This window comes from Puma concolor, unplaced genomic scaffold (assembly GCF_028749965.1).
Source record: "Puma concolor isolate L17-30 unplaced genomic scaffold, mPumCon1.1.hap2 unalloc_scaffold_8, whole genome shotgun sequence".
Classification (NCBI taxonomy): Eukaryota; Metazoa; Chordata; class Mammalia; order Carnivora; family Felidae; genus Puma; species Puma concolor.
The window spans coordinates 868,567-999,085 of NW_028240291.1; the positions used below are offsets into that span (position 1 = coordinate 868,567).

The 130,519-nt window shown below is 56.3% G+C and overlaps 6 protein-coding genes across 6 annotated transcripts; all 6 read left to right on the forward strand.

The window, feature by feature from the left end:
* The first annotated feature begins 13,613 nt into the window (after positions 1-13,613).
* On the forward strand, positions 13,614-16,993 carry LOC147570852 (testis-specific Y-encoded protein 3-like). Its single transcript, XM_086696733.1, has 7 exons — positions 13,614-13,689; positions 14,473-14,780; positions 15,474-15,551; positions 15,699-15,810; positions 15,903-16,048; positions 16,142-16,226; positions 16,772-16,993. The coding sequence occupies exons 1-7, from the start codon at positions 13,614-13,616 to the stop codon at positions 16,798-16,800; spliced, it is 834 nt and encodes a 277-aa protein (XP_086552859.1). The 3' UTR covers positions 16,801-16,993.
* Positions 16,994-23,166: 6,173 nt separating this feature from the next.
* LOC147570853 (uncharacterized) lies at positions 23,167-41,885 on the forward strand. Its single transcript, XM_086696734.1, has 8 exons — positions 23,167-23,850; positions 25,051-25,191; positions 39,290-39,658; positions 40,352-40,429; positions 40,577-40,688; positions 40,781-40,926; positions 41,020-41,104; positions 41,664-41,885. The coding sequence occupies exons 1-8, from the start codon at positions 23,167-23,169 to the stop codon at positions 41,690-41,692; spliced, it is 1,644 nt and encodes a 547-aa protein (XP_086552860.1). The 3' UTR covers positions 41,693-41,885.
* Positions 41,886-48,058: 6,173 nt separating this feature from the next.
* Positions 48,059-66,766, forward strand: LOC147570854 (uncharacterized). The gene is made up of 8 exons (XM_086696735.1): positions 48,059-48,742; positions 49,949-50,089; positions 64,189-64,557; positions 65,251-65,328; positions 65,476-65,587; positions 65,680-65,825; positions 65,919-66,003; positions 66,545-66,766. Exons 1-8 carry the CDS (start codon positions 48,059-48,061, stop codon positions 66,571-66,573), a joined length of 1,644 nt encoding a protein of 547 aa, XP_086552861.1. The 3' UTR covers positions 66,574-66,766.
* A 6,177-nt stretch (positions 66,767-72,943) lies between these two features.
* On the forward strand, positions 72,944-91,666 carry LOC147570855 (uncharacterized). Its single transcript, XM_086696736.1, has 8 exons — positions 72,944-73,627; positions 74,832-74,972; positions 89,079-89,447; positions 90,141-90,218; positions 90,366-90,477; positions 90,570-90,715; positions 90,809-90,893; positions 91,445-91,666. Exons 1-8 carry the CDS (start codon positions 72,944-72,946, stop codon positions 91,471-91,473), a joined length of 1,644 nt encoding a protein of 547 aa, XP_086552862.1. The 3' UTR covers positions 91,474-91,666.
* A 6,174-nt stretch (positions 91,667-97,840) lies between these two features.
* Positions 97,841-116,555, forward strand: LOC147570856 (uncharacterized). Its single transcript, XM_086696737.1, has 8 exons — positions 97,841-98,524; positions 99,733-99,873; positions 113,970-114,338; positions 115,032-115,109; positions 115,257-115,368; positions 115,461-115,606; positions 115,700-115,784; positions 116,334-116,555. The coding sequence occupies exons 1-8, from the start codon at positions 97,841-97,843 to the stop codon at positions 116,360-116,362; spliced, it is 1,644 nt and encodes a 547-aa protein (XP_086552863.1). The 3' UTR covers positions 116,363-116,555.
* A 6,174-nt stretch (positions 116,556-122,729) lies between these two features.
* On the forward strand, positions 122,730-124,762 carry LOC147570857 (testis-specific Y-encoded protein 2-like; the record flags this gene model as incomplete). Its single annotated transcript, XM_086696738.1, has 2 exons — positions 122,730-123,413; positions 124,622-124,762. Coding segments are annotated over exons 1-2 (825 nt in total), but the record flags the coding sequence as incomplete, so codon positions are not given.
* Between the last annotated feature and the right edge of the window lie 5,757 nt (positions 124,763-130,519).

Genomic DNA, 130,519 nt, shown 5'->3' on the forward strand with positions numbered 1-130,519 from the left:
ACAGGAAGCCAACGGACAGCCCAGTGTCGATGGTGTCTGATGCATTTGCAGAGGCTGAGGAGTGTGGGAGCTAGTGTTTCCTGGTCTTTCTGCACATGCCCTGATCTAGTCCCTTGCTCTTAGCCTGGGAGGGTTGGGGGGTGGGCTGTGTCTGTTTCCACAGCATCTGAAGGCACAGCTCCTTGACCCAGCACAGATTCTGAATCACCCCCAGTTGTCGGCCATGAGCGGTGCCCAGGACAAAGACGTGCTCAGCTACGTGGTCAACTTGGAGGTCAGACCGGGGAGGCTGTGGCTGGGGGCCGTCCCGTTGGGTGTGGGATTTGGGCAGGAGAGGGTGAGGCAAAGGTGCTCACCCTCACAGCCAGGCAAGGAGGTCAGGACCCCGAGGGAGGACACTTGCCCCTTCCTGTCCCATTGCTCACGGCAGGTGGAGGAAGTGGGCCATCCCAAGTACCGCTGCAGAGTGATGTTTTTCTTTGGGGACAACCCGTACTTCTGGAACCCAGTGATCATTAAGGAGTATCAGCTTAGCTTTGCTGGTAGGGTGTGGGTCCCATGATGGTGCGGGGCAGGGGGATGATGAGCATGAATCAGGGGCAGGAGGGAGGGGGAGGGGGAGTGGGGAGGAGGGCATCAGGTTGCTCCTCAAATCCTCTCTTCCTATAGGCTACAGGGCATCGCGTTCCACTCCAGTGCAGTGGTTCTGGGATTATGAACGTGGAGCTCCCAGTCGCAGGCATGACCCCACCAGGCTTAACTTGTTAAACTGGCTGTGTGAGCACAGCTGCCCAGGGACAAACAGGATTGCCGAGGTGGGGCCCCTGAGGCCTTCGTCAGCAGTGGGGATGTGGGTGGCCCCCGGCCAGAGAGGAGAGTGGGCTATGCCCAATGTGGCGCCGGCCTGTGTCCCCTACCAGATCATCATCGAGGACCTGTGGCCCAATCCCCTGCAGTACTACCTGAGGGAGGAAGGGACCAGAAGACAGTGACCTGACGTGCGCACGTGTCGGTGAGAACGCCAGTATGCGGTGTGTTGACACGTGTGTTGTATGGGCAAGGGAGCGTGGGCCAGACATTGGCTTGGAAGTGGAAGGTCCGCCGAGACTGGGACCCAGGTAGCATGGGGAGCGGGTGGGAGGATGACAAGGGACCTGCAGGGACTCAGCTGCAAACACACAGTGGGTCGATGCCTGCAAACCAAACGCAGTTGTGCTGTGGGCTGGGGCTTTGCAGAGCAACTCGGGAGGAGCAATGCTTCTCCACCACAAATGCTCCCCGTGGATGTCCGCCCTCTCCCGGGCTTCCCCCTGCTCCTTCAGTCTGGATTTGCCTGCCAGTCTTTGGGACCGGAGCTGCCGTGTCCCCAGGCGCCACTGGGGTGAGAATCTTGCACTTCCTTCCATGTGCCCCACCACGCCATGTCCTCCCGCAACCTGACAGCCATTCTTAGAACTAGTCCAAGGCCATTGGGGGCTGGAAATGAATCCCTGGGTGAGAAAGCAAGAGGGATCACAAAAGGGCGAGGCACAAGAGTGAAACCATCTGGGATGTATTTGCAAATATCCCGTATCACTCTTGGTGTCTGTTGCGTGGGGTGCGTGTGTGTGCGTGTACGCGAATGTGTCTGCGTGTGCCCATATGCGTCAGGGGCTCTGCATCTGTGTGGGCGTGAAAGGCACAGAACTTCTCTGTTTGCCCATGCAGAAACAATGGAGGACGCGACCAGCGCTGGAAGACATGGGTGGATGCGTCTCCTATCTTCTACGAGCCCCAGAGACAATTGGGGAAGTGATCACATGTGGCAGCCTTGAAGAGTTGCCACGATGTTTATGTGGACACATACAGGAAGCTAAAAACCCTTCTGTGTGTGTGTGTGTGTGTGTGTGTGTGTGTGTGTGTGTGTGTGTGTATGTGTGTGTGTGTTTATGGGGGACCCAAGGAGGGACGACGAGGACGGGACCTGAGTGTGACTGTCCTAGCTGCTGCCAGGGTGATTCTGTGTGTGCAGGAGAGGTGCAGTACTGGTGTGGGGCAGGTGTTGCCATGTGCACAGAGGCCTGCCTTCCTGGGCAGGCAGAGTCTGGAAGGAGGAGGAGGAAGAGACAGACCTGTTACGTGGAGACTTGTTGTATAGGCCAGAGCCGAAAGGCAGGGAAGGGGATTGCACAGCGGGACCAAATTGTTCCATTGGGTCCTGGCACAGTGTGGCCAGGACTTGGGGAGATTCAGCGAGGACCCTTGCTCCCAGAGGGGTGTCGTCTCCTTGGTGAGAGAGAATCCGGTGAGCAACGCCTCCAGTGAGGACAGAGTTAAGGCCCCGTGTCCCTGAGAACTCAGGAGTAGGCAGGCTTCTCAGAGTCGATGCCAGTATACCTTGCTGCTGCCTCCCACACCCGGGGTCCCTTTGACCCCGAGCCCTGTCCTGAGACAGTGGCTGAGGATGGGAGATGTGTGAGGGGAAGAGGCAGGTGTGGGTTGTGGGCAGCAGCGAGGCTTATGAGTGGGATTTCATGGAGAGAGTACGCGCAAGGGCGGAGATCCAGCGTGAGTTTCTGCGAGTGTGTGTGGGCGTCTGTGGCAAACTGGGCCTGAGATCCGTGGTGGTGCTGGCACTGTGTGTGTGCATATGTTCGTGCGATTGCGTAGCCGTGTGTCACTGTGTGTGCGGGAGTGGGTGTGTAGGCCGCTGGCGAGACAAGGAGAGACACAGGGGTCTCTGTGGCTGAGGTGCTTATGTGGGACGGTCAGGTGCCAGAATACAAGAGAGCAGTCCCTTCCCTCCTGAGTCCTGATGGTAATCGCTGGGATGGGTGCAACTGTTGCTCTTCCAGGGGGCTCAAGTCAGGATGCAAAAGGGAAATTGGTGCAAGGTCAAGACGGGGACCGAGGGGAGGAAAGCCTGTGCCCAGTGGCCAGTGGACCCCTTGTGAGTGAGTGTGCTGGTGTGTGTGTTAGTGTGTGTCTATGTGAGAGTGGTGAGTGAGTGAGTGAGTGAGTGTGTGTGTGTGTGTGTGTGTGTGTGTGTGTGTTGAGTTGCCCTGGTGGGCCTGCAGTAGCAAATACTGAGGGGCTACAAGGTTGTGCCCAGGCCTTGTGCACAGAGTGGCTAAGGAACCCAAGCTGTCAGGCTACGTTGTGTGCAGAGGGCGGAGGTAATGCGCTGGAGGGAGGCGTCCAGCAAGAATCTCTGCTCTAGGCAGACGTGCCATGTTTTGTCACCAGCAGCTCTTCCTCAGGGCTCCTCTCTCTGCTTCCTGTGCACCAGGCCCAGGGAAAGGGAGGAGCTTGGACCCTAGACCTCAGGTGACTTGCGTCGCCCTGGAGTGCCGCAGCAGTGTGGTGTGTGGGGATCCGTGTGTGAATGGGCAGGTGAGCAGCCTGCCAGCTGCTCTCTTAGGGGACAGTTCGTTGCCAGCAACACCTCTCCCCGCAGCACAAGATCACCCCTGCCGCTGCAGCTGGGCTCGGGACATTTCAAGGAGTGTCCCAGAACTCTGTTCCCCTTGCACGTGAGTGGTGCCAGCATGAGCCTCTCGGTCCCTGTGCGGGCGACCCTGATTAGCCTCAGGCTTTGTCGACTCCAGGCCTCATGTAACATGGGGAACTGGGTTTCTTTCTCAGTGTCTCAGCAGTTGCATGTCGACGGAGGATGCTGTGGACATGGGAGTCGGGAATCCCCACCGTGCTCCCCCGCCTCGCCCCAAACCGCAGCGGGCAGCACGTGGCCCACTGTGTGTGCGCTTTGGGGAGTCTAAAGCCTCACAGCCCACCCCCCGTATTCTTCTCAGGTGGTGGAGGGTCAAGGGGGCCTAGGGAGGAACACTGGTCCCAGTCTGCTGCCGGCTGTGCCCACAGGTGTGTGTGCCCAGCTCCTTGACGCTGAAGCTGCAAGGCGTCCGCACTGCCCCCAAAGCCCCATCCCTAGCATTTGCGTGTGGGCCACATGGAAGTGAAGTCCCAGTGACCCTGCGGGATCACAGCGGGTGGTCTCATCTGTGCCTGGCTACCCGCCTACCTGCCTTCCCCACAGCCCTTTGCCCCCATACAGGGCTTTCAGTAAAGACGGGGCCACCGTCCAGCATGAGAGGAAAGGCTGGACTGTGTCTCAGTACCGCTGGTCATGTGTTGGCTGCTGCCAGCTTGACAGCATGGAGACCCCATGGCCCAATGGAGGAAGTCCGACCTGTCCTACAAGGAATTGGGGACGACTGTAGGGATGCATCAGGTCCCATGGAGTAACCTAGCTCTGACCTTATCTGCCTAGGGGGTGATCGAAGCGCCTTGGGGTCCCAGGCATGGCATGTGTGTCGGTGAGCTTCCTCCTGGATGGCGCTGTCGACACAGGGCTGGCTGGTCAGGGGTCGCATGTGAGGCCCGTTGGGGCCTGACCTCTAGATCCGATACTGCTATAGGTGTTGTTGAAAAGACAGAGCACGATACGATCGTCCCTTGGGTGTCGCTGCACCGGGGTCCCTGTCGCTGCTCCCAGGTTCCCACTACCAGGTTTCCCCGGGGGGCCTGGGAGGTTGCCAGGCTCCTTTTGCAGGGACACGATGGCTTGTGAGGGCCCATGCCCCAGGGTCCGGTGCTCATTGCGGATGGCTTGGGGGCAGTGCGAGAGCTTTTGCTCCCATTCTTAGAGGAGATTGTGGTGGTCTTAAGGGACAAAGATGTGCCTGGGGAAGAGTAGGATGACCAGAGGCAGCATTGGAGGAGGAGGAGGAGGACGAGGAGGAGGAGGAGTTGGAGGAAGAGGATTGGGAGGCGTTAGAGTAAGAGGAGAGGAGTGAATGATTGGGTGCAGGAGAGGGAACAAGTGGAGGAGGAGGATGTCCAGGATGAGGAGGAGCACGAGCCAAAGGAGGAGGAGCAGCTGGGGGAGTAATTTGAGGAGGACGAGAGTAGAGGGACGAGGATGAGGAGCAAAGGTAGAGCCAGGGTTGGAACAGAGTGAGCAGAAATGTAGGAGCAGAAGGAGGAAGAGACCGAGGAGGAAGAGGAGGAGCGGGAGGAGCTGGAGGAAGAGGATTGGGAGGGGTTAGAAGAAGAAGTGGAGGAGGAGGAGGGGGAGTGAATGACTGGGTACAGGAGAAGGACAAATGGAAGAGGATGATGCCCAGCACGAGGAAGACGAGGATCAGGCGCCAAAGGAGCAGGGCCAGCTGGAGGAGGGAGTTGAGGAGGACGAGAGCAGAGGGAAGAAGAGGAGGTCAAAAGTCAGAGGTAGGGCAGGAAGGGCAGTAGCAGGAGAGGACCTGGAGACGGAGGAAGATGCCTAGGAGGAAGAGTTGGAGGTGGAGGATCATGGAGGAAGAGGATTGGGAGGAGTTACAGGAGGAGGAGGAGGAAGAGTGAATGTTCGGGTGCAGGCGAGGGAAGAAGTGGAGGAGGAGGAAGTCCAGGAGGAGCAAGAGGAGGAGCACGAGTCGAGGAGCAGGAGCAGCTGGGGGAGGAAATTGAGGAGGACGTGAGCAGAGGGAAGAAGGAGGAGACAAGGTAGAGCCAGGGCTGGAAGAGCAGTAGCTGAAGAGGGGGAGCAGAAGGATGAAGAGGCTGAGGCTAAGACTTCCAATACTATGTTGAATGACAGTGGAGAGGGTGGACATTCCTGTCTCGTTCGTGACTTGAGCTGAGAGCTTTTGCTCATTGAGATGATAGTAAGGTCGGGTCGTCCATAGGTGGCTTTATGATCTCGATGTGTGCTCCTTCTATCCCTACTTTCTTGCGGGTTTTTACGACGAAAGGATGCTGTATTTTGTCAAGCACTCTGTCTGCATCGATTGAGAGGATCCTGTGCTTCTCGTCCCTTCTTTTATTGATGTGATGAATCACGTGAATTGTTTGTGGATGTTGAACCAGCCCTGCCTCCCAGGTACAAATCCCACCGGGTCGTGGTGAATAGCATCTTAATGTATTGTTGGATCCGAGTGTCTAATATCTTGTTGAGGAGTTTGGCATCCATGTGCATCAGGGAAATTGGTCTATACTTCTCCTTTTTAGTGGGGTCTCTTTCTGGTTTTGGAATCAGGGTAACGCTGGCTTCATAGAAAGAGTTTGGAAGTTTTCCTTCCATTTCTATTTTGGGAACAGCTTCAAGAGAATAAGTGTTAACGCTTCCTGAAATGTTTGCTGGCACTCCCCTGGAAAGCCATCTGGCCCTGCAGTCTTCTTCCTTCGGCAGGTTTTTGATTAGTAATTTGATTTCTTTACTGGCTATGGGTCTGTTCCAATTTTCCTCTTCTTCCTCTTTCAGCTTTGGTAGTGTATATGTGTCTAGGAATTTGTCCATTTCTCCCAGATTGCCCATTTTATTGGCAAATAATTGCTCCTAATGTTCTCTTATTATTGTTTGCCTTTCTGCTGTGTTGCTTGTGATCTCTCCTCTTTCATTCTTCAGTTTATTTATTTGGGCCCTTTCCTTTTTCTTTTTCATCAGACTGATGACTGGCTTATCAATGTTGTTAATTCCTTCAAAGAAGCAGCTTCTGGGCTCATTGATCTGTTCTCCTATTTTGGTTTGTTTGTTTGTTTGTTTGTTTGTTTGAGGTTGTTTTTGTTTTTGTTTTGTTTGACTTTTGGTTTCCATAGCATTAATTTCCGCTCTTATCATTGTTACTTCCTGTCTTCTGAATGTTTTGCGTTTCATAGGGTGTTGTTTTCACAGCCTCTTAAGGCGTAAGGTGAGGTTGTGTCTCTGAGATCTTTCTTTCTCCTTTAGGAAGACCTGACTTGCTAGATAGGTCCTCTTATTACCGACTCTGGTGCGTCCCAGAGGTTTTGGGTTGTGGTGTTATCACTGACTTCCATATACGTTTTCATTGACTTGCATATACTTTTTATACCCTCTTTAAACCCTTGGTTAGCCCATTCATTCTTTAGTAGGATGTTCTTCAGTCTCCCAGTATTTGTTACCTTTCCAAGTTGTTTCTTGTAGTTGATTTTGAGTCTCGTAGTGTTGTTGTCTGAAAATTAGCACGGTGTGACCTCGATCTCTTTGAACTTCCTTAGGGTTGACTTTTTCCCCCAGGATATGATCTAGAGAGGAGAATATTCCATGAGCACTGGAGAAGAACGTATATTCTGCTGCTTTATGATGACATGTTCTGAAGATATCTGTGAAGCCCATCTTGTCCAGTGTGTCATTCCAAGCCCCCGTTTGCCTGTTGATTTTTTGTTTAGATGATCTGTCTATTGCAGCGAGTGGGGTGCTGAAGTCTCCCCCTATGATGGCATGACTAAGAATGAGGTTCCTTATGTTTGTGATTAATTGATTTGTGTATTTGGTTGCTCTCAAATACGCCACAGAAATGTTTTCAATTGCTAGGTCTTCTTGGTGGATAGACCCCTTGATTATGACATCATGCCCTTGTGCATCACTTGACACAGTCTTTACATTAAAGTCTAGAGTGTCTCATAGAAGTATGGCTGCTTTGGCTTTGTTTTGTTGACGGTTAGCATGACAGATGATTCTCCATCCTCTTATTTTCACTCTGAAGTTGTGTTTGCAACTAAAGTGGGTGTCTTGTAAACAGCATATCGATGGAGCTCGTTCTCTCATCCATTCAGTTCCCCTATGTCTTTTGATTGGAGCATTGAGGCACTGGCATTTACAGTGAGTACTGAAAGGTATGAATTTATGGCCATTATCTTCTTTGAAGAGTTGGAGAAAAAAAATCTATATATCTTTATATCTATATCTACATCTATATATCTCTATATATCTAATTATATATTTCTATCTATAAATATAAATAAATATAAATAAATAAAAATATAATTATAAGTATACATACACATATACATATACATAGAGAGATGATAGATGATGATAGGTAGATAGATAGATAGATAGATAGATAGATAGATAGATAGATAGATAGATAATCATTTCTCCCCTCTGAGTGTCCCCCCTTAAAATTGCATGCAGGTGTGATTCAGCGGTCACAAACTCCTTTAAATTTTGTTTGTCTGGGAACCTTTTTCTCTCTCCTTCTATTTCGAATGTACAGCCTTGCTGGATAAAGAATTCTTGGCTGCGTAAGTTTCTAATTCAGCACTTTGAACAAATCCTACCCCTCCCTTCAGGCCTGCCAAGTTTCTCTGGATAGGTCTGCGGCAAACCTGATCTATCTTCTCTTGTAGTTTAGGGACTCGTTTCCCCTTGCTGCCTTCATGATTCTCTTTGCCTGAGTACTTTGTGAGCTTGAATATGATATGCCTTGCTGCCTTGCTGAGGGTCAGTTTTTGTTGAATTTAATGGGGGTCCTCGGTGCTTCCTGGATTTTGATGGCTGTGTCTTTCCCCAGGTTAGCAAAATTTTCCACTCTGATTTGCTCACCTAACCCTGCTGCCCCTATTTCTCTCTCTCGCTCTTCGGGACCCCTATGATGCTGATGTTGTTCCTTCTGCATGAGTCACTGATTTCTCTAATTGCTCGACCGTGCTCTTTTCCTTAATCTCCCTCGATTTTCCTGCTTCCATATTCTCCATCAGTTTGTCCTCCGTATCGCTGATTCTCTGTTCTGTCTCATCCATCCTTCACACCACTGCATCCATCCGTCATTGCAGCTCAGTTATATCATTTTTAATTTCATTCTGGCCAGCCTTTACTTCATGTTTTCTCTGCACAAAGGGACTCTAATCTACATTGGACCGCAGCTAGTATTCTTATCATCGTGCTTCTAAATGCTGCTTCAGAGATCTCGCTTGTATCTGTGTTGGTTGAATCCCTGGCTCTCGTTGCTTCATGCTCTTTCTTTCTGGGTGAATTCCTTCCTTTCGTCATTTTGAAGGGAGAAAAGGAACTCATGAGGTAGAAAATTCAAATGAACTATTCAAATTATAAAATGTTAAAAGTAAAAAATTAAAAACACACACGTAAAAAAGGGAACGAATGATGCTAGATTCTAGGCATGTTTCATCTGGGTGTTGAAAGGGGTTTGACACGAGAGAAAAAAAAGTGGGAGTGGAGAAAAATTTAGAAAGTAAAAAATATTACAAAGGGAAATGTTGTGAGAATTTGAAAAATCAAAACACTGAAATAGACTAAAAGCAGAATATGGGAGTAAAACAGAATTTGTGAATATAGACACGAAAGGAAAGAATAATGTAGAAGCGTATTAAAGAAAATTAGTAAAATTTCCACCTGCGCAGTCTCCTTCGCCTCTGCGGGCACAGAAGCACCTCCCTTCCTGAGCCTCCTCGCTCTCCAAGTTCACTTCTCCATGCCACGTACCTGTTGAAGTCTGTGGTTCAGGATATGCAGATTGCTGTGCTATTCCTCCCGTCAGTTTCCTGGGTGGGTAGGATGGTTTAGTGTTGGTCTGGCTGTATTTCAGGCACACGAGACACTTAAGAAACTTCCATGCTGTCTGCCATCTTGGCTCCTCCCCAGGGAGGTGAGATCTGTAGCACCAGTTCTCCGATATGAGATATCCCACGGGACAGTTGTGGTCGATGACAAAGCGGAAAAGGACATGGACCAAACAGGGAGGCCACCCTGGAGGGGGAGGCAGAGAACTGCCTCCAGACCCGGGAAGGGGAGGGAGGGGCTCAAATGCTGGAGCCACGCCCACTTCCCTTCCTGCTGATCGTTCCTGAACAGCAGCCAACTGTCTGGGTCTGGTCTGGAGATCCTTCACCCCAAGGACCCACGGTCAAAAAGTTCACTGCCCTGCCTCTGCCCCACCTCCACCACAGCCACAGCCACAGCCACAGCCACAGCCACAGCCACTGCAGTGTCCGAAGGGCCACGGGGCCATGGGCGTGCTTCCCAAATGCTGGTGGGCTCCAGAAGGAGGCAGCAGGCATTTAAAAACCTTGGGCCTCGACGCTCCACCTGCTGGGCCAGACTATCTGGAGCCTCATGCCTCAAGTTCCCACTCCTTGCGCTCTATGCCCCTCCTAGCCTGAGGATGGGCTAGGGCCCCAAAGCAAATGAGTCATGTTCCGGAAAACACGGAGATTCCTGAGAATACCGGGCCTCCATTCTGCTGGAAGAGGGCGTTCGAAAGTCCAGGAATCGTGGCCACTCCCCTGTCTCAGTCCCAGACAATTTCACCCATTCATACACATGCACACGCACAGGCACCGGCACACACACACACACACACACACACGCACACACACACTCCCCTTCTGTGGCTATCTCTAGTTGTGACTTACTCTCCTTCCTCTGCCTCCTTCCATGTCCCTCTGGTCTCTGTCTGTCTCTGAGTCCCTGTGATCATTTTCTCTAGGGAACGCTTCCTCCCTCCCCCACCTCCGTCTCTCTTTCTCTGTCTCTGTCCTGTCCCTGGACAGTATCAGTGCATCTGGGTTTCCGTGTGCTGTGCATGCCCATATGGACATAGGAGGCTGCTGATGGCACAGGGCTGCAAGGGAACACACAAAGGGACGCGTAAGTAACAGGGGTCAGAGCACATCCAGACCTCCTAAGCCGTGACTGCCTCCAGGCAGCCCACACAAGCTGGGTATACATGTGAACTGTGAAAGGTCAGTCCCTTGGCCCTTGCCCTGTAGGTTGCAGCCAGCTGGGAGGTACTGAAACCCAAGGGACTCCCCAGTGTTTAGAGGGTGTGAAGAAAGGGCAGGGGCCGAGGAGGCTGGGAACCTAGTCGCGGCTGGTGTTTCTCCACATGCCATGTTCCAGTGCCATTGGTACTGGAAGGTTGGTATCAGTTGTGGCTCCCTTTCCTCGGCGTCTCAACGCAAGCTCCCGTGACCCAATGGAAGTCCTGAATCTGCCCTAGTTTTCAGCCAGGTTTGGGCCCCAGGACAAATGCGTGTGGGGTGTGAGGGGGGAAAGCAAGTGTGGGTCGTGGGGAGGAGCCAGCCTCGTGAGTGGGATGTGGCAGAGGGCATGCGTGAGTGCAGAGGTCCAGTAGAGTGTCCGTGAGTGTATTGTGGCTGGCGCCTGTGAGTACTTTTGCCTGAGACCTAGCGTTTGTGCTGGCAGCGCGTGCGTGTCTGTGTCCACGTGCCGCGTGGCCGTGCATCTTTGTGCCTGAGTGAGTGTGTGTAGGCCGTTGGCTAGTGAAGGAAAGAGACTGGGGGCTTTCCTGACTTGGTGGGTAAGGGGGAGGCTCAAGTGCCCAAGTCCAGCGAGTGCAATCCCTTCGCTCCTGGGATCGACACGGAGCTAGCCGATCACCTTTCATGACGGGAGGAAAGCCTGGACTTTGCCTGGGTCCGCTCGTCCTGTGTTGCCTTGGCCAGGGGCAAGTTGGGGTTGGGCCTTCCATGGCCCAGCGGAGGAGGACCAACGTTCCCTGCAAGGAAGCGGGGATTAGTGGAGGGAGGCAGCAGATAGCGTGAGTAAGTCTGGTCCTGCTCCTGGACCGGCCTAGGGGCATCATCGCAAGGCCTTGTGGTCCCAGCCAGGGTACGGGTCTCGGTGAACATCCTCCTGGATGACCCTGCAGAGACAGGCCTGGCTGGTCTAGGGCCCCTTGCGAAGTTGGGGCCCGGCCCCTGGGCCCCAATATTGTGGTAGGTGTTGTTCAAACTGAAGGGCATTGCCTGCTTGTCCCAGGCAGTCCCTGCACCTGGGACCCAGATTTGCTCCCACGTTCCTGCCACGGGGTCTCCCAGCGATGCATGGGAGTTTGACAGGCCCCATTTCTCTGGAGGGAGTGAGTTGCATAGGTCAGGTGCACCAGGCTCTGGGCCTGCTTTCCTGGCGTGCCCACCCCCTACATCCTCTGCTGAGGGCAGCTTGAGGGCTGACCACTGGACCTGGTCGTCTCCCTTTCTGGGTAAATGTTGGCCTCTCTGTCTGTCACAGTGGCCACCCCCTCTCAGCCCCCTACCACCTGTTCAGCCTCTCCCCATCCACCTGCGTTTCTATGCATTGCTGTCACCTGAAGCTGTGGTGTGCTGCCTCATATATCACAGCCACCCTGGAGCATTTCTGTACCCCGTACGTATCCTGACGTGGCCCAGCGAGTCTGGAGGAACCTCTTCTGTGTCACGGAAGCAACATGTTGGCCAGAGGGCCCGGCACACCAATTTGGCAATCCTGGAATCCCCCGCCTGCCTGGCAGCCTCCTGGTCCCATAAAGAGGGAGGGGAACAGTGCATTCCACCAAAGGGAAAAGGCAATGCACGAGTGTGGTGCCTGGCCAGGCAATGCATCTCGAGCCTCCAATCCTGCAGTGGCTCTGTGTGGTGTGTGTGTGTGTGTTGCTGTTGCTGCTGCTGTCTGAAGGAGACAGGCAGGGAGTCCACATCACCACTGCCCTGACAGGGAGGGAGACCACATCATTGCCCTCACTTCACACCTTCTGCAGCTTATTGGTTCCCCAAAGTGGTAACGTGGCTTCGTGGAGACCCTGGGGCGTGTCCCTCACTTGCGTCCCAAAGCTACATCCCCCAACCCCCTGATAACTGTCGGAGGCCCTTGAAATCATGCTGTCTGTGGCACAGGGGGACAGTGTTTTGAGTCAGCGCCCACGCTCATGGCAGCCTGCCACCTAAGTGAGTGGTAAAGGAAATGGGACCAGGATGAACAGACATACGGCCAACGAAGGCCTGGGGAGGGTCCCTGTGAGAAGACGGCCAGGCACTGTGGGAGGAAGGGGACCGCTGTCCGTGAGACAGACACAAGCTCCAGGAGTCCCAGGGCCCATGGCCACGGGTCTTTCCTGTGCACGGCCACACACGGGAGGAATGGGCAGCCGAGCATGAGGGGGGCGGTGTGTGCGTGCCAGCGTGTCACTTTCCAGGCAACGGGGACAAACGGCAAGAGCAGCGCGCATGCTACGCAGCCTCCCCTAGTGTGGCGTCCTCTCCACGTCACACACCTCCTGTCACCGACCTTCCCTAGCCGGGGCACTGCTAGACTGCTGTCATGGCATACATGTCTCCTTGGAGCAAGGATGGACGTAGAGAGTATGCAAAGGAGGCTGAGCAGATGGAAATCCAGGGGGCACAGACAGCAGGCGCACAGCTGAAATGCGTCTCCCGGACAGCCAAAGTGATCCGCTCCGTGGAGTTGTCGGACTAGGGGCACAGTGAACAAAGGTGGCGGTGTAAATGGGAAGAGCGTGGAGGTCCCCCTTTACCCGTGGGTGTAGATAGCCGCGTGCCCAGCGCACCGTGGAATGCAAAGGTCACTTTCGCATGGCCAGACGCCAAACAGGACACCCAGAGGGCACGGAGGGCCGGCTGCAAGCCCCCGGGACGAGTTGCACTGCATGGGGCCCAGAGCCTTCCTGCCTAGGCAACAGACGCGCCCCAGTTTCCGGGTGACCTAGGGGCGGGACCGCCATAGCCACGCACACCACCCTCCCTATGATTGGTCCTGAAGGCAGTGAAGCAGCCTGGGCGTGGCTTGGAGCTCCCTCAGCCTCAAAGCCGCAGGCGCACACCTCTCGCCACAAAGGCCCCCGAGGCAGCCGCAGCATAGCGCTAGCCACCGCGAGGCATCCTGGGTACAGCACCATGCGCATGCGCCCCCTCGACGTTTGGGCTCTGGGAGGAAGGGGGAGCGAGTTGCCAGCCATTGCCCTCAGGGCTCCAGTGACTGGGTCTGGGGAGGGGGGGCCGTGCTCTCACCTCCCGCTTCGTCTTCGGTAGGAGCCACAGTTCGTGTCTCGGGCCGGGGCCGCATGTTGCGCGACTCGTGTTTCCGAAACCCTGGGGCTGCCCGGAGGCCCCATGCCGCCTTCGACCGGGAAGGGGGCGGTCGAGAGACGAGGGCCCGTGGGGACAGTGGGTCTCCGGCAGGGCCGGAGGTGCCGCAGGCCGAAGGCTTGCAGGCCACCAGCGAACAGCCTGTGCAGGAAGGCCAGGCCCGACCCGAGGGGCAGGTGGGCGGCCCCAGCGAGCTATCAGTGCCGCCTGGGCATGGCGTAGTGGCGGTGGAGGCGCTGTGGGGCCTGGTGGAGGAGGAGGTTGAGGTGGCGGCCGCGGAAGAGGACGCGCCTGGGGAAGAGGGGCATGACCAGAGGAAGAAGGGGGAGGAGGACGAGGAGCAGGAGCCGGGGAAGGAGAAGGTCCAGCTTCGCGAGGAGGAGGACCTGAAGGACGAGGGGGAGCAGCAGGAACAGAAGAGCAGGAGGAGGAGGAGGAGGAAGAGGAGGAGGAAGAGGGGGAGAGGCAGCAGGAGTAAAAGATTAGAAGGAGGAGGAGAAGCAGAAGCCCAAGCAGAAGGAGGAAGAGCGGAAGGAGGAGGAGTTGGCGGAAATGGAAGGGGAGGAGCAGGAGCACCAGGGTATACAAGCGGCAGCGGCGGCGGCGGCAGGGGTGGCGATGGCAGGGGCGGCGGCGGCGGGGGCGGCGGCGGCGGCGGGGGCGGTGGCGGCGGGGGCGGCAGTGGCATGGGAAGAGGACCAGGAGGAGGAGCGGGAGGAGGAAGGGAAGGCGTGGGAGCCATTAAAGGGAGAGCCGAATTGCAAACCGAGGAGGAAGAGGAGCAGGAGAAGGGAGCGCTGGAGAAGCAGCAGCAGGGCCAGGAGGAGGTGGAAGGAAAGGAGGACGAGGAGGAGCGGGAGGAGGAGGAACAGAAGCCGAGTGAGCAGGAAGGCCGATGGGTGGAAGAAGCCCAGGAGCTGCACGTGAAGCAGGATAAGAAGGAGCAGTTCGAGACAGGCCTCCGTCCTTGCCCTTCCCCACTGGAGGCTCTGGAGGCCCTTCAGATAGAGCTACAGCCCGTGAATAAACAGGCCAGCCGGGAGCACGCTCGACTCAAACTCAGGATGTGGCAGAGGCGGCGGCATCATCTGGAACAGAGAAGTGCCCTTATCCAGGGCATCCGTGGTTTCTGGGCCAAGGCTGTATCCTTCCTGCTGCTGGTGGAGGGTCCAGAGGGGGCTGGGCTTGCACAAGAGGAAGGAAAGGGAGGCGACATTTAGAGGAACCCAGGACAGGGACTGGAGCTAAGCCACGCTCCAGTGGCCGGGAAGGTGCAAACATGATACCATCCCAGTGGTCCTGGCTCTGCAGTGAGTGTGGGAGGAGGGCAGTGCTGGGGTGGTGGAGGCACGTGTGCTTTACGTCGCACCTGGCACGGAAACAGCGCTGGGAGAGTGCGGAGTGGCGGTGGAGGTCCAGGCCAGGACGGGGAAATGACCGAGGGCTTCTTCCCACGCAAAGCCGCGCGGGGGCACGTTTCTGGGTCCCGCTAAGCATCTTGCTGCGGGGAAGGCGGTGCGAATGCCCACTGGTCGGCGCGAGACCGGATGTGTGCTGTGTGGCTGTGTGGAAGTAAGCGTCCTCAGTGTCCTCATGAGCACACAAGGCTAGGCGTGGATGCGGGCGTCTGGGCGTGCACAGCCTCCTGTGCGTGTCTAGCAGAGCCCTGCGGAATCCTGAGACCCCGTGGGCCTGGATGCAGCCTGTGGGGAGGGCGTGAGGCCCGGGGGGAGGACGCCAGTCCCTGGGGGAGGACGCCAGGATGCGGTCCACACCGGTTCTCTGGGTCCAGGTCTCTCATGCCCAGCACCTGAAGGCTCTTTGACCTGCAGCAGTTTGTGAACCACCCTCAGATGTCAGCCCTGATTAGTAAGCAGGATGAAAGCATGCTTCGCCACATGACCAATTTGAAGGTCGGCCTGGGAGTGCGAGGCGGTGTGGGTGGGTGGCTGTGTGGGCGGGGGAGGTGGTGGGGAGAAGTGGTGTGTTCCTTCCTCAGGGGAGGGCGGGTCTCCTGGAACAAGATTTCACATTTCTGCCCCACATTCCTACCACGGCAGGTGGAGGAACACAAGTTTCCCAGGGAATGCCGGAAGATCCTGCTGTTTTTTGGCAAGAACTCCTACTTCCAGAATGAAGTCGTTACGAAGGAGTATGTCCTTGGCCTTGCTGGTAAGTGTCCACTGAATGCATGGGCGGCAGTGGGTGGAGGGTTGACTGTGATCAGTTCTCTGGCGCCTTCTCACATACTCGTCTTCCTGCAGGGTATACGGCGTCTCATTCCAGTCCCATCCTGTGGTACCCAAGGTACAGACAGGAGGCCTACAGACGCAGGCATGACAACAGCAGCCTCAACTTCTTCAACTGGTTCTCTGACCACAGCTTTGCCGGCTCTAGCAGGATTGCTGAGGTGGGGCCCTGTAACAAGGAAGGGAGGTGATTTTCATGGGTTCCCCCACTGCGTGGGACAGCTACCTGAGGCCTGGCCTGTCTCCCCTACCAGATAATCATCGAGGATCTTTGGCGCAACCCCCTGCCGTATTTCAAGATGGAGGAGGCCCCAGGAGAGAGCACTGAGAGGGAAAGAGGTGAGCAGCCAAGGGTGTGGGCACTGAAATGTGTGCCGTGGGGCCCATGGCGCAATTCTCTTCTGCGTGGAGGCACCGAGACTCACAGTGGCACAGGAGGTGACACCAGGTCAAAAGGGCATCGGCCTGAGACAGGGAGTCTTAAGAAGTAACGTGTCAAAGAGGCTTTGCCCCTTTGGGGAGGCTGAAGGTGGGCAGTGGGCCAGACAACAAGAATGAGCAAAGCGGGACATCCAAAGCTGGCTCATCAGATAGCACGGTGACAACGGTCATTCCAGGACCATGAACCCCACCCCCAGGCCTCCTACCACCATCCCACATGTTGTCGGGCTTCTGGAGCCACTTGTCAGCTTTGGCACAGCTTATGACACCCTCCCATTCTACCTTCCGTTTGGAAACATTCAAGCAACCTTAAACAGGGCCAAGATAAGACTCTCACCTGTCCTGTGTGTGTGTGTGTGTGTGTGTGTGTGTGTGTGTGTGTGTATGGATGTGGGTGTGGTTGTGTCTGTGTGTCTCTGTCTGTGTGTACCCTTATATCCCAGATATATGCACGATCTTGAGAAGACTATGAAGGAGAATCGCACTTCATGGACCCCAGTGGAAACCCTTCCGACGCTCACCGATGGTCCACAAGATTCTCCTGCCCACGAAATAAGGACAAGGCTGGTGGTGACACGTGGCGCAGGGTTTTGAAGAAATACATTGGAAGAAATACATTTGAAGAATATACATCTGAAGAAATATAGAATGGGAGATAAACAGCATGAAGTGTTTGTGTGTGTTTTCTGCTCAGGTACGCTCTGGGGCGTGTCCATGTATACATGCGGCTGTCCAGAGGTGTAAGTGTTCTGTGCCTGCACATTGGAGTTCCAAGGAAGGGCGGGACGTAGGACATTGTCCGTAGGGATGGGTCACACATTGGGTTTGCATGTGAGGTCAGTAAGACTGAACCAATGGGGAGTTGAGTGAGGGAGGACAGGGCACAAACCTGAGAGAAAGGCCAGCGCCCAGGTTCATATCTTTCCTGTGAAAATGAGGAAATTCAAGGAAATGGAGAGGCCAGCACAGGCCAGGGATGTCCAATACTCAGGGTTTGGGGATGTCCGTGATGGTGCCCCCAGAATCCCGCATGGTGACATCCTCAGTCATGTTGACTGAACCGCCACACAGAGAGGAATTCCCAGGGTTGATTACCCTCTGGTTTTCAGATGTCTACGAATGCAGACTGTCTTGTGGACAAGGTCAGGATCTCAGGAGCAGCCACACATATTTGAGGGATTGTGAGCAGGCTGTAGGATTGGTGTCCAGGGGAGGGAACCGAGGGACCAGAGGGAGAGTGGGTGGGTAAGACCGACGAAGTTCTGCTTCAGGCAGAGTTGTCAGGGAGAACGTACACACTGCAGAGGAAACAGCCCACTACAGTCTCACGCAACTCCAAAATCACAGCCAACTTTTCTGGTTCCACTTCCTGAAGCTGAGCCTCCCACACACTGCTTCACTTACTCTCACATATTCACACACACACACACACACACACACACATACCCACAAGACTCCTGAAGGTGTCCTAGTACGGATGCCCTTGTGTGAACTTCGCTGTTTCTGAAATGACCTCAGGTTACAAATGGGTGGCCCAGATTGCAAGGCAACAGAGGGGAGGGTCGCGGGGAGGTGGGGCTCTTAAAGGCCACGGACACGCCATCCTCTCCCGTGTGCCCGCTGCCCTCTCATCATCAGCCGTGATGAGTCGGGTGCTCCTCTTCCTCTGGGTCCACAGGCTTATGCCGTGTGTCCGACACGCCATGTGAGACTTGTGAGAAGACTCCCAAGGGCAAACACCAGCAGGCCCTCAGGGAGGTCGCCTCGTCCCAGGCAGCCTGCGTTCCTTGGCCCGAGTGCCTGGACAAAGGCTGCCTCGGCCACATAGGGAACGATGGACTTGTGCAGCCTTAGCATGCTGTGCAGAGGTCCCGGGCAGGCCTGGAGCTTAGAAAGGACTGGGACGAGCCTCACCTGGGAAGAGGTGAGTGCTGGGGTACTCCTTCCACAGCAGATGGCTGCTTGCCAGAGATGTCTGTGCTAGGGATGGGGCAAAAGCTCCACCGTGCTAGCAGTGCAGTAGACAGAGTTCAGCCCTGTCCATCGCAGGCCCTCCTCTATCCCCAAGTTACACGGCCCCCAGCACAGCGTGCCTGAGACTGACATCCCCACACTAATCTTCCTGTCTCCCAAGCTGCCCAAGCCCCCCAGGATCCCCACGGCACAGCTCTGCAGTACAAGAGCCTTCTCTGCAGTGGCTCTATTCCAGAGAAGGCGTTGGCAGTCCCAATGCATGGAGGCTTCTTGCCCCTACCAGTATGCAGACAACATGGTCAGCGGGGTGTCAGCACGCTGTGGAGTTGGGGATCTGTACGCCCAAGCCTTACCTCTTCCAGGGCGGAGGCTGTCGCACTCTCTAGAAGGGAAGGCAGGTCTTTCTCTCGCTGCTGTCTGCACACTGGCTGGAGAAGCACGTCTTCTCAGCTGCTTGATGTGCAAACGTCGGGGTACCCTGGAAAAGCTCCCTGTGCTGGCCCGTGTCTTTGGGTGTGAACATCCAAAGAAAGTATGGCCCATGACTCTGCAGTGGGAATACGGCCTCAGTGGTCATGAGGCTGGGCCCTTTGGGGCATCTTTCTGCACAAGCAGGCCGTTACTTGACAGGTCTTGCCGAGCAGGAACACTTCACGGGACGGGGGAACACAGGGTCCCCCACATGTTCATATCTCCCGCCAATACCTGCTGAGGGGCCAGGCTGACTTTTCCGCCCGGCCTGTCCCAAAGAGAAGGTACGGACAAGGTGTGGGTGTGGAAAGCCCTCAGGGCCCCCAGAGCCAAACCCTCAAATGTGGACACTTGTGTCCAGGGACCGTGGTCAGAGGCCTGGGTGCTCTGTGTCCGAGGGATTACAGCCCTCAGGCTGCACACCCTGCAGCCCCGGGTGTCCTCCCGTAGCCGCAGCACTCCCTGGGGAGCCCCAGGGTCCAGGAGCTGCTAACCCCCCTGCACAACTGTATGTGCTGCCTAGCGGCCTCTTCCACCACAACACCAGCGTGCGTGGGCCCCAGAGTGCTGTCCCTCGACAGGGGACACCCTCGGCAATTCCGGAGCCTTCTGACTTCCATGTCTCTGAACCACACGTGTCTCTCATTGGCCTGTCGGGATCGTCCTGTTGTTCTCTGTGTACAGGAAATGTCTCGCATTGCCTGTACGCCTCTGTCCCCCCTGAGTGAGCCCTGGCGTGTCTGTGTCCTTTCCTGGCTTTGCCTGTGCCAACGCCTCTCTGGTGATGCCTCCTTGCCCGGCCCAAGTGGGCACAGCTGTACCCGTGTAACCGCCTTCGTCTCTGCGCACCTGCGTGTTGTGTCAGCTGCGGCTCTGCTGGCCTGTCTTGTCTTTGGTGTATGCTTCTGCGCTTGAGTGTGTTTCCCTCTGAATTCAACCCCTTTCTACCACTGACAGATCCAATTGCTGTCCTGCCATCAGGTGGAGGGGCTTCTGCGTGTTCTCTTACATGTTCCCGGAGCCAGAAATCCATCCCTGCCCGTAGGACCTTCGTCAGAGGATTGGCCATGCACTCACTGCCAGCCAGTTAATGTCCCCAAGTGCAGCTGCCTTGCTGTGAGCATTAAGTCGCACCTCTATTTTCCGTCCTTCTGTTTTCAAACCCTTTGGACCCTAGGGGCTCAAACGTCACTGGCTTGCACGTTGCAGATGCAGGCGTAAAGTGTGAAAAGCGGTCTAGCCACGTTTTCCCACTTACGCTTTTGCCATGTGGCATGTTCCTGGCCGGGAGAGACTTCCCCCTGCCAGCGTGTGTCTCGTTTCCGTGTGCCTCCCGTGTGTTCTGGTCCCTCATTTGTCCGTTACTTCCTACCTGGGAGTCTGATTCATGTTTGCGGGAACCATGCAGACACCTTTGACTGCAGGGGACTGAGCTCAGCTTAGTCCACCAGGACTAGTGCGTGACTGAGGTACACAGCGGGCAGTCACGGAGGTGCCCGTATCCTTCACGTGCGAGCGCTCCGTCCAGCCACCTTCACCGGGACATTTCTCAGCAAACCCTCTATGTTTGCGGTGAGAGCACTTAGCTCTGAGGAACCTGACGAGGCGGTGAAGCGTTGCTTACGGCTGCCCTGTGCAAGTTAGATCTCCAGAACTCATGCACATGGCATGACTGCCTCTTCACACCCTAGGCCCGACACCTCCTCATGGCACCCTCCCCTGCTTAACAGCACTCTACTCTCTGGTGGACTGCATGCCTTTAACTGCTTTTAATCTCCTCACGAGTCCATCAGGCAGGGGTCACCACCACTGTGTTTCTGTCAGGGGTTGGCCTCTTTCAGGGAGCCCAGTGCTTTCTGCACTGATGCTCAATGCACCCGCGGGAGGGAGAGCCACACTAGGCCCGACGGCGAACCCTTTGGCCCTACGTTTCCCACTTATGTGCCCGGTGGCAGAGGTGCACAAGGAGCCCGCCTGCATGCGTCTCCCAGGTCCTCCACAGGGTACAACGTACCGCCTCAGGAGGCTCATCCGCATCACATGGGCATAGCTCTGCTTGCACGGGTTAGCCTTTCATATCATACGGGCAGCCCAGACTTAGAAATCCAGCTCCCTGCTTACAACTCTCCAGCCCTCGTGCTTGTGCAGACGCTCTGTGTCTGTACAGACATTTGAGTCACGGTCTCGTGACCTGTCAATACAGCTCGACGGTCTGTCCTTACCTTACAGCCTGGGATGCGGTTCTCACTCGTTGTCCTCCCCTCGGGTGCGAGTTTCCTCCAGCACTGTGGTGGAATGTAACCTTTATCACCATACGTTGGCTTGAGATTACTGGGCGGATCACCTGTCTGCGTCCGGGGATGCGAAGGAGACCTTGGCTCTTTTGCTCACGGTGCACCCTTTCTCTGTGATGAGTCGCTTTGGATGAGAAGCTTGCGAGAGGCGAGGGGCCTCAGAGTGGAGCACATTTCCTGGGCATCTGTGAGAACCTCGTGGCTTCCACTCGGAAAGCATTGACTTCCATGGATGTGCATCCTCTGCTTTTGCTTGAATTTGCCGAGCTTGGGGACGTGATTCCTTCCCGCACGTGCTGTCCCTAGGTCGCTGCGGTCTCTTTCCGGCAGTCCCGTTTCCTGCCTGCTGCTGGTAAGTACAGGGCTTCCAGGATCCCTGTGGGGATCGGGTCCTTGCTTTCTTCCCTGCGGTGCCCTCTTCCTCACCCAGATTGACCTCACTGCAGCTTCCTTCTAGTTCAGGGATCGTTCCAGACTGCCCTTAAGGTCCAGGTGAGAACGGTGCCATTTGTGCTGAGGGCTGACCACTGTACAGCATTCGTCTCTGTGGAAATTGCACAGGTGAACTTCACCAGGTGAAACTGCACACTGCAGTTGCCCTGTCGTCAGAGTCAGCCCACCTGTCTCGGCCTCGGCTGCCCCTGCTCTCCTTCCTCCTTCCCTCCCCTTGCCTCCCCCTCCCTTGTCTTCTTCCTGTCCTTCCCTCCGACCTCCCTTCCAGCTCTCTTTGTTTTCGTCTCCCTCCTCTCCCTCACTAATGCCTCCCCCTGTCTCCGCCCGTCTTCCTTGTAATAGGTGCCCCTCTGCCTCTTCTTGTCTTGCTCCTCCTCCCTGTCTCTCCCGCCAATCTCCCTGTGACTCTCCCTCTCCAGGCCGGTCTTCCCCTCCACTCGTCCTTCCTCCCTCTGCTTGCATGTGTCTCTCTCTCTCTCCCTCTGTATCTCTGTCTCCCTGTGTGTCTCTTTCTCGCTGTCTCTCTCAGTGGACATTCTGTGTCTGGGTGCACGCTTCTTCAGAATTCTCGTTGGCGCCTGCCAAATGTGGAGGGAACTCGTCTGCTTTCGTGTGTACTAGTGACAGCAGGCACCGGGCTTTCTCAGAGACAGACACAGACAAGTTTGTAATTCTCGGTGAAGGGGGCCCCTAAGCGCCCTGCTTGGAGTCGTCCTCCTTTGAGTGGAAGGTTAGATTTCCGGACCGGAGGAAACTGCTAAATCCTACTACCCCATCTCCCTGGTGCTCTGTACGGAGATCAGTAGGGCACCAGTGGCAGATGGGGCTCTGGGGGTTGTTGTTGGCTCTGAATTGCAGTGCAGTGAGTTCTAGTGAGCTGCTTTCTTGCAAGGACACGGCGGTGGGGTGGGTCTAGGGTGGGTGTCACTGGTTCTGGGTGGGCACCCACCTTACCGCCGCCCTCAGCCTGATGGCCAAGGAGGAGAAACCGTGCGGACGGCCATGTGGCCCCGGTAGGCGCCACACCTAAGGACTTCTCCAGGCCTTGCCCCAGCTTCATGAAAAAGGGGCAAGGGGACGGAGCAGGCAGTGGCTCACGCTGTGGACGTTCCTGGGCTGAATGCTCTGCTGCCCGGAGTGGGGCCTCTGGGGAAGAGGTGTGCAAGGGAACACAGACACTGTGTGACACCGGGGACCTCGCGAGTCAGGCCTGGAAGGTGACAGCGCTGAAGAGAACATGCGGCAAAGCGGGGTCCACGCTGGCGGCTGGGCCCTTGCTCCAGAGCCCGGACCGGCCGCTGGCGCGCGCTAGCCGGCGGCCAACACCCCGTCTTGCTGTCTTGCAACCGATTGTTCCGCCAACCTGGCCAGCGGGCCTGCCCTGCCCTGGAACCACTTCGCCCCCAGGCCGCATGCGCACACTCTTCCCTGCCTCTGTCTCAGCCCCTCCTCCACAGCAGCCACAGCCAATGCGGAGTCGTCAAATCCCAGAGCCTGTGCGCCTGCGCCCCACTTGGGCGGGCTGCGGCGGGAGGCAGCAGGGAGCTGCAGGCCTTGCGGCCAAGGCTCCGTCCACCTGCTGCCATTTCCCTGTCCTTGTCCTGAGGCTGCCCTAGCTGCACTGGGGCCGGCCGGGGCCGAGCGTCATGGCCAGCGTGTCGCGGTCCGGAAAAAGCGGTGATTCCCGTCGACCCTGGGCCCTGATCGTCCTGGATGAGAAAGGTCGAGAGTCCCCGGCCCGCGGGAATGGAGGGGCGCTGGAGGGCGCGGGCTGGCCGCAGTCCCCAGGTTCAGGGGCGGCAAGCGCCCATCCTGTGCAGGAAGCCCAGGCCGGGTGTGAGATACAGGTGGCAAGCCCAGCGGAGGAATTGGTGGTGATACTGGATGACGGAATGGTGGCGGCTGAGGTGGTGATCGGGGTGGAGGAAGAGGACGGGGAGGCGACCGAGGAAGAGGTGGCTGGAGAGGAGAATTGTGAGGAAGCCAAGCCAGAAGCAGAGGACACGGCCGAGCAGGAGGAGGTGGAGGAGGAGAGACAGCAGCTGGAGGAGGTTCCGGAGCAAGAGGAGAAGCCCGAGGCAGATGCAGAGGCGGAGGAGGGGCCCCAGCTCTCACAGGAGCTGCAGCAGCAAGAGCCAGTGCTGCGTCCTGCCTCAGCCCAGGACCCGCTGGCAGCGCTGGAGCGTCTTCAGCTGGAGATCAGCGCTGGGAATGCCCAAGATTCCAGGGCCTTATGGCGGCTGAAGCGCAGGATTCTTCGGAGGCGCGTTTCTTACCTGGATCACAGAAGGGCCATCATCAAGCACATCCCTGGCTTCTGGGCCCAGGCGGTATCCTTCCTTGTGCTGGTGGGTGCTGGCGGGGGCTGTTGTGCAGGAGGGCTGGGCCCTGAGAGCAGGGTGCCTCAGGGCGATGGCCCCCAGGGAGGAGAGCTGGGCAGTGGTCCCTGGCCCTGGGTTGGTGTGGTCTGGGATCCAATGTAAGGCCTTGGACAGGGGCGGTTGTTGGGGATGGGGGGACTTGGGGACTTGGACCTGCTTCCTCTAGGTCTCCGCCAGCGTTGGCCTGCAGGCTGCTCTCAAACATGAAGGTAGCACAAAGCAGCCTTCACTCAGAGCAGATAGGGCACGGAAACGTTTCGCTGCCAAATGGGAGAGTTACACAGGCCGCACACCCACCTTCACATTCACACGTTTTCTAGCAGTTCCGTCAAAAGGCTGTGCACGTTTTCTAGCAGTTCCGTCAAAAGAGAGCATTTCAGACACACACTCATGGCCTTTAGTGGAACCCTGCCACCCCCCTGTTCCAGACAGTGGGACGACTCAGACCGACTCCGAGCGGGGTACAATGTGCCTCCACAGACCCTCTCATACACACACACACACACACACACACACACACACACACACAGGATTCTCTCCTGGTATCTCCACCCCTGCTTCCCTCTCTGTCCTCAGGCTCCGGCTGGGTCCCACCCATGTCTTTCTCTCCTGACTGGCTGTGTCACTGTGTCTACTTTCATTTCCCTCTTCTCCCCTCCTTGTCCGTGCTTCTCGATCTCTTTCTCCCTCCCACACCCTATGTTTGCATCGTAAGTGTGCAGTCGGTTTCTTGTAAGCCGTGTTATTCCTTCTGGACTCAGAAGGCCGGTGACAACATTGGTCTTCACAGGAATATGCCAAGACACCCAGCCGTGAGGAGGGGTCAGAGCACATGCCGACATCACAAGCTATGATGGGCTGCTGGCAACCCACACAGGTCAGGTATATGAAGGAACTGTGAGGAGTCCAGGCAGTGGAGTCTCTCCGTGCTGTGTGCAGACAGCGTGGGAGGTACGGGAAGCCAAGGGACAGCCCAGTGTCGAGGGTGTCTGATGCATTTGCAGAGGCTGAGGAGTGTGGGGGCTAGTGTTTCCTGGTCTTTCTGCACATGCCCTGATCTAGTCCCTTGCTCTTAGCCTGGGAGGGTTGGGGGGTGGGCTGTGTCTGTTTCCACAGCATCTGAAGGCACAGCTCCTTGACCCAGCACAGATTCTGAATCACCCCCAGTTGTCGGCCATGATCGGTGCCCAGGACAAAGACGTGCTCAGCTACCTGGTCGACTTGGAGGTCAGACCGGGGAGGCTGTGGCTGGGGGCCATCCCGTCGGGTGTGGGATTTGGGCAGGAGAGGGTGAGGCAAAGGTGCTCACCCTCACAGCCAGGCTAGGAGGTCAGGACCCCGAGGGAGGACACTTGCCCCCTCCTGTCCCATTGCTCACCGCAGGTGGAGGAAGTGGGCCATCCCAAGTACCGCTGCAGAGTGATGTTCTTCTTTGTGGAGAACCCGTACTTCCGGAACCCAGTGATCATTAAGGAGTATCAGCTTAGCTTTGCTGGTAGGGTGTGGGTCCCATGATGGTGCGGGGCAGGGGGCTGATGAGCATGCATCAGGGCCAGGAGGGAGGGGGAGGGGGAGGGGGAGGGGGAGGTGGGTGGGGAGGAGGCCATCAGGTTGTTCCTCAAAACCTCTCTTCCTGCAGGCTACAGGGCATCACGTGCCACTCCAGTCCAGTGGTTCTGCGATTATGAACATGGAGCTCCCAGTCGCAGGCATGACCCCACCAGCCTTCACTTGTTCAACTGGCTGTGTGAGCACAGCTGCCCAGGGACAAACAGGATTGCCGAGGTGGGGCCCCTGAGGCCTTCGTCAGCAGTGGGGATGTGGGTGGCCCCCGGCCAGAGAGGAGAGTGGGCTATGCCCAATGTGGCGCCGGCCTGTGTCCCCTACCAGATCATCATCGAGGACCTGTGGCCCAATCCCCTGCAGTACTACCTGAGGGAGGAAGGGACCAGAAGACAGTGACCTGACGTGCGCACGTGTCGGTGAGAACGCCAGTATGCGGTGTGTTGACACGTGTGTTGTATGGGCAAGGGAGCGTGGGCCAGACATTGGCTTGGAAGTGGAAGGTCCGCCGAGACTGGGACCCAGGTAGCATGGGGAGCGGGTGGGAGGATGACAAGGGACCTGCAGGGACTCAGCTGCAAACACACAGTGGGTCTATGCCTGCAAACCAAACGCAGTTGTGCTGTGGGCTGGGGCTTTGCAGAGCAACTCGGGAGGAGCAATGCTTCTCCACCACAAATGCTCCCCGTGGATGTCCGCCCTCTCCCGGGCTTCCCCCTGCTCCTTCAGTCTGGATTTGCCTGCCAGTCTTTGGGACCGGAGCTGCCGTGTCCCCAGGCGCCACTGGGGTGAGAATCTTGCACTTCCTTCCATGTGCCCCACCACGCCATGTCCTCCCGCAACCTGACAGCCATTCTTAGAACTAGTCCAAGGCCATTGGGGGCTGGAAATGAATCCCTGGGTGAGAAAGCAAGAGGGATCACAAAAGGGCGAGGCACAAGAGTGAAACCATCTGGGATGTATTTGCAAATATCCCGTATCACTCTTGGTGTCTGTTGCGTGGGGGTGCGTGTGTGTGCGTGTACGCGAATGTGTCTGCGTGTGCCCATATGCGTCAGGGGCTCTGCATCTGTGTGGGCGTGAAAGGCACAGCACTTCTATGTTTGCCCATGCAGAAACAATGGAGGACGCGACCAGCGCTGGAAGACATGGGTGGATGCGTCTCCTATCTTCTACGAGCCCCGGAGACAATTGGGGAAGTGATCACATGTGGCAGCCTTGAAGAGTTGCCACGATGTGTATGTGGACACATACAGGAAGCTAAAAACCCTTCTGTTTCTGTGTGTGTGTGTGTGTGTGTGTGTGTGTGTGTGTGTGTGTGTGTGTGTGTGTGTTTATGGGGGACCCGAGGAGGAACGATGAGGAAGGGACCTGAGTGTGACCGTCCTAGCCGCTGCCAGGGTGATTCTGTGTGTGCAGGAGAGGTGCAGTACTGGTGTGGGGCAGGTGTTGCCATGTGCACAGAGGCCTGCCTTCCTGGGCAGGCAGAGTCTGGAAGGAGGAGGAGGAAGAGACAGACCTGTTACGTGGAGACTTGTTGTATAGGCCAGAGCCGAAATGCAGGGAAGGGGATTGCAGAGCGGGACCAAATTGGTCCATTGGGTCCTGGCACAGTGTGGCCAGGACTTGGGGAGATTCAGCCAGGACCCTTGCTCCCAGAGGGGTGTCGTCTCCTTGGTGAGAGAGAATGCGGTGAGCAACGCCTCCAGTGAGGACAGAGTTAAGGCCCCGTGTCCCTGAGAACTCAGGAGTAGGCAGGCTTCTCAGAGTCGATGCCAGTATACCTTGCTGCTGCCTCCCACACCCGGGGTCCCTTTGACCCCGAGCCCTGTCCTGAGACAGTGGCTGAGGATGGGAGATGTGTGAGGGGAAGAGGCAGGTGTGGGTTGTGGGCAGCAGCGAGGCTTATGAGTGGGATTTCATGGAGAGAGTACGCGCAAGGGCGGAGATCCAGCGTGAGTTTCTGCGAGTGTGTGTGGGCGTCTGTGGCAAACTGGGCCTGAGATCCGTGGTGGTGCTGGCACTGTGTGCGTGCATATGTTCGTGCGATTGCGTAGCCGTGTGTCACTGTGTGTGCGGGAGTGGGTGTGTAGGCCGCTGGCGAGACAAGGAGAGACACAGGGGTCTCTGTGGCTGAGGTGCTTATGTGGGACGGTCAGGTGCCAGAATACAAGAGAGCAGTCCCTTCCCTCCTGAGTCCTGATGGTAATCGCTGGGATGGGTGCAACTGTTGCTCTTCCAGGGGGCTCAAGTCAGGATGCAAAAGGGAAATTGGTGCAAGGTCAAGACGGGGACCGAGGGGAGGAAAGCCTGTGCCCAGTGGCCAGTGGACCCCTTGTGAGTGAGTGTGCTGGTGTGTGTGTTAGTGTGTGTCTATGTGAGAGTGGTGAGTGAGTGAGTGAGTGAGTGTGTGTGTGTGTGTGTGTGTGTGTGTGTGTGTGTGTGTGTGTTGAGTTGCCCTGGTGGGCCTACAGTAGCAAATACTGAGGGGCTACAAGGTTGTGCCCAGGCCTTGTGCACAGAGTGGCTAAGGAACCCAAGCTGTCAGGCTACGTTGTGTGCAGAGGGCGGAGGTAATGCGCTGGAGGGAGGCGTCCAGCAAGAATCTCTGCTCTAGGCAGACGTGCCATGTTTTGTCACCAGCAGCTCTTCCTCAGGGCTCCTCTCTCTGCTTCCTGTGCACCAGGCCCAGGGAAAGGGAGGAGCTTGGACCCTAGACCTCAGGTGACTTGCGTCGCCCTGGAGTGCCGCAGCAGTGTGGTGTGTGGGGATCCGTGTGTGGATGGGCAGGTGAGCAGCCTGCCAGCTGCTCTCTTAGGGGACAGTTCGTTGCCAGCAACACCTCTCCCCGCAGCACAAGATCACCCCTGCCGCTGCAGCTGGGCTCGGGACATTTCAAGGAGTGTCCCAGAACTCTGTTCCCCTTGCACGTGAGTGGTGCCAGCATGAGCCTCTCGGTCCCTGTGCGGGCGACCCTGATTAGCCTCAGGCTTTGTCGACTCCAGGCCTCATGTAACATGGGGAACTGGGTTTCTTTCTCAGTGTCTCAGCAGTTGCATGTCGACGGAGGATGCTGTGGACATGGGAGTCGGGAATCCCCACCGTGCTCCCCCGCCTCGCCCCAAACCGCAGCGGGCAGCACGTGGCCCACTGTGTGTGCGCTTTGGGGAGTCTAAAGCCTCACAGCCCACCCCCCGTATTCTTCTCAGGTGGTGGAGGGTCAAGGGGGCCTAGGGAGGAACACTGGTCCCAGTCTGCTGCCGGCTGTGCCCACAGGTGTGTGTGCCCAGCTCCTTGACGCTGAAGCTGCAAGGCGTCCGCACTGCCCCCAAAGCCCCATCCCTAGCATTTGCGTGTGGGCCACATGGAAGTGAAGTCCCAGTGACCCTGCGGGATCACAGCGGGTGGTCTCATCTATGCCTGGCTACCCGCCTACCTGCCTTCCCCACAGCCCTTTGCCCCCATACAGGGCTTTCGGTAAAGACGGGGCCACCGTCCAGCATGAGAGGAAAGGCTGGACTGTGTCTCAGTACCGCTGGTCATGTGTTGGCTGCTGCCAGCTTGACAGCATGGAGACCCCATGGCCCAATGGAGGAAGTCCGACCTGTCCTACAAGGAATTGGGGACGACTGTAGGGATGCATCAGGTCCCATGGAGTAACCTAGCTCTGACCTTATCTGCCTAGGGGGTGATCGAAGCGCCTTGGGGTCCCAGGCATGGCATGTGTGTCGGTGAGCTTCCTCCTGGATGGCGCTGTCGACACAGGGCTGGCTGGTCAGGGGTCGCATGTGAGGCCCGTTGGGGCCTGACCTCTAGATCCGATACTGCTATAGGTGTTGTTGAAAAGACAGAGCACGATACGATCGTCCCTTGGGTGTCGCTGCACCGGGGTCCCTGTCGCTGCTCCCAGGTTCCCACTACCAGGTTTCCCCGGGGGGCCTGGGAGGTTGCCAGGCTCCTTTTGCAGGGACACGATGGCTTGTGAGGGCCCATGCCCCAGGGTCCGGTGCTCATTGCGGATGGCTTGGGGGCAGTGCGAGAGCTTTTGCTCCCATTCTTAGAGGAGATTGTGGTGGTCTTAAGGGACAAAGATGTGCCTGGGGAAGAGTAGGATGACCAGAGGCAGCATTGGAGGAGGAGGAGGAGGACGAGGAGGAGGAGGAGTTGGAGGAAGAGGATTGGGAGGCGTTAGAGTAAGAGGAGAGGAGTGAATGATTGGGTGCAGGAGAGGGAACAAGTGCAGGAGGAGGATGTCCAGGATGAGGAGGAGCACGAGCCAAAGGAGGAGGAGCAGCTGGGGGAGTAATTTGAGGAGGACGAGAGTAGATGGACGAGGATGAGGAGCAAAGGTAGAGCCAGGGTTGGAACAGAGTGAGCAGAAATGTAGGAGCAGAAGGAGGAAGAGACCGAGGAGGAAGAGGAGGAGCGGGAGGAGCTGGAGGAAGAGGATTGGGAGGGGTTAGAAGAAGAAGTGGAGGAGGAGGAGGGGGAGTGAATGACTGGGTACAGGAGAAGGACAAATGGAAGAGGATGATGCCCAGCACGAGGAAGACGAGGATCAGGCGCCAAAGGAGCAGGGCCAGCTGGAGGAGGGAGTTGAGGAGGACGAGAACAGAGGGAAGAAGAGGAGGTCAACAGTCAGAGGTAGGGCAGGAAGGGCAGTAGCAGGAGAGGACCTGGAGACGGAGGAAGATGCCTAGGAGGAAGAGTTGGAGGTGGAGGATCATGGAGGAAGAGGATTGGGAGGAGTTACAGGAGGAGGAGGAGGAAGAGTGAATGTTCGGGTGCAGGCGAGGGAAGAAGTGGAGGAGGAGGAAGTCCAGGAGGAGCAAGAGGAGGAGCACGAGTCGAGGAGCAGGAGCAGCTGGGGGAGGAAATTGAGGAGGACGTGAGCAGAGGGAAGAAGGAGGAGAAAAGGTAGAGCCAGGGCTGGAAGAGCAGTAGCTGAAGAGGGGGAGCAGAAGGATGAAGAGGCTGAGGCTAAGACTTCCAATACTATGTTGAATGACAGTGGAGAGGGTGGACATTCCTGTCTCGTTCGTGACTTGAGCTGAGAGCTTTTGCTCATTGAGATGATAGTAAGGTCGGGTCGTCCATAGGTGGCTTTATGATCTCGATGTGTGCTCCTTCTATCCCTACTTTCTTGCGGGTTTTTACGACGAAAGGATGCTGTATTTTGTCAAGCACTCTGTCTGCATCGATTGAGAGGATCCTGTGCTTCTCGTCCCTTCTTTTATTGATGTGATGAATCACGTGAATTGTTTTGTGGATGTTGAACCAGCCCTGCCTCCCAGGTACAAATCCCACCGGGTCGTGGTGAATAGCATCTTATGTATTGTTGGATCCGAGTGTCTAATATCTTGTTGAGGAGTTTGGCATCCATGTGCATCAGGGAAATTGGTCTATACTTCTCCTTTTTAGTGGGGTCTCTTTCTGGTTTTGGAATCAGGGTAACGCTGGCTTCATAGAAAGAGTTTGGAAGTTTTCCTTCCATTTCTATTTTGGGAACAGCTTCAAGAGAATAAGTGTTAACGCTTCCTGAAATGTTTGCTGGCACTCCCCTGGAAAGCCATCTGGCCCTGCAGTCTTCTTCCTTCGGCAGGTTTTTGATTAGTAATTTGATTTCTTTACTGGCTATGGGTCTGTTCCAATTTTCCTCTTCTTCCTCTTTCAGCTTTGGTAGTGTATATGTGTCTAGGAATTTGTCCATTTCTCCCAGATTGCCCATTTTATTGGCAAATAATTGCTCCTAATGTTCTCTTATTATTGTTTGCCTTTCTGCTGTGTTGCTTGTGATCTCTCCTCTTTCATTCTTCAGTTTATTTATTTGGGCCCTTTCCTTTTTCTTTTTCATCAGACTGATGACTGGCTTATCAATGTTGTTAATTCCTTCAAAGAAGCAGCTTCTGGGCTCATTGATCTGTTCTCCTATTTTGGTTTGTTTGTTTGTTTGTTCGTTTGAGGTTGTTTTTGTTTTTGTTTTGTTTGACTTTTGGTTTCCATAGCATTAATTTCCGCTCTTATCATTGTTACTTCCTGTCTTCTGAATGTTTTGCGTTTCATAGGGTGTTGTTTTCACAGCCTCTTAAGGCGTAAGGTGAGGTTGTGTCTCTGAGATCTTTCTTTCTCCTTTAGGAAGACCTGACTTGCTAGATAGGTCCTCTTATTACCGACTCTGGTGCGTCCCAGAGGTTTTGGGTTGTGGTGTTATCACTGACTTCCATATACGTTTTCATTGACTTGCATATACTTTTTATACCCTCTTTAAACCCTTGGTTAGCCCATTCATTCTTTAGTAGGATGTTCTTCAGTCTCCCAGTATTTGTTACCTTTCCAAGTTGTTTCTTGTAGTTGATTTCGAGTCTCGTAGTGTTGTGGTCTGAAAATTAGCACGGTGTGACCTCGATCTCTTTGAACTTCCTTAGGGTTGACTTTTTCCCCCAGGATATGATCTAGAGAGGAGAATATTCCATGAGCACTGGAGAAGAACGTATATTCTGCTGCTTTATGATGACATGTTCTGAAGATATCTGTGAAGCCCATCTTGTCCAGTGTGTCATTCCAAGCCCCCGTTTGCTTGTTGATTTTTTGTTTAGATGATCTGTCTCTTGCAGCGAGTGGGGTGCTGAAGTCTCCCCCTATGATGGCATGACTAAGAATGAGGTTCCTTATGTTTGTGATTAATTGATTTGTGTATTTGCTTGCTCTCAAATACGCCACAGAAATGTTTTCAATTGCTAGGTCTTCTTGGTGGATAGACCCCTTGATTATGACATCATGCCCTTGTGCATCACTTGACACAGTCTTTACATTAAAGTCTAGATTGTCTCATAGAAGTATGGCTGCTTTGGCTTTGTTTTGTTGACGGTTAGCATGACAGATGATTCTCCATCCTCTTATTTTCACTCTGAAGTTGTGTTTGCAACTAAAGTGGGTGTCTTGTAAACAGCATATCGATGGAGCTCGTTCTCTCATCCATTCAGTTCCCCTATGTCTTTTGATTGGAGCATTGAGTCCACTGGCATTTACAGTGAGTACTGAAAGGTATGAATTTATGGCCATTATCTTCTTTGAAGAGTTGGAGAAAAAAAATCTATATATCTTTATATCTATATCTACATCTATATATCTCTATATATCTAATTATATATTTCTATCTATAAATATAAATAAATATAAATAAATAAAAATATAATTATAAGTATACATACACATATACATATACATAGAGAGATGATAGATGATGATAGGTAGATAGATAGATAGATAGATAGATAGATAGATAGATAGATAGATAGATAATCATTTCTCCCCTCTGAGTGTCCCCCCTTAAAATTGCATGCAGGTGTGATTCAGCGGTCACAAACTCCTTTAAATTTTGTTTGTCTGGGAACCTTTTTCTCTCTCCTTCTATTTCGAATGTACAGCCTTGCTGGATAAAGAATTCTTGGCTGCGTAAGTTTCTAATTCAGCACTTTGAACAAATCCTACCCCTCCCTTCAGGCCTGCCAAGTTTCTCTGGATAGGTCTGCGGCAAACCTGATCTATCTTCTCTTGTAGTTTAGGGACTCGTTTCCCCTTGCTGCCTTCATGATTCTCTTTGCCTGAGTACTTTGTGAGCTTGAATATGATATGCCTTGCTGCCTTGCTGAGGGTCAGTTTTTGTTGAATTTAATGGGGGTCCTCGGTGCTTCCTGGATTTTGATGGCTGTGTCTTTCCCCAGGTTAGCAAAATTTTCCACTCTGATTTGCTCACCTAACCCTGCTGCCCCTATTTCTCTCTCTCGCTCTTCGGGACCCCTATGATGCTGATGTTGTTCCTTCTGCATGAGTCACTGATTTCTCTAATTGCTCAACCGTGCTCTTTTCCTTAATCTCCCTCGATTTTCCTGCGTCCATATTCTCCATCAGTTTGTCCTCCGTATCGCTGATTCTCTGTTCTGTCTCATCCATCCTTGACACCACTGCATCCATCCGTCATTGCAGCTCAGTTATATCATTTTTAATTTCATTCTGGCCAGCTTTTACTTCATGTTTTCTCTGCACAAAGGGACTCTAATCTACATTGGACCGCAGCTAGTATTCTTATCATCGTGCTTCTAAATGCTGCTTCAGAGATCTCGCTTGTATCTGTGTTGGTTGAATCCCTGGCTCTCGTTGCTTCATGCTCTTTCTTTCTGGGTGAATTCCTTCCTTTCGTCATTTTGAAGGGAGAAAAGGAACTCATGAGGTAGAAAATTCAAATGAACTATTCAAATTATAAAATGTTAAAAGTAAAAAATTAAAAACACACACGTAAAGAAGGGAATGAATGATGCTAGATTCTAGGCATGTTTCATCTGGGTGTTGAAAGGGGTTTGACACGAGAGAAAAAAAGTGGGAGTGGAGAAAAATTTAGAAAGTAAAAAATATTACAAAGGGAAATGTTGTGAGAATTTGAAAAATCAAAACACTGAAATAGACTAAAAGCAGAATATGGGAGTAAAACAGAATTTGTGAATATAGACACGAAAGGAAAGAATAATGTAGAAGCGTATTAAAGAAAATTAGTAAAATTTCCACCTGCGCAGTCTCGTTCGCCTCTGCGGGCACAGAAGCACCTCCCTTCCTGAGCCTCCTCGCTCTCCAAGTTCACTTCTCCATGCCACGTACCTGTTGAAGTCTGTGGTTCAGGATATGCAGATTGCTGCGCTATTCCTCCCGTCAGTTTCCTGGGTGGGTAGGATGGTTTAGTGTTGGTCGGCTGTATTTCAGGCACACGAGACTCTTAAGAAACTTCCATGCTGTCTGCCATCTTGGCTCGTCCCCAGGGAGGTGAGATCTGTAGCACCAGTTCTCCGATATGAGATATCCCACGGGACAGTTGTGGTCGATGACAAAGCGGAAAAGGACATGGACCAAACAGGGAGGCCACCCTGGAGGGGGAGGCAGAGAACTGCCTCCAGACCCGGGAAGGGGAGGGTGGGGCTCAAATGCTGGAGCCACGCCCACTTCCCTTCCTGCTGATCGTTCCTGAACAGCAGCCAACTGTCTGGGTCTGGTCTGGAGATCCTTCACCCCAAGGACCCACGGTCAAAAAGTTCACTGCCCTGCCTCTGCCCCACCTCCACCACAGCCACAGCCACAGCCACAGCCACTGCAGTGTCCGAAGGGCCACGGGGCCATGGGCGTGCTTCCCATATGCTGGTGGGCTCCAGAAGGAGGCAGCAGGCATTTAAAAACCTTGGGCCTCGACGCTCCACCTGCTGGGCCAGACTATCTGGAGCCTCATGCCTCAAGTTCCCACTCCTTGCGCTCTATGCCCCTCCTAGCCTGAGGATGGGCTAGGGCCCCAAAGCAAATGAGTCATGTTCCGGAAAACGCGGAGATTCCTGAGAATACCGGGCCTCCATTCTGCTGGAAGAGGGCGTTCGAAAGTCCAGGAATCGTGGCCACTCCCCTGTCTCAGTCCCAGACAATTTCACCCATTCATACACATGCACAGGCACCGGCACACACACACACACACACACACACACACACGCACACACACACTCCCCCTCTGTGGCTATCTCTAGTTGTGACTTACTCTCCTTCCTCTGCCTCCTTCCATGTCCCTCTGGTCTCTGTCTGTCTCTGAGTCCCTGTGATCATTTTCTCTAGGGAACGCTTCCTCCCTCCCCCACCTCCGTCTCTCTTTCTCTGTCTCTGTCCTGTCCCTGGACAGTATCAGTGCATCTGGGTTTCCGTGTGCTGTGCATGCCCATATGGACATAGGAGGCTGCTGATGGCACAGGGCTGCAAGGGAACACACAAAGGGACGCGTAAGTAACAGGGCTCAGAGCACATCCAGACCTCCTAAGCCGTGACTGCCTCCAGGCAGCCCACACAAGCTGGGTATACATGTGAACTGTGAAAGGTCAGTCCCTTGGCCCTTGCCCTGTAGGTTGCAGCCAGCTGGGAGGTACTGAAACCCAAGGGACTCCCCAGTGTTTAGAGGGTGTGAAGAAAGGGCAGGGGCCGAGGAGGCTGGGAACCTAGTCGCGGCTGGTGTTTCTCCACATGCCATGTTCCAGTGCCATTGGTACTGGAAGGTTGGTATCAGTTGTGGCTCCCTTTCCTCGGCGTCTCAACGCAAGCTCCCGTGACCCAATGGAAGTCCTGAATCTGCCCTAGTTTTCAGCCAGGTTTGGGCCCCAGGACAAATGCGTGTGGGGTGTGAGGGGGGAAAGCAAGTGTGGGTCGTGGGGAGGAGCCAGCCTCGTGAGTGGGATGTGGCAGAGGGCATGCGTGAGTGCAGAGGTCCAGTAGAGTGTCCGTGAGTGTATTGTGGCTGGCGCCTGTGAGTACTTTTGCCTGAGACCTAGCGTTTGTGCTGGCAGCGCGTGCGTGTCTGTGTCCACGTGCCGCGTGGCCGTGCATCTTTGTGCCTGAGTGAGTGTGTGTAGGCCGTTGGCTAGTGAAGGAAAGAGACTGGGGGCTTTCCTGACTTGGTGGGTAAGGGGGAGGCTCAAGTGCCCAAGTCCAGCGAGTGCAATCCCTTCGCTCCTGGGATCGACACGGAGCTAGCCGATCACCTTTCATGACGGGAGGAAAGCCTGGACTTTGCCTGGGTCCGCTCGTCCTGTGTTGCCTTGGCCAGGGGCAAGTTGGGGTTGGGCCTTCCATGGCCCAGCGGAGGAGGACCAACGTTCCCTGCAAGGAAGCGGGGATTAGTGGAGGGAGGCAGCAGATAGCGTGAGTAAGTCTGGTCCTGCTCCTGGACCGGCCTAGGGGCATCATCGCAAGGCCTTGTGGTCCCAGCCAGGGTACGGGTCTCGGTGAACATCCTCCTGGATGACCCTGCAGAGACAGGCCTGGCTGGTCTAGGGCCCCTTGCGAAGTTGGGGCCCGGCCCCTGGGCCCCAATATTGTGGTAGGTGTTGTTCAAACTGAAGGGCATTGCCTGCTTGTCCCAGGCAGTCCCTGCACCTGGGACCCAGATTTGCTCCCACGTTCCTGCCACGGGGTCTCCCAGCGATGCATGGGAGTTTGACAGGCCCCATTTCTCTGGAGGGAGTGAGTTGCATAGGTCAGGTGCACCAGGCTCTGGGCCTGCTTTCCTGGCGTGCCCACCCCCTACATCCTCTGCTGAGGGCAGCTTGAGGGCTGACCACTGGACCTGGTCGTCTCCCTTTCTGGGTAAATGTTGGCCTCTCTGTCTGTCACAGTGGCCACCCCCTCTCAGCCCCCTACCACCTGTTCAGCCTCTCCCCATCCACCTGCGTTTCTATGCATTGCTGTCACCTGAAGCTGTGGTGTGCTGCCTCATATATCACAGCCACCCTGGAGCATTTCTGTACCCCGTACGTATCCTGACGTGGCCCAGCGAGTCTGGAGGAACCTCTTCTGTGTCACGGAAGCAACATGTTGGCCAGAGGGCCCGGCACACCAATTTGGCAATCCTGGAATCCCCCGCCTGCCTGGCAGCCTCCTGGTCCCATAAAGAGGGAGGGGAACAGTGCATTCCACCAAAGGGAAAAGGCAATGCACGAGTGTGGTGCCTGGCCAGGCAATGCATCTCGAGCCTCCAATCCTGCAGTGGCTCTGTGTGGTGTGTGTGTGTGTTGCTGTTGCTGCTGCTGTCTGAAGGAGACAGGCAGGGAGTCCACATCACCACTGCCCTGACAGGGAGGGAGACCACATCATTGCCCTCACTTCACACCTTCTGCAGCTTATTGGTTCCCCAAAGTGGTAACGTGGCTTCGTGGAGACCCTGGGGCGTGTCCCTCACTTGCGTCCCAAAGCTACATCCCCCAACCCCCTGATAACTGTCGGAGGCCCTTGAAATCATGCTGTCTGTGGCACAGGGGGACAGTGTTTTGAGTCAGCGCCCACGCTCATGGCAGCCTGCCGCCTAAGTGAGTGGTAAAGGAAATGGGACCAGGATGAACAGACATACGGCCAACGAAGGCCTGGGGAGGGTCCCTGTGAGAAGACGGCCAGGCACTGTGGGAGGAAGGGGACCGCTGTCCGTGAGACAGACACAAGCTCCAGGAGTCCCAGGGCCCATGGCCACGGCTCTTTCCTGTGCACGGCCACACACGGGAGGAATGGGCAGCCGAGCATGAGGGGGGCGGTGTGTGCGTGCCAGCGTGTCACTTTCCAGGCAACGGGGACAAACGGCAAGAGCAGCGCGCATGCTATGCAGCCTCCCCTAGTGTGGCGTCCTCTCCACGTCACACACCTCCTGTCACCGACCTTCCCTAGCCGGGACACTGCTAGACTGCTGTCATGGCATACATGACTCCTTGGAGCAAGGATGGACGTAGAGAGTATGCAAAGGAGGCTGAGCAGATGGAAATCCAGGGGGCACAGACAGCAGGCGCACAGCTGAAATGCGTCTCCCGGACAGCCAAGGTGATCCGCTCCGTGGAGTTGTCGGACTAGGGGCACAGTGAACAAAGGTGGCGGTGTAAATGGGAAGAGCGTGGAGGTCCCCCTTTACCCGTGGGTGTAGATAGCCGCGTGCCCAGCGCACCGTGGAATGCAAAGGTCACTTTCGCATGGCCAGACGCCAAACAGGACACCCAGAGGGCACGGAGGGCCGGCTGCAAGCCCCCGGGACGAGTTGCACTGCATGGGGCCCAGAGCCTTCCTGCCTAGGCAACAGACGCGCCCCAGTTTCCGGGTGACCTAGGGGCGGGACCGCCATAGCCACGCACACCACCCTCCCTATGATTGGTCCTGAAGGCAGTGAAGCAGCCTGGGCGTGGCTTGGAGCTCCCTCAGCCTCAAAGCCGCAGGCGCACACCTCTCGCCACAAAGGCCCCCGAGGCAGCCGCAGCATAGCGCTAGCCACCGCGAGGCATCCTGGGTACAGCACCATGCGCATGCGCCCCCTCGACGTTTGGGCTCTGGGAGGAAGGGGGAGCGAGTTGCCAGCCATTGCCCTCAGGGCTCCAGTGACTGGGTCTGGGGAGGGGGGGCCGTGCTCTCACCTCCCGCTTCGTCTTCGGTAGGAGCCACAGTTCGTGTCTCGGGCCGGGGCCGCATGTTGCGCGACTCGTGTTTCCGAAACCCTGGGGCTGCCCGGAGGCCCCATGCCGCCTTCGACCGGGAAGGGGGCGGTCGAGAGACGAGGGCCCGTGGGGACAGTGGGTCTCCGGCAGGGCCGGAGGTGCCGCAGGCCGAAGGCTTGCAGGCCACCAGCGAACAGCCTGTGCAGGAAGGCCAGGCCCGACCCGAGGGGCAGGTGGGGGGCCCCAGCGAGCTATCAGTGCCGCCTGGGCATGGCGTAGTGGCGGTGGAGGCGCTGTGGGGCCTGGTGGAGGAGGAGGTTGAGGTGGCGGCCGCGGAAGAGGACGCGCCTGGGGAAGAGGGGCATGACCAGAGGAAGAAGGGGGAGGAGGACGAGGAGCAGGAGCCGGGGAAGGAGAAGGTCCAGCTTCGCGAGGAGGAGGACCTGAAGGACGAGGGGGAGCAGCAGGAACAGAAGAGCAGGAGGAGGAGGAGGAGGAAGAGGAGGAGGAAGAGGGGGAGAGGCAGCAGGAGTAAAAGATTAGAAGGAGGAGGAGAAGCAGAAGCCCAAGCAGAAGGAGGAAGAGCGGAAGGAGGAGGAGTTGGCGGAAATGGAAGGGGAGGAGCAGGAGCACCAGGGTATACAAGCGGCAGCGGCGGCGGCGGCAGGGGTGGCGATGGCAGGGGCGGCGGCGGCGGGGGCGGCGGCGGCGGGGGCGGCGGCGGCCGCGGGGGCGGTGGCGGCGGGGGCGGCAGTGGCATGGGAAGAGGACCAGGAGGAGGAGCGGGAGGAGGAAGGGAAGGCGTGGGAGCCATTAAAGGGAGAGCCGAATTGCAAACCGAGGAGGAAGAGGAGCAGGAGAAGGGAGCGCTGGAGGAGCAGCAGCAGGGCCAGGAGGAGGTGGAAGGAAAGGAGGACAAGGAGGAGCGGGAGGAGGAGGAACAGAAGCCGAGTGAGCAGGAAGGCCGATGGGTGGAAGAAGCCCAGGAGCTGCACGTGAAGCAGGATAAGAAGGAGCAGTTCGAGACAGGCCTCCGTCCTTGCCCTTCCCCACTGGAGGCTCTGGAGGCCCTTCAGATAGAGCTACAGCCCGTGAATAAACAGGCCAGCCGGGAGCACGCTCGACTCAAACTCAGGATGTGGCAGAGGCGGCGGCATCATCTGGAACAGAGAAGTGCCCTTATCCAGGGCATCCGTGGTTTCTGGGCCAAGGCTGTATCCTTCCTGCTGCTGGTGGAGGGTCCAGAGGGGGCTGGGCTTGCACAAGAGGAAGGAAAGGGAGGCGACATTTAGAGGAACCCAGGACAGGGACTGGAGCTAAGCCACGCTCCAGTGGCCGGGAAGGTGCAAACATGATACCATCCCAGTGGTCCTGGCTCTGCAGTGAGTGTGGGAGGAGGGCAGTGCTGGGGTGGTGGAGGCACGTGTGCTTTACGTCGCACCTGGCACGGAAACAGCGCTGGGAGAGTGCGGAGTGGCGGTGGAGGTCCAGGCCAGGACGGGGAAATGACCGAGGGCTTCTTCCCACGCAAAGCCGCGCGGGGGCACGTTTCTGGGTCCCGCTAAGCATCTTGCTGCGGGGAAGGCGGTGCGAATGCCCACTGGTCGGCGCGAGACCGGATGTGTGCTGTGTGGCTGTGTGGAAGTAAGCGTCCTCAGTGTCCTCATGAGCACACAAGGCTAGGCGTGGATGCGGGCGTCTGGGCGTGCACAGCCTCCTGTGCGTGTCTAGCAGAGCCCTGCGGAATCCTGAGACCCCGTGGGCCTGGATGCAGCCTGTGGGGAGGGCGTGAGGCCCGGGGGGAGGACGCCAGTCCCTGGGGGAGGACGCCAGGATGCGGTCCACACCGGTTCTCTGGGTCCAGGTCTCTCATGCCCAGCACCTGAAGGCTCTTTGACCTGCAGCAGTTTGTGAACCACCCTCAGATGTCAGCCCTGATTAGTAAGCAGGATGAAAGCATGCTTCGCCACATGACCAATTTGAAGGTCGGCCTGGGAGTGCGAGGCGGTGTGGGTGGGTGGCTGTGTGGGCGGGGGAGGTGGTGGGGAGAAGTGGTGTGTTCCTTCCTCAGGGGAGGGCGGGTCTCCTGGAACAAGATTTCACATTTCTGCCCCACATTCCTACCACGGCAGGTGGAGGAACACAAGTTTCCCAGGGAATGCCGGAAGATCCTGCTGTTTTTTGGCAAGAACTCCTACTTCCAGAATGAAGTCGTTACGAAGGAGTATGTCCTTGGCCTTGCTGGTAAGTGTCCACTGAATGCATGGGCGGCAGTGGGTGGAGGGTTGACTGTGATCAGTTCTCTGGCGCCTTCTCACATACTCGTCTTCCTGCAGGGTATACGGCGTCTCATTCCAGTCCCATCCTGTGGTACCCAAGGTACAGACAGGAGGCCTACAGACGCAGGCATGACAACAGCAGCCTCAACTTCTTCAACTGGTTCTCTGACCACAGCTTTGCCGGCTCTAGCAGGATTGCTGAGGTGGGGCCCTGTAACAAGGAAGGGAGGTGATTTTCATGGGTTCCCCCACTGCGTGGGACAGCTACCTGAGGCCTGGCCTGTCTCCCCTACCAGATAATCATAGAGGATCTTTGGCGCAACCCCCTGCCGTATTTCAAGATGGAGGAGGCCCCAGGAGAGAGCACTGAGAGGGAAAGAGGTGAGCAGCCAAGGGTGTGGGCACTGAAATGTGTGCCGTGGGGCCCATGGCGCAATTCTCTTCTGCGTGGAGGCACCGAGACTCACAGTGGCACAGGAGGTGACACCAGGTCAAAAGGGCATCGGCCTGAGACAGGGAGTCTTAAGAAGTAACGTGTCAAAGAGGCTTTGCCCCTTTGGGGAGGCTGAAGGTGGGCAGTGGGCCAGACAACAAGAATGAGCAAAGCGGGACATCCAAAGCTGGCTCATCAGATAGCACGGTGACAACGGTCATTCCAGGACCATGAACCCCACCCTCAGGCCTCCTACCACCATCCCACATGTTGTCGGGCTTCTGGAGCCACTTGTCAGCTTTGGCACAGCTTATGACACCCTCCCATTCTACCTTCCGTTTGGAAACATTCAAGCAACCTTAAACAGGGCCAAGATAAGACTCTCACCTGTCCTGTGTGTGTGTGTGTGTGTGTGTGTGTGTGTGTGTGTGTGTGTGTGTGTGTGTGTATGGATGTGGGTGTGGTTGTGTCTGTGTGTCTCTGTCTGTGTGTACCCTTATATCCCAGATATATGCACGATCTTGAGAAGACTATGAAGGAGAATCGCACTTCATGGACCCCAGTGGAAACCCTTCCGATGCTCACCGATGGTCCACAAGATTCTCCTGCCCACGAAATAAGGACAAGGCTGGTGGTGACACGTGGCGCAGGGTTTTGAAGAAATACATTGGAAGAAATACATTTGAAGAATATACATCTGAAGAAATATAGAATGGGAGATAAACAGCATGAAGTGTTTGTGTGTGTTTTCTGCTCAGGTACGCTCTGGGGCGTGTCCATGTATACATGCGGCTGTCCAGAGGTGTAAGTGTTCTGTGCCTGCACATTGGAGTTCCAAGGAAGGGCGGGACGTAGGACATTGTCCGTAGGGATGGGTCACACATTGGGTTTGCATGTGAGGTCAGTAAGACTGAACCAATGGGGAGTTGAGTGAGGGAGGACAGGGCACAAACCTGAGAGAAAGGCCAGCGCCCAGGTTCATATCTTTCCTGTGAAAATGAGGAAATTCAAGGAAATGGAGAGGCCAGCACAGGCCAGGGATGTCCAATACTCAGGGTTTGGGGATGTCCGTGATGGTGCCCCCAGAATCCCGCATGGTGACATCCTCAGTCATGTTGACTGAACCGCCACACAGAGAGGAATTCCCAGGGTTGATTACCCTCTGGTTTTCAGATGTCTACGAATGCAGACTGTCTTGTGGACAAGGTCAGGATCTCAGGAGCAGCCACACATATTTGAGGGATTGTGAGCAGGCTGTAGGATTGGTGTCCAGGGGAGGGAACCGAGGGACCAGAGGGAGAGTGGGTGGGTAAGACCGACGAAGTTCTGCTTCAGGCAGAGTTGACAGGGAGAACGTACACACTGCAGAGGAAACAGCCCACTACAGTCTCACGCAACTCCAAAATCACAGCCAACTTTTCTGGTTCCACTTCCTGAAGCTGAGCCTCCCACACACTGCTTCACTTACTCTCACATATTCACACACACACACACACACACACACACATACACACAAGACTCCTGAAGGTGTCCTAGTACGGATGCCCTTGTGTGAACTTCGCTGTTTCTGAAATGACCTCAGGTTACAAATGGGTGGCCCAGATTGCAAGGCAACAGAGGGGAGGGTCGCGGGGAGGTGGGGCTCTTAAAGGCCACGGACACGCCATCCTCTCCCGTGTGCCCGCTGCCCTCTCATCATCAGCCGTGATGAGTCGGGTGCTCCTCTTCCTCTGGGTCCACAGGCTTATGCCGTGTGTCCGACACGCCATGTGAGACTTGTGAGAAGACTCCCAAGGGCAAACACCAGCAGGCCCTCAGGGAGGTCGCCTCGTCCCAGGCAGCCTGCGTTCCTTGGCCCGAGTGCCTGGACAAAGGCTGCCTCGGCCACATAGGGAACGATGGACTTGTGCAGCCTTAGCATGCTGTGCAGAGGTCCCGGGCAGGCCTGGAGCTTAGAAAGGACTGGGACGAGCCTCACCTGGGAAGAGGTGAGTGCTGGGGTACTCCTTCCACAGCAGATGGCTGCTTGCCAGAGATGTCTGTGCTAGGGATGGGGCAAAAGCTCCACCGTGCTAGCAGTGCAGTAGACAGAGTTCAGCCCTGTCCATCGCAGGCCCTCCTCTATCCCCAAGTTACACGGCCCCCAGCACAGCGTGCCTGAGACTGACATCCCCACACTAATCTTCCTGTCTCCCAAGCTGCCCAAGCCCCCCAGGATCCCCACGGCACAGCTCTGCAGTACAAGAGCCTTCTCTGCAGTGGCTCTATTCCAGAGAAGGCGTTGGCAGTCCCAATGCATGGAGGCTTCTTGCCCCTACCAGTATGCAGACAACCTGGTCAGCGGGGTGTCAGCACGCTGTGGAGTTGGGGATCTGTACGCCCAAGCCTTACCTCTTCCAGGGCGGAGGCTGTCGCACTCTCTAGAAGGGAAGGCAGGTCTTTCTCTCGCTGCTGTCTGCACACTGGCTGGAGAAGCACGTCTTCTCAGCTGCTTGATGTGCAAACGTCGGGGTACCCTGGAAAAGCTCCCTGTGCTGGCCCGTGTCTTTGGGTGTGAACATCCAAAGAAAGTATGGCCCATGACTCTGCAGTGGGAATACGGCCTCAGTGGTCATGAGGCTGGGCCCTTTGGGGCATCTTTCTGCACAAGCAGGCCGTTACTTGACAGGTCTTGCCGAGCAGGAACACTTCACGGGACGGGGGAACACAGGGTCCCCCACATGTTCATATCTCCCGCCAATACCTGCTGAGGGGCCAGGCTGACTTTTCCGCCCGGCCTGTCCCAAAGAGAAGGTACGGACAAGGTGTGGGTGTGGAAAGCCCTCAGGGCCCCCAGAGCCAAACCCTCAAATGTGGACACTTGTGTCCAGGGACCGTGGTCAGAGGCCTGGGTGCTCTGTGTCCGAGGGATTACAGCCCTCAGGCTGCACACCCTGCAGCCCCGGGTGTCCTCCCGTAGCCGCAGCACTCCCTGGGGAGCCCCAGGGTCCAGGAGCTGCTAACCCCCCTGCACAACTGTATGTGCTGCCTAGCGGCCTCTTCCACCACAACACCAGCGTGCGTGGGCCCCAGAGTGCTGTCCCTCGACAGGGGACACCCTCGGCAATTCCGGAGCCTTCTGACTTCCATGTCTCTGAACCACACGTGTCTCTCATTGGCCTGTCGGGATCGTCCTGTTGTTCTCTGTGTACAGGAAATGTCTCGCATTGCCTGTACGCCTCTGTCCCCCCTGAGTGAGCCCTGGCGTGTCTGTGTCCTTTCCTGGCTTTGCCTGTGCCAACGCCTCTCTGGTGATGCCTCCTTGCCCGGCCCAAGTGGGCACAGCTGTACCCGTGTAACCGCCTTCGTCTCTGCGCACCTGCGTGTTGTGTCAGCTGCGGCTCTGCTGGCCTGTCTTGTCTTTGGTGTATGCTTCTGCGCTTGAGTGTGTTTCCCTCTGAATTCAACCCCTTTCTACCACTGACAGATCCAATTGCTGTCCTGCCGTCAGGTGGAGGGGCTTCTGCGTGTTCTCTTACATGTTCCCGGAGCCAGAAATCCATCCCTGCCCGTAGGACCTTCGTCAGAGGATTGGCCATGCACTCACTGCCAGCCAGTTAATGTCCCCAAGTGCAGCTGCCTTGCTGTGAGCATTAAGTCGCACCTCTATTTTCCGTCCTTCTGTTTTCAAACCCTTTGGACCCTAGGGGCTCAAACGTCACTGGCTTGCACGTTGCAGATGCAGGCGTAAAGTGTGAAAAGCGGTCTAGCCACGTTTTCCCACTTACGCTTTTGCCATGTGGCATGTTCCTGGCCAGGAGAGACTTCCCCCTGCCAGCGTGTGTCTCGTTTCCGTGTGCCTCCTGTGTGTTCTGGTCCCTCATTTGTCCGTTACTTCCTACCTGGGAGTCTGATTCATGTTTGCGGGAACCATGCAGACACCTTTGACTGCAGGGGACTGAGCTCAGCTTAGTCCACCAGGACTAGTGCGTGACTGAGGTACACAGCGGGCAGTCACGGAGGTGCCCGTATCCTTCACGTGCGAGCGCTCCGTCCAGCCACCTTCACCGGGACATTTCTCAGCAAACCCTCTATGTTTGCGGTGAGAGCACTTAGCTCTGAGGAACCTGACGAGGCGGTGAAGCGTTGCTTACGGCTGCCCTGTGCAAGTTAGATCTCCAGAACTCATGCACATGGCATGACTGCCTCTTCACACCCTAGGCCCGACACCTCCTCATGGCACCCTCCCCTGCTTAACAGCACTCTACTCTCTGGTGGACTGCATGCCTTTAACTGCTTTTAATCTCCTCACGAGTCCATCAGGCAGGGGTCACCACCACTGTGTTTCTGTCAGGGGTTGGCCTCTTTCAGGGAGCCCAGTGCTTTCTGCACTGATGCTCAATGCACCCGCGGGAGGGAGAGCCACACTAGGCCCGACGGCGAACCCTTTGGCCCTACGTTTCCCACATATGTGCCCGGTGGCAGAGGTGCACAAGGAGCCCGCCTGCATGCGTCTCCCAGGTCCTCCACAGGGTACAACGTACCGCCTCAGGAGGCTCATCCGCATCACATGGGCATAGCTCTGCTTGCACGGGTTAGCCTTTCATATCATACGGGCAGCCCAGACTTAGAAATCCAGCTCCCTGCTTACAACTCTCCAGCCCTCGTGCTTGTGCAGACGCTCTGTGTCTGTACAGACATTTGAGTCACGGTCTCGTGACCTGTCAATACAGCTCGACGGTCTGTCCTTACCTTACAGCCTGGGATGCGGTTCTCACTCGTTGTCCTCCCCTCGGGTGCGAGTTTCCTCCAGCACTGTGGTGGAATGTAACCTTTATCACCATACGTTGGCTTGAGATTACTGGGCAGATCACCTGTCTGCGTCCGGGGATGCGAAGGAGACCTTGGCTCTTTTGCTCACGGTGCACCCTTTCTCTGTGATGAGTCGCTTTGGATGAGAAGCTTGCGAGAGGCGAGGGGCCTCAGAGTGGAGCACATTTCCTGGGCATCTGTGAGAACCTCGTGGCTTCCACTCGGAAAGCATTGACTTCCATGGATGTGCATCCTCTGCTTTTGCTTGAATTTGCCGAGCTTGGGGACGTGATTCCTTCCCGCACGTGCTGTCCCTAGGTCGCTGCGGTCTCTTTCCGGCAGTCCCGTTTCCTGCCTGCTGCTGGTAAGTACAGGGCTTCCAGCAGCCCTGTGGGGATCGGGTCCTTGCTTTCTTCCCTGCGGTGCCCTCTTCCTCACCCAGAATGACCTCACTGCAGCTTCCTTCTAGTTCAGGGATCGTTCCAGACTGCCCTTAAGGTCCAGGTGGGAACGGTGCCTTTAGTGCTGACGGCTGACCACTGTACAGCATTCGTCTCTGTGGAAATTGCACAGGTGAACTTCACCAGGTGAAACTGCACACTGCAGTTGCCCTGTCGTCAGAGTCAGCCCACCTGTCTCGGCCTCGGCTGCCCCTGCTCTCCTTCCTCCTTCCCTCCCCTTGCCTCCCCCTCCCTTGTCTTCTTCCTGTCCTTCCCTCCGACCTCCCTTCCAGCTCTCTTTGTTTTCGTCTCCCTCCTCTCCCTCACTAATGCCTCCCCCTGTCTCCGCCCGTCTTCCTTGTAATAGGTGCCCCTCTGCCTCTTCTTGTCTTGCTCCTCCTCCCTGTCTCTCCCGCCAATCTCCCTGTGACTCTCCCTCTCCAGGCCGGTCTTCCCCTCCACTCGTCCTTCCTCCCTCTGCTTGCATGTGTCTCTCTCTCTCTCCCTCTGTATCTCTGTCTCCCTGTGTGTCTCTTTCTCGCTGTCTCTCTCAGTGGACATTCTGTGTCTGGGTGCACGCTTCTTCAGAATTCTCGTTGGCGCCTGCCAAATGTGGAGGGAACTCGTCTGCTTTCGTGTGTACTAGTGACAGCAGGCACCGGGCTTTCTCAGAGACAGACACAGACAAGTTTGTAATTCTCGGTGAAGGGGGCCCCTAGGCGCCCTGCTTGGAGTCGTCCTCCTTTGAGTGGAAGGTTAGATTTCCGGACCGGAGGAAACTGCTAAATCCTACTACCCCATCTCCCTGGTGCTCTGTACGGAGATCAGTAGGGCACCAGTGGCAGATGGGGCTCTGGGGGTTGTTGTTTGCTCTGAATTGCAGTGCAGTGAGTTCTAGTGAGCTGCTTTCTTGCAAGGACACGGCGGTGGGGTGGGTCTAGGGTGGGTGTCACTGGTTCTGGGTGGGCACCCACCTTACCGCCGCCCTCAGCCTGATGGCCAAGGAGGAGAAACCGTGCGGACGGCCATGTGGCCCCGGTAGGCGCCACACCTAAGGACTTCTCCAGGCCTTGCCCCAGCTTCATGAAAAAGGGGCAAGGGGACGGAGCAGGCAGTGGCTCACGCTGTGGACGTTCCTGGGCTGAATGCTCTGCTGCCCGGAGTGGGGCCTCTGGGGAAGAGGTGTGCAAGGGAACACAGACACTGTGTGACACCGGGGACCTCGCGAGTCAGGCCTGGAAGGTGACAGCGCTGAAGAGAACATGCGGCAAAGCGGGGTCCACGCTGGCGGCTGGGCCCTTGCTCCAGAGCCCGGACCGGCCGCTGGCGCGCGCTAGCCGGCGGCCAACACCCCGTCTTGCTGTCTTGCAACCGATTGTTCCGCCAACCTGGCCAGCGGGCCTGCCCTGCCCTGGAACCACTTCGCCCCCAGGCCGCATGCGCACACCCTTCCCTGCCTCTGTCTCAGCCCCTCCTCCACAGCAGCCACAGCCAATGCGGAGTCGTCAAATCCCAGAGCCTGTGCGCCTGCGCCCCACTTGGGCGGGCTGCGGCGGGAGGCAGCAGGGAGCTGCAGGCCTTGCGGCCAAGGCTCCGTCCACCTGCTGCCATTTCCCTGTCCTTGTCCTGAGGCTGCCCTAGCTGCACTGGGGCCGGCCGGGGCCGAGCGTCATGGCCAGCGTGTCGCGGTCCGGAAAAAGCGGTGATTCCCGTCGACCCTGGGCCCTGATCGTCCTGGATGAGAAAGGTCGAGAGTCCCCGGCCCGCGGGAATGGAGGGGCGCTGGAGGGCGCGGGCTGGCCGCAGTCCCCAGGTTCAGGGGCGGCAAGCGCCCATCCTGTGCAGGAAGCCCAGGCCGGGTGTGAGATACAGGTGGCAAGCCCAGCGGAGGAATTGGTGGTGATACTGGATGACGGAATGGTGGCGGCTGAGGTGGTGATCGGGGTGGAGGAAGAGGACGGGGAGGCGACCGAGGAAGAGGTGGCTGGAGAGGAGAATTGTGAGGAAGCCAAGCCAGAAGCAGAGGACACGGCCGAGCAGGAGGAGGTGGAGGAGGAGAGACAGCAGCTGGAGGAGGTTCCGGAGCAAGAGGAGAAGCCCGAGGCAGATGCAGAGGCGGAGGAGGGGCCCCAGCTCTCACAGGAGCTGCAGCAGCAAGAGCCAGTGCTGCGTCCTGCCTCAGCCCAGGACCCGCTGGCAGCGCTGGAGCGTCTTCAGCTGGAGATCAGCGCTGGGAATGCCCAAGATTCCAGGGCCTTATGGCGGCTGAAGCGCAGGATTCTTCGGAGGCGCGTTTCTTACCTGGATCACAGAAGGGCCATCATCAAGCACATCCCTGGCTTCTGGGCCCAGGCGGTATCCTTCCTTGTGCTGGTGGGTGCTGGCGGGGGCTGTTGTGCAGGAGGGCTGGGCCCTGAGAGCAGGGTGCCTCAGGGCGATGGCCCCCAGGGAGGAGAGCTGGGCAGTGGTCCCTGGCCCTGGGTTGGTGTGGTCTGGGATCCAATGTAAGGCCTTGGACAGGGGCGGTTGTTGGGGATGGGGGGACTTGGGGACTTGGACCTGCTTCCTCTAGGTCTCCGCCAGCGTTGGCCTGCAGGCTGCTCTCAAACATGAAGGTAGCACAAAGCAGCCTTCACTCAGAGCAGATAGGGCACGGAAACGTTTCGCTGCCAAATGGGAGAGTTACACAGGCCGCACACCCACCTTCACATTCACACGTTTTCTAGCAGTTCCGTCAAAAGGCTGTGCACGTTTTCTAGCAGTTCCGTCAAAAGAGAGCATTTCAGGCACACACTCATGGCCTTTAGTGGAACCCTGCCACCCCCCTGTTCCAGACAGTGGGACGACTCAGACCGACTCCGAGCGGGGTACAATGTGCCTCCACAGACCCTCTCACACACACACACACACACACACACACACACACACACACACACACACAGGATTCTCTCCTGGTATCTCCACCCCTGCTTCCCTCTCTGTCCTCAGGCTCCGGCTGGGTCCCACCCATGTCTTTCTCTCCTGACTGGCTGTGTCACTGTGTCTACTTTCATTTCCCTCTTCTCCCCTCCTTGTCCGTGCTTCTCGATCTCTTTCTCCCTCCCACACCCTATGTTTGCATCGTAAGTGTGCAGTCGGTTTCTTGTAAGCCGTGTTATTCCTTCTGGACTCAGAAGGCCGGTGACAACATTGGTCTTCACAGGAATATGCCAAGACACCCAGCCGTGAGGAGGGGTCAGAGCACATGCCGACATCACAAGCTATGATGGGCTGCTGGCAACCCACACAGGTCAGGTATATGAAGGAACTGTGAGGAGTCCAGGCAGTGGAGTCTCTCCGTGCTGTGTGCAGACAGCGTGGGAGGTACGGGAAGCCAAGGGACAGCCCAGTGTCGAGGGTGTCTGATGCATTTGCAGAGGCTGAGGAGTGTGGGGGCTAGTGTTTCCTGGTCTTTCTGCACATGCCCTGATCTAGTCCCTTGCTCTTAGCCTGGGAGGGTTGGGGGGTGGGCTGTGTCTGTTTCCACAGCATCTGAAGGCACAGCTCCTTGACCCAGCACAGATTCTGAATCACCCCCAGTTGTCGGCCATGATCGGTGCCCAGGACAAAGACGTGCTCAGCTACCTGGTCGACTTGGAGGTCAGACCGGGGAGGCTGTGGCTGGGGGCCATCCCGTCGGGTGTGGGATTTGGGCAGGAGAGGGTGAGGCAAAGGTGCTCACCCTCACAGCCAGGCTAGGAGGTCAGGACCCCGAGGGAGGACACTTGCCCCCTCCTGTCCCATTGCTCACCGCAGGTGGAGGAAGTGGGCCATCCCAAGTACCGCTGCAGAGTGATGTTCTTCTTTGTGGAGAACCCGTACTTCCGGAACCCAGTGATCATTAAGGAGTATCAGCTTAGCTTTGCTGGTAGGGTGTGGGTCCCATGATGGTGCGGGGCAGGGGGCTGATGAGCATGCATCAGGGCCAGGAGGGAGGGGGAGGGGGAGGGGGAGGGGGAGGTGGGTGGGGAGGAGGCCATCAGGTTGTTCCTCAAAACCTCTCTTCCTGCAGGCTACAGGGCATCACGTGCCACTCCAGTCCAGTGGTTCTGCGATTATGAACATGGAGCTCCCAGTCGCAGGCATGACCCCACCAGCCTTCACTTGTTCAACTGGCTGTGTGAGCACAGCTGCCCAGGGACAAACAGGATTGCCGAGGTGGGGCCCCTGAGGCCTTCGTCAGCAGTGGGGATGTGGGTGGCCCCCGGCCAGAGAGGAGAGTGGGCTATGCCCAATGTGGCGCCGGCCTGTGTCCCCTACCAGATCATCATCGAGGACCTGTGGCCCAATCCCCTGCAGTACTACCTGAGGGAGGAAGGGACCAGAAGACAGTGACCTGACGTGCGCACGTGTCGGTGAGAACGCCAGTATGCGGTGTGTTGACACGTGTGTTGTATGGGCAAGGGAGCGTGGGCCAGACATTGGCTTGGAAGTGGAAGGTCCGCCGAGACTGGGACCCAGGTAGCATGGGGAGCGGGTGGGAGGATGACAAGGGACCTGCAGGGACTCAGCTGCAAACACACAGTGGGTCTATGCCTGCAAACCAAACGCAGTTGTGCTGTGGGCTGGGGCTTTGCAGAGCAACTCGGGAGGAGCAATGCTTCTCCACCACAAATGCTCCCCGTGGATGTCCGCCCTCTCCCGGGCTTCCCCCTGCTCCTTCAGTCTGGATTTGCCTGCCAGTCTTTGGGACCGGAGCTGCCGTGTCCCCAGGCGCCACTGGGGTGAGAATCTTGCACTTCCTTCCATGTGCCCCACCACGCCATGTCCTCCCGCAACCTGACAGCCATTCTTAGAACTAGTCCAAGGCCATTGGGGGCTGGAAATGAATCCCTGGGTGAGAAAGCAAGAGGGATCACAAAAGGGCGAGGCACAAGAGTGAAACCATCTGGGATGTATTTGCAAATATCCCGTATCACTCTTGGTGTCTGTTGCGTGGGGGTGCGTGTGTGTGCGTGTACGCGAATGTGTCTGCGTGTGCCCATATGCGTCAGGGGCTCTGCATCTGTGTGGGCGTGAAAGGCACAGAACTTCTATGTTTGCCCATGCAGAAACAATGGAGGACGCGACCAGCGCTGGAAGACATGGGTGGATGCGTCTCCTATCTTCTACGAGCCCCGGAGACAATTGGGGAAGTGATCACATGTGGCAGCCTTGAAGAGTTGCCACGATGTGTATGTGGACACATACAGGAAGCTAAAAACCCTTCTGTTTCTGTGTGTGTGTGTGTGTGTGTGTGTGTGTGTGTGTGTGTGTGTGTGTGTGTGTGTGTTTATGGGGGACCCGAGGAGGAACGATGAGGAAGGGACCTGAGTGTGACCGTCCTAGCCGCTGCCAGGGTGATTCTGTGTGTGCAGGAGAGGTGCAGTACTGGTGTGGGGCAGGTGTTGCCATGTGCACAGAGGCCTGCCTTCCTGGGCAGGCAGAGTCTGGAAGGAGGAGGAGGAAGAGACAGACCTGTTACGTGGAGACTTGTTGTATAGGCCAGAGCCGAAAGGCAGGGAAGGGGATTGCAGAGCGGGACCAAATTGGTCCATTGGGTCCTGGCACAGTGTGGCCAGGACTTGGGGAGATTCAGCCAGGACCCTTGCTCCCAGAGGGGTGTCGTCTCCTTGGTGAGAGAGAATGCGGTGAGCAACGCCTCCAGTGAGGACAGAGTTAAGGCCCCGTGTCCCTGAGAACTCAGGAGTAGGCAGGCTTCTCAGAGTCGATGCCAGTATACCTTGCTGCTGCCTCCCACACCCGGGGTCCCTTTGACCCCGAGCCCTGTCCTGAGACAGTGGCTGAGGATGGGAGATGTGTGAGGGGAAGAGGCAGGTGTGGGTTGTGGGCAGCAGCGAGGCTTATGAGTGGGATTTCATGGAGAGAGTACGCGCAAGGGCGGAGATCCAGCGTGAGTTTCTGCGAGTGTGTGTGGGCGTCTGTGGCAAACTGGGCCTTAGATCCGTGGTGGTGCTGGCACTGTGTGCGTGCATATGTTCGTGCGATTGCGTAGCCGTGTGTCACTGTGTGTGCGGGAGTGGGTGTGTAGGCCGCTGGCGAGACAAGGAGAGACACAGGGGTCTCTGTGGCTGAGGTGCTTATGTGGGACGGTCAGGTGCCAGAATACAAGAGAGCAGTCCCTTCCCTCCTGAGTCCTGATGGTAATCGCTGGGATGGGTGCAACTGTTGCTCTTCCAGGGGGCTCAAGTCAGGATGCAAAAGGGAAATTGGTGCAAGGTCAAGACGGGGACCGAGGGGAGGAAAGCCTGTGCCCAGTGGCCAGTGGACCCCTTGTGAGTGAGTGTGCTGGTGTGTGTGTTAGTGTGTGTCTATGTGAGAGTGGTGAGTGAGTGAGTGAGTGAGTGTGTGTGTGTGTGTGTGTGTGTGTGTGTGTGTGTGTGTGTGTTGAGTTGCCCTGGTGGGCCTACAGTAGCAAATACTGAGGGGCTACAAGGTTGTGCCCAGGCCTTGTGCACAGAGTGGCTAAGGAACCCAAGCTGTCAGGCTACGTTGTGTGCAGAGGGCGGAGGTAATGCGCTGGAGGGAGGCGTCCAGCAAGAATCTCTGCTCTAGGCAGACGTGCCATGTTTTGTCACCAGCAGCTCTTCCTCAGGGCTCCTCTCTCTGCTTCCTGTGCACCAGGCCCAGGGAAAGGGAGGAGCTTGGACCCTAGACCTCAGGTGACTTGCGTCGCCCTGGAGTGCCGCAGCAGTGTGGTGTGTGGGGATCCGTGTGTGGATGGGCAGGTGAGCAGCCTGCCAGCTGCTCTCTTAGGGGACAGTTCGTTGCCAGCAACACCTCTCCCCGCAGCACAAGATCACCCCTGCCGCTGCAGCTGGGCTCGGGACATTTCAAGGAGTGTCCCAGAACTCTGTTCCCCTTGCACGTGAGTGGTGCCAGCATGAGCCTCTCGGTCCCTGTGCGGGCGACCCTGATTAGCCTCAGGCTTTGTCGACTCCAGGCCTCATGTAACATGGGGAACTGGGTTTCTTTCTCAGTGTCTCAGCAGTTGCATGTCGACGGAGGATGCTGTGGACATGGGAGTCGGGAATCCCCACCGTGCTCCCCCGCCTCGCCCCAAACCGCAGCGGGCAGCACGTGGCCCACTGTGTGTGCACTTTGGGGAGTCTAAAGCCTCACAGCCCACCCCCCGTATTCTTCTCAGGTGGTGGAGGGTCAAGGGGGCCTAGGGAGGAACACTGGTCCCAGTCTGCTGCCGGCTGTGCCCACAGGTGTGTGTGCCCAGCTCCTTGACGCTGAAGCTGCAAGGCGTCCGCACTGCCCCCAAAGCCCCATCCCTAGCATTTGCGTGTGGGCCACATGGAAGTGAAGTCCCAGTGACCCTGCGGGATCACAGCGGGTGGTCTCATCTATGCCTGGCTACCCGCCTACCTGCCTTCCCCACAGCCCTTTGCCCCCATACAGGGCTTTCGGTAAAGACGGGGCCACCGTCCAGCATGAGAGGAAAGGCTGGACTGTGTCTCAGTACCGCTGGTCATGTGTTGGCTGCTGCCAGCTTGACAGCATGGAGACCCCATGGCCCAATGGAGGAAGTCCGACCTGTCCTACAAGGAATTGGGGACGACTGTAGGGATGCATCAGGTCCCATGGAGTAACCTAGCTCTGACCTTATCTGCCTAGGGGGTGATCGAAGCGCCTTGGGGTCCCAGGCATGGCATGTGTGTCGGTGAGCTTCCTCCTGGATGGCGCTGTCGACACAGGGCTGGCTGGTCAGGGGTCGCATGTGAGGCCCGTTGGGGCCTGACCTCTAGATCCGATACTGCTATAGGTGTTGTTGAAAAGACAGAGCACGATACGATCGTCCCTTGGGTGTCGCTGCACCGGGGTCCCTGTCGCTGCTCCCAGGTTCCCACTACCAGGTTTCCCCGGGGGGCCTGGGAGGTTGCCAGGCTCCTTTTGCAGGGACACGATGGCTTGTGAGGGCCCATGCCCCAGGGTCCGGTGCTCATTGCGGATGGCTTGGGGGCAGTGCGAGAGCTTTTGCTCCCATTCTTAGAGGAGATTGTGGTGGTCTTAAGGGACAAAGATGTGCCTGGGGAAGAGTAGGATGACCAGAGGCAGCATTGGAGGAGGAGGAGGAGGACGAGGAGGAGGAGGAGTTGGAGGAAGAGGATTGGGAGGCGTTAGAGTAAGAGGAGAGGAGTGAATGATTGGGTGCAGGAGAGGGAACAAGTGCAGGAGGAGGATGTCCAGGATGAGGAGGAGCACGAGCCAAAGGAGGAGGAGCAGCTGGGGGAGTAATTTGAGGAGGACGAGAGTAGAGGGACGAGGATGAGGAGCAAAGGTAGAGCCAGGGTTGGAACAGAGTGAGCAGAAATGTAGGAGCAGAAGGAGGAAGAGACCGAGGAGGAAGAGGAGGAGCGGGAGGAGCTGGAGGAAGAGGATTGGGAGGGGTTAGAAGAAGAAGTGGAGGAGGAGGAGGGGGAGTGAATGACTGGGTACAGGAGAAGGACAAATGGAAGAGGATGATGCCCAGCACGAGGAAGACGAGGATCAGGCGCCAAAGGAGCAGGGCCAGCTGGAGGAGGGAGTTGAGGAGGACGAGAGCAGAGGGAAGAAGAGGAGGTCAAAAGTCAGAGGTAGGGCAGGAAGGGCAGTAGCAGGAGAGGACCTGGAGACGGAGGAAGATGCCTAGGAGGAAGAGTTGGAGGTGGAGGATCATGGAGGAAGAGGATTGGGAGGAGTTACAGGAGGAGGAGGAGGAAGAGTGAATGTTCGGGTGCAGGCGAGGGAAGAAGTGGAGGAGGAGGAAGTCCAGGAGGAGCAAGAGGAGGAGCACGAGTCGAGGAGCAGGAGCAGCTGGGGGAGGAAATTGAGGAGGACGTGAGCAGAGGGAAGAAGGAGGAGACAAGGTAGAGCCAGGGCTGGAAGAGCAGTAGCTGAAGAGGGGGAGCAGAAGGATGAAGAGGCTGAGGCTAAGACTTCCAATACTATGTTGAATGACAGTGGAGAGGGTGGACATTCCTGTCTCGTTCGTGACTTGAGCTGAGAGCTTTTGCTCATTGAGATGATAGTAAGGTCGGGTCGTCCATAGGTGGCTTTATGATCTCGATGTGTGCTCCTTCTATCCCTACTTTCTTGCGGGTTTTTACGACGAAAGGATGCTGTATTTTGTCAAGCACTCTGTCTGCATCGATTGAGAGGATCCTGTGCTTCTCGTCCCTTCTTTTATTGATGTGATGAATCACGTGAATTGTTTTGTGGATGTTGAACCAGCCCTGCCTCCCAGGTACAAATCCCACCGGGTCGTGGTGAATAGCATCTTAATGTATTGTTGGATCCGAGTGTCTAATATCTTGTTGAGGAGTTTGGCATCCATGTGCATCAGGGAAATTGGTCTATACTTCTCCTTTTTAGTGGGGTCTCTTTCTGGTTTTGGAATCAGGGTAACGCTGGCTTCATAGAAAGAGTTTGGAAGTTTTCCTTCCATTTCTATTTTGGGAACAGCTTCAAGAGAATAAGTGTTAACGCTTCCTGAAATGTTTGCTGGCACTCCCCTGGAAAGCCATCTGGCCCTGCAGTCTTCTTCCTTCGGCAGGTTTTTGATTAGTAATTTGATTTCTTTACTGGCTATGGGTCTGTTCCAATTTTCCTCTTCTTCCTCTTTCAGCTTTGGTAGTGTATATGTGTCTAGGAATTTGTCCATTTCTCCCAGATTGCCCATTTTATTGGCAAATAATTGCTCCTAATGTTCTCTTATTATTGTTTGCCTTTCTGCTGTGTTGCTTGTGATCTCTCCTCTTTCATTCTTCAGTTTATTTATTTGGGCCCTTTCCTTTTTCTTTTTCATCAGACTGATGACTGGCTTATCAATGTTGTTAATTCCTTCAAAGAAGCAGCTTCTGGGCTCATTGATCTGTTCTCCTATTTTGGTTTGTTTGTTTGTTTGTTTGTTTGAGGTTGTTTTTGTTTTTGTTTTGTTTGACTTTTGGTTTCCACAGCATTAATTTCCGCTCTTATCATTGTTACTTCCTGTCTTCTGAATGTTTTGCGTTTCATAGGGTGTTGTTTTCACAGCCTCTTAAGGCGTAAGGTGAGGTTGTGTCTCTGAGATCTTTCTTTCTCCTTTAGGAAGACCTGACTTGCTAGATAGGTCCTCTTATTACCGACTCTGGTGCGTCCCAGAGGTTTTGGGTTGTGGTGTTATCACTGACTTCCATATACGTTTTCATTGACTTGCATATACTTTTTATACCCTCTTTAAACCCTTGGTTAGCCCATTCATTCTTTAGTAGGATGTTCTTCAGTCTCCCAGTATTTGTTACCTTTCCAAGTTGTTTCTTGTAGTTGATTTCGAGTCTCGTAGTGTTGTGGTCTGAAAATTAGCACGGTGTGACCTCGATCTCTTTGAACTTCCTTAGGGTTGACTTTTTCCCCCAGGATATGATCTAGAGAGGAGAATATTCCATGAGCACTGGAGAAGAACGTATATTCTGCTGCTTTATGATGACATGTTCTGAAGATATCTGTGAAGCCCATCTTGTCCAGTGTGTCATTCCAAGCCCCCGTTTGCTTGTTGATTTTTTGTTTAGATGATCTGTCTCTTGCAGCGAGTGGGGTGCTGAAGTCTCCCCCTATGATGGCATGACTAAGAATGAGGTTCCTTATGTTTGTGATTAATTGATTTGTGTATTTGCTTGCTCTCAAATACGCCACAGAAATGTTTTCAATTGCTAGGTCTTCTTGGTGGATAGACCCCTTGATTATGACATCATGCCCTTGTGCATCACTTGACACAGTCTTTACATTAAAGTCTAGATTGTCTCATAGAAGTATGGCTGCTTTGGCTTTGTTTTGTTGACGGTTAGCATGACAGATGATTCTCCATCCTCTTATTTTCACTCTGAAGTTGTGTTTGCAACTAAAGTGGGTGTCTTGTAAACAGCATATCGATGGAGCTCGTTCTCTCATCCATTCAGTTCCCCTATGTCTTTTGATTGGAGCATTGAGTCCACTGGCATTTACAGTGAGTACTGAAAGGTATGAATTTATGGCCATTATCTTCTTTGAAGAGTTGGAGAAAAAAAATCTATATATCTTTATATCTATATCTACATCTATATATCTCTATATATCTAATTATATATTTCTATCTATAAATATAAATAAATATAAATAAATAAAAATATAATTATAAGTATACATACACATATACATATACATAGAGAGATGATAGATGATGATAGGTAGATAGATAGATAGATAGATAGATAGATAGATAGATAGATAGATAGATAATCATTTCTCCCCTCTGAGTGTCCCCCCTTAAAATTGCATGCAGGTGTGATTCAGCGGTCACAAACTCCTTTAAATTTTGTTTGTCTGGGAACCTTTTTCTCTCTCCTTCTATTTCGAATGTACAGCCTTGCTGGATAAAGAATTCTTGGCTGCGTAAGTTTCTAATTCAGCACTTTGAACAAATCCTACCCCTCCCTTCAGGCCTGCCAAGTTTCTCTGGATAGGTCTGCGGCAAACCTGATCTATCTTCTCTTGTAGTTTAGGGACTCGTTTCCCCTTGCTGCCTTCATGATTCTCTTTGCCTGAGTACTTTGTGAGCTTGAATATGATATGCCTTGCTGCCTTGCTGAGGGTCAGTTTTTGTTGAATTTAATGGGGGTCCTCGGTGCTTCCTGGATTTTGATGGCTGTGTCTTTCCCCAGGTTAGCAAAATTTTCCACTCTGATTTGCTCACCTAACCCTGCTGCCCCTATTTCTCTCTCTCGCTCTTCGGGACCCCTATGATGCTGATGTTGTTCCTTCTGCATGAGTCACTGATTTCTCTAATTGCTCAACCGTGCTCTTTTCCTTAATCTCCCTCGATTTTCCTGCGTCCATATTCTCCATCAGTTTGTCCTCCGTATCGCTGATTCTCTGTTCTGTCTCATCCATCCTTGACACCACTGCATCCATCCGTCATTGCAGCTCAGTTATATCATTTTTAATTTCATTCTGGCCAGCTTTTACTTCATGTTTTCTCTGCACAAAGGGACTCTAATCTACATTGGACCGCAGCTAGTATTCTTATCATCGTGCTTCTAAATGCTGCTTCAGAGATCTCGCTTGTATCTGTGTTGGTTGAATCCCTGGCTCTCGTTGCTTCATGCTCTTTCTTTCTGGGTGAATTCCTTCCTTTCGTCATTTTGAACGGAGAAAAGGAACTCATGAGGTAGAAAATTCAAATGAACTATTCAAATTATAAAATGTTAAAAGTAAAAAATTAAAAACACACACGTAAAAAAGGGAATGAATGATGCTAGATTCTAGGCATGTTTCATCTGGGTGTTGAAAGGGGTTTGACACGAGAGAAAAAAAGTGGGAGTGGAGAAAAATTTAGAAAGTAAAAAATATTACAAAGGGAAATGTTGTGAGAATTTGAAAAATCAAAACACTGAAATAGACTAAAAGCAGAATATGGGAGTAAAACAGAATTTGTGAATATAGACACGAAAGGAAAGAATAATGTAGAAGCGTATTAAAGAAAATTAGTAAAATTTCCACCTGCGCAGTCTCCTTCGCCTCTGCGGGCACAGAAGCACCTCCCTTCCTGAGCCTCCTCGCTCTCCAAGTTCACTTCTCCATGCCACGTACCTGTTGAAGTCTGTGGTTCAGGATATGCAGATTGCTGTGCTATTCCTCCCGTCAGTTTCCTGGGTGGGTAGGATGGTTTAGTGTTGGTCGGCTGTATTTCAGGCACACGAGACTCTTAAGAAACTTCCATGCTGTCTGCCATCTTGGCTCCTCCCCAGGGAGGTGAGATCTGTAGCACCAGTTCTCCGATATGAGATATCCCACGGGACAGTTGTGGTCGATGACAAAGCGGAAAAGGACATGGACCAAACAGGGAGGCCACCCTGGAGGGGGAGGCAGAGAACTGCCTCCAGACCCGGGAAGGGGAGGGTGGGGCTCAAATGCTGGAGCCACGCCCACTTCCCTTCCTGCTGATCGTTCCTGAACAGCAGCCAACTGTCTGGGTCTGGTCTGGAGATCCTTCACCCCAAGGACCCACGGTCAAAAAGTTCACTGCCCTGCCTCTGCCCCACCTCCACCACAGCCACAGCCACAGCCACAGCCACTGCAGTGTCCGAAGGGCCACGGGGCCATGGGCGTGCTTCCCAAATGCTGGTGGGCTCCAGAAGGAGGCAGCAGGCATTTAAAAACCTTGGGCCTCGACGCTCCACCTGCTGGGCCAGACTATCTGGAGCCTCATGCCTCAAGTTCCCACTCCTTGTGCTCTATGGCCCTCCTAGCCTGAGGATGGGCTAGGGCCCCAAAGCAAATGAGTCATGTTCCGGAAAACGCGGAGATTCCTGAGAATACCGGGCCTCCATTCTGCTGGAAGAGGGCGTTCGAAAGTCCAGGAATCGTGGCCACTCCCCTGTCTCAGTCCCAGACAATTTCACCCATTCATACACATGCACAGGCACCGGCACACACACACACACACACACACACACGCACACACACACTCCCCCTCTGTGGCTATCTCTAGTTGTGACTTACTCTCCTTCCTCTGCCTCCTTCCATGTCCCTCTGGTCTCTGTCTGTCTCTGAGTCCCTGTGATCATTTTCTCTAGGGAACGCTTCCTCCCTCCCCCACCTCCGTCTCTCTTTCTCTGTCTCTGTCCTGTCCCTGGACAGTATCAGTGCATCTGGGTTTCCGTGTGCTGTGCATGCCCATATGGACATAGGAGGCTGCTGATGGCACAGGGCTGCAAGGGAACACACAAAGGGACGCGTAAGTAACAGGGCTCAGAGCACATCCAGACCTCCTAAGCCGTGACTGCCTCCAGGCAGCCCACACAAGCTGGGTATACATGGGAACTGTGAAACGTCAGTCCCTTGGCCCTTGCCCTGTAGGTTGCAGCCAGCTGGGAGGTACTGAAACCCAAGGGACTCCCCAGTGTTTAGAGGGTGTGAAGAAAGGGCAGGGGCCGAGGAGGCTGGGAACCTAGTCGCGGCTGGTGTTTCTCCACATGCCATGTTCCAGTGCCATTGGTACTGGAAGGTTGGTATCAGTTGTGGCTCCCTTTCCTCGGCGTCTCAACGCAAGCTCCCGTGACCCAATGGAAGTCCTGAATCTGCCCTAGTTTTCAGCCAGGTTTGGGCCCCAGGACAAATGCGTGTGGGGTGTGAGGGGGGAAAGCAAGTGTGGGTCGTGGGGAGGAGCCAGCCTCGTGAGTGGGATGTGGCAGAGGGCATGCGTGAGTGCAGAGGTCCAGTAGAGTGTCCGTGAGTGTATTGTGGCTGGCGCCTGTGAGTACTTTTGCCTGAGACCTAGCGTTTGTGCTGGCAGCGCGTGCGTGTCTGTGTCCACGTGCCGCGTGGCCGTGCATCTTTGTGCCTGAGTGAGTGTGTGTAGGCCGTTGGCTAGTGAAGGAAAGAGACTGGGGGCTTTCCTGACTTGGTGGGTAAGGGGGAGGCTCAAGTGCCCAAGTCCAGCGAGTGCAATCCCTTCGCTCCTGGGATCGACACGGAGCTAGCCGATCACCTTTCATGACGGGAGGAAAGCCTGGACTTTGCCTGGGTCCGCTCGTCCTGTGTTGCCTTGGCCAGGGGCAAGTTGGGGTTGGGCCTTCCATGGCCCAGCGGAGGAGGACCAACGTTCCCTGCAAGGAAGCGGGGATTAGTGGAGGGAGGCAGCAGATAGCGTGAGTAAGTCTGGTCCTGCTCCTGGACCGGCCTAGGGGCATCATCGCAAGGCCTTGTGGTCCCAGCCAGGGTACGGGTCTCGGTGAACATCCTCCTGGATGACCCTGCAGAGACAGGCCTGGCTGGTCTAGGGCCCCTTGCGAAGTTGGGGCCCGGCCCCTGGGCCCCAATATTGTGGTAGGTGTTGTTCAAACTGAAGGGCATTGCCTGCTTGTCCCAGGCAGTCCCTGCACCTGGGACCCAGATTTGCTCCCACGTTCCTGCCACGGGGTCTCCCAGCGATGCATGGGAGTTTGACAGGCCCCATTTCTCTGGAGGGAGTGAGTTGCATAGGTCAGGTGCACCAGGCTCTGGGCCTGCTTTCCTGGCGTGCCCACCCCCTACATCCTCTGCTGAGGGCAGCTTGAGGGCTCACCACTGGACCTGGTCGTCTCCCTTTCTGGGTAAATGTTGGCCTCTCTGTCTGTCACAGTGGCCACCCCCTCTCAGCCCCCTACCACCTGTTCAGCCTCTCCCCATCCACCTGCGTTTCTATGCATTGCTGTCACCTGAAGCTGTGGTGTGCTGCCTCATATATCACAGCCACCCTGGAGCATTTCTGTACCCCGTACGTATCCTGACGTGGCCCAGCGAGTCTGGAGGAACCTCTTCTGTGTCACGGAAGCAACATGTTGGCCAGAGGGCCCGGCACACCAATTTGGCAATCCTGGAATCCCCCGCCTGCCTGGCAGCCTCCTGGTCCCATAAAGAGGGAGGGGAACAGTGCATTCCACCAAAGGGAAAAGGCAATGCACGAGTGTGGTGCCTGGCCAGGCAATGCATCTCGAGCCTCCAATCCTGCAGTGGCTCTGTGTGGTGTGTGTGTGTGTGTTGCTGTTGCTGCTGCTGTCTGAAGGAGACAGGCAGGGAGTCCACATCACCACTGCCCTGACAGGGAGGGAGACCACATCATTGCCCTCACTTCACACCTTCTGCAGCTTATTGGTTCCCCAAAGTGGTAACGTGGCTTCGTGGAGACCCTGGGGCGTGTCCCTCACTTGCGTCCCAAAGCTACATCCCCCAACCCCCTGATAACTGTCGGAGGCCCTTGAAATCATGCTGTCTGTGGCACAGGGGGACAGTGTTTTGAGTCAGCGCCCACGCTCATGGCAGCCTGCCGCCTAAGTGAGTGGTAAAGGAAATGGGACCAGGATGAACAGACATACGGCCAACGAAGGCCTGGGGAGGGTCCCTGTGAGAAGACGGCCAGGCACTGTGGGAGGAAGGGGACCGCTGTCCGTGAGACAGACACAAGCTCCAGGAGTCCCAGGGCCCATGGCCACGGGTCTTTCCTGTGCACGGCCACACACGGGAGGAATGGGCAGCCGAGCATGAGGGGGGCGGTGTGTGCGTGCCAGCGTGTCACTTTCCAGGCAACGGGGACAAACGGCAAGAGCAGCGCGCATGCTACGCAGCCTCCCCTAGTGTGGCGTCCTCTCCACGTCACACACCTCCTGTCACCGACCTTCCCTAGCCGGGGCACTGCTAGACTGCTGTCATGGCATACATGTCTCCTTGGAGCAAGGATGGACGTAGAGAGTATGCAAAGGAGGCTGAGCAGATGGAAATCCAGGGGGCACAGACAGCAGGCGCACAGCTGAAATGCGTCTCCCGGACAGCCAAGGTGATCCGCTCCGTGGAGTTGTCGGACTAGGGGCACAGTGAACAAAGGTGGCGGTGTAAATGGGAAGAGCGTGGAGGTCCCCCTTTACCCGTGGGTGTAGATAGCCGCGTGCCCAGCGCACCGTGGAATGCAAAGGTCACTTTCGCATGGCCAGACGCCAAACAGGACACCCAGAGGGCACGGAGGGCCGGCTGCAAGCCCCCGGGACGAGTTGCACTGCATGGGGCCCAGAGCCTTCCTGCCTAGGCAACAGACGCGCCCCAGTTTCCCGGTGACCTAGGGGCGGGACCGCCATAGCCACGCACACCACCCTCCCTATGATTGGTCCTGAAGGCAGTGAAGCAGCCTGGGCGTGGCTTGGAGCTCCCTCAGCCTCAAAGCCGCAGGCGCACACCTCTCGCCACAAAGGCCCCCGAGGCAGCCGCAGCATAGCGCTAGCCACCGCGAGGCATCCTGGGTACAGCACCATGCGCATGCGCCCCCTCGACGTTTGGGCTCTGGGAGGAAGGCGGAGCGAGTTGCCAGCCATTGCCCTCAGGGCTCCAGTGACTGGGTCTGGGGAGGGGGGGCCGTGCTCTCACCTCCCGCTTCGTCTTCGGTAGGAGCCACAGTTCGTGTCTCGGGCCGGGGCCGCATGTTGCGCGACTCGTGTTTCCGAAACCCTGGGGCTGCCCGGAGGCCCCATGCCGCCTTCGACCGGGAAGGGGGCGGTCGAGAGACGAGGGCCCGTGGGGACAGTGGGTCTCCGGCAGGGCCGGAGGTGCCGCAGGCCGAAGGCTTGCAGGCCACCAGCGAACAGCCTGTGCAGGAAGGCCAGGCCCGACCCGAGGGGCAGGTGGGGGGCCCCAGCGAGCTATCAGTGCCGCCTGGGCATGGCGTAGTGGCGGTGGAGGCGCTGTGGGGCCTGGTGGAGGAGGAGGTTGAGGTGGCGGCCGCGGAAGAGGACGCGCCTGGGGAAGAGGGGCATGACCAGAGGAAGAAGGGGGAGGAGGACGAGGAGCAGGAGCCGGGGAAGGAGAAGGTCCAGCTTCGCGAGGAGGAGGACCTGAAGGACGAGGGGGAGCAGCAGGAACAGAAGAGCAGGAGGAGGAGGAGGAGGAAGAGGAGGAGGAAGAGGGGGAGAGGCAGCAGGAGTAAAAGATTAGAAGGAGGAGGAGAAGCAGAAGCCCAAGCAGAAGGAGGAAGAGCGGAAGGAGGAGGAGTTGGCGGAAATGGAAGGGGAGGAGCAGGAGCACCAGGGTATACAAGCGGCAGCGGCGGCGGCGGCAGGGGTGGCGATGGCAGGGGCGGCGGCGGCGGGGGCGGCGGCGGCGGGGGCGGCGGCGGCCGCGGGGGCGGTGGCGGCGGGGGCGGCAGTGGCATGGGAAGAGGACCAGGAGGAGGAGCGGGAGGAGGAAGGGAAGGCGTGGGAGCCATTAAAGGGAGAGCCGAATTGCAAACCGAGGAGGAAGAGGAGCAGGAGAAGGGAGCGCTGGAGGAGCAGCAGCAGGGCCAGGAGGAGGTGGAAGGAAAGGAGGACAAGGAGGAGCGGGAGGAGGAGGAACAGAAGCCGAGTGAGCAGGAAGGCCGATGGGTGGAAGAAGCCCAGGAGCTGCACGTGAAGCAGGATAAGAAGGAGCAGTTCGAGACAGGCCTCCGTCCTTGCCCTTCCCCACTGGAGGCTCTGGAGGCCCTTCAGATAGAGCTACAGCCCGTGAATAAACAGGCCAGCCGGGAGCACGCTCGACTCAAACTCAGGATGTGGCAGAGGCGGCGGCATCATCTGGAACAGAGAAGTGCCCTTATCCAGGGCATCCGTGGTTTCTGGGCCAAGGCTGTATCCTTCCTGCTGCTGGTGGAGGGTCCAGAGGGGGCTGGGCTTGCACAAGAGGAAGGAAAGGGAGGCGACATTTAGAGGAACCCAGGACAGGGACTGGAGCTAAGCCACGCTCCAGTGGCCGGGAAGGTGCAAACATGATACCATCCCAGTGGTCCTGGCTCTGCAGTGAGTGTGGGAGGAGGGCAGTGCTGGGGTGGTGGAGGCACGTGTGCTTTACGTCGCACCTGGCACGGAAACAGCGCTGGGAGAGTGCGGAGTGGCGGTGGAGGTCCAGGCCAGGACGGGGAAATGACCGAGGGCTTCTTCCCACGCAAAGCCGCGCGGGGGCACGTTTCTGGGTCCCGCTAAGCATCTTGCTGCGGGGAAGGCGGTGCGAATGCCCACTGGTCGGCGCGAGACCGGATGTGTGCTGTGTGGCTGTGTGGAAGTAAGCGTCCTCAGTGTCCTCATGAGCACACAAGGCTAGGCGTGGATGCGGGCGTCTGGGCGTGCACAGCCTCCTGTGCGTGTCTAGCAGAGCCCTGCGGAATCCTGAGACCCCGTGGGCCTGGATGCAGCCTGTGGGGAGGGCGTGAGGCCCGGGGGGAGGACGCCAGTCCCTGGGGGAGGACGCCAGGATGCGGTCCACACCGGTTCTCTGGGTCCAGGTCTCTCATGCCCAGCACCTGAAGGCTCTTTGACCTGCAGCAGTTTGTGAACCACCCTCAGATGTCAGCCCTGATTAGTAAGCAGGATGAAAGCATGCTTCGCCACATGACCAATTTGAAGGTCGGCCTGGGAGTGCGAGGCGGTGTGGGTGGGTGGCTGTGTGGGCGGGGGAGGTGGTGGGGAGAAGTGGTGTGTTCCTTCCTCAGGGGAGGGCGGGTCTCCTGGAACAAGATTTCACATTTCTGCCCCACATTCCTACCACGGCAGGTGGAGGAACACAAGTTTCCCAGGGAATGCCGGAAGATCCTGCTGTTTTTTGGCAAGAACTCCTACTTCCAGAATGAAGTCGTTACGAAGGAGTATGTCCTTGGCCTTGCTGGTAAGTGTCCACTGAATGCATGGGCGGCAGTGGGTGGAGGGTTGACTGTGATCAGTTCTCTGGCGCCTTCTCACATACTCGTCTTCCTGCAGGGTATACGGCGTCTCATTCCAGTCCCATCCTGTGGTACCCAAGGTACAGACAGGAGGCCTACAGACGCAGGCATGACAACAGCAGCCTCAACTTCTTCAACTGGTTCTCTGACCACAGCTTTGCCGGCTCTAGCAGGATTGCTGAGGTGGGGCCCTGTAACAAGGAAGGGAGGTGATTTTCATGGGTTCCCCCACTGCGTGGGACAGCTACCTGAGGCCTGGCCTGTCTCCCCTACCAGATAATCATCGAGGATCTTTGGCGCAACCCCCTGCCGTATTTCAAGATGGAGGAGGCCCCAGGAGAGAGCACTGAGAGGGAAAGAGGTGAGCAGCCAAGGGTGTGGGCACTGAAATGTGTGCCGTGGGGCCCATGGCGCAATTCTCTTCTGCGTGGAGGCACCGAGACTCACAGTGGCACAGGAGGTGACACCAGGTCAAAAGGGCATCGGCCTGAGACAGGGAGTCTTAAGAAGTAACGTGTCAAAGAGGCTTTGCCCCTTTGGGGAGGCTGAAGGTGGGCAGTGGGCCAGACAACAAGAATGAGCAAAGCGGGACATCCAAAGCTGGCTCATCAGATAGCACGGTGACAACGGTCATTCCAGGACCATGAACCCCACCCTCAGGCCTCCTACCACCATCCCACATGTTGTCGGGCTTCTGGAGCCACTTGTCAGCTTTGGCACAGCTTATGACACCCTCCCATTCTACCTTCCGTTTGGAAACATTCAAGCAACCTTAAACAGGGCCAAGATAAGACTCTCACCTGTCCTGTGTGTGTGTGTGTGTGTGTGTGTGTGTGTGTGTGTATGGATGTGGGTGTGGTTGTGTCTGTGTGTCTCTGTCTGTGTGTACCCTTATATCCCAGATATATGCACGATCTTGAGAAGACTATGAAGGAGAATCGCACTTCATGGACCCCAGTGGAAACCCTTCCGATGCTCACCGATGGTCCACAAGATTCTCCTGCCCACGAAATAAGGACAAGGCTGGTGGTGACACGTGGCGCAGGGTTTTGAAGAAATACATTGGAAGAAATACATTTGAAGAATATACATCTGAAGAAATATAGAATGGGAGATAAACAGCATGAAGTGTTTGTGTGTGTTTTCTGCTCAGGTACGCTCTGGGGCGTGTCCATGTATACATGCGGCTGTCCAGAGGTGTAAGTGTTCTGTGCTGCACATTGGAGTTCCAAGGAAGGGCGGGACGTAGGACATTGTCCGTAGGGATGGGTCACACATTGGGTTTGCATGTGAGGTCAGTAAGACTGAACCAATGGGGAGTTGAGTGAGGGAGGACAGGGCACAAACCTGAGAGAAAGGCCAGCGCCCAGGTTCATATCTTTCCTGTGAAAATGAGGAAATTCAAGGAAATGGAGAGGCCAGCACAGGCCAGGGATGTCCAATACTCAGGGTTTGGGGATGTCCGTGATGGTGCCCCCAGAATCCCGCATGGTGACATCCTCAGTCATGTTGACTGAACCGCCACACAGAGAGGAATTCCCAGGGTTGATTACCCTCTGGTTTTCAGATGTCTACGAATGCAGACTGTCTTGTGGACAAGGTCAGGATCTCAGGAGCAGCCACACATATTTGAGGGATTGTGAGCAGGCTGTAGGATTGGTGTCCAGGGGAGGGAACCGAGGGACCAGAGGGAGAGTGGGTGGGTAAGACCGACGAAGTTCTGCTTCAGGCAGAGTTGACAGGGAGAACGTACACACTGCAGAGGAAACAGCCCACTACAGTCTCACGCAACTCCAAAATCACAGCCAACTTTTCTGGTTCCACTTCCTGAAGCTGAGCCTCCCACACACTGCTTCACTTACTCTCACATATTCACACACACACACACACACACACACACACACACACAAGACTCCTGAAGGTGTCCTAGTACGGATGCCCTTGTGTGAACTTCGCTGTTTCTGAAATGACCTCAGGTTACAAATGGGTGGCCCAGATTGCAAGGCAACAGAGGGGAGGGTCGCGGGGAGGTGGGGCTCTTAAAGGCCACGGACACGCCATCCTCTCCCGTGTGCCCGCTGCCCTCTCATCATCAGCCGTGATGAGTCGGGTGCTCCTCTTCCTCTGGGTCCACAGGCTTATGCCGTGTGTCCGACACGCCATGTGAGACTTGTGAGAAGACTCCCAAGGGCAAACACCAGCAGGCCCTCAGGGAGGTCGCCTCGTCCCAGGCAGCCTGCGTTCCTTGGCCCGAGTGCCTGGACAAAGGCTGCCTCGGCCACATAGGGAACGATGGACTTGTGCAGCCTTAGCATGCTGTGCAGAGGTCCCGGGCAGGCCTGGAGCTTAGAAAGGACTGGGACGAGCCTCACCTGGGAAGAGGTGAGTGCTGGGGTACTCCTTCCACAGCAGATGGCTGCTTGCCAGAGATGTCTGTGCTAGGGATGGGGCAAAAGCTCCACCGTGCTAGCAGTGCAGTAGACAGAGTTCAGCCCTGTCCATCGCAGGCCCTCCTCTATCCCCAAGTTACACGGCCCCCAGCACAGCGTGCCTGAGACTGACATCCCCACACTAATCTTCCTGTCTCCCAAGCTGCCCAAGCCCCCCAGGATCCCCACGGCACAGCTCTGCAGTACAAGAGCCTTCTCTGCAGTGGCTCTATTCCAGAGAAGGCGTTGGCAGTCCCAATGCATGGAGGCTTCTTGCCCCTACCAGTATGCAGACAACCTGGTCAGCGGGGTGTCAGCACGCTGTGGAGTTGGGGATCTGTACGCCCAAGCCTTACCTCTTCCAGGGCGGAGGCTGTCGCACTCTCTAGAAGGGAAGGCAGGTCTTTCTCTCGCTGCTGTCTGCACACTGGCTGGAGAAGCACGTCTTCTCAGCTGCTTGATGTGCAAACGTCGGGGTACCCTGGAAAAGCTCCCTGTGCTGGCCCGTGTCTTTGGGTGTGAACATCCAAAGAAAGTATGGCCCATGACTCTGCAGTGGGAATACGGCCTCAGTGGTCATGAGGCTGGGCGCTTTGGGGCATCTTTCTGCACAAGCAGGCCGTTACTTGACAGGTCTTGCCGAGCAGGAACACTTCACGGGACGGGGGAACACAGGGTCCCCCACATGTTCATATCTCCCGCCAATACCTGCTGAGGGGCCAGGCTGACTTTTCCGCCCGGCCTGTCCCAAAGAGAAGGTACGGACACGGACAAGGTGTGGGTGTGGAAAGCCCTCAGGGCCCCCAGAGCCAAACCCTCAAATGTGGACACTTGTGTCCAGGGACCGTGGTCAGAGGCCTGGGTGCTCTGTGTCCGAGGGATTACAGCCCTCAGGCTGCACACCCTGCAGCCCCGGGTGTCCTCCCGTAGCCGCAGCACTCCCTGGGGAGCCCCAGGGTCCAGGAGCTGCTAACCCCCCTGCACAACTGTATGTGCTGCCTAGCGGCCTCTTCCACCACAACACCAGCGTGCGTGGGCCCCAGAGTGCTGTCCCTCGACAGGGGACACCCTCGGCAATTCCGGAGCCTTCTGACTTCCATGTCTCTGAACCACACGTGTCTCTCATTGGCCTGTCGGGATCGTCCTGTTGTTCTCTGTGTACAGGAAATGTCTCGCATTGCCTGTACGCCTCTGTCCCCCCTGAGTGAGCCCTGGCGTGTCTGTGTCCTTTCCTGGCTTTGCCTGTGCCAACGCCTCTCTGGTGATGCCTCCTTGCCCGGCCCAAGTGGGCACAGCTGTACCCGTGTAACCGCCTTCGTCTCTGCGCACCTGCGTGTTGTGTCAGCTGCGGCTCTGCTGGCCTGTCTTGTCTTTGGTGTATGCTTCTGCGCTTGAGTGTGTTTCCCTCTGAATTCAACCCCTTTCTACCACTGACAGATCCAATTGCTGTCCTGCCATCAGGTGGAGGGGTTCTGCGTGTTCTCTTACATGTTCCCGGAGCCAGAAATCCATCCCTGCCCGTAGGACCTTCGTCAGAGGATTGGCCATGCACTCACTGCCAGCCAGTTAATGTCCCCAAGTGCAGCTGCCTTGCTGTGAGCATTAAGTCGCACCTCTATTTTCCGTCCTTCTGTTTTCAAACCCTTTGGACCCTAGGGGCTCAAACGTCACTGGCTTGCACGTTGCAGATGCAGGCGTAAAGTGTGAAAAGCGGTCTAGCCACGTTTTCCCACTTACGCTTTTGCCATGTGGCATGTTCCTGGCTGGCAGAGACTTCCCCCTGCCAGCGTGTGTCTCGTTTCCGTGTGCCTCCTGTGTGTTCTGGTCCCTCATTTGTCCGTTACTTCCTACCTGGGAGTCTGATTCATGTTTGCGGGAACCATGCAGACACCTTTGACTGCCGGGGACTGAGCTCAGCTTAGTCCACCAGGACTAGTGCGTGACTGAGGTACACAGCGGGCAGTCACGGAGGTGCCCGTATCCTTCACGTGCGAGCGCTCCGTCCAGCCACCTTCACCAGGACATTTCTCAGCAAACCCTCTATGTTTGCGGTGAGAGCACTTAGCTCTGAGGAACCTGACGAGGCGGTGAAGCGTTGCTTACGGCTGCCCTGTGCAAGTTAGATCTCCAGAACTCATGCACATGGCATGACTGCCTCTTCACACCCTAGGCCCGACACCTCCTCATGGCACCCTCCCCTGCTTAACAGCACTCTACTCTCTGGTGGACTGCATGCCTTTAACTGCTTTTAATCTCCTCACGAGTCCATCAGGCAGGGGTCACCACCACTGTGTTTCTGTCAGGGGTTGGCCTCTTTCAGGGAGCCCAGTGCTTTCTGCACTGATGCTCAATGCACCCGCGGGAGGGAGAGCCACACTAGGCCCGACGGCGAACCCTTTGGCCCTACGTTTCCCACATATGTGCCCGGTGGCAGAGGTGCACAAGGAGCCCGCCTGCATGCGTCTCCCAGGTCCTCCACAGGGTACAACGTACCGCCTCAGGAGGCTCATCCGCATCACATGGGCATAGCTCTGCTTGCACGGGTTAGCCTTTCATATCATACGGGCAGCCCAGACTTAGAAATCCAGCTCCCTGCTTACAACTCTCCAGCCCTCGTGCTTGTGCAGACGCTCTGTGTCTGTACAGACATTTGAGTCACGGTCTCGTGACCTGTCAATACAGCTCGACGGTCTGTCCTTACCTTACAGCCTGGGATGCGGTTCTCACTCGTTGTCCTCCCCTCGGGTGCGAGTTTCCTCCAGCACTGTGGTGGAATGTAACCTTTATCACCATACGTTGGCTTGAGATTACTGGGCGGATCACCTGTCTGCGTCCGGGGATGCGAAGGAGACCTTGGCTCTTTTGCTCACGGTGCACCCTTTCTCTGTGATGAGTCGCTTTGGATGAGAAGCTTGCGAGAGGCGAGGGGCCTCAGAGTGGAGCACATTTCCTGGGCATCTGTGAGAACCTCGTGGCTTCCACTCGGAAAGCATTGACTTCCATGGATGTGCATCCTCTGCTTTTGCTTGAATTTGCCGAGCTTGGGGACGTGATTCCTTCCCGCACGTGCTGTCCCTAGGTCGCTGCGGTCTCTTTCCGGCAGTCCCGTTTCCTGCCTGCTGCTGGTAAGTACAGGGCTTCCAGCAGCCCTGTGGGGATCGGGTCCTTGCTTTCTTCCCTGCGGTGCCCTCTTCCTCACCCAGAATGACCTCACTGCAGCTTCCTTCTAGTTCAGGGATCGTTCCAGACTGCCCTTAAGGTCCAGGTGGGAACGGTGCCTTTAGTGCTGACGGCTGACCACTGTACAGCATTCGTCTCTGTGGAAATTGCACAGGTGAACTTCACCAGGTGAAACTGCACACTGCAGTTGCCCTGTCGTCAGAGTCAGCCCACCTGTCTCGGCCTCGGCTGCCCCTGCTCTCCTTCCTCCTTCCCTCCCCTTGCCTCCCCCTCCCTTGTCTTCTTCCTGTCCTTCCCTCCGACCTCCCTTCCAGCTCTCTTTGTTTTCGTCTCCCTCCTCTCCCTCACTAATGCCTCCCCCTGTCTCCGCCCGTCTTCCTTGTAATAGGTGCCCCTCTGCCTCTTCTTGTCTTGCTCCTCCTCCCTGTCTCTCCCGCCAATCTCCCTGTGACTCTCCCTCTCCAGGCCGGTCTTCCCCTCCACTTGTCCTTCCTCCCTCTGCTTGCATGTGTCTCTCTCTCTCTCCCTCTGTATCTCTGTCTCCCTGTGTGTCTCTTTCTCGCTGTCTCTCTCAGTGGACATTCTGTGTCTGGGTGCACGCTTCTTCAGAATTCTCGTTGGCGCCTGCCAAATGTGGAGGGAACTCGTCTGCTTTCGTGTGTACTAGTGACAGCAGGCACCGGGCTTTCTCAGAGACAGACACAGACAAGTTTGTAATTCTCGGTGAAGGGGGCCCCTAAGCGCCCTGCTTGGAGTCGTCCTCCTTTGAGTGGAAGGTTAGATTTCCGGACCGGAGGAAACTGCTAAATCCTACTACCCCATCTCCCTGGTGCTCTGTACGGAGATCAGTAGGGCACCAGTGGCAGATGGGGCTCTGGGGGTTGTTGTTTGCTCTGAATTGCAGTGCAGTGAGTTCTAGTGAGCTGCTTTCTTGCAAGGACACGGCGGTGGGGTGGGTCTAGGGTGGGTGTCACTGGTTCTGGGTGGGCACCCACCTTACCGCCGCCCTCAGCCTGATGGCCAAGGAGGAGAAACCGTGCGGACGGCCATGTGGCCCCGGTAGGCGCCACACCTAAGGACTTCTCCAGGCCTTGCCCCAGCTTCATGAAAAAGGGGCAAGGGGACGGAGCAGGCAGTGGCTCACGCTGTGGACGTTCCTGGGCTGAATGCTCTGCTGCCCGGAGTGGGGCCTCTGGGGAAGAGGTGTGCAAGGGAACACAGACACTGTGTGACACCGGGGACCTCGCGAGTCAGGCCTGGAAGGTGACAGCGCTGAAGAGAACATGCGGCAAAGCGGGGTCCACGCTGGCGGCTGGGCCCTTGCTCCAGAGCCCGGACCGGCCGCTGGCGCGCGCTAGCCGGCGGCCAACACCCCGTCTTGCTGTCTTGCAACCGATTGTTCCGCCAACCTGGCCAGCGGGCCTGCCCTGCCCTGGAACCACTTCGCCCCCAGGCCGCATGCGCACACCCTTCCCTGCCTCTGTCTCAGCCCCTCCTCCACAGCAGCCACAGCCAATGCGGAGTCGTCAAATCCCAGAGCCTGTGCGCCTGCGCCCCACTTGGGCGGGCTGCGGCGGGAGGCAGCAGGGAGCTGCAGGCCTTGCGGCCAAGGCTCCGTCCACCTGCTGCCATTTCCCTGTCCTTGTCCTGAGGCTGCCCTAGCTGCACTGGGGCCGGCCGGGGCCGAGCGTCATGGCCAGCGTGTCGCGGTCCGGAAAAAGCGGTGATTCCCGTCGACCCTGGGCCCTGATCGTCCTGGATGAGAAAGGTCGAGAGTCCCCGGCCCGCGGGAATGGAGGGGCGCTGGAGGGCGCGGGCTGGCCGCAGTCCCCAGGTTCAGGGGCGGCAAGCGCCCATCCTGTGCAGGAAGCCCAGGCCGGGTGTGAGATACAGGTGGCAAGCCCAGCGGAGGAATTGGTGGTGATACTGGATGACGGAATGGTGGCGGCTGAGGTGGTGATCGGGGTGGAGGAAGAGGACGGGGAGGCGACCGAGGAAGAGGTGGCTGGAGAGGAGAATTGTGAGGAAGCCAAGCCAGAAGCAGAGGACACGGCCGAGCAGGAGGAGGTGGAGGAGGAGAGACAGCAGCTGGAGGAGGTTCCGGAGCAAGAGGAGAAGCCCGAGGCAGATGCAGAGGCGGAGGAGGGGCCCCAGCTCTCACAGGAGCTGCAGCAGCAAGAGCCAGTGCTGCGTCCTGCCTCAGCCCAGGACCCGCTGGCAGCGCTGGAGCGTCTTCAGCTGGAGATCAGCGCTGGGAATGCCCAAGATTCCAGGGCCTTATGGCGGCTGAAGCGCAGGATTCTTCGGAGGCGCGTTTCTTACCTGGATCACAGAAGGGCCATCATCAAGCACATCCCTGGCTTCTGGGCCCAGGCGGTATCCTTCCTTGTGCTGGTGGGTGCTGGCGGGGGCTGTTGTGCAGGAGGGCTGGGCCCTGAGAGCAGGGTGCCTCAGGGCGATGGCCCCCAGGGAGGAGAGCTGGGCAGTGGTCCCTGGCCCTGGGTTGGTGTGGTCTGGGATCCAATGTAAGGCCTTGGACAGGGGCGGTTGTTGGGGATGGGGGGACTTGGGGACTTGGACCTGCTTCCTCTAGGTCTCCGCCAGCGTTGGCCTGCAGGCTGCTCTCAAACATGAAGGTAGCACAAAGCAGCCTTCACTCAGAGCAGATAGGGCACGGAAACGTTTCGCTGCCAAATGGGAGAGTTACACAGGCCGCACACCCACCTTCACATTCACACGTTTTCTAGCAGTTCCGTCAAAAGGCTGTGCACGTTTTCTAGCAGTTCCGTCAAAAGAGAGCATTTCAGACACACACTCATGGCCTTTAGTGGAACCCTGCCACCCCCCTGTTCCAGACAGTGGGACGACTCAGACCGACTCCGAGCGGGGTACAATGTGCCTCCACAGACCCTCTCATACACACACACACACACACACACACACACACACACACACACACAGGATTCTCTCCTGGTATCTCCACCCCTGCTTCCCTCTCTGTCCTCAGGCTCCGGCTGGGTCCCACCCATGTCTTTCTCTCCTGACTGGCTGTGTCACTGTGTCTACTTTCATTTCCCTCTTCTCCCCTCCTTGTCCGTGCTTCTCGATCTCTTTCTCCCTCCCACACCCTCTGTTTGCATCGTAAGTGTGCAGTCGGTTTCTTGTAAGCCGTGTTATTCCTTCTGGACTCAGAAGGCCGGTGACAACATTGGTCTTCACAGGAATATGCCAAGACACCCAGCCGTGAGGAGGGGTCAGAGCACATGCCGACATCACAAGCTATGATGGGCTGCTGGCAACCCACACAGGTCAGGTATATGAAGGAACTGTGAGGAGTCCAGGCAGTGGAGTCTCTCCGTGCTGTGTGCAGACAGCGTGGGAGGTACGGGAAGCCAAGGGACAGCCCAGTGTCGAGGGTGTCTGATGCATTTGCAGAGGCTGAGGAGTGTGGGGGCTAGTGTTTCCTGGTCTTTCTGCACATGCCCTGATCTAGTCCCTTGCTCTTAGCCTGGGAGGGTTGGGGGGTGGGCTGTGTCTGTTTCCACAGCATCTGAAGGCACAGCTCCTTGACCCAGCACAGATTCTGAATCACCCCCAGTTGTCGGCCATGATCGGTGCCCAGGACAAAGACGTGCTCAGCTACCTGGTCGACTTGGAGGTCAGACCGGGGAGGCTGTGGCTGGGGGCCATCCCGTCGGGTGTGGGATTTGGGCAGGAGAGGGTGAGGCAAAGGTGCTCACCCTCACAGCCAGGCTAGGAGGTCAGGACCCCGAGGGAGGACACTTGCCCCCTCCTGTCCCATTGCTCACCGCAGGTGGAGGAAGTGGGCCATCCCAAGTACCGCTGCAGAGTGATGTTCTTCTTTGTGGAGAACCCGTACTTCCGGAACCCAGTGATCATTAAGGAGTATCAGCTTAGCTTTGCTGGTAGGGTGTGGGTCCCATGATGGTGCGGGGCAGGGGGCTGATGAGCATGCATCAGGGCCAGGAGGGAGGGGGAGGGGGAGGGGGAGGGGGAGGTGGGTGGGGAGGAGGCCATCAGGTTGTTCCTCAAAACCTCTCTTCCTGCAGGCTACAGGGCATCACGTGCCACTCCAGTCCAGTGGTTCTGCGATTATGAACATGGAGCTCCCAGTCGCAGGCATGACCCCACCAGCCTTCACTTGTTCAACTGGCTGTGTGAGCACAGCTGCCCAGGGACAAACAGGATTCCCGAGGTGGGGCCCCTGAGGCCTTCGTCAGCAGTGGGGATGTGGGTGGCCCCCGGCCAGAGAGGAGAGTGGGCTATGCCCAATGTGGCGCCGGCCTGTGTCCCCTACCAGATCATCATCGAGGACCTGTGGCCCAATCCCCTGCAGTACTACCTGAGGGAGGAAGGGACCAGAAGACAGTGACCTGACGTGCGCACGTGTCGGTGAGAACGCCAGTATGCGGTGTGTTGACACGTGTGTTGTATGGGCAAGGGAGCGTGGGCCAGACATTGGCTTGGAAGTGGAAGGTCCGCCGAGACTGGGACCCAGGTAGCATGGGGAGCGGGTGGGAGGATGACAAGTGACCTGCAGGGACTCAGCTGCAAACACACAGTGGGTCTATGCCTGCAAACCAAACGCAGTTGTGCTGTGGGCTGGGGCTTTGCAGAGCAACTCGGGAGGAGCAATGCTTCTCCACCACAAATGCTCCCCGTGGATGTCCGCCCTCTCCCGGGCTTCCCCCTGCTCCTTCAGTCTGGATTTGCCTGCCAGTCTTTGGGACCGGAGCTGCCGTGTCCCCAGGTGCCACTGGGGTGAGAATCTTGCACTTCCTTCCATGTGCCCCACCACGCCATGTCCTCCCGCAACCTGACAGCCATTCTTAGAACTAGTCCAAGGCCATTGGGGGCTGGAAATGAATCCCTGGGTGAGAAAGCAAGAGGGATCACAAAAGGGCGAGGCACAAGAGTGAAACCATCTGGGATGTATTTGCAAATATCCCGTATCACTCTTGGTGTCTGTTGCGTGGGTGTGCGTGTGTGTGCGTGTACGCGAATGTGTCTGCGTGTGCCCATATGCGTCAGGGGCTCTGCATCTGTGTGGGCGTGAAAGGCACAGAACTTCTATGTTTGCCCATGCAGAAACAATGGAGGACGCGACCAGCGCTGGAAGACATGGGTGGATGCGTCTCCTATCTTCTACGAGCCCCGGAGACAATTGGGGAAGTGATCACATGTGGCAGCCTTGAAGAGTTGCCACGATGTGTATGTGGACACATACAGGAAGCTAAAAACCCTTCTGTTTCTGTGTGTGTGTGTGTGTGTGTGTGTGTGTGTGTGTGTGTGTGTGTGTGTGTGTGTGTGTGTGTGTTTATGGGGGACCCGAGGAGGAACGATGAGGAAGGGACCTGAGTGTGACCGTCCTAGCCGCTGCCAGGGTGATTCTGTGTGTGCAGGAGAGGTGCAGTACTGGTGTGGGGCAGGTGTTGCCATGTGCACAGAGGCCTGCCTTCCTGGGCAGGCAGAGTCTGGAAGGAGGAGGAGGAAGAGACAGACCTGTTACGTGGAGACTTGTTGTATAGGCCAGAGCCGAAATGCAGGGAAGGGGATTGCAGAGCGGGACCAAATTGGTCCATTGGGTCCTGGCACAGTGTGGCCAGGACTTGGGGAGATTCAGCCAGGACCCTTGCTCCCAGAGGGGTGTCGTCTCCTTGGTGAGAGAGAATGCGGTGAGCAACGCCTCCAGTGAGGACAGAGTTAAGGCCCCGTGTCCCTGAGAACTCAGGAGTAGGCAGGCTTCTCAGAGTCGATGCCAGTATACCTTGCTGCTGCCTCCCACACCCGGGGTCCCTTTGACCCCGAGCCCTGTCCTGAGACAGTGGCTGAGGATGGGAGATGTGTGAGGGGAAGAGGCAGGTGTGGGTTGTGGGCAGCAGCGAGGCTTATGAGTGGGATTTCATGGAGAGAGTACGCGCAAGGGCGGAGATCCAGCGTGAGTTTCTGCGAGTGTGTGTGGGCGTCTGTGGCAAACTGGGCCTGAGATCCGTGGTGGTGCTGGCACTGTGTGCGTGCATATGTTCGTGCGATTGCGTAGCCGTGTGTCACTGTGTGTGCGGGAGTGGGTGTGTAGGCCGCTGGCGAGACAAGGAGAGACACGGGTCTCTGTGGCTGAGGTGCTTATGTGGGACGGTCAGGTGCCAGAATACAAGAGAGCAGTCCCTTCCCTCCTGAGTCCTGATGGTAATCGCTGGGATGGGTGCAACTGTTGCTCTTCCAGGGGGCTCAAGTCAGGATGCAAAAGGGAAATTGGTGCAAGGTCAAGACGGGGACCGAGGGGAGGAAAGCCTGTGCCCAGTGGCCAGTGGACCCCTTGTGAGTGAGTGTGCTGGTGTGTGTGTTAGTGTGTGTCTATGTGAGAGTGGTGAGTGAGTGAGTGAGTGAGTGTGTGTGTGTGTGTGTGTGTGTGTGTGTGTGTGTGTGTGTGTTGAGTTGCCCTGGTGGGCCTACAGTAGCAAATACTGAGGGGCTACAAGGTTGTGCCCAGGCCTTGTGCACAGAGTGGCTAAGGAACCCAAGCTGTCAGGCTACGTTGTGTGCAGAGGGCGGAGGTAATGCGCTGGAGGGAGGCGTCCAGCAAGAATCTCTGCTCTAGGCAGACGTGCCATGTTTTGTCACCAGCAGCTCTTCCTCAGGGCTCCTCTCTCTGCTTCCTGTGCACCAGGCCCAGGGAAAGGGAGGAGCTTGGACCCTAGACCTCAGGTGACTTGCGTCGCCCTGGAGTGCCGCAGCAGTGTGGTGTGTGGGGATCCGTGTGTGGATGGGCAGGTGAGCAGCCTGCCAGCTGCTCTCTTAGGGGACAGTTCGTTGCCAGCAACACCTCTCCCCGCAGCACAAGATCACCCCTGCCGCTGCAGCTGGGCTCGGGACATTTCAAGGAGTGTCCCAGAACTCTGTTCCCCTTGCACGTGAGTGGTGCCAGCATGAGCCTCTCGGTCCCTGTGCGGGCGACCCTGATTAGCCTCAGGCTTTGTCGACTCCAGGCCTCATGTAACATGGGGAACTGGGTTTCTTTCTCAGTGTCTCAGCAGTTGCATGTCGACGGAGGATGCTGTGGACATGGGAGTCGGGAATCCCCACCGTGCTCCCCCGCCTCGCCCCAAACCGCAGCGGGCAGCACGTGGCCCACTGTGTGTGCGCTTTGGGGAGTCTAAAGCCTCACAGCCCACCCCCCGTATTCTTCTCAGGTGGTGGAGGGTCAAGGGGGCCTAGGGAGGAACACTGGTCCCAGTCTGCTGCCGGCTGTGCCCACAGGTGTGTGTGCCCAGCTCCTGACGCTGAAGCTGCAAGGCGTCCGCACTGCCCCCAAAGCCCCATCCCTAGCATTTGCGTGTGGGCCACATGGAAGTGAAGTCCCAGTGACCCTGCGGGATCACAGCGGGTGGTCTCATCTATGCCTGGCTACCCGCCTACCTGCCTTCCCCACAGCCCTTTGCCCCCATACAGGGCTTTCGGTAAAGACGGGGCCACCGTCCAGCATGAGAGGAAAGGCTGGACTGTGTCTCAGTACCGCTGGTCATGTGTTGGCTGCTGCCAGCTTGACAGCATGGAGACCCCATGGCCCAATGGAGGAAGTCCGACCTGTCCTACAAGGAATTGGGGACGACTGTAGGGATGCATCAGGTCCCATGGAGTAACCTAGCTCTGACCTTATCTGCCTAGGGGGTGATCGAAGCGCCTTGGGGTCCCAGGCATGGCATGTGTGTCGGTGAGCTTCCTCCTGGATGGCGCTGTCGACACAGGGCTGGCTGGTGAGGGGTCGCATGTGAGGCCCGTTGGGGCCTGACCTCTAGATCCGATACTGCTATAGGTGTTGTTGAAAAGACAGAGCACGATACGATCGTCCCTTGGGTGTCGCTGCACCGGGGTCCCTGTCGCTGCTCCCAGGTTCCCACTACCAGGTTTCCCCGGGGGGCCTGGGAGGTTGCCAGGCTCCTTTTGCAGGGACACGATGGCTTGTGAGGGCCCATGCCCCAGGGTCCGGTGCTCATTGCGGATGGCTTGGGGGCAGTGCGAGAGCTTTTGCTCCCATTCTTAGAGGAGATTGTGGTGGTCTTAAGGGACAAAGATGTGCCTGGGGAAGAGTAGGATGACCAGAGGCAGCATTGGAGGAGGAGGAGGAGGACGAGGAGGAGGAGGAGTTGGAGGAAGAGGATTGGGAGGCGTTAGAGTAAGAGGAGAGGAGTGAATGATTGGGTGCAGGAGAGGGAACAAGTGCAGGAGGAGGATGTCCAGGATGAGGAGGAGCACGAGCCAAAGGAGGAGGAGCAGCTGGGGGAGTAATTTGAGGAGGACGAGAGTAGATGGACGAGGATGAGGAGCAAAGGTAGAGCCAGGGTTGGAACAGAGTGAGCAGAAATGTAGGAGCAGAAGGAGGAAGAGACCGAGGAGGAAGAGGAGGAGCGGGAGGAGCTGGAGGAAGAGGATTGGGAGGGGTTAGAAGAAGAAGTGGAGGAGGAGGAGGGGGAGTGAATGACTGGGTACAGGAGAAGGACAAATGGAAGAGGATGATGCCCAGCACGAGGAAGACGAGGATCAGGCGCCAAAGGAGCAGGGCCAGCTGGAGGAGGGAGTTGAGGAGGACGAGAGCAGAGGGAAGAAGAGGAGGTCAAAAGTCAGAGGTAGGGCAGGAAGGGCAGTAGCAGGAGAGGACCTGGAGACGGAGGAAGATGCCTAGGAGGAAGAGTTGGAGGTGGAGGATCATGGAGGAAGAGGATTGGGAGGAGTTACAGGAGGAGGAGGAGGAAGAGTGAATGTTCGGGTGCAGGCGAGGGAAGAAGTGGAGGAGGAGGAAGTCCAGGAGGAGCAAGAGGAGGAGCACGAGTCGAGGAGCAGGAGCAGCTGGGGGAGGAAATTGAGGAGGACGTGAGCAGAGGGAAGAAGGAGGAGACAAGGTAGAGCCAGGGCTGGAAGAGCAGTAGCTGAAGAGGGGGAGCAGAAGGATGAAGAGGCTGAGGCTAAGACTTCCAATACTATGTTGAATGACAGTGGAGAGGGTGGACATTCCTGTCTCGTTCGTGACTTGAGCTGAGAGCTTTTGCTCATTGAGATGATAGTAAGGTCGGGTCGTCCATAGGTGGCTTTATGATCTCGATGTGTGCTCCTTCTATCCCTACTTTCTTGCGGGTTTTTACGACGAAAGGATGCTGTATTTTGTCAAGCACTCTGTCTGCATCGATTGAGAGGATCCTGTGCTTCTCGTCCCTTCTTTTATTGATGTGATGAATCACGTGAATTGTTTTGTGGATGTTGAACCAGCCCTGCCTCCCAGGTACAAATCCCACCGGGTCGTGGTGAATAGCATCTTAATGTATTGTTGGATCCGAGTGTCTAATATCTTGTTGAGGAGTTTGGCATCCATGTGCATCAGGGAAATTGGTCTATACTTCTCCTTTTTAGTGGGGTCTCTTTCTGGTTTTGGAATCAGGGTAACGCTGGCTTCATAGAAAGAGTTTGGAAGTTTTCCTTCCATTTCTATTTTGGGAACAGCTTCAAGAGAATAAGTGTTAACGCTTCCTGAAATGTTTGCTGGCACTCCCCTGGAAAGCCATCTGGCCCTGCAGTCTTCTTCCTTCGGCAGGTTTTTGATTAGTAATTTGATTTCTTTACTGGCTATGGGTCTGTTCCAATTTTCCTCTTCTTCCTCTTTCAGCTTTGGTAGTGTATATGTGTCTAGGAATTTGTCCATTTCTCCCAGATTGCCCATTTTATTGGCAAATAATTGCTCCTAATGTTCTCTTATTATTGTTTGCCTTTCTGCTGTGTTGCTTGTGATCTCTCCTCTTTCATTCTTCAGTTTATTTATTTGGGCCCTTTCCTTTTTCTTTTTCATCAGACTGATGACTGGCTTATCAATGTTGTTAATTCCTTCAAAGAAGCAGCTTCTGGGCTCATTGATCTGTTCTCCTATTTTGGTTTGTTTGTTTGTTTGTTTGTTTGAGGTTGTTTTTGTTTTTGTTTTGTTTGACTTTTGGTTTCCACAGCATTAATTTCCGCTCTTATCATTGTTACTTCCTGTCTTCTGAATGTTTTGCGTTTCATAGGGTGTTGTTTTCACAGCCTCTTAAGGCGTAAGGTGAGGTTGTGTCTCTGAGATCTTTCTTTCTCCTTTAGGAAGACCTGACTTGCTAGATAGGTCCTCTTATTACCGACTCTGGTGCGTCCCAGAGGTTTTGGGTTGTGGTGTTATCACTGACTTCCATATACGTTTTCATTGACTTGCATATACTTTTTATACCCTCTTTAAACCCTTGGTTAGCCCATTCATTCTTTAGTAGGATGTTCTTCAGTCTCCCAGTATTTGTTACCTTTCCAAGTTGTTTCTTGTAGTTGATTTCGAGTCTCGTAGTGTTGTGGTCTGAAAATTAGCACGGTGTGACCTCGATCTCTTTGAACTTCCTTAGGGTTGACTTTTTCCCCCAGGATATGATCTAGAGAGGAGAATATTCCATGAGCACTGGAGAAGAACGTATATTCTGCTGCTTTATGATGACATGTTCTGAAGATATCTGTGAAGCCCATCTTGTCCAGTGTGTCATTCCAAGCCCCCGTTTGCTTGTTGATTTTTTGTTTAGATGATCTGTCTCTTGCAGCGAGTGGGGTGCTGAAGTCTCCCCCTATGATGGCATGACTAAGAATGAGGTTCCTTATGTTTGTGATTAATTGATTTGTGTATTTGCTTGCTCTCAAATACGCCACAGAAATGTTTTCAATTGCTAGGTCTTCTTGGTGGATAGACCCCTTGATTATGACATCATGCCCTTGTGCATCACTTGACACAGTCTTTACATTAAAGTCTAGATTGTCTCATAGAAGTATGGCTGCTTTGGCTTTGTTTTGTTGACGGTTAGCATGACAGATGATTCTCCATCCTCTTATTTTCACTCTGAAGTTGTGTTTGCAACTAAAGTGGGTGTCTTGTAAACAGCATATCGATGGAGCTCGTTCTCTCATCCATTCAGTTCCCCTATGTCTTTTGATTGGAGCATTGAGTCCACTGGCATTTACAGTGAGTACTGAAAGGTATGAATTTATGGCCATTATCTTCTTTGAAGAGTTGGAGAAAAAAAATCTATATATCTTTATATCTATATCTACATCTATATATCTCTATATATCTAATTATATATTTCTATCTATAAATATAAATAAATATAAATAAATAAAAATATAATTATAAGTATACATACACATATACATATACATAGAGAGATGATAGATGATGATAGGTAGATAGATAGATAGATAGATAGATAGATAGATAGATAGATAGATAGATAATCATTTCTCCCCTCTGAGTGTCCCCCCTTAAAATTGCATGCAGGTGTGATTCAGCGGTCACAAACTCCTTTAAATTTTGTTTGTCTGGGAACCTTTTTCTCTCTCCTTCTATTTCGAATGTACAGCCTTGCTGGATAAAGAATTCTTGGCTGCGTAAGTTTCTAATTCAGCACTTTGAACAAATCCTACCCCTCCCTTCAGGCCTGCCAAGTTTCTCTGGATAGGTCTGCGGCAAACCTGATCTATCTTCTCTTGTAGTTTAGGGACTCGTTTCCCCTTGCTGCCTTCATGATTCTCTTTGCCTGAGTACTTTGTGAGCTTGAATATGATATGCCTTGCTGCCTTGCTGAGGGTCAGTTTTTGTTGAATTTAATGGGGGTCCTCGGTGCTTCCTGGATTTTGATGGCTGTGTCTTTCCCCAGGTTAGCAAAATTTTCCACTCTGATTTGCTCACCTAACCCTGCTGCCCCTATTTCTCTCTCTCGCTCTTCGGGACCCCTATGATGCTGATGTTGTTCCTTCTGCATGAGTCACTGATTTCTCTAATTGCTCAACCGTGCTCTTTTCCTTAATCTCCCTCGATTTTCCTGCGTCCATATTCTCCATCAGTTTGTCCTCCGTATCGCTGATTCTCTGTTCTGTCTCATCCATCCTTGACACCACTGCATCCATCCGTCATTGCAGCTCAGTTATATCATTTTTAATTTCATTCTGGCCAGCTTTTACTTCATGTTTTCTCTGCACAAAGGGACTCTAATCTACATTGGACCGCAGCTAGTATTCTTATCATCGTGCTTCTAAATGCTGCTTCAGAGATCTCGCTTGTATCTGTGTTGGTTGAATCCCTGGCTCTCGTTGCTTCATGCTCTTTCTTTCTGGGTGAATTCCTTCCTTTCGTCATTTTGAACGGAGAAAAGGAACTCATGAGGTAGAAAATTCAAATGAACTATTCAAATTATAAAATGTTAAAAGTAAAAAATTAAAAACACACACGTAAAAAAGGGAATGAATGATGCTAGATTCTAGGCATGTTTCATCTGGGTGTTGAAAGGGGTTTGACACGAGAGAAAAAAAGTGGGAGTGGAGAAAAATTTAGAAAGTAAAAAATATTACAAAGGGAAATGTTGTGAGAATTTGAAAAATCAAAACACTGAAATAGACTAAAAGCAGAATATGGGAGTAAAACAGAATTTGTGAATATAGACACGAAAGGAAAGAATAATGTAGAAGCGTATTAAAGAAAATTAGTAAAATTTCCACCTGCGCAGTCTCCTTCGCCTCTGCGGGCACAGAAGCACCTCCCTTCCTGAGCCTCCTCGCTCTCCAAGTTCACTTCTCCATGCCACGTACCTGTTGAAGTCTGTGGTTCAGGATATGCAGATTGCTGTGCTATTCCTCCCGTCAGTTTCCTGGGTGGGTAGGATGGTTTAGTGTTGGTCGGCTGTATTTCAGGCACACGAGACTCTTAAGAAACTTCCATGCTGTCTGCCATCTTGGCTCCTCCCCAGGGAGGTGAGATCTGTAGCACCAGTTCTCCGATATGAGATATCCCACGGGACAGTTGTGGTCGATGACAAAGCGGAAAAGGACATGGACCAAACAGGGAGGCCACCCTGGAGGGGGAGGCAGAGAACTGCCTCCAGACCCGGGAAGGGGAGGGTGGGGCTCAAATGCTGGAGCCACGCCCACTTCCCTTCCTGCTGATCGTTCCTGAACAGCAGCCAACTGTCTGGGTCTGGTCTGGAGATCCTTCACCCCAAGGACCCACGGTCAAAAAGTTCACTGCCCTGCCTCTGCCCCACCTCCACCACAGCCACAGCCACAGCCACAGCCACTGCAGTGTCCGAAGGGCCACGGGGCCATGGGCGTGCTTCCCAAATGCTGGTGGGCTCCAGAAGGAGGCAGCAGGCATTTAAAAACCTTGGGCCTCGACGCTCCACCTGCTGGGCCAGACTATCTGGAGCCTCATGCCTCAAGTTCCCACTCCTTGTGCTCTATGGCCCTCCTAGCCTGAGGATGGGCTAGGGCCCCAAAGCAAATGAGTCATGTTCCGGAAAACGCGGAGATTCCTGAGAATACCGGGCCTCCATTCTGCTGGAAGAGGGCGTTCGAAAGTCCAGGAATCGTGGCCACTCCCCTGTCTCAGTCCCAGACAATTTCACCCATTCATACACATGCACAGGCACCGGCACACACACACACACACACACACACACGCGCACACACACACTCCCCCTCTGTGGCTATCTCTAGTTGTGACTTACTCTCCTTCCTCTGCCTCCTTCCATGTCCCTCTGGTCTCTGTCTGTCTCTGAGTCCCTGTGATCATTTTCTCTAGGGAACGCTTCCTCCCTCCCCCACCTCCGTCTCTCTTTCTCTGTCTCTGTCCTGTCCCTGGACAGTATCAGTGCATCTGGGTTTCCGTGTGCTGTGCATGCCCATATGGACATAGGAGGCTGCTGATGGCACAGGGCTGCAAGGGAACACACAAAGGGACGCGTAAGTAACAGGGCTCAGAGCACATCCAGACCTCCTAAGCCGTGACTGCCTCCAGGCAGCCCACACAAGCTGGGTATACATGGGAACTGTGAAACGTCAGTCCCTTGGCCCTTGCCCTGTAGGTTGCAGCCAGCTGGGAGGTACTGAAACCCAAGGGACTCCCCAGTGTTTAGAGGGTGTGAAGAAAGGGCAGGGGCCGAGGAGGCTGGGAACCTAGTCGCGGCTGGTGTTTCTCCACATGCCATGTTCCAGTGCCATTGGTACTGGAAGGTTGGTATCAGTTGTGGCTCCCTTTCCTCGGCGTCTCAACGCAAGCTCCCGTGACCCAATGGAAGTCCTGAATCTGCCCTAGTTTTCAGCCAGGTTTGGGCCCCAGGACAAATGCGTGTGGGGTGTGAGGGGGGAAAGCAAGTGTGGGTCGTGGGGAGGAGCCAGCCTCGTGAGTGGGATGTGGCAGAGGGCATGCGTGAGTGCAGAGGTCCAGTAGAGTGTCCGTGAGTGTATTGTGGCTGGCGCCTGTGAGTACTTTTGCCTGAGACCTAGCGTTTGTGCTGGCAGCGCGTGCGTGTCTGTGTCCACGTGCCGCGTGGCCGTGCATCTTTGTGCCTGAGTGAGTGTGTGTAGGCCGTTGGCTAGTGAAGGAAAGAGACTGGGGGCTTTCCTGACTTGGTGGGTAAGGGGGAGGCTCAAGTGCCCAAGTCCAGCGAGTGCAATCCCTTCGCTCCTGGGATCGACACGGAGCTAGCCGATCACCTTTCATGACGGGAGGAAAGCCTGGACTTTGCCTGGGTCCGCTCGTCCTGTGTTGCCTTGGCCAGGGGCAAGTTGGGGTTGGGCCTTCCATGGCCCAGCGGAGGAGGACCAACGTTCCCTGCAAGGAAGCGGGGATTAGTGGAGGGAGGCAGCAGATAGCGTGAGTAAGTCTGGTCCTGCTCCTGGACCGGCCTAGGGGCATCATCGCAAGGCCTTGTGGTCCCAGCCAGGGTACGGGTCTCGGTGAACATCCTCCTGGATGACCCTGCAGAGACAGGCCTGGCTGGTCTAGGGCCCCTTGCGAAGTTGGGGCCCGGCCCCTGGGCCCCAATATTGTGGTAGGTGTTGTTCAAACTGAAGGGCATTGCCTGCTTGTCCCAGGCAGTCCCTGCACCTGGGACCCAGATTTGCTCCCACGTTCCTGCCACGGGGTCTCCCAGCGATGCATGGGAGTTTGACAGGCCCCATTTCTCTGGAGGGAGTGAGTTGCATAGGTCAGGTGCACCAGGCTCTGGGCCTGCTTTCCTGGCGTGCCCACCCCCTACATCCTCTGCTGAGGGCAGCTTGAGGGCTCACCACTGGACCTGGTCGTCTCCCTTTCTGGGTAAATGTTGGCCTCTCTGTCTGTCACAGTGGCCACCCCCTCTCAGCCCCCTACCACCTGTTCAGCCTCTCCCCATCCACCTGCGTTTCTATGCATTGCTGTCACCTGAAGCTGTGGTGTGCTGCCTCATATATCACAGCCACCCTGGAGCATTTCTGTACCCCGTACGTATCCTGACGTGGCCCAGCGAGTCTGGAGGAACCTCTTCTGTGTCACGGAAGCAACATGTTGGCCAGAGGGCCCGGCACACCAATTTGGCAATCCTGGAATCCCCCGCCTGCCTGGCAGCCTCCTGGTCCCATAAAGAGGGAGGGGAACAGTGCATTCCACCAAAGGGAAAAGGCAATGCACGAGTGTGGTGCCTGGCCAGGCAATGCATCTCGAGCCTCCAATCCTGCAGTGGCTCTGTGTGGTGTGTGTGTGTGTGTTGCTGTTGCTGCTGCTGTCTGAAGGAGACAGGCAGGGAGTCCACATCACCACTGCCCTGACAGGGAGGGAGACCACATCATTGCCCTCACTTCACACCTTCTGCAGCTTATTGGTTCCCCAAAGTGGTAACGTGGCTTCGTGGAGACCCTGGGGCGTGTCCCTCACTTGCGTCCCAAAGCTACATCCCCCAACCCCCTGATAACTGTCGGAGGCCCTTGAAATCATGCTGTCTGTGGCACAGGGGGACAGTGTTTTGAGTCAGCGCCCACGCTCATGGCAGCCTGCCGCCTAAGTGAGTGGTAAAGGAAATGGGACCAGGATGAACAGACATACGGCCAACGAAGGCCTGGGGAGGGTCCCTGTGAGAAGACGGCCAGGCACTGTGGGAGGAAGGGGACCGCTGTCCGTGAGACAGACACAAGCTCCAGGAGTCCCAGGGCCCATGGCCACGGCTCTTTCCTGTGCACGGCCACACACGGGAGGAATGGGCAGCCGAGCATGAGGGGGGCGGTGTGTGCGTGCCAGCGTGTCACTTTCCAGGCAACGGGGACAAACGGCAAGAGCAGCGCGCATGCTATGCAGCCTCCCCTAGTGTGGCGTCCTCTCCACGTCACACACCTCCTGTCACCGACCTTCCCTAGCCGGGGCACTGCTAGACTGCTGTCATGGCATACATGTCTCCTTGGAGCAAGGATGGACGTAGAGAGTATGCAAAGGAGGCTGAGCAGATGGAAATCCAGGGGGCACAGACAGCAGGCGCACAGCTGAAATGCGTCTCCCGGACAGCCAAGGTGATCCGCTCCGTGGAGTTGTCGGACTAGGGGCACAGTGAACAAAGGTGGCGGTGTAAATGGGAAGAGCGTGGAGGTCCCCCTTTACCCGTGGGTGTAGATAGCCGCGTGCCCAGCGCACCGTGGAATGCAAAGGTCACTTTCGCATGGCCAGACGCCAAACAGGACACCCAGAGGGCACGGAGGGCCGGCTGCAAGCCCCCGGGACGAGTTGCACTGCATGGGGCCCAGAGCCTTCCTGCCTAGGCAACAGACGCGCCCCAGTTTCCGGGTGACCTAGGGGCGGGACCGCCATAGCCACGCACACCACCCTCCCTATGATTGGTCCTGAAGGCAGTGAAGCAGCCTGGGCGTGGCTTGGAGCTCCCTCAGCCTCAAAGCCGCAGGCGCACACCTCTCGCCACAAAGGCCCCCGAGGCAGCCGCAGCATAGCGCTAGCCACCGCGAGGCATCCTGGGTACAGCACCATGCGCATGCGCCCCCTCGACGTTTGGGCTCTGGGAGGAAGGGGGAGCGAGTTGCCAGCCATTGCCCTCAGGGCTCCAGTGACTGGGTCTGGGGAGGGGGGGCCGTGCTCTCACCTCCCGCTTCGTCTTCGGTAGGAGCCACAGTTCGTGTCTCGGGCCGGGGCCGCATGTTGCGCGACTCGTGTTTCCGAAACCCTGGGGCTGCCCGGAGGCCCCATGCCGCCTTCGACCGGGAAGGGGGCGGTCGAGAGACGAGGGCCCGTGGGGACAGTGGGTCTCCGGCAGGGCCGGAGGTGCCGCAGGCCGAAGGCTTGCAGGCCACCAGCGAACAGCCTGTGCAGGAAGGCCAGGCCCGACCCGAGGGGCAGGTGGGGGGCCCCAGCGAGCTATCAGTGCCGCCTGGGCATGGCGTAGTGGCGGTGGAGGCGCTGTGGGGCCTGGTGGAGGAGGAGGTTGAGGTGGCGGCCGCGGAAGAGGACGCGCCTGGGGAAGAGGGGCATGACCAGAGGAAGAAGGGGGAGGAGGACGAGGAGCAGGAGCCGGGGAAGGAGAAGGTCCAGCTTCGCGAGGAGGAGGACCTGAAGGACGAGGGGGAGCAGCAGGAACAGAAGAGCAGGAGGAGGAGGAGGAGGAAGAGGAGGAGGAAGAGGGGGAGAGGCAGCAGGAGTAAAAGATTAGAAGGAGGAGGAGAAGCAGAAGCCCAAGCAGAAGGAGGAAGAGCGGAAGGAGGAGGAGTTGGCGGAAATGGAAGGGGAGGAGCAGGAGCACCAGGGTATACAAGCGGCAGCGGCGGCGGCGGCAGGGGTGGCGATGGCAGGGGCGGCGGCGGCGGGGGCGGCGGCGGCGGGGGCGGCGGCGGCGGCGGGGGCGGTGGCGGCGGGGGCGGCAGTGGCATGGGAAGAGGACCAGGAGGAGGAGCGGGAGGAGGAAGGGAAGGCGTGGGAGCCATTAAAGGGAGAGCCGAATTGCAAACCGAGGAGGAAGAGGAGCAGGAGAAGGGAGCGCTGGAGGAGCAGCAGCAGGGCCAGGAGGAGGTGGAAGGAAAGGAGGACAAGGAGGAGCGGGAGGAGGAGGAACAGAAGCCGAGTGAGCAGGAAGGCCGATGGGTGGAAGAAGCCCAGGAGCTGCACGTGAAGCAGGATAAGAAGGAGCAGTTCGAGACAGGCCTCCGTCCTTGCCCTTCCCCACTGGAGGCTCTGGAGGCCCTTCAGATAGAGCTACAGCCCGTGAATAAACAGGCCAGCCGGGAGCACGCTCGACTCAAACTCAGGATGTGGCAGAGGCGGCGGCATCATCTGGAACAGAGAAGTGCCCTTATCCAGGGCATCCGTGGTTTCTGGGCCAAGGCTGTATCCTTCCTGCTGCTGGTGGAGGGTCCAGAGGGGGCTGGGCTTGCACAAGAGGAAGGAAAGGGAGGCGACATTTAGAGGAACCCAGGACAGGGACTGGAGCTAAGCCACGCTCCAGTGGCCGGGAAGGTGCAAACATGATACCATCCCAGTGGTCCTGGCTCTGCAGTGAGTGTGGGAGGAGGGCAGTGCTGGGGTGGTGGAGGCACGTGTGCTTTACGTCGCACCTGGCACGGAAACAGCGCTGGGAGAGTGCGGAGTGGCGGTGGAGGTCCAGGCCAGGACGGGGAAATGACCGAGGGCTTCTTCCCACGCAAAGCCGCGCGGGGGCACGTTTCTGGGTCCCGCTAAGCATCTTGCTGCGGGGAAGGCGGTGCGAATGCCCACTGGTCGGCGCGAGACCGGATGTGTGCTGTGTGGCTGTGTGGAAGTAAGCGTCCTCAGTGTCCTCATGAGCACACAAGGCTAGGCGTGGATGCGGGCGTCTGGGCGTGCACAGCCTCCTGTGCGTGTCTAGCAGAGCCCTGCGGAATCCTGAGACCCCGTGGGCCTGGATGCAGCCTGTGGGGAGGGCGTGAGGCCCGGGGGGAGGACGCCAGTCCCTGGGGGAGGACGCCAGGATGCGGTCCACACCGGTTCTCTGGGTCCAGGTCTCTCATGCCCAGCACCTGAAGGCTCTTTGACCTGCAGCAGTTTGTGAACCACCCTCAGATGTCAGCCCTGATTAGTAAGCAGGATGAAAGCATGCTTCGCCACATGACCAATTTGAAGGTCGGCCTGGGAGTGCGAGGCGGTGTGGGTGGGTGGCTGTGTGGGCGGGGGAGGTGGTGGGGAGAAGTGGTGTGTTCCTTCCTCAGGGGAGGGCGGGTCTCCTGGAACAAGATTTCACATTTCTGCCCCACATTCCTACCACGGCAGGTGGAGGAACACAAGTTTCCCAGGGAATGCCGGAAGATCCTGCTGTTTTTTGGCAAGAACTCCTACTTCCAGAATGAAGTCGTTACGAAGGAGTATGTCCTTGGCCTTGCTGGTAAGTGTCCACTGAATGCATGGGCGGCAGTGGGTGGAGGGTTGACTGTGATCAGTTCTCTGGCGCCTTCTCACATACTCGTCTTCCTGCAGGGTATACGGCGTCTCATTCCAGTCCCATCCTGTGGTACCCAAGGTACAGACAGGAGGCCTACAGACGCAGGCATGACAACAGCAGCCTCAACTTCTTCAACTGGTTCTCTGACCACAGCTTTGCCGGCTCTAGCAGGATTGCTGAGGTGGGGCCCTGTAACAAGGAAGGGAGGTGATTTTCATGGGTTCCCCCACTGCGTGGGACAGCTACCTGAGGCCTGGCCTGTCTCCCCTACCAGATAATCATCGAGGATCTTTGGCGCAACCCCCTGCCGTATTTCAAGATGGAGGAGGCCCCAGGAGAGAGCACTGAGAGGGAAAGAGGTGAGCAGCCAAGGGTGTGGGCACTGAAATGTGTGCCGTGGGGCCCATGGCGCAATTCTCTTCTGCGTGGAGGCACCGAGACTCACAGTGGCACAGGAGGTGACACCAGGTCAAAAGGGCATCGGCCTGAGACAGGGAGTCTTAAGAAGTAACGTGTCAAAGAGGCTTTGCCCCTTTGGGGAGGCTGAAGGTGGGCAGTGGGCCAGACAACAAGAATGAGCAAAGCGGGACATCCAAAGCTGGCTCATCAGATAGCACGGTGACAACGGTCATTCCAGGACCATGAACCCCACCCTCAGGCCTCCTACCACCATCCCACATGTTGTCGGGCTTCTGGAGCCACTTGTCAGCTTTGGCACAGCTTATGACACCCTCCCATTCTACCTTCCGTTTAGAAACATTCAAGCAACCTTAAACAGGGCCAAGATAAGACTCTCACCTGTCCTGTGTGTGTGTGTGTGTGTGTGTGTGTGTGTGTGTGTGTGTGTGTGTATGGATGTGGGTGTGGTTGTGTCTGTGTGTCTCTGTCTGTGTGTACCCTTATATCCCAGATATATGCACGATCTTGAGAAGACTATGAAGGAGAATCGCACTTCATGGACCCCAGTGGAAACCCTTCCGATGCTCACCGATGGTCCACAAGATTCTCCTGCCCACGAAATAAGGACAAGGCTGGTGGTGACACGTGGCGCAGGGTTTTGAAGAAATACATTGGAAGAAATACATTTGAAGAATATACATCTGAAGAAATATAGAATGGGAGATAAACAGCATGAAGTGTTTGTGTGTGTTTTCTGCTCAGGTACGCTCTGGGGCGTGTCCATGTATACATGCGGCTGTCCAGAGGTGTAAGTGTTCTGTGCCTGCACATTGGAGTTCCAAGGAAGGGCGGGACGTAGGACATTGTCCGTAGGGATGGGTCACACATTGGGTTTGCATGTGAGGTCAGTAAGACTGAACCAATGGGGAGTTGAGTGAGGGAGGACAGGGCACAAACCTGAGAGAAAGGCCAGCGCCCAGGTTCATATCTTTCCTGTGAAAATGAGGAAATTCAAGGAAATGGAGAGGCCAGCACAGGCCAGGGATGTCCAATACTCAGGGTTTGGGGATGTCCGTGATGGTGCCCCCAGAATCCCGCATGGTGACATCCTCAGTCATGTTGACTGAACCGCCACACAGAGAGGAATTCCCAGGGTTGATTACCCTCTGGTTTTTTTGATGTCTACGAATGCAGACTGTCTTGTGGACAAGGTCAGGATCTCAGGAGCAGCCACACATATTTGAGGGATTGTGAGCAGGCTGTAGGATTGGTGTCCAGGGGAGGGAACCGAGGGACCAGAGGGAGAGTGGGTGGGTAAGACCGACGAAGTTCTGCTTCAGGCAGAGTTGACAGGGAGAACGTACACACTGCAGAGGAAACAGCCCACTACAGTCTCACGCAACTCCAAAATCACAGCCAACTTTTCTGGTTCCACTTCCTGAAGCTGAGCCTCCCACACACTGCTTCACTTACTCTCACATATTCACACACACACACACACACAAACACACACACACACAAGACTCCTGAAGGTGTCCTAGTACGGATGCCCTTGTGTGAACTTCGCTGTTTCTGAAATGACCTCAGGTTACAAATGGGTGGCCCAGATTGCAAGGCAACAGAGGGGAGGGTCGCGGGGAGGTGGGGCTCTTAAAGGCCACGGACACGCCATCCTCTCCCGTGTGCCCGCTGCCCTCTCATCATCAGCCGTGATGAGTCGGGTGCTCCTCTTCCTCTGGGTCCACAGGCTTATGCCGTGTGTCCGACACGCCATGTGAGACTTGTGAGAAGACTCCCAAGGGCAAACACCAGCAGGCCCTCAGGGAGGTCGCCTCGTCCCAGGCAGCCTGCGTTCCTTGGCCCGAGTGCCTGGACAAAGGCTGCCTCGGCCACATAGGGAACGATGGACTTGTGCAGCCTTAGCATGCTGTGCAGAGGTCCCGGGCAGGCCTGGAGCTTAGAAAGGACTGGGACGAGCCTCACCTGGGAAGAGGTGAGTGCTGGGGTACTCCTTCCACAGCAGATGGCTGCTTGCCAGAGATGTCTGTGCTAGGGATGGGGCAAAAGCTCCACCGTGCTAGCAGTGCAGTAGACAGAGTTCAGCCCTGTCCATCGCAGGCCCTCCTCTATCCCCAAGTTACACGGCCCCCAGCACAGCGTGCCTGAGACTGACATCCCCACACTAATCTTCCTGTCTCCCAAGCTGCCCAAGCCCCCCAGGATCCCTACGGCACAGCTCTGCAGTACAAGAGCCTTCTCTGCAGTGGCTCTATTCCAGAGAAGGCGTTGGCAGTCCCAATGCATGGAGGCTTCTTGCCCCTACCAGTATGCAGACAACCTGGTCAGCGGGGTGTCAGCACGCTGTGGAGTTGGGGATCTGTACGCCCAAGCCTTACCTCTTCCAGGGCGGAGGCTGTCGCACTCTCTAGAAGGGAAGGCAGGTCTTTCTCTCGCTGCTGTCTGCACACTGGCTGGAGAAGCACGTCTTCTCAGCTGCTTGATGTGCAAACGTCGGGGTACCCTGGAAAAGCTCCCTGTGCTGGCCCGTGTCTTTGGGTGTGAACATCCAAAGAAAGTATGGCCCATGACTCTGCAGTGGGAATACGGCCTCAGTGGTCATGAGGCTGGGCCCTTTGGGGCATCTTTCTGCACAAGCAGGCCGTTACTTGACAGGTCTTGCCGAGCAGGAACACTTCACGGGACGGGGGAACACAGGGTCCCCCACATGTTCATATCTCCCGCCAATACCTGCTGAGGGGCCAGGCTGACTTTTCTGCCCGGCCTGTCCCAAAGAGAAGGTACGGACAAGGTGTGGGTGTGGAAAGCCCTCAGGGCCCCCAGAGCCAAACCCTCAAATGTGGACACTTGTGTCCAGGGACCGTGGTCAGAGGCCTGGGTGCTCTGTGTCCGAGGGATTACAGCCCTCAGGCTGCACACCCTGCAGCCCCGGGTGTCCTCCCGTAGCCGCAGCACTCCCTGGGGAGCCCCAGGGTCCAGGAGCTGCTAACCCCCCTGCACAACTGTATGTGCTGCCTAGCGGCCTCTTCCACCACAACACCAGCGTGCGTGGGCCCCAGAGTGCTGTCCCTCGACAGGGGACACCCTCGGCAATTCCGGAGCCTTCTGACTTCCATGTCTCTGAACCACACGTGTCTCTCATTGGCCTGTCGGGATCGTCCTGTTGTTCTCTGTGTACAGGAAATGTCTCGCATTGCCTGTACGCCTCTGTCCCCCCTGAGTGAGCCCTGGCGTGTCTGTGTCCTTTCCTGGCTTTGCCTGTGCCAACGCCTCTCTGGTGATGCCTCCTTGCCCGGCCCAAGTGGGCACAGCTGTACCCGTGTAACCGCCTTCGTCTCTGCGCACCTGCGTGTTGTGTCAGCTGCGGCTCTGCTGGCCTGTCTTGTCTTTGGTGTATGCTTCTGCGCTTGAGTGTGTTTCCCTCTGAATTCAACCCCTTTCTACCACTGACAGATCTAATTGCTGTCCTGCCATCAGGTGGAGGGGTTCTGCGTGTTCTCTTACATGTTCCCGGAGCCAGAAATCCATCCCTGCCCGTAGGACCTTCGTCAGAGGATTGGCCATGCACTCACTGCCAGCCAGTTAATGTCCCCAAGTGCAGCTGCCTTGCTGTGAGCATTAAGTCGCACCTCTATTTTCCGTCCTTCTGTTTTCAAACCCTTTGGACCCTAGGGGCTCAAACGTCACTGGCTTGCACGTTGCAGATGCAGGCGTAAAGTGTGAAAAGCGGTCTAGCCACGTTTTCCCACTTACGCTTTTGCCATGTGGCATGTTCCTGGCCGGGAGAGACTTCCCCCTGCCAGCGTGTGTCTCGTTTCCGTGTGCCTCCTGTGTGTTCTGGTCCCTCATTTGTCCGTTACTTCCTACCTGGGAGTCTGATTCATGTTTGCGGGAACCATGCAGACACCTTTGACTGCAGGGGACTGAGCTCAGCTTAGTCCACCAGGACTAGTGCGTGACTGAGGTACACAGCGGGCAGTCACGGAGGTGCCCGTATCCTTCACGTGCGAGCGCTCCGTCCAGCCACCTTCACCGGGACATTTCTCAGCAAACCCTCTATGTTTGCGGTGAGAGCACTTAGCTCTGAGGAACCTGACGAGGCGGTGAAGCGTTGCTTACGGCTGCCCTGTGCAAGTTAGATCTCCAGAACTCATGCACATGGCATGACTGCCTCTTCACACCCTAGGCCCGACACCTCCTCATGGCACCCTCCCCTGCTTAACAGCACTCTACTCTCTGGTGGACTGCATGCCTTTAACTGCTTTTAATCTCCTCACGAGTCCATCAGGCAGGGGTCACCACCACTGTGTTTCTGTCAGGGGTTGGCCTCTTTCAGGGAGCCCAGTGCTTTCTGCACTGATGCTCAATGCACCCGCGGGAGGGAGAGCCACACTAGGCCCGACGGCGAACCCTTTGGCCCTACGTTTCCCACATATGTGCCCGGTGGCAGAGGTGCACAAGGAGCCCGCCTGCATGCGTCTCCCAGGTCCTCCACAGGGTACAACGTACCGCCTCAGGAGGCTCATCCGCATCACATGGGCATAGCTCTGCTTGCACGGGTTAGCCTTTCATATCATACGGGCAGCCCAGACTTAGAAATCCAGCTCCCTGCTTACAACTCTCCAGCCCTCGTGCTTGTGCAGACGCTCTGTGTCTGTACAGACATTTGAGTCACGGTCTCGTGACCTGTCAATACAGCTCGACGGTCTGTCCTTACCTTACAGCCTGGGATGCGGTTCTCACTCGTTGTCCTCCCCTCGGGTGCGAGTTTCCTCCAGCACTGTGGTGGAATGTAACCTTTATCACCATACGTTGGCTTGAGATTACTGGGCGGATCACCTGTCTGCGTCCGGGGATGCGAAGGAGACCTTGGCTCTTTTGCTCACGGTGCACCCTTTCTCTGTGATGAGTCGCTTTGGATGAGAAGCTTGCGAGAGGCGAGGGGCCTCAGAGTGGAGCACATTTCCTGGGCATCTGTGAGAACCTCGTGGCTTCCACTCGGAAAGCATTGACTTCCATGGATGTGCATCCTCTGCTTTTGCTTGAATTTGCCGAGCTTGGGGACGTGATTCCTTCCCGCACGTGCTGTCCCTAGGTCGCTGCGGTCTCTTTCCGGCAGTCCCGTTTCCTGCCTGCTGCTGGTAAGTACAGGGCTTCCAGCAGCCCTGTGGGGATCGGGTCCTTGCTTTCTTCCCTGCGGTGCCCTCTTCCTCACCCAGAATGACCTCACTGCAGCTTCCTTCTAGTTCAGGGATCGTTCCAGACTGCCCTTAAGGTCCAGGTGGGAACGGTGCCTTTAGTGCTGACGGCTGACCACTGTACAGCATTCGTCTCTGTGGAAATTGCACAGGTGAACTTCACCAGGTGAAACTGCACACTGCAGTTGCCCTGTCGTCAGAGTCAGCCCACCTGTCTCGGCCTCGGCTGCCCCTGCTCTCCTTCCTCCTTCCCTCCCCTTGCCTCCCCCTCCCTTGTCTTCTTCCTGTCCTTCCCTCCGACCTCCCTTCCAGCTCTCTTTGTTTTCGTCTCCCTCCTCTCCCTCACTAATGCCTCCCCCTGTCTCCGCCTGTCTTCCTTGTAATAGGTGCCCCTCTGCCTCTTCTTGTCTTGCTCCTCCTCCCTGTCTCTCCCGCCAATCTCCCTGTGACTCTCCCTCTCCAGGCCGGTCTTCCCCTCCACTCGTCCTTCCTCCCTCTGCTTGCATGTGTCTCTCTCTCTCTCCCTCTGTATCTCTGTCTCCCTGTGTGTCTCTTTCTCGCTGTCTCTCTCAGTGGACATTCTGTGTCTGGGTGCACGCTTCTTCAGAATTCTCGTTGGCGCCTGCCAAATGTGGAGGGAACTCGTCTGCTTTCGTGTGTACTAGTGACAGCAGGCACCGGGCTTTCTCAGAGACAGACACAGACAAGTTTGTAATTCTCGGTGAAGGGGGCCCCTAGGCGCCCTGCTTGGAGTCGTCCTCCTTTGAGTGGAAGGTTAGATTTCCGGACCGGAGGAAACTGCTAAATCCTACTACCCCATCTCCCTGGTGCTCTGTACGGAGATCAGTAGGGCAACAGTGGCAGATGGGGCTGTGGGGGTTGTTGTTTGCTCTGAATTGCAGTGCAGTGAGTTCTACTGAGCTGCTTTCTTGCAAGGACACGGCGGTGGGGTGGGTCTAGAGTGGGTGTCACTGGTTCTGGGTGGGCACCCACCTTACCGCCGCCCTCAGCCTGATGGCCAAGGAGGAGAAACCGTGCGGACGGCCATGTGGCCCCGGTAGGCGCCACTACCTAAGGACTTCTCCAGGCCTTGCCCCAGCTTCATGAAAAAGGGGCAAGGGGACGGAGCAGGCAGTGGCTCACGCTGTGGACGTTCCTGGGCTGAATGCTCTGCTGCCCGGAGTGGGGCCTCTGGGGAAGAGGTGTGCAAGGGAACACAGACACTGTGTGACACCGGGGACCTCGCGAGTCAGGCCTGGAAGGTGACAGCGCTGAAGAGAACATGCGGCAAAGCGGGGTCCACGCTGGCGGCTGGGCCCTTGCTCCAGAGCCCGGACCGGCCGCTGGCGCGCGCTAGCCGGCGGCCAACACCCCGTCTTGCTGTCTTGCAACCGATTGCTCCGCTAACCTGGCCAGCGGGCCTGCCCTGCCCTGGAACCACTTCGCCCCCAGGCCGCATGCGCACACTCTTCCCTGCCTCTGTCTCAGCCCCTCCTCCACAGCAGCCACAGCCAATGCGGAGTCGTCAAATCCCAGAGCCTGTGCGCCTGCGCCCCACTTGGGCGGGCTGCGGCGGGAGGCAGCAGGGAGCTGCAGGCCTTGCGGCCAAGGCTCCGTCCACCTGCTGCCATTTCCCTGTCCTTGTCCTGAGGCTGCCCTAGCTGCACTGGGGCCGGCCGGGGCCGAGCGTCATGGCCAGCGTGTCGCGGTCCGGAAAAAGCGGTGATTCCCGTCGACCCTGGGCCCTGATCGTCCTGGATGAGAAAGGTCGAGAGTCCCCGGCCCGCGGGAATGGAGGGGCGCTGGAGGGCGCGGGCTGGCCGCAGTCCCCAGGTTCAGGGGCGGCAAGCGCCCATCCTGTGCAGGAAGCCCAGGCCGGGTGTGAGATACAGGTGGCAAGCCCAGCGGAGGAATTGGTGGTGATACTGGATGACGGAATGGTGGCGGCTGAGGTGGTGATCGGGGTGGAGGAAGAGGACGGGGAGGCGACCGAGGAAGAGGTGGCTGGAGAGGAGAATTGTGAGGAAGCCAAGCCAGAAGCAGAGGACACGGCCGAGCAGGAGGAGGTGGAGGAGGAGAGACAGCAGCTGGAGGAGGTTCCGGAGCAAGAGGAGAAGCCCGAGGCAGATGCAGAGGCGGAGGAGGGGCCCCAGCTCTCACAGGAGCTGCAGCAGCAAGAGCCAGTGCTGCGTCCTGCCTCAGCCCAGGACCCGCTGGCAGCGCTGGAGCGTCTTCAGCTGGAGATCAGCGCTGGGAATGCCCAAGATTCCAGGGCCTTATGGCGGCTGAAGCGCAGGATTCTTCGGAGGCGCGTTTCTTACCTGGATCACAGAAGGGCCATCATCAAGCACATCCCTGGCTTCTGGGCCCAGGCGGTATCCTTCCTTGTGCTGGTGGGTGCTGGCGGGGGCTGTTGTGCAGGAGGGCTGGGCCCTGAGAGCAGGGTGCCTCAGGGCGATGGCCCCCAGGGAGGAGAGCTGGGCAGTGGTCCCTGGCCCTGGGTTGGTGTGGTCTGGGATCCAATGTAAGGCCTTGGACAGGGGCGGTTGTTGGGGATGGGGGGACTTGGGGACTTGGACCTGCTTCCTCTAGGTCTCCGCCAGCGTTGGCCTGCAGGCTGCTCTCAAACATGAAGGTAGCACAAAGCAGCCTTCACTCAGAGCAGATAGGGCACGGAAACGTTTCGCTGCCAAATGGGAGAGTTACACAGGCCGCACACCCACCTTCACATTCACACGTTTTCTAGCAGTTCCGTCAAAAGGCTGTGCACGTTTTCTAGCAGTTCCGTCAAAAGAGAGCATTTCAGACACACACTCATGGCCTTTAGTGGAACCCTGCCACCCCCCTGTTCCAGACAGTGGGACGACTCAGACCGACTCCGAGCGGGGTACAATGTGCCTCCACAGACCCTCTCATACACACACACACACACACACACACACACACACACACACACACACACAGGATTCTCTCCTGGTATCTCCACCCCTGCTTCCCTCTCTGTCCTCAGGCTCCGGCTGGGTCCCACCCATGTCTTTCTCTCCTGACTGGCTGTGTCACTGTGTCTACTTTCATTTCCCTCTTCTCCCCTCCTTGTCCGTGCTTCTCGATCTCTTTCTCCCTCCCACACCCTCTGTTTGCATCGTAAGTGTGCAGTCGGTTTCTTGTAAGCCGTGTTATTCCTTCTGGACTCAGAAGGCCGGTGACAACATTGGTCTTCACAGGAATATGCCAAGACACCCAGCCGTGAGGAGGGGTCAGAGCACATGCCGACATCACAAGCTATGATGGGCTGCTGGCAACCCACACAGGTCAGGTATATGAAGGAACTGTGAGGAGTCCAGGCAGTGGAGTCTCTCCGTGCTGTGTGCAGACAGCGTGGGAGGTACGGGAAGCCAAGGGACAGCCCAGTGTCGAGGGTGTCTGATGCATTTGCAGAGGCTGAGGAGTGTGGGGGCTAGTGTTTCCTGGTCTTTCTGCACATGCCCTGATCTAGTCCCTTGCTCTTAGCCTGGGAGGGTTGGGGGGTGGGCTGTGTCTGTTTCCACAGCATCTGAAGGCACAGCTCCTTGACCCAGCACAGATTCTGAATCACCCCCAGTTGTCGGCCATGATCGGTGCCCAGGACAAAGACGTGCTCAGCTACCTGGTCGACTTGGAGGTCAGACCGGGGAGGCTGTGGCTGGGGGCCATCCCGTCGGGTGTGGGATTTGGGCAGGAGAGGGTGAGGCAAAGGTGCTCACCCTCACAGCCAGGCTAGGAGGTCAGGACCCCGAGGGAGGACACTTGCCCCCTCCTGTCCCATTGCTCACCGCAGGTGGAGGAAGTGGGCCATCCCAAGTACCGCTGCAGAGTGATGTTCTTCTTTGTGGAGAACCCGTACTTCCGGAACCCAGTGATCATTAAGGAGTATCAGCTTAGCTTTGCTGGTAGGGTGTGGGTCCCATGATGGTGCGGGGCAGGGGGCTGATGAGCATGCATCAGGGCCAGGAGGGAGGGGGAGGGGGAGGGGGAGGGGGAGGTGGGTGGGGAGGAGGCCATCAGGTTGTTCCTCAAAACCTCTCTTCCTGCAGGCTACAGGGCATCACGTGCCACTCCAGTCCAGTGGTTCTGCGATTATGAACATGGAGCTCCCAGTCGCAGGCATGACCCCACCAGCCTTCACTTGTTCAACTGGCTGTGTGAGCACAGCTGCCCAGGGACAAACAGGATTCCCGAGGTGGGGCCCCTGAGGCCTTCGTCAGCAGTGGGGATGTGGGTGGCCCCCGGCCAGAGAGGAGAGTGGGCTATGCCCAATGTGGCGCCGGCCTGTGTCCCCTACCAGATCATCATCGAGGACCTGTGGCCCAATCCCCTGCAGTACTACCTGAGGGAGGAAGGGACCAGAAGACAGTGACCTGACGTGCGCACGTGTCGGTGAGAACGCCAGTATGCGGTGTGTTGACACGTGTGTTGTATGGGCAAGGGAGCGTGGGCCAGACATTGGCTTGGAAGTGGAAGGTCCGCCGAGACTGGGACCCAGGTAGCATGGGGAGCGGGTGGGAGGATGACAAGTGACCTGCAGGGACTCAGCTGCAAACACACAGTGGGTCTATGCCTGCAAACCAAACGCAGTTGTGCTGTGGGCTGGGGCTTTGCAGAGCAACTCGGGAGGAGCAATGCTTCTCCACCACAAATGCTCCCCGTGGATGTCCGCCCTCTCCCGGGCTTCCCCCTGCTCCTTCAGTCTGGATTTGCCTGCCAGTCTTTGGGACCGGAGCTGCCGTGTCCCCAGGCGCCACTGGGGTGAGAATCTTGCACTTCCTTCCATGTGCCCCACCACGCCATGTCCTCCCGCAACCTGACAGCCATTCTTAGAACTAGTCCAAGGCCATTGGGGGCTGGAAATGAATCCCTGGGTGAGAAAGCAAGAGGGATCACAAAAGGGCGAGGCACAAGAGTGAAACCATCTGGGATGTATTTGCAAATATCCCGTATCACTCTTGGTGTCTGTTGCGTGGGTGTGCGTGTGTGTGCGTGTACGCGAATGTGTCTGCGTGTGCCCATATGCGTCAGGGGCTCTGCATCTGTGTGGGCGTGAAAGGCACAGAACTTCTATGTTTGCCCATGCAGAAACAATGGAGGACGCGACCAGCGCTGGAAGACATGGGTGGATGCGTCTCCTATCTTCTACGAGCCCCGGAGACAATTGGGGAAGTGATCACATGTGGCAGCCTTGAAGAGTTGCCACGATGTGTATGTGGACACATACAGGAAGCTAAAAACCCTTCTGTTTCTGTGTGTGTGTGTGTGTGTGTGTGTGTGTGTGTGTGTGTGTGTGTGTGTGTGTGTTTATGGGGGACCCGAGGAGGAACGATGAGGAAGGGACCTGAGTGTGACCGTCCTAGCCGCTGCCAGGGTGATTCTGTGTGTGCAGGAGAGGTGCAGTACTGGTGTGGGGCAGGTGTTGCCATGTGCACAGAGGCCTGCCTTCCTGGGCAGGCAGAGTCTGGAAGGAGGAGGAGGAAGAGACAGACCTGTTACGTGGAGACTTGTTGTATAGGCCAGAGCCGAAATGCAGGGAAGGGGATTGCAGAGCGGGACCAAATTGGTCCATTGGGTCCTGGCACAGTGTGGCCAGGACTTGGGGAGATTCAGCCAGGACCCTTGCTCCCAGAGGGGTGTCGTCTCCTTGGTGAGAGAGAATGCGGTGAGCAACGCCTCCAGTGAGGACAGAGTTAAGGCCCCGTGTCCCTGAGAACTCAGGAGTAGGCAGGCTTCTCAGAGTCGATGCCAGTATACCTTGCTGCTGCCTCCCACACCCGGGGTCCCTTTGACCCCGAGCCCTGTCCTGAGACAGTGGCTGAGGATGGGAGATGTGTGAGGGGAAGAGGCAGGTGTGGGTTGTGGGCAGCAGCGAGGCTTATGAGTGGGATTTCATGGAGAGAGTACGCGCAAGGGCGGAGATCCAGCGTGAGTTTCTGCGAGTGTGTGTGGGCGTCTGTGGCAAACTGGGCCTGAGATCCGTGGTGGTGCTGGCACTGTGTGCGTGCATATGTTCGTGCGATTGCGTAGCCGTGTGTCACTGTGTGTGCGGGAGTGGGTGTGTAGGCCGCTGGCGAGACAAGGAGAGACACGGGTCTCTGTGGCTGAGGTGCTTATGTGGGACGGTCAGGTGCCAGAATACAAGAGAGCAGTCCCTTCCCTCCTGAGTCCTGATGGTAATCGCTGGGATGGGTGCAACTGTTGCTCTTCCAGGGGGCTCAAGTCAGGATGCAAAAGGGAAATTGGTGCAAGGTCAAGACGGGGACCGAGGGGAGGAAAGCCTGTGCCCAGTGGCCAGTGGACCCCTTGTGAGTGAGTGTGCTGGTGTGTGTGTTAGTGTGTGTCTATGTGAGAGTGGTGAGTGAGTGAGTGAGTGAGTGTGTGTGTGTGTGTGTGTGTGTGTGTGTGTGTGTGTGTTGAGTTGCCCTGGTGGGCCTACAGTAGCAAATACTGAGGGGCTACAAGGTTGTGCCCAGGCCTTGTGCACAGAGTGGCTAAGGAACCCAAGCTGTCAGGCTACGTTGTGTGCAGAGGGCGGAGGTAATGCGCTGGAGGGAGGCGTCCAGCAAGAATCTCTGCTCTAGGCAGACGTGCCATGTTTTGTCACCAGCAGCTCTTCCTCAGGGCTCCTCTCTCTGCTTCCTGTGCACCAGGCCCAGGGAAAGGGAGGAGCTTGGACCCTAGACCTCAGGTGACTTGCGTCGCCCTGGAGTGCCGCAGCAGTGTGGTGTGTGGGGATCCGTGTGTGGATGGGCAGGTGAGCAGCCTGCCAGCTGCTCTCTTAGGGGACAGTTCGTTGCCAGCAACACCTCTCCCCGCAGCACAAGATCACCCCTGCCGCTGCAGCTGGGCTCGGGACATTTCAAGGAGTGTCCCAGAACTCTGTTCCCCTTGCACGTGAGTGGTGCCAGCATGAGCCTCTCGGTCCCTGTGCGGGCGACCCTGATTAGCCTCAGGCTTTGTCGACTCCAGGCCTCATGTAACATGGGGAACTGGGTTTCTTTCTCAGTGTCTCAGCAGTTGCATGTCGACGGAGGATGCTGTGGACATGGGAGTCGGGAATCCCCACCGTGCTCCCCCGCCTCGCCCCAAACCGCAGCGGGCAGCACGTGGCCCACTGTGTGTGCGCTTTGGGGAGTCTAAAGCCTCACAGCCCACCCCCCGTATTCTTCTCAGGTGGTGGAGGGTCAAGGGGGCCTAGGGAGGAACACTGGTCCCAGTCTGCTGCCGGCTGTGCCCACAGGTGTGTGTGCCCAGCTCCTGACGCTGAAGCTGCAAGGCGTCCGCACTGCCCCCAAAGCCCCATCCCTAGCATTTGCGTGTGGGCCACATGGAAGTGAAGTCCCAGTGACCCTGCGGGATCACAGCGGGTGGTCTCATCTATGCCTGGCTACCCGCCTACCTGCCTTCCCCACAGCCCTTTGCCCCCATACAGGGCTTTCGGTAAAGACGGGGCCACCGTCCAGCATGAGAGGAAAGGCTGGACTGTGTCTCAGTACCGCTGGTCATGTGTTGGCTGCTGCCAGCTTGACAGCATGGAGACCCCATGGCCCAATGGAGGAAGTCCGACCTGTCCTACAAGGAATTGGGGACGACTGTAGGGATGCATCAGGTCCCATGGAGTAACCTAGCTCTGACCTTATCTGCCTAGGGGGTGATCGAAGCGCCTTGGGGTCCCAGGCATGGCATGTGTGTCGGTGAGCTTCCTCCTGGATGGCGCTGTCGACACAGGGCTGGCTGGTGAGGGGTCGCATGTGAGGCCCGTTGGGGCCTGACCTCTAGATCCGATACTGCTATAGGTGTTGTTGAAAAGACAGAGCACGATACGATCGTCCCTTGGGTGTCGCTGCACCGGGGTCCCTGTCGCTGCTCCCAGGTTCCCACTACCAGGTTTCCCCGGGGGGCCTGGGAGGTTGCCAGGCTCCTTTTGCAGGGACACGATGGCTTGTGAGGGCCCATGCCCCAGGGTCCGGTGCTCATTGCGGATGGCTTGGGGGCAGTGCGAGAGCTTTTGCTCCCATTCTTAGAGGAGATTGTGGTGGTCTTAAGGGACAAAGATGTGCCTGGGGAAGAGTAGGATGACCAGAGGCAGCATTGGAGGAGGAGGAGGAGGACGAGGAGGAGGAGGAGTTGGAGGAAGAGGATTGGGAGGCGTTAGAGTAAGAGGAGAGGAGTGAATGATTGGGTGCAGGAGAGGGAACAAGTGCAGGAGGAGGATGTCCAGGATGAGGAGGAGCACGAGCCAAAGGAGGAGGAGCAGCTGGGGGAGTAATTTGAGGAGGACGAGAGTAGATGGACGAGGATGAGGAGCAAAGGTAGAGCCAGGGTTGGAACAGAGTGAGCAGAAATGTAGGAGCAGAAGGAGGAAGAGACCGAGGAGGAAGAGGAGGAGCGGGAGGAGCTGGAGGAAGAGGATTGGGAGGGGTTAGAAGAAGAAGTGGAGGAGGAGGAGGGGGAGTGAATGACTGGGTACAGGAGAAGGACAAATGGAAGAGGATGATGCCCAGCACGAGGAAGACGAGGATCAGGCGCCAAAGGAGCAGGGCCAGCTGGAGGAGGGAGTTGAGGAGGACGAGAGCAGAGGGAAGAAGAGGAGGTCAAAAGTCAGAGGTAGGGCAGGAAGGGCAGTAGCAGGAGAGGACCTGGAGACGGAGGAAGATGCCTAGGAGGAAGAGTTGGAGGTGGAGGATCATGGAGGAAGAGGATTGGGAGGAGTTACAGGAGGAGGAGGAGGAAGAGTGAATGTTCGGGTGCAGGCGAGGGAAGAAGTGGAGGAGGAGGAAGTCCAGGAGGAGCAAGAGGAGGAGCACGAGTCGAGGAGCAGGAGCAGCTGGGGGAGGAAATTGAGGAGGACGTGAGCAGAGGGAAGAAGGAGGAGACAAGGTAGAGCCAGGGCTGGAAGAGCAGTAGCTGAAGAGGGGGAGCAGAAGGATGAAGAGGCTGAGGCTAAGACTTCCAATACTATGTTGAATGACAGTGGAGAGGGTGGACATTCCTGTCTCGTTCGTGACTTGAGCTGAGAGCTTTTGCTCATTGAGATGATAGTAAGGTCGGGTCGTCCATAGGTGGCTTTATGATCTCGATGTGTGCTCCTTCTATCCCTACTTTCTTGCGGGTTTTTACGACGAAAGGATGCTGTATTTTGTCAAGCACTCTGTCTGCATCGATTGAGAGGATCCTGTGCTTCTCGTCCCTTCTTTTATTGATGTGATGAATCACGTGAATTGTTTTGTGGATGTTGAACCAGCCCTGCCTCCCAGGTACAAATCCCACCGGGTCGTGGTGAATAGCATCTTAATGTATTGTTGGATCCGAGTGTCTAATATCTTGTTGAGGAGTTTGGCATCCATGTGCATCAGGGAAATTGGTCTATACTTCTCCTTTTTAGTGGGGTCTCTTTCTGGTTTTGGAATCAGGGTAACGCTGGCTTCATAGAAAGAGTTTGGAAGTTTTCCTTCCATTTCTATTTTGGGAACAGCTTCAAGAGAATAAGTGTTAACGCTTCCTGAAATGTTTGCTGGCACTCCCCTGGAAAGCCATCTGGCCCTGCAGTCTTCTTCCTTCGGCAGGTTTTTGATTAGTAATTTGATTTCTTTACTGGCTATGGGTCTGTTCCAATTTTCCTCTTCTTCCTCTTTCAGCTTTGGTAGTGTATATGTGTCTAGGAATTTGTCCATTTCTCCCAGATTGCCCATTTTATTGGCAAATAATTGCTCCTAATGTTCTCTTATTATTGTTTGCCTTTCTGCTGTGTTGCTTGTGATCTCTCCTCTTTCATTCTTCAGTTTATTTATTTGGGCCCTTTCCTTTTTCTTTTTCATCAGACTGATGACTGGCTTATCAATGTTGTTAATTCCTTCAAAGAAGCAGCTTCTGGGCTCATTGATCTGTTCTCCTATTTTGGTTTGTTTGTTTGTTTGTTTGTTTGAGGTTGTTTTTGTTTTTGTTTTGTTTGACTTTTGGTTTCCACAGCATTAATTTCCGCTCTTATCATTGTTACTTCCTGTCTTCTGAATGTTTTGCGTTTCATAGGGTGTTGTTTTCACAGCCTCTTAAGGCGTAAGGTGAGGTTGTGTCTCTGAGATCTTTCTTTCTCCTTTAGGAAGACCTGACTTGCTAGATAGGTCCTCTTATTACCGACTCTGGTGCGTCCCAGAGGTTTTGGGTTGTGGTGTTATCACTGACTTCCATATACGTTTTCATTGACTTGCATATACTTTTTATACCCTCTTTAAACCCTTGGTTAGCCCATTCATTCTTTAGTAGGATGTTCTTCAGTCTCCCAGTATTTGTTACCTTTCCAAGTTGTTTCTTGTAGTTGATTTCGAGTCTCGTAGTGTTGTGGTCTGAAAATTAGCACGGTGTGACCTCGATCTCTTTGAACTTCCTTAGGGTTGACTTTTTCCCCCAGGATATGATCTAGAGAGGAGAATATTCCATGAGCACTGGAGAAGAACGTATATTCTGCTGCTTTATGATGACATGTTCTGAAGATATCTGTGAAGCCCATCTTGTCCAGTGTGTCATTCCAAGCCCCCGTTTGCTTGTTGATTTTTTGTTTAGATGATCTGTCTCTTGCAGCGAGTGGGGTGCTGAAGTCTCCCCCTATGATGGCATGACTAAGAATGAGGTTCCTTATGTTTGTGATTAATTGATTTGTGTATTTGGTTGCTCTCAAATACGCCACAGAAATGTTTTCAATTGCTAGGTCTTCTTGGTGGATAGACCCCTTGATTATGACATCATGCCCTTGTGCATCACTTGACACAGTCTTTACATTAAAGTCTAGATTGTCTCATAGAAGTATGGCTGCTTTGGCTTTGTTTTGTTGACGGTTAGCATGACAGATGATTCTCCATCCTCTTATTTTCACTCTGAAGTTGTGTTTGCAACTAAAGTGGGTGTCTTGTAAACAGCATATCGATGGAGCTCGTTCTCTCATCCATTCAGTTCCCCTATGTCTTTTGATTGGAGCATTGAGTCCACTGGCATTTACAGTGAGTACTGAAAGGTATGAATTTATGGCCATTATCTTCTTTGAAGAGTTGGAGAAAAAAAATCTATATATCTTTATATCTATATCTACATCTATATATCTCTATATATCTAATTATATATTTCTATCTATAAATATAAATAAATATAAATAAATAAAAATATAATTATAAGTATACATACACATATACATATACATAGAGAGATGATAGATGATGATAGGTAGATAGATAGATAGATAGATAGATAGATAGATAGATAGATAGATAGATAGATAATCATTTCTCCCCTCTGAGTGTCCCCCCTTAAAATTGCATGCAGGTGTGATTCAGCGGTCACAAACTCCTTTAAATTTTGTTTGTCTGGGAACCTTTTTCTCTCTCCTTCTATTTCGAATGTACAGCCTTGCTGGATAAAGAATTCTTGGCTGCGTAAGTTTCTAATTCAGCACTTTGAACAAATCCTACCCCTCCCTTCAGGCCTGCCAAGTTTCTCTGGATAGGTCTGCGGCAAACCTGATCTATCTTCTCTTGTAGTTTAGGGACTCGTTTCCCCTTGCTGCCTTCATGATTCTCTTTGCCTGAGTACTTTGTGAGCTTGAATATGATATGCCTTGCTGCCTTGCTGAGGGTCAGTTTTTGTTGAATTTAATGGGGGTCCTCGGTGCTTCCTGGATTTTGATGGCTGTGTCTTTCCCCAGGTTAGCAAAATTTTCCACTCTGATTTGCTCACCTAACCCTGCTGCCCCTATTTCTCTCTCTCGCTCTTCGGGACCCCTATGATGCTGATGTTGTTCCTTCTGCATGAGTCACTGATTTCTCTAATTGCTCAACCGTGCTCTTTTCCTTAATCTCCCTCGATTTTCCTGCGTCCATATTCTCCATCAGTTTGTCCTCCGTATCGCTGATTCTCTGTTCTGTCTCATCCATCCTTGACACCACTGCATCCATCCGTCATTGCAGCTCAGTTATATCATTTTTAATTTCATTCTGGCCAGCTTTTACTTCATGTTTTCTCTGCACAAAGGGACTCTAATCTACATTGGACCGCAGCTAGTATTCTTATCATCGTGCTTCTAAATGCTGCTTCAGAGATCTCGCTTGTATCTGTGTTGGTTGAATCCCTGGCTCTCGTTGCTTCATGCTCTTTCTTTCTGGGTGAATTCCTTCCTTTCGTCATTTTGAACGGAGAAAAGGAACTCATGAGGTAGAAAATTCAAATGAACTATTCAAATTATAAAATGTTAAAAGTAAAAAATTAAAAACACACACGTAAAAAAGGGAATGAATGATGCTAGATTCTAGGCATGTTTCATCTGGGTGTTGAAAGGGGTTTGACACGAGAGAAAAAAAGTGGGAGTGGAGAAAAATTTAGAAAGTAAAAAATATTACAAAGGGAAATGTTGTGAGAATTTGAAAAATCAAAACACTGAAATAGACTAAAAGCAGAATATGGGAGTAAAACAGAATTTGTGAATATAGACACGAAAGGAAAGAATAATGTAGAAGCGTATTAAAGAAAATTAGTAAAATTTCCACCTGCGCAGTCTCCTTCGCCTCTGCGGGCACAGAAGCACCTCCCTTCCTGAGCCTCCTCGCTCTCCAAGTTCACTTCTCCATGCCACGTACCTGTTGAAGTCTGTGGTTCAGGATATGCAGATTGCTGTGCTATTCCTCCCGTCAGTTTCCTGGGTGGGTAGGATGGTTTAGTGTTGGTCGGCTGTATTTCAGGCACACGAGACTCTTAAGAAACTTCCATGCTGTCTGCCATCTTGGCTCCTCCCCAGGGAGGTGAGATCTGTAGCACCAGTTCTCCGATATGAGATATCCCACGGGACAGTTGTGGTCGATGACAAAGCGGAAAAGGACATGGACCAAACAGGGAGGCCACCCTGGAGGGGGAGGCAGAGAACTGCCTCCAGACCCGGGAAGGGGAGGGTGGGGCTCAAATGCTGGAGCCACGCCCACTTCCCTTCCTGCTGATCGTTCCTGAACAGCAGCCAACTGTCTGGGTCTGGTCTGGAGATCCTTCACCCCAAGGACCCACGGTCAAAAAGTTCACTGCCCTGCCTCTGCCCCACCTCCACCACAGCCACAGCCACAGCCACAGCCACTGCAGTGTCCGAAGGGCCACGGGGCCATGGGCGTGCTTCCCAAATGCTGGTGGGCTCCAGAAGGAGGCAGCAGGCATTTAAAAACCTTGGGCCTCGACGCTCCACCTGCTGGGCCAGACTATCTGGAGCCTCATGCCTCAAGTTCCCACTCCTTGTGCTCTATGGCCCTCCTAGCCTGAGGATGGGCTAGGGCCCCAAAGCAAATGAGTCATGTTCCGGAAAACGCGGAGATTCCTGAGAATACCGGGCCTCCATTCTGCTGGAAGAGGGCGTTCGAAAGTCCAGGAATCGTGGCCACTCCCCTGTCTCAGTCCCAGACAATTTCACCCATTCATACACATGCACAGGCACCGGCACACACACACACACACACACACACACGCGCACACACACACTCCCCCTCTGTGGCTATCTCTAGTTGTGACTTACTCTCCTTCCTCTGCCTCCTTCCATGTCCCTCTGGTCTCTGTCTGTCTCTGAGTCCCTGTGATCATTTTCTCTAGGGAACGCTTCCTCCCTCCCCCACCTCCGTCTCTCTTTCTCTGTCTCTGTCCTGTCCCTGGACAGTATCAGTGCATCTGGGTTTCCGTGTGCTGTGCATGCCCATATGGACATAGGAGGCTGCTGATGGCACAGGGCTGCAAGGGAACACACAAAGGGACGCGTAAGTAACAGGGCTCAGAGCACATCCAGACCTCCTAAGCCGTGACTGCCTCCAGGCAGCCCACACAAGCTGGGTATACATGGGAACTGTGAAACGTCAGTCCCTTGGCCCTTGCCCTGTAGGTTGCAGCCAGCTGGGAGGTACTGAAACCCAAGGGACTCCCCAGTGTTTAGAGGGTGTGAAGAAAGGGCAGGGGCCGAGGAGGCTGGGAACCTAGTCGCGGCTGGTGTTTCTCCACATGCCATGTTCCAGTGCCATTGGTACTGGAAGGTTGGTATCAGTTGTGGCTCCCTTTCCTCGGCGTCTCAACGCAAGCTCCCGTGACCCAATGGAAGTCCTGAATCTGCCCTAGTTTTCAGCCAGGTTTGGGCCCCAGGACAAATGCGTGTGGGGTGTGAGGGGGGAAAGCAAGTGTGGGTCGTGGGGAGGAGCCAGCCTCGTGAGTGGGATGTGGCAGAGGGCATGCGTGAGTGCAGAGGTCCAGTAGAGTGTCCGTGAGTGTATTGTGGCTGGCGCCTGTGAGTACTTTTGCCTGAGACCTAGCGTTTGTGCTGGCAGCGCGTGCGTGTCTGTGTCCACGTGCCGCGTGGCCGTGCATCTTTGTGCCTGAGTGAGTGTGTGTAGGCCGTTGGCTAGTGAAGGAAAGAGACTGGGGGCTTTCCTGACTTGGTGGGTAAGGGGGAGGCTCAAGTGCCCAAGTCCAGCGAGTGCAATCCCTTCGCTCCTGGGATCGACACGGAGCTAGCCGATCACCTTTCATGACGGGAGGAAAGCCTGGACTTTGCCTGGGTCCGCTCGTCCTGTGTTGCCTTGGCCAGGGGCAAGTTGGGGTTGGGCCTTCCATGGCCCAGCGGAGGAGGACCAACGTTCCCTGCAAGGAAGCGGGGATTAGTGGAGGGAGGCAGCAGATAGCGTGAGTAAGTCTGGTCCTGCTCCTGGACCGGCCTAGGGGCATCATCGCAAGGCCTTGTGGTCCCAGCCAGGGTACGGGTCTCGGTGAACATCCTCCTGGATGACCCTGCAGAGACAGGCCTGGCTGGTCTAGGGCCCCTTGCGAAGTTGGGGCCCGGCCCCTGGGCCCCAATATTGTGGTAGGTGTTGTTCAAACTGAAGGGCATTGCCTGCTTGTCCCAGGCAGTCCCTGCACCTGGGACCCAGATTTGCTCCCACGTTCCTGCCACGGGGTCTCCCAGCGATGCATGGGAGTTTGACAGGCCCCATTTCTCTGGAGGGAGTGAGTTGCATAGGTCAGGTGCACCAGGCTCTGGGCCTGCTTTCCTGGCGTGCCCACCCCCTACATCCTCTGCTGAGGGCAGCTTGAGGGCTCACCACTGGACCTGGTCGTCTCCCTTTCTGGGTAAATGTTGGCCTCTCTGTCTGTCACAGTGGCCACCCCCTCTCAGCCCCCTACCACCTGTTCAGCCTCTCCCCATCCACCTGCGTTTCTATGCATTGCTGTCACCTGAAGCTGTGGTGTGCTGCCTCATATATCACAGCCACCCTGGAGCATTTCTGTACCCCGTACGTATCCTGACGTGGCCCAGCGAGTCTGGAGGAACCTCTTCTGTGTCACGGAAGCAACATGTTGGCCAGAGGGCCCGGCACACCAATTTGGCAATCCTGGAATCCCCCGCCTGCCTGGCAGCCTCCTGGTCCCATAAAGAGGGAGGGGAACAGTGCATTCCACCAAAGGGAAAAGGCAATGCACGAGTGTGGTGCCTGGCCAGGCAATGCATCTCGAGCCTCCAATCCTGCAGTGGCTCTGTGTGGTGTGTGTGTGTGTGTTGCTGTTGCTGCTGCTGTCTGAAGGAGACAGGCAGGGAGTCCACATCACCACTGCCCTGACAGGGAGGGAGACCACATCATTGCCCTCACTTCACACCTTCTGCAGCTTATTGGTTCCCCAAAGTGGTAACGTGGCTTCGTGGAGACCCTGGGGCGTGTCCCTCACTTGCGTCCCAAAGCTACATCCCCCAACCCCCTGATAACTGTCGGAGGCCCTTGAAATCATGCTGTCTGTGGCACAGGGGGACAGTGTTTTGAGTCAGCGCCCACGCTCATGGCAGCCTGCCGCCTAAGTGAGTGGTAAAGGAAATGGGACCAGGATGAACAGACATACGGCCAACGAAGGCCTGGGGAGGGTCCCTGTGAGAAGACGGCCAGGCACTGTGGGAGGAAGGGGACCGCTGTCCGTGAGACAGACACAAGCTCCAGGAGTCCCAGGGCCCATGGCCACGGCTCTTTCCTGTGCACGGCCACACACGGGAGGAATGGGCAGCCGAGCATGAGGGGGGCGGTGTGTGCGTGCCAGCGTGTCACTTTCCAGGCAACGGGGACAAACGGCAAGAGCAGCGCGCATGCTATGCAGCCTCCCCTAGTGTGGCGTCCTCTCCACGTCACACACCTCCTGTCACCGACCTTCCCTAGCCGGGGCACTGCTAGACTGCTGTCATGGCATACATGTCTCCTTGGAGCAAGGATGGACGTAGAGAGTATGCAAAGGAGGCTGAGCAGATGGAAATCCAGGGGGCACAGACAGCAGGCGCACAGCTGAAATGCGTCTCCCGGACAGCCAAGGTGATCCGCTCCGTGGAGTTGTCGGACTAGGGGCACAGTGAACAAAGGTGGCGGTGTAAATGGGAAGAGCGTGGAGGTCCCCCTTTACCCGTGGGTGTAGATAGCCGCGTGCCCAGCGCACCGTGGAATGCAAAGGTCACTTTCGCATGGCCAGACGCCAAACAGGACACCCAGAGGGCACGGAGGGCCGGCTGCAAGCCCCCGGGACGAGTTGCACTGCATGGGGCCCAGAGCCTTCCTGCCTAGGCAACAGACGCGCCCCAGTTTCCGGGTGACCTAGGGGCGGGACCGCCATAGCCACGCACACCACCCTCCCTATGATTGGTCCTGAAGGCAGTGAAGCAGCCTGGGCGTGGCTTGGAGCTCCCTCAGCCTCAAAGCCGCAGGCGCACACCTCTCGCCACAAAGGCCCCCGAGGCAGCCGCAGCATAGCGCTAGCCACCGCGAGGCATCCTGGGTACAGCACCATGCGCATGCGCCCCCTCGACGTTTGGGCTCTGGGAGGAAGGGGGAGCGAGTTGCCAGCCATTGCCCTCAGGGCTCCAGTGACTGGGTCTGGGGAGGGGGGGCCGTGCTCTCACCTCCCGCTTCGTCTTCGGTAGGAGCCACAGTTCGTGTCTCGGGCCGGGGCCGCATGTTGCGCGACTCGTGTTTCCGAAACCCTGGGGCTGCCCGGAGGCCCCATGCCGCCTTCGACCGGGAAGGGGGCGGTCGAGAGACGAGGGCCCGTGGGGACAGTGGGTCTCCGGCAGGGCCGGAGGTGCCGCAGGCCGAAGGCTTGCAGGCCACCAGCGAACAGCCTGTGCAGGAAGGCCAGGCCCGACCCGAGGGGCAGGTGGGGGGCCCCAGCGAGCTATCAGTGCCGCCTGGGCATGGCGTAGTGGCGGTGGAGGCGCTGTGGGGCCTGGTGGAGGAGGAGGTTGAGGTGGCGGCCGCGGAAGAGGACGCGCCTGGGGAAGAGGGGCATGACCAGAGGAAGAAGGGGGAGGAGGACGAGGAGCAGGAGCCGGGGAAGGAGAAGGTCCAGCTTCGCGAGGAGGAGGACCTGAAGGACGAGGGGGAGCAGCAGGAACAGAAGAGCAGGAGGAGGAGGAGGAGGAAGAGGAGGAGGAAGAGGGGGAGAGGCAGCAGGAGTAAAAGATTAGAAGGAGGAGGAGAAGCAGAAGCCCAAGCAGAAGGAGGAAGAGCGGAAGGAGGAGGAGTTGGCGGAAATGGAAGGGGAGGAGCAGGAGCACCAGGGTATACAAGCGGCAGCGGCGGCGGCGGCAGGGGTGGCGATGGCAGGGGCGGCGGCGGCGGGGGCGGCGGCGGCGGGGGCGGCGGCGGCGGCGGGGGCGGTGGCGGCGGGGGCGGCAGTGGCATGGGAAGAGGACCAGGAGGAGGAGCGGGAGGAGGAAGGGAAGGCGTGGGAGCCATTAAAGGGAGAGCCGAATTGCAAACCGAGGAGGAAGAGGAGCAGGAGAAGGGAGCGCTGGAGGAGCAGCAGCAGGGCCAGGAGGAGGTGGAAGGAAAGGAGGACAAGGAGGAGCGGGAGGAGGAGGAACAGAAGCCGAGTGAGCAGGAAGGCCGATGGGTGGAAGAAGCCCAGGAGCTGCACGTGAAGCAGGATAAGAAGGAGCAGTTCGAGACAGGCCTCCGTCCTTGCCCTTCCCCACTGGAGGCTCTGGAGGCCCTTCAGATAGAGCTACAGCCCGTGAATAAACAGGCCAGCCGGGAGCACGCTCGACTCAAACTCAGGATGTGGCAGAGGCGGCGGCATCATCTGGAACAGAGAAGTGCCCTTATCCAGGGCATCCGTGGTTTCTGGGCCAAGGCTGTATCCTTCCTGCTGCTGGTGGAGGGTCCAGAGGGGGCTGGGCTTGCACAAGAGGAAGGAAAGGGAGGCGACATTTAGAGGAACCCAGGACAGGGACTGGAGCTAAGCCACGCTCCAGTGGCCGGGAAGGTGCAAACATGATACCATCCCAGTGGTCCTGGCTCTGCAGTGAGTGTGGGAGGAGGGCAGTGCTGGGGTGGTGGAGGCACGTGTGCTTTACGTCGCACCTGGCACGGAAACAGCGCTGGGAGAGTGCGGAGTGGCGGTGGAGGTCCAGGCCAGGACGGGGAAATGACCGAGGGCTTCTTCCCACGCAAAGCCGCGCGGGGGCACGTTTCTGGGTCCCGCTAAGCATCTTGCTGCGGGGAAGGCGGTGCGAATGCCCACTGGTCGGCGCGAGACCGGATGTGTGCTGTGTGGCTGTGTGGAAGTAAGCGTCCTCAGTGTCCTCATGAGCACACAAGGCTAGGCGTGGATGCGGGCGTCTGGGCGTGCACAGCCTCCTGTGCGTGTCTAGCAGAGCCCTGCGGAATCCTGAGACCCCGTGGGCCTGGATGCAGCCTGTGGGGAGGGCGTGAGGCCCGGGGGGAGGACGCCAGTCCCTGGGGGAGGACGCCAGGATGCGGTCCACACCGGTTCTCTGGGTCCAGGTCTCTCATGCCCAGCACCTGAAGGCTCTTTGACCTGCAGCAGTTTGTGAACCACCCTCAGATGTCAGCCCTGATTAGTAAGCAGGATGAAAGCATGCTTCGCCACATGACCAATTTGAAGGTCGGCCTGGGAGTGCGAGGCGGTGTGGGTGGGTGGCTGTGTGGGCGGGGGAGGTGGTGGGGAGAAGTGGTGTGTTCCTTCCTCAGGGGAGGGCGGGTCTCCTGGAACAAGATTTCACATTTCTGCCCCACATTCCTACCACGGCAGGTGGAGGAACACAAGTTTCCCAGGGAATGCCGGAAGATCCTGCTGTTTTTTGGCAAGAACTCCTACTTCCAGAATGAAGTCGTTACGAAGGAGTATGTCCTTGGCCTTGCTGGTAAGTGTCCACTGAATGCATGGGCGGCAGTGGGTGGAGGGTTGACTGTGATCAGTTCTCTGGCGCCTTCTCACATACTCGTCTTCCTGCAGGGTATACGGCGTCTCATTCCAGTCCCATCCTGTGGTACCCAAGGTACAGACAGGAGGCCTACAGACGCAGGCATGACAACAGCAGCCTCAACTTCTTCAACTGGTTCTCTGACCACAGCTTTGCCGGCTCTAGCAGGATTGCTGAGGTGGGGCCCTGTAACAAGGAAGGGAGGTGATTTTCATGGGTTCCCCCACTGCGTGGGACAGCTACCTGAGGCCTGGCCTGTCTCCCCTACCAGATAATCATCGAGGATCTTTGGCGCAACCCCCTGCCGTATTTCAAGATGGAGGAGGCCCCAGGAGAGAGCACTGAGAGGGAAAGAGGTGAGCAGCCAAGGGTGTGGGCACTGAAATGTGTGCCGTGGGGCCCATGGCGCAATTCTCTTCTGCGTGGAGGCACCGAGACTCACAGTGGCACAGGAGGTGACACCAGGTCAAAAGGGCATCGGCCTGAGACAGGGAGTCTTAAGAAGTAACGTGTCAAAGAGGCTTTGCCCCTTTGGGGAGGCTGAAGGTGGGCAGTGGGCCAGACAACAAGAATGAGCAAAGCGGGACATCCAAAGCTGGCTCATCAGATAGCACGGTGACAACGGTCATTCCAGGACCATGAACCCCACCCTCAGGCCTCCTACCACCATCCCACATGTTGTCGGGCTTCTGGAGCCACTTGTCAGCTTTGGCACAGCTTATGACACCCTCCCATTCTACCTTCCGTTTAGAAACATTCAAGCAACCTTAAACAGGGCCAAGATAAGACTCTCACCTGTCCTGTGTGTGTGTGTGTGTGTGTGTGTGTGTGTGTGTGTGTGTGTGTATGGATGTGGGTGTGGTTGTGTCTGTGTGTCTCTGTCTGTGTGTACCCTTATATCCCAGATATATGCACGATCTTGAGAAGACTATGAAGGAGAATCGCACTTCATGGACCCCAGTGGAAACCCTTCCGATGCTCACCGATGGTCCACAAGATTCTCCTGCCCACGAAATAAGGACAAGGCTGGTGGTGACACGTGGCGCAGGGTTTTGAAGAAATACATTGGAAGAAATACATTTGAAGAATATACATCTGAAGAAATATAGAATGGGAGATAAACAGCATGAAGTGTTTGTGTGTGTTTTCTGCTCAGGTACGCTCTGGGGCGTGTCCATGTATACATGCGGCTGTCCAGAGGTGTAAGTGTTCTGTGCCTGCACATTGGAGTTCCAAGGAAGGGCGGGACGTAGGACATTGTCCGTAGGGATGGGTCACACATTGGGTTTGCATGTGAGGTCAGTAAGACTGAACCAATGGGGAGTTGAGTGAGGGAGGACAGGGCACAAACCTGAGAGAAAGGCCAGCGCCCAGGTTCATATCTTTCCTGTGAAAATGAGGAAATTCAAGGAAATGGAGAGGCCAGCACAGGCCAGGGATGTCCAATACTCAGGGTTTGGGGATGTCCGTGATGGTGCCCCCAGAATCCCGCATGGTGACATCCTCAGTCATGTTGACTGAACCGCCACACAGAGAGGAATTCCCAGGGTTGATTACCCTCTGGTTTTTTTGATGTCTACGAATGCAGACTGTCTTGTGGACAAGGTCAGGATCTCAGGAGCAGCCACACATATTTGAGGGATTGTGAGCAGGCTGTAGGATTGGTGTCCAGGGGAGGGAACCGAGGGACCAGAGGGAGAGTGGGTGGGTAAGACCGACGAAGTTCTGCTTCAGGCAGAGTTGACAGGGAGAACGTACACACTGCAGAGGAAACAGCCCACTACAGTCTCACGCAACTCCAAAATCACAGCCAACTTTTCTGGTTCCACTTCCTGAAGCTGAGCCTCCCACACACTGCTTCACTTACTCTCACATATTCACACACACACACACACACAAACACACACACACACAAGACTCCTGAAGGTGTCCTAGTACGGATGCCCTTGTGTGAACTTCGCTGTTTCTGAAATGACCTCAGGTTACAAATGGGTGGCCCAGATTGCAAGGCAACAGAGGGGAGGGTCGCGGGGAGGTGGGGCTCTTAAAGGCCACGGACACGCCATCCTCTCCCGTGTGCCCGCTGCCCTCTCATCATCAGCCGTGATGAGTCGGGTGCTCCTCTTCCTCTGGGTCCACAGGCTTATGCCGTGTGTCCGACACGCCATGTGAGACTTGTGAGAAGACTCCCAAGGGCAAACACCAGCAGGCCCTCAGGGAGGTCGCCTCGTCCCAGGCAGCCTGCGTTCCTTGGCCCGAGTGCCTGGACAAAGGCTGCCTCGGCCACATAGGGAACGATGGACTTGTGCAGCCTTAGCATGCTGTGCAGAGGTCCCGGGCAGGCCTGGAGCTTAGAAAGGACTGGGACGAGCCTCACCTGGGAAGAGGTGAGTGCTGGGGTACTCCTTCCACAGCAGATGGCTGCTTGCCAGAGATGTCTGTGCTAGGGATGGGGCAAAAGCTCCACCGTGCTAGCAGTGCAGTAGACAGAGTTCAGCCCTGTCCATCGCAGGCCCTCCTCTATCCCCAAGTTACACGGCCCCCAGCACAGCGTGCCTGAGACTGACATCCCCACACTAATCTTCCTGTCTCCCAAGCTGCCCAAGCCCCCCAGGATCCCTACGGCACAGCTCTGCAGTACAAGAGCCTTCTCTGCAGTGGCTCTATTCCAGAGAAGGCGTTGGCAGTCCCAATGCATGGAGGCTTCTTGCCCCTACCAGTATGCAGACAACCTGGTCAGCGGGGTGTCAGCACGCTGTGGAGTTGGGGATCTGTACGCCCAAGCCTTACCTCTTCCAGGGCGGAGGCTGTCGCACTCTCTAGAAGGGAAGGCAGGTCTTTCTCTCGCTGCTGTCTGCACACTGGCTGGAGAAGCACGTCTTCTCAGCTGCTTGATGTGCAAACGTCGGGGTACCCTGGAAAAGCTCCCTGTGCTGGCCCGTGTCTTTGGGTGTGAACATCCAAAGAAAGTATGGCCCATGACTCTGCAGTGGGAATACGGCCTCAGTGGTCATGAGGCTGGGCCCTTTGGGGCATCTTTCTGCACAAGCAGGCCGTTACTTGACAGGTCTTGCCGAGCAGGAACACTTCACGGGACGGGGGAACACAGGGTCCCCCACATGTTCATATCTCCCGCCAATACCTGCTGAGGGGCCAGGCTGACTTTTCTGCCCGGCCTGTCCCAAAGAGAAGGTACGGACAAGGTGTGGGTGTGGAAAGCCCTCAGGGCCCCCAGAGCCAAACCCTCAAATGTGGACACTTGTGTCCAGGGACCGTGGTCAGAGGCCTGGGTGCTCTGTGTCCGAGGGATTACAGCCCTCAGGCTGCACACCCTGCAGCCCCGGGTGTCCTCCCGTAGCCGCAGCACTCCCTGGGGAGCCCCAGGGTCCAGGAGCTGCTAACCCCCCTGCACAACTGTATGTGCTGCCTAGCGGCCTCTTCCACCACAACACCAGCGTGCGTGGGCCCCAGAGTGCTGTCCCTCGACAGGGGACACCCTCGGCAATTCCGGAGCCTTCTGACTTCCATGTCTCTGAACCACACGTGTCTCTCATTGGCCTGTCGGGATCGTCCTGTTGTTCTCTGTGTACAGGAAATGTCTCGCATTGCCTGTACGCCTCTGTCCCCCCTGAGTGAGCCCTGGCGTGTCTGTGTCCTTTCCTGGCTTTGCCTGTGCCAACGCCTCTCTGGTGATGCCTCCTTGCCCGGCCCAAGTGGGCACAGCTGTACCCGTGTAACCGCCTTCGTCTCTGCGCACCTGCGTGTTGTGTCAGCTGCGGCTCTGCTGGCCTGTCTTGTCTTTGGTGTATGCTTCTGCGCTTGAGTGTGTTTCCCTCTGAATTCAACCCCTTTCTACCACTGACAGATCTAATTGCTGTCCTGCCATCAGGTGGAGGGGTTCTGCGTGTTCTCTTACATGTTCCCGGAGCCAGAAATCCATCCCTGCCCGTAGGACCTTCGTCAGAGGATTGGCCATGCACTCACTGCCAGCCAGTTAATGTCCCCAAGTGCAGCTGCCTTGCTGTGAGCATTAAGTCGCACCTCTATTTTCCGTCCTTCTGTTTTCAAACCCTTTGGACCCTAGGGGCTCAAACGTCACTGGCTTGCACGTTGCAGATGCAGGCGTAAAGTGTGAAAAGCGGTCTAGCCACGTTTTCCCACTTACGCTTTTGCCATGTGGCATGTTCCTGGCCGGGAGAGACTTCCCCCTGCCAGCGTGTGTCTCGTTTCCGTGTGCCTCCTGTGTGTTCTGGTCCCTCATTTGTCCGTTACTTCCTACCTGGGAGTCTGATTCATGTTTGCGGGAACCATGCAGACACCTTTGACTGCAGGGGACTGAGCTCAGCTTAGTCCACCAGGACTAGTGCGTGACTGAGGTACACAGCGGGCAGTCACGGAGGTGCCCGTATCCTTCACGTGCGAGCGCTCCGTCCAGCCACCTTCACCGGGACATTTCTCAGCAAACCCTCTATGTTTGCGGTGAGAGCACTTAGCTCTGAGGAACCTGACGAGGCGGTGAAGCGTTGCTTACGGCTGCCCTGTGCAAGTTAGATCTCCAGAACTCATGCACATGGCATGACTGCCTCTTCACACCCTAGGCCCGACACCTCCTCATGGCACCCTCCCCTGCTTAACAGCACTCTACTCTCTGGTGGACTGCATGCCTTTAACTGCTTTTAATCTCCTCACGAGTCCATCAGGCAGGGGTCACCACCACTGTGTTTCTGTCAGGGGTTGGCCTCTTTCAGGGAGCCCAGTGCTTTCTGCACTGATGCTCAATGCACCCGCGGGAGGGAGAGCCACACTAGGCCCGACGGCGAACCCTTTGGCCCTACGTTTCCCACATATGTGCCCGGTGGCAGAGGTGCACAAGGAGCCCGCCTGCATGCGTCTCCCAGGTCCTCCACAGGGTACAACGTACCGCCTCAGGAGGCTCATCCGCATCACATGGGCATAGCTCTGCTTGCACGGGTTAGCCTTTCATATCATACGGGCAGCCCAGACTTAGAAATCCAGCTCCCTGCTTACAACTCTCCAGCCCTCGTGCTTGTGCAGACGCTCTGTGTCTGTACAGACATTTGAGTCACGGTCTCGTGACCTGTCAATACAGCTCGACGGTCTGTCCTTACCTTACAGCCTGGGATGCGGTTCTCACTCGTTGTCCTCCCCTCGGGTGCGAGTTTCCTCCAGCACTGTGGTGGAATGTAACCTTTATCACCATACGTTGGCTTGAGATTACTGGGCGGATCACCTGTCTGCGTCCGGGGATGCGAAGGAGACCTTGGCTCTTTTGCTCACGGTGCACCCTTTCTCTGTGATGAGTCGCTTTGGATGAGAAGCTTGCGAGAGGCGAGGGGCCTCAGAGTGGAGCACATTTCCTGGGCATCTGTGAGAACCTCGTGGCTTCCACTCGGAAAGCATTGACTTCCATGGATGTGCATCCTCTGCTTTTGCTTGAATTTGCCGAGCTTGGGGACGTGATTCCTTCCCGCACGTGCTGTCCCTAGGTCGCTGCGGTCTCTTTCCGGCAGTCCCGTTTCCTGCCTGCTGCTGGTAAGTACAGGGCTTCCAGCAGCCCTGTGGGGATCGGGTCCTTGCTTTCTTCCCTGCGGTGCCCTCTTCCTCACCCAGAATGACCTCACTGCAGCTTCCTTCTAGTTCAGGGATCGTTCCAGACTGCCCTTAAGGTCCAGGTGGGAACGGTGCCTTTAGTGCTGACGGCTGACCACTGTACAGCATTCGTCTCTGTGGAAATTGCACAGGTGAACTTCACCAGGTGAAACTGCACACTGCAGTTGCCCTGTCGTCAGAGTCAGCCCACCTGTCTCGGCCTCGGCTGCCCCTGCTCTCCTTCCTCCTTCCCTCCCCTTGCCTCCCCCTCCCTTGTCTTCTTCCTGTCCTTCCCTCCGACCTCCCTTCCAGCTCTCTTTGTTTTCGTCTCCCTCCTCTCCCTCACTAATGCCTCCCCCTGTCTCCGCCTGTCTTCCTTGTAATAGGTGCCCCTCTGCCTCTTCTTGTCTTGCTCCTCCTCCCTGTCTCTCCCGCCAATCTCCCTGTGACTCTCCCTCTCCAGGCCGGTCTTCCCCTCCACTCGTCCTTCCTCCCTCTGCTTGCATGTGTCTCTCTCTCTCTCCCTCTGTATCTCTGTCTCCCTGTGTGTCTCTTTCTCGCTGTCTCTCTCAGTGGACATTCTGTGTCTGGGTGCACGCTTCTTCAGAATTCTCGTTGGCGCCTGCCAAATGTGGAGGGAACTCGTCTGCTTTCGTGTGTACTAGTGACAGCAGGCACCGGGCTTTCTCAGAGACAGACACAGACAAGTTTGTAATTCTCGGTGAAGGGGGCCCCTAGGCGCCCTGCTTGGAGTCGTCCTCCTTTGAGTGGAAGGTTAGATTTCCGGACCGGAGGAAACTGCTAAATCCTACTACCCCATCTCCCTGGTGCTCTGTACGGAGATCAGTAGGGCAACAGTGGCAGATGGGGCTGTGGGGGTTGTTGTTTGCTCTGAATTGCAGTGCAGTGAGTTCTACTGAGCTGCTTTCTTGCAAGGACACGGCGGTGGGGTGGGTCTAGAGTGGGTGTCACTGGTTCTGGGTGGGCACCCACCTTACCGCCGCCCTCAGCCTGATGGCCAAGGAGGAGAAACCGTGCGGACGGCCATGTGGCCCCGGTAGGCGCCACTACCTAAGGACTTCTCCAGGCCTTGCCCCAGCTTCATGAAAAAGGGGCAAGGGGACGGAGCAGGCAGTGGCTCACGCTGTGGACGTTCCTGGGCTGAATGCTCTGCTGCCCGGAGTGGGGCCTCTGGGGAAGAGGTGTGCAAGGGAACACAGACACTGTGTGACACCGGGGACCTCGCGAGTCAGGCCTGGAAGGTGACAGCGCTGAAGAGAACATGCGGCAAAGCGGGGTCCACGCTGGCGGCTGGGCCCTTGCTCCAGAGCCCGGACCGGCCGCTGGCGCGCGCTAGCCGGCGGCCAACACCCCGTCTTGCTGTCTTGCAACCGATTGCTCCGCTAACCTGGCCAGCGGGCCTGCCCTGCCCTGGAACCACTTCGCCCCCAGGCCGCATGCGCACACTCTTCCCTGCCTCTGTCTCAGCCCCTCCTCCACAGCAGCCACAGCCAATGCGGAGTCGTCAAATCCCAGAGCCTGTGCGCCTGCGCCCCACTTGGGCGGGCTGCGGCGGGAGGCAGCAGGGAGCTGCAGGCCTTGCGGCCAAGGCTCCGTCCACCTGCTGCCATTTCCCTGTCCTTGTCCTGAGGCTGCCCTAGCTGCACTGGGGCCGGCCGGGGCCGAGCGTCATGGCCAGCGTGTCGCGGTCCGGAAAAAGCGGTGATTCCCGTCGACCCTGGGCCCTGATCGTCCTGGATGAGAAAGGTCGAGAGTCCCCGGCCCGCGGGAATGGAGGGGCGCTGGAGGGCGCGGGCTGGCCGCAGTCCCCAGGTTCAGGGGCGGCAAGCGCCCATCCTGTGCAGGAAGCCCAGGCCGGGTGTGAGATACAGGTGGCAAGCCCAGCGGAGGAATTGGTGGTGATACTGGATGACGGAATGGTGGCGGCTGAGGTGGTGATCGGGGTGGAGGAAGAGGACGGGGAGGCGACCGAGGAAGAGGTGGCTGGAGAGGAGAATTGTGAGGAAGCCAAGCCAGAAGCAGAGGACACGGCCGAGCAGGAGGAGGTGGAGGAGGAGAGACAGCAGCTGGAGGAGGTTCCGGAGCAAGAGGAGAAGCCCGAGGCAGATGCAGAGGCGGAGGAGGGGCCCCAGCTCTCACAGGAGCTGCAGCAGCAAGAGCCAGTGCTGCGTCCTGCCTCAGCCCAGGACCCGCTGGCAGCGCTGGAGCGTCTTCAGCTGGAGATCAGCGCTGGGAATGCCCAAGATTCCAGGGCCTTATGGCGGCTGAAGCGCAGGATTCTTCGGAGGCGCGTTTCTTACCTGGATCACAGAAGGGCCATCATCAAGCACATCCCTGGCTTCTGGGCCCAGGCGGTATCCTTCCTTGTGCTGGTGGGTGCTGGCGGGGGCTGTTGTGCAGGAGGGCTGGGCCCTGAGAGCAGGGTGCCTCAGGGCGATGGCCCCCAGGGAGGAGAGCTGGGCAGTGGTCCCTGGCCCTGGGTTGGTGTGGTCTGGGATCCAATGTAAGGCCTTGGACAGGGGCGGTTGTTGGGGATGGGGGGACTTGGGGACTTGGACCTGCTTCCTCTAGGTCTCCGCCAGCGTTGGCCTGCAGGCTGCTCTCAAACATGAAGGTAGCACAAAGCAGCCTTCACTCAGAGCAGATAGGGCACGGAAACGTTTCGCTGCCAAATGGGAGAGTTACACAGGCCGCACACCCACCTTCACATTCACACGTTTTCTAGCAGTTCCGTCAAAAGGCTGTGCACGTTTTCTAGCAGTTCCGTCAAAAGAGAGCATTTCAGACACACACTCATGGCCTTTAGTGGAACCCTGCCACCCCCCTGTTCCAGACAGTGGGACGACTCAGACCGACTCCGAGCGGGGTACAATGTGCCTCCACAGACCCTCTCATACACACACACACACACACACACACACACACACACACACACACACACAGGATTCTCTCCTGGTATCTCCACCCCTGCTTCCCTCTCTGTCCTCAGGCTCCGGCTGGGTCCCACCCATGTCTTTCTCTCCTGACTGGCTGTGTCACTGTGTCTACTTTCATTTCCCTCTTCTCCCCTCCTTGTCCGTGCTTCTCGATCTCTTTCTCCCTCCCACACCCTCTGTTTGCATCGTAAGTGTGCAGTCGGTTTCTTGTAAGCCGTGTTATTCCTTCTGGACTCAGAAGGCCGGTGACAACATTGGTCTTCACAGGAATATGCCAAGACACCCAGCCGTGAGGAGGGGTCAGAGCACATGCCGACATCACAAGCTATGATGGGCTGCTGGCAACCCACACAGGTCAGGTATATGAAGGAACTGTGAGGAGTCCAGGCAGTGGAGTCTCTCCGTGCTGTGTGCAGACAGCGTGGGAGGTACGGGAAGCCAAGGGACAGCCCAGTGTCGAGGGTGTCTGATGCATTTGCAGAGGCTGAGGAGTGTGGGGGCTAGTGTTTCCTGGTCTTTCTGCACATGCCCTGATCTAGTCCCTTGCTCTTAGCCTGGGAGGGTTGGGGGGTGGGCTGTGTCTGTTTCCACAGCATCTGAAGGCACAGCTCCTTGACCCAGCACAGATTCTGAATCACCCCCAGTTGTCGGCCATGATCGGTGCCCAGGACAAAGACGTGCTCAGCTACCTGGTCGACTTGGAGGTCAGACCGGGGAGGCTGTGGCTGGGGGCCATCCCGTCGGGTGTGGGATTTGGGCAGGAGAGGGTGAGGCAAAGGTGCTCACCCTCACAGCCAGGCTAGGAGGTCAGGACCCCGAGGGAGGACACTTGCCCCCTCCTGTCCCATTGCTCACCGCAGGTGGAGGAAGTGGGCCATCCCAAGTACCGCTGCAGAGTGATGTTCTTCTTTGTGGAGAACCCGTACTTCCGGAACCCAGTGATCATTAAGGAGTATCAGCTTAGCTTTGCTGGTAGGGTGTGGGTCCCATGATGGTGCGGGGCAGGGGGCTGATGAGCATGCATCAGGGCCAGGAGGGAGGGGGAGGGGGAGGGGGAGGGGGAGGTGGGTGGGGAGGAGGCCATCAGGTTGTTCCTCAAAACCTCTCTTCCTGCAGGCTACAGGGCATCACGTGCCACTCCAGTCCAGTGGTTCTGCGATTATGAACATGGAGCTCCCAGTCGCAGGCATGACCCCACCAGCCTTCACTTGTTCAACTGGCTGTGTGAGCACAGCTGCCCAGGGACAAACAGGATTCCCGAGGTGGGGCCCCTGAGGCCTTCGTCAGCAGTGGGGATGTGGGTGGCCCCCGGCCAGAGAGGAGAGTGGGCTATGCCCAATGTGGCGCCGGCCTGTGTCCCCTACCAGATCATCATCGAGGACCTGTGGCCCAATCCCCTGCAGTACTACCTGAGGGAGGAAGGGACCAGAAGACAGTGACCTGACGTGCGCACGTGTCGGTGAGAACGCCAGTATGCGGTGTGTTGACACGTGTGTTGTATGGGCAAGGGAGCGTGGGCCAGACATTGGCTTGGAAGTGGAAGGTCCGCCGAGACTGGGACCCAGGTAGCATGGGGAGCGGGTGGGAGGATGACAAGTGACCTGCAGGGACTCAGCTGCAAACACACAGTGGGTCTATGCCTGCAAACCAAACGCAGTTGTGCTGTGGGCTGGGGCTTTGCAGAGCAACTCGGGAGGAGCAATGCTTCTCCACCACAAATGCTCCCCGTGGATGTCCGCCCTCTCCCGGGCTTCCCCCTGCTCCTTCAGTCTGGATTTGCCTGCCAGTCTTTGGGACCGGAGCTGCCGTGTCCCCAGGTGCCACTGGGGTGAGAATCTTGCACTTCCTTCCATGTGCCCCACCACGCCATGTCCTCCCGCAACCTGACAGCCATTCTTAGAACTAGTCCAAGGCCATTGGGGGCTGGAAATGAATCCCTGGGTGAGAAAGCAAGAGGGATCACAAAAGGGCGAGGCACAAGAGTGAAACCATCTGGGATGTATTTGCAAATATCCCGTATCACTCTTGGTGTCTGTTGCGTGGGGGTGCGTGTGTGTGCGTGTACGCGAATGTGTCTGCGTGTGCCCATATGCGTCAGGGGCTCTGCATCTGTGTGGGCGTGAAAGGCACAGAACTTCTATGTTTGCCCATGCAGAAACAATGGAGGACGTGAGCAGCGCTGGAAGAGAATGGTGGATGCGTCTCCTGTCTTCTACGAGCCCCGGAGACAATTGGGGAAGTAATCACATGTGGCAGCCTTGAAGAGTTGCCACGATGTTTATGTAGACACATACAGGAAGCTAAAAACCCTTCTGTTTCTGTGTGTGTGTGTGTGTGTGTGTGTGTGTGTGTGTGTGTGTGTGTGTGTGTGTGTGTGTGTGTGTGTGTTTATGGGGGACCCAAGGAGGGACGACGAGGACGGGACCTGAGTATGACTGTCCTAGCCGCTGACAGGATGATTCTGTGTGTGGAGCGGAGATCCAGTACTGGTGTGGGGCAGGTGTTGCCATGTGCACAGAGGCCTGCCTTCCTGGGCAGGCAGAGTCTGGAAGGAGGAGGAGGAAGAGACAGACCTGTTATGTGGTACTTGTTGAATAGGCCAGAGCCGAAAGGCAAGGAAGGGGATTGCACAGCGGGACCAAATTGGTCCATTGGGTGCTGGTACAGTGTGTCCAGGACTTGGGGAGATTCAGCCAGGATCCTTGGTCCCAGAGGGGTGTCGTCTCCTTGGTGAGAGAGAATCCAGTGAGCAACACTTCCAGTGAGGATCAGAGCTAAGGAACCATGTCCCTGGAGAACTCAGGAGAAGGCAGGCTTCTCACAGTCGATCCCAGTATACCTTACTGCTGCCTCCCACACCCGGGGTCCCTTTGACCCCGAGCCCTGTCCTGAGACAGTGGCTCAGGATGGGATATGTGTGAGGGCAAGAGGCAGGTGTGGGTTGTGGGCAGCAGCAAGGCTTATGAGTGGGATTTCATGGAGAGAGTACGTGCGAGGGTGGAGACCCAGCGTGATTTCCTGAGAGTGTGTGTGGGCGTCTGTGGCAAACTGGGCCTGAGATCCGTGGTGGTGTCGGCAGTGTGTGCGTGCATATATTCATGCGATTGCATAGCCGTGTGTCTCTGTGTGTGCAGGAATGGGTGTGTAGGCCGCCGGCGAGACAAGCAGAGACACAGGGGTCTCTGTGGATGAGGTGCTTATGTGGGACGGTCAGGTGCCAGAATATAGGAGTGCAGTCCCTTCCCTCCTGAGTCCTGATGGTAATCGCTGGGATGGGTGCAACTGTTGCTCTGCCAGGGGGCTCAAGTCAGGATGCAAAAGGGAAATTGGTGCAAGGTCAAGACGGGGACCGAGGGGAGGAAACCCTTGCCCAGTGGCCAGTGGACCATTTGTAAGTGAGTGTGCTTGTGTGTGTGTTAGTATGTGTCTACGTGAGAGTGAGTGTGTGAGTGAGTGAGTGAGTGTGTGTGTGTGTGTGTGTGTGTGTGTGTGTGTGTGTCTGTGTTGAATTGCCCTGGTGGCCTACAGTAGCAAATATGGAGGGGCTACAAGGTTGTGCCCAGGCCTTGTGCACAGAGTAGCTAAGGAACCCAAGCTGTTAGGCTACGTTGTGTGCAGAGGGCGTAGATAATTCACTGGAGGGAGGCGTCCAGCAATACTCTCTGCTCTAGGCAGACGTGCCATGTTTTGTCACCAGTCAGCTCTTCCTCGGGGCTCTCCTCTCTGCTTCCTGTGCCACAGGCCCAGGGAAAGGGAGGAGCTTGGACCCTAGACCTCAGGTGACTTGCGTCCCCCTGGAGTGCCGCAGCAGTGTGGTGTTTGGGGATCCCTGTGTGGATGGGCAGGTGAACAGTCTGCCAGCTGCTCTCTTAGGGGACAGTTTGTTGCCAGCAACACCTCTCCCCGCCCCACAAGATCACCCCTGCCGCTGCAGCTGGGCTCGGGACATGTCAAGGTGTGTCCCAGAACTCTGTTCCCCTTGCAGGTAAGTGGTGCCAGCATGAGCCTCTCAGTTCCTGTGCTGGCGACCCTGATTAGCCTCAGGCTTTGTCGACTCCTGGCCTCATGTAACATGGGGAACTGGGTTCCTTTCTCAGTGTCTCAGCGGTTGCATGTCGACGGAGGATGCTGTGCACATTGGAGTCAGGAATCCCGACTGTGCTCCACCCGCCCCGCCCCAAACCGCAGCGGGCAGCACGTGGCCCACTGTGTGTGCACTTTGGGTAGTCTAAAGCCTTTCAGCCCACTCCCGTATTCTTCTCAGGTGGTGGTGGGTCAAAGGGGCCTAGGGAGGAACACTGGTCCCAGTCTGCTGCCGGCTGTGCCCACAGGTGTGTGTGCCCAGTTCCTTGACACTGAAGCTGCAAGGCGTCCACACTGCCCCAAAGCCCCATCCCTAGCATTTGCGTGTGGGCCATATGGAAGTGAAGTCCCAGTGACCCTGCGGGATCACAGCGCGTGGTAACATCTGTGCCTGGCTACCCGCCTGCCTGCCTTCCCCACAGCTCTTTGCCCCCATACAGGGCTTTCGGTAAAGACGCGGCCACCATCCAGCATGAGAGGAAAGGCTGGACAGTGTCCCAGTACCGCTGTTCATGTGTTGGCTGCTGCCAGCTTGACAGCATGGAGACCCCATGGCCCAGTGGAGGAAGTCTGACCTGTCCTACAAGGAACTGGGGATGACTGTAGGGATGCATCAGGTCCCATGGAGTAACCTAGCCCTGACCTTATCTGCCTAGGGGGTGATCGAAGCGCCTTGGGGTCCCAGGCATGGCATGTGTGTCGGTGAGCTTCCTCCTGGATGGCGCTGCCTACACAGGGCTGGCTGGTCAGGGGTCGTATGTGAGGCCCGTTAGGGCCTGGCCTCTAGATCCGATACTGCTATAGGTGTTGTTGAAATGACAGAGCACGATACGATCGTCCCTTGGGTGTCGCTGCACCGGGGACCCTGTCGCTGCTCCCAGGTTCCCACTGCCAGGTCTCCCAGGGAGGCCTGGAAGGTTGACAGGCTCCTTTTGCAAGGACACGATGGCTTGTGAGGGCCCATGCCCCAGGGTCAGGTGCTCATTGCGGATGGCTTGGGGCAGTGTGAGAGCTTTTACTCCCATTCTTAGAGGAGATTGTGGTGGTCTTAAGGGACAAAGATGTGCCTGGGGAAGAGAAAGATGACCAGAGGAAGCATTGGAGGAAGAGGAGAAGGAGCAGGAGGAGGAGGAGGAGGAGGACGGGGATAAGGAGGAGTTGGAGGAAGAGGATTGGGAGGCATTAGAGCAAGAGGAGAGGAGTGAATGATTGGGTGCAGGAGAGGGAACAAGTGGAGGAGGAGGATGTCCAGGATGAGGAGGAGCACGAGCCCAAGGAGGAGGAGCAGCTGGGGAGGAAGTTGAGGAGGACGAGAGTAGAGGGACGAAGATGAAGAGCAAAGGTAGAGCCAGGGTTGGAATAGAGTGAGCAGAAATGTAGGAGCAGAAGGAGGAAGAGACCGAGGAGGAAGAGGAGGAGCGGGAGGAGCTGGAGGAAGAGGAATGGGAGGGGTTAGAAGAAGAAGTGGAGGAGGAGGAGAGGGAGTGAATGACGGGGTACAGGAGAAGGACAAATGGAAGAGGATGATGTCCAGCACGAGGAAGAGGAGGATCACGAGCCAAAGGAGCAGGGGCAGCTGGAGGAGGGAGTTGAGGAGGACGAGAGCAGAGGGAAGAGGAGGTCAAAAGTCAGAGGTAGGGCAGGAAGGGCAGTAGCAGGAGAGGACCTGGAGAAGGAGGAAGATGCCTAGGAGGAGGAGTTGGAGGAGGAGGAGAAGGTGGAGGATCAGATGGAGGAAGAGGATTGGGAGGAGTTATGGGAGGAGGAGGAGGAGGAGGAAGAGTGAATGATCGGGTACAGGCGAGGGAAGAAGTGGAGGAGGAGGAAGTCCAGGAGGAGCAAGAGGAGGAGCACGAGTCGAAGAGCAGGAGCAGCTGGGGGAGGAAATTGAGGAGGACGTGAGCAGAGGGTAGAAGGAGGAGACAAGGTAGAGCCAGGGCTGGTAGAGCAGTAGCTGAAGAGGGGGAGCAGAAGGATGAAGAGGCTGAGGCTAAGACTTCCAATACTATGTTGAATAACAGTGGAGAGGGTGGACATTCCTGTCTCGTTCGTGACTTGAGCTGAGAGCTTTTGCTCATTGAGATGATAGTAAGGTCGGGTCGTCCATAGGTGGCTTTATGATCTCGATGTGTGCTCCTTCTATCCCTACTTTCTTGCGGGTTTTTACCAGGAAAGGATGCTGTATTTTGTCAACCCTCTGTCTGCATCGATTGAGAGGATCCTGTGGTTCTCGTCCTTTCTTTTATTGATGTGATGAATCACGTTAATTGTTTTCTGGATGTTGAACCAGCCCTGCCTCCCAGGTACAAATCCCACTGGGTCATGGTGAATAACATCTTAATGTATTGTTGGATCCAAGTGTCTAATATCTTGTTGAGGAGTTTGGCATCCATGTGCATCAGGGAAATGGTCTATACTTCTCCTTTTCAGTGGGGTCTCTT

Excerpts from the sequence above, each read along its gene's own strand:
- LOC147570852 (XM_086696733.1), top strand. The coding sequence starts at position 13,614 with ATGTTGCGCGACTCGTGTTTCCGAAACCCTGGGGCTGCCCGGAGGCCC. Across the intron at positions 13,690-14,472 it reads CTTCGACCGGGAAGGGGGCG|GAAAGGAGGACGAGGAGGAG; the intron begins GTCGAGAGACGA and ends AGGAGGTGGAAG. Across the intron at positions 16,227-16,771 it reads GAGCACTGAGAGGGAAAGAG|ATATATGCACGATCTTGAGA; the intron begins GTGAGCAGCCAA and ends CTTATATCCCAG.
- LOC147570854 (XM_086696735.1), top strand. The coding sequence starts at position 48,059 with ATGGCCAGCGTGTCGCGGTCCGGAAAAAGCGGTGATTCCCGTCGACCC. Across the intron at positions 48,743-49,948 it reads CTGGCTTCTGGGCCCAGGCG|ATTCTGAATCACCCCCAGTT; the intron begins GTATCCTTCCTT and ends GACCCAGCACAG. Across the intron at positions 65,588-65,679 it reads GTATGTCCTTGGCCTTGCTG|GGTATACGGCGTCTCATTCC; the intron begins GTAAGTGTCCAC and ends GTCTTCCTGCAG.
- LOC147570856 (XM_086696737.1), top strand. The coding sequence starts at position 97,841 with ATGGCCAGCGTGTCGCGGTCCGGAAAAAGCGGTGATTCCCGTCGACCC. Across the intron at positions 114,339-115,031 it reads GTGGTTTCTGGGCCAAGGCT|TTTGTGAACCACCCTCAGAT; the intron begins GTATCCTTCCTG and ends GACCTGCAGCAG. Across the intron at positions 115,607-115,699 it reads GCTCTAGCAGGATTGCTGAG|ATAATCATCGAGGATCTTTG; the intron begins GTGGGGCCCTGT and ends CTCCCCTACCAG.
- LOC147570855 (XM_086696736.1), top strand. The coding sequence starts at position 72,944 with ATGGCCAGCGTGTCGCGGTCCGGAAAAAGCGGTGATTCCCGTCGACCC. Across the intron at positions 90,219-90,365 it reads GCCACATGACCAATTTGAAG|GTGGAGGAACACAAGTTTCC; the intron begins GTCGGCCTGGGA and ends CTACCACGGCAG. Across the intron at positions 90,478-90,569 it reads GTATGTCCTTGGCCTTGCTG|GGTATACGGCGTCTCATTCC; the intron begins GTAAGTGTCCAC and ends GTCTTCCTGCAG.
- LOC147570853 (XM_086696734.1), top strand. The coding sequence starts at position 23,167 with ATGGCCAGCGTGTCGCGGTCCGGAAAAAGCGGTGATTCCCGTCGACCC. Across the intron at positions 23,851-25,050 it reads CTGGCTTCTGGGCCCAGGCG|ATTCTGAATCACCCCCAGTT; the intron begins GTATCCTTCCTT and ends GACCCAGCACAG. Across the intron at positions 40,430-40,576 it reads GCCACATGACCAATTTGAAG|GTGGAGGAACACAAGTTTCC; the intron begins GTCGGCCTGGGA and ends CTACCACGGCAG.